Source organism: Ascaphus truei, assembly GCF_040206685.1.
Source record: "Ascaphus truei isolate aAscTru1 chromosome 20 unlocalized genomic scaffold, aAscTru1.hap1 SUPER_20_unloc_2, whole genome shotgun sequence".
NCBI lineage: Eukaryota > Metazoa > Chordata > Amphibia > Anura > Ascaphidae > Ascaphus > Ascaphus truei.
Window position 1 is genome coordinate 479,624 of NW_027453858.1, and position 126,865 is coordinate 606,488.

Sequence of the window (126,865 nt, forward strand, 5' to 3'; positions counted from 1 at the left end):
TGTCTGTTTGTGTTTTTTCCCCTATATGGCCTGTCAAGCAAGTGTGCTGATCCCCTGAGGAGTACAGGATTATCCAATGAACTTTTGGCGCCAGGTTTTTCTTTGTTTTCATAGTGCTAACAATGCCACTAATTGTGTTAATAGGATGGTATAGTGCTAACAATGCCACTAATTGTGTTAATAGGATGGTATAGTGCTAACAATGCCACTAATTGTGTTACTAGGATGGTATAGTACTAACAATGCCACTAATTGTGTTACTAATGTAGCCATGTGCAAAAGTGGTGTACATATCTCTTTCTCATGCTGTGTGTGACTGGGACGCAGCCGGTCCCAGAGACCCCCGGGGCGGTGTGACTGGGACGCAGCCGGTCCCAGAGACCCCCGGGGCGGTGTGACTGGGACGCAGCCAGAGACCCCCGGGGCGGTGTGCGTGGGACGCAGCCAGAGACCCCCGGGGCGGTGTGACTGGGACGCAGCCAGAGACCCCCGGGGCGGTGTGACTGGGACGCAGCCAGAGACCCCCGGGGCGGTGTGACTGGGACGCAGCCAGAGACCCCCGGGGCGGTGTGACTGGGATGCAGCCAGAGACCCCCGGGGCGGTGTGACTGGGACGCAGCCGGTCCCAGAGACCCCCGGGGCGGTGTGACTGGGACGCGGCCGGTCCCAGAGACCCCCGGGGCGGTGTGACTGGGACGCGGCCGGTCCCAGAGACCCCCGGGGCGGTGTGACTGGGACGCAGCCAGAGACCCCCGGGGCAGTGTGACTGGGACGCAGCCAGAGACCCCCGGGGCGGTGTGACTGGGACGCAGCCGGTCCCAGAGACCCCCGGGGCGGTGTGACTGGGACGCAGCCAGAGACCCCCGGGGCGGTGTGACTGGGACGCAGCCGGTCCCAGAGACCCCCGGGGCGGTGTGACTGGGACGCAGCCAGAGACCCCCGGGGCGGTGTGACTGGGACGCAGCCAGAGACCCCCGGGCGGTGTGACTGGGACGCAGCCAGAGACCCCCGGGGCGGTGTGACTGGGACGCAGCCAGAGACCCCCGGGGCGGTGTGACTGGGACGCAGCCAGAGACCCCCGGGGCAGTGTGACTGGGACGCAGCCAGAGACCCCCGGGGCGGTGTGACTGGGATGCAGCCAGAGACCCCCGGGGCGGTGTGACTGGGGCGCAGCCAGAGACCCCTGGGGCAGTGTGACTGGGACGCAGCCAGAGACCCCCGGGGCGGTGTGACTGGGACGCAGCCAGAGACCCCCAGGGCGGTGTGACTGGGACGCAGCCAGAGACCCCCGGGGCGGTGTGACTGGGACGCAGCCAGAGACCCCCGGGGCGGTGTGACTGGGACGCAGCCAGAGACCCCTGGGGCGGTGTGACTGGGACGCAGCCGGTCCCAGAGACCCCCGGGGCGGTGTGACTGGGACGCAGCCAGAGACCCCCGGGGCGGTGTGACTGGGACGCAGCCAGAGACCCCCGGGGCGGTGTGACTGGGACGCGGCCGGTCCCAGAGACCCCCAGGGCGGTGTGACTGGGACGCAGCCAGAGACCCCCGGGGCGGTGTGACTGGGACGCAGCCAGAGACCCCCGGGGCAGTGTGACTGGGACGCAGCCAGAGACCCCTGGGGCGGTGTGACTGGGACGCAGCCAGAGACCCCCAGGGCGGTGTGACTGGGACGCAGCCAGAGACCCCCAGGGCGGTGTGACTGGGACGCAGCCAGAGACCCCCAGGGCGGTGTGACTGGGACGCAGCCAGAGACCCCCGGGGCGGTGTGACTGGGACGCAGCCAGAGACCCCCGGGGCGGTGTGACTGGGACGCAGCCAGAGACCCCCAGGGCGGTGTGACTGGGACGCGGCCGGTCCCAGAGACCCCCGGGGCGGTGTGACTGGGACGCAGCCGGTCCCAGAGACCCCCAGGGCGGTGTGACTGGGACGCAGCCGGTCCCAGAGACCCCCAGAGACCCCCGGGGCGGTGTGACTGGGACGCAGCCAGAGACCCCCGGGGCGGTGTGACTGGGACGCAGCCAGAGACCCCCGGGGCGGTGTGACTGGGACGCAGCCAGAGACCCCCGGGGCGGTGTGACTGGGACGCAGCCAGAGACCCCCGGGGCGGTGTGACTGGGACGCAGCCAGAGACCCCCAGGGCGGTGTGACTGGGACGCAGCCGGTCCCAGAGACCCCCGGGGCGGTGTGACTGGGACGCAGCCGGTCCCAGAGACCCCCGGGGCGGTGTGACTGGGACGCAGCCGGTCCCAGAGACCCCCAGAGACCCCCGGGGCGGTGTGACTGGGACGCAGCCGGTCCCAGAGACCCCCAGAGACCCCCGGGGCGGTGTGACTGGGGCGCAGGTCCTCGCTGGGTAATAAAGAGGCCACAGAGACCCCTGGGGCAGTGTGACTGGGGCGCAGGTCCTCGCTGGGTAATAAAGAGGCCACAGAGACCCCTGGGGCAGTGTGACTGGGACGCAGGTCCTCGCTGGGTAATAAAGAGGCCACAGAGACCCCTGGGGCAGTGTGACTGGGGCGCAGGTCCTCGCTGGGTAATAAAGAGGCCACAGAGACCCCCGGGGCGGTGTGACTGGGGCGCAGGTCCTCGCTGGGTAATAAAGAGGCCACAGAGACCCCTGGGGCAGTGTGACTGGGGCGCAGGTCCTCGCTGGGTAATAAAGAGGCCACAGAGACCCCTGGGGCAGTGTGACTGGGGCGCAGGTCCTCGCTGGGTAATAAAGAGGCCACAGAGACCCCCGGGGCGGTGTGACTGGGGCGCAGGTCCTCGCTGGGTAATAAAGAAGCCACAGAGACCCCTGGGGCAGTGTGACTGGGACGCAGGTCCTCGCTGGGTAATAAAGAGGCCACAGAGACCCCTGGGGCAGTGTGACTGGGACGCAGGTCCTCGCTGGGTAATAAAGAAGCCACAGAGACCCCTGGGGCAGTGTGACTGGGACGCAGGTCCTCGCAGGGTAATAAAGAAGCCACAGAGACCCCTGGGGCAGTGTGACTGGGACGCAGGTCCTCGCTGGGTAATAAAGAAGCCACAGAGACCCCTGGGGCAGTGTGACTGGGACGCAGGTCCTCGCTGGGTAATAAAGAGGCCACAGAGACCCCTGGGGCAGTGTGACTGGGACGCAGGTCCTCGCTGGGTAATAAAGAGGCCACAGAGACCCCTGGGGCAGTGTGACTGGGACGCAGGTCCTCGCTGGGTAATAAAGAAGCCACAGAGACCCCTGGGGCAGTGTGACTGGGACGCAGGTCCTCGCTGGGTAATAAAGAAGCCACAGAGACCCCTGGGGCAGTGTGACTGGGACGCAGGTCCTCGCTGGGTAATAAATAAGCCACAGAGACCCCCGGGGCAGTGTGACTGGGACGCAGGTCCTCGCTGGGTAATAAAGAAGCCACAGAGACCCCTGGGGCGGTGTGACTGGGACGCAGGTCCTCGCTGGGTAATAAAGAAGCCACAGAGACCCCTGGGGCGGTGTGACTGGGACGCAGGTCCTCGCTGGGTAATAAAGAAGCCACAGAGACCCCTGGGGCGGTGTGACTGGGACGCAGGTCCTCGCTGGGTAATAAAGAAGCCACAGAGACCCCTGGGGCAGTGTGACTGGGACGTAGCAGGTCCTCGCTGGGTAATAAAGAAGCCACAGAGACCCCTGGGGCGGTGTGACTGGGACGCAGGTCCTCGCTGGGTAATAAAGAAGCCACAGAGACCCCTGGGGCAGTGTGACTGGGACGCAGGTCCTCGCAGGGTAATAAAGAAGCCACAGAGACCCCTGGGGCAGTGTGACTGGGACGCAGGTCCTCGCTGGGTAATAAAGAAGCCACAGAGGCCCCTGGGGCAGTGTGACTGGGACGCAGGTTCTCGCTGTGTAATAAAGAAGCCACAGAGACCCCTGGGGCAGTGTGACTGGGACGCAGGTCCTCGCTGGGTAATAAAGAAGCCACAGAGACCCCTGGGGCAGTGTGACTGGGACGCAGGTCCTCGCTGGGTAATAAAGAAGCCACAGAGACCCCTGGGGCAGTGTGACTGGGACGCAGGTCCTCGCTGGGTAATAAAGAAGCCACAGAGACCCCTGGGGCAGTGTGACTGGGACGCAGGTCCTCGCTGGGTAATAAAGAAGCCACAGAGACCCCTGGGGCAGTGTGACTGGGGCGCAGGTCCTCGCCGGGTAATAAAGAAGCCACAGAGACCCCTGGGGCAGTGTGACTGGGACGCAGGTCCTCGCTGGGTAATAAAGAAGCCACAGAGACCCCTGGGGCAGTGTGACTGGGACGCAAGTCCTCGCCGGGTAATAAAGAAGCCACAGAGACCCCTGGGGCAGTGTGACTGGGACGCAGGTCCTCGCCGGGTAATAAAGAAGCCACAGAGACCCCTGGGGCAGTGTGACTGGGACGCAGGTCCTCGCTGGGTAATAAAGAACCCACAGAGGCCCCTGGGGCAGTGTGACTGGGACGCAGGTCCTCGCTGGGTAATAAAGAACCCACAGAGGCCCCTGGGGCAGTGTGACTGGGACGCAGGTCCTCGCTGGGTAATAAAGAAGCCACAGAGACCCCTGGGGCAGTGTGACTGGGACGCAGGTCCTCGCCGGGTAATAAAGAAGCCACAGAGACCCCTGGGGCAGTGTGACTGGGACGCAGGTCCTCGCTGGGTAATAAAGAACCCACAGAGACCCCTGGGGCAGTGTGACTGGGACGCAGGTCCTCGCTGGGTAATAAAGAAGCCAAGCAACGGACAGGGGGGACTCTGCTCGGCAACAGGTGATGGTGCCCAGGGAGGAGCCCTGCCATTGGACACGAGTGAGTAGCTGAGCGCTGATTGGTGGGTTTGGAGATTTATATTATGAACACAGTTTTTATTCTCAGACAGTACTCATATACCGGACTGTGCGTGTATACAGCAACTGGAGCCTGGGACCCGTATATACTGGAACTAGAGACTGATCTACTGTATATACAGTCAGAGCCTGAGACCCGTATATACTGGAACTAGAAACTGATCTATATACAGTCAGAGCCTGGGACCCGTATATACTGGAACTAGAGACTGATCTATACACAGCAACTGGAGCCTGGGACTCGTATATACTGGAACTAGAGACTGATCTATATACAGTCAGAGCCTGGGACCCGTATATACTGGAACTAGAGACTGATCTATATACAGTCAGAGCCTGGGACCCGTATATACTGGAACTAGAGACTGATCTATATACAGTCAGAGCCTGGGACCCGTATATACTGGAACTAGAGACTGATCTATATATAAGAGCCTTGGACTGCTATATACTGAAGGAGTATACTATATACAGCACCGGGACGTATATATACAGTATATATATATATATATATATATATTTATATACACGCTGTGTGAAGAAGTCTGTGCAGCACTCAAGGCTCAGTATATACGGATAGAAATATATATATATATATAGTGTGCCCGGCTATACGAGGGGTGTAGTGTATATACGTACCATGCGGGGTCTCGGGTACGTATGGCTGCTGACGATCGCCCTGCAGACAGCGCTGGGCCAGCCAGGTAAGGAAACCTTTTTATTTACTTATTAGTAGAATTACTATTATTAGTCGCTAAAGCCGGGTCACATGTAATATGGCCGCCCGCAGAACGTGTGTATAACTGTATAACGTGATGGATAATATATATACAGTGTGTATAAATATATAACGAGATGGATAATATATATACAGTGTGTATAAATATATAACGAGATGGATAATATATATACAGTGTGTATAAATATATAACGAGATGGATAATATATATATATACAGTGTATATAAATATATAACGTGATGGATAATATATATATATATATATATAATCAAAAAATAAATAGATGATACCGTTCTGTGGCTAACGAAATGCTTTTATTTGTGCGAGCTTTCGAGATACACTGATCTCTTCTTCCGGCGATGTTACAATGAATGAAGCAAGGATAACTTAAAAACAGTAACCTTTTGCTTCATTCATTGTAACATCGCCGGAAGAAGAGATCAGTGTATCTCGAAAGCTCGCACAAATAAAAGCATTTCGTTAGCCACAGAACGGTATCATCTATTTATTTTTTGATTATTGAAGCTCGGCTAACACGGTACTGATACCTCTACATGTATATATATATATATATATATAGTGTATAATAATAATAATAGCATGTTCTTGTATAGCGCTGCTAGTTGTACGCAGCGCGTTACAGAGACATTTTGCAGGCGCAGGTCCCTGCCCCGTGGAGCTTACACTCTATGTTTTGGTGCCTGAGGCACAGGGAGACAAAGTGACTCGCCCAAGGTCACAAGGAGCCGACACCGGGAATTGAGCCGGGTTCCCTGCTTCACACTCAGTGTCGTTGATCCCCTGAACCGCTCCTTCTCCCTGTAAATATATCATGAGATGGATAATATATATATACAGTGTATAAATATGTAACTCTCTCTCTCTCCCCTATCTCTCTCTTACTCCCCCCTCTCTCTCTCCCCTGTCTCTCTCTCCCCCTCTCACTCTTTCCCACCCTCTCTCTTCCCCCCTTTATCTCCCCCTCTCTTTCTTCCCCCTCTTTCCTCCCCCTTCTCTCACTTCCCACCCTCCCCTCCTCTCCCCTCTCTCGCTCAACCCCTCCCTATCTTCTCCCTTCTCTCACTCTTTCCCACCCTCTCTCACCCCTCTCTTCCCCCTCTTTCTTCCCCCTTCTCTCACTTCCCACCCTCCCCTCCTCTCTCCCCCATCCCCTCTCCCTGCTCCTCTACCCCTCCCCTCTCTCACCCCCTCTCTCTCTTCTCCCTGCTCTCACTCTTTGCCACCCTCTCTCTCTCCTCTCTCTCTTCCCCCTCTTTCTTCCCCCTCTCTCACTTCCCACCTCCCCTCCTCTCTCTCCCCCATCCCCTCTCTCCCTGCTACTCCCCCCTCCCCTCGCTCTCTCACCCCCTCCCTCTCTTCTCCCTCCTCTAACTCTTTCCCACCCTCTCTCCCCCCCCTCTTTCTCCCCTCTTTCTTCCCCCTCTCTCACTTCCCACCTCCCCTCCTCTCTCTCCCCCATCCCCTCTCTCCCTGCTCCTCTCCCCCTCCCCTCTCTCTCACCCCCTCTCCCACCCCCTCCCCCCTCTCTCCCAGACACTCACTACCTGTTGGACGCCCTGTTCTGCCAGCCTCGCTCCCCAGCCTCCGGCCTGCTGAAGATGTTTGATGACGAGCAGATGTTCCGTTACGATTTCCCGCACGCCTGCGCCGTCCCACGGATCAGCGATTTCCAGGCCTGGGCGAAGCGCAGCGTCTTCCCCGACCCGACGCAGATAACACAGGATGTGGCGCGGTGCCAGAACTACCGCGAAATGCTGACCACGGCACTGGGGGAACTCATGCCAGAGATCAAAGGTCAGGGGTCACACAACCAGAATATACCTTTCCTGGGGACCGTGTGTGTGTGTATATATATATATATATATATATATATACACACACCACTTACAAAAATATATCCATTGTATATCTCTACTGTGCCGTGTGTGTGTGTGTGTGTATATAAACTATACCTGTTGTATACAGTATATAGAAATACCTGAGTGGGTGGGAAGTGAGTGGGGAGTGAGTGGGGTCCTTCACAGCTTCAATATATCGATGAGAAAATCTCCATGGAGCGCAGAAGCCGCCGCGCCCGTTCCATCGCGCCGTAATGTACAAACAGTGTCATAAAGAAGTACGGGCTTTGGCTCCGCCCTCACAAGGATATGTGTCGGAACGCGTCGGGTTCCGGTGACTTACATCATCCCGTCAACGGAGGCTTGCGAGGGCGAGAGGAAAACTGAGTGGGCAGGGGCGAGTGGAGGAGTGAGTGGAGGGGCGAGCGGATAAGTGAGCGGAGGGGTGAGAGGGGGCCGAGGGGAGAAGTCAGTGGAGGAGCGAGTAGCACTGCTATTTACTGCGGGATCTCCGCAGGCGTTCTCAGCCATTTTGCACAGATCCGTGTCAGTACCGATCCAAAGCTGGTTCTGCTTTATTACATTGTTAGGCTGCGGCTCCAGTGTGTTCGTACAGCTCCCGGCTCGGCGTGCGCCGTATGAACAAGTAACGCCCCTTAACGGGGCCCAGTACGCACCTTCGCGCGCATTTGCCAGCCGCGCCCCACGACCATTTTTTCAAAAGACAGGCAATTTGTGTTTACAACTTGCGACGGGGGCGTGGCCATGAATCCCCCCCCCCCCGCCCCCGGCGGGTTCAGCCAACGAGGGCATATATATGTATGTATTGGAATGATGAGGGAATAAGTGCTGTAGATGGCAGTGCTTGGGCACAATGGGTGGTAGGAGTGACTGTGGGTGGGACAGTAGCCATGAGTGCAGGCTGTTCTGTTGGGATGCTGGATTTGTGGGGCGAGTTTTAAGGTCAGTCAGTATTAAATCAGAAGGTTAACACCATTTACAGGGGAAGAGATGGCAGGGAGGCGTGGGTGAGAGGAGGTGGCAGGGAGGCATGGGTGAGATCAGGTGTGTATGTCTGGGTTTAGGTTTAGGGGAGATCCCCAGCAGCGGGAAGTAGTAGATAGAGGGTGTGATAGAGGATTTGTGTGGGTGTTTTTTATTGAGGGGTAAAGAAGTTGTTGGGAGAGAGGTGTATAAATAATGGTGCAGTGGGGAGTGGGGAAGTTGGAGAGAACAGAGACATTCACAAAGGAGTGAGGAAACAGTAAACAGAAAAAGCAGTAGGGAGGGCACGGTGATTCGCAGGGGAAGAGGGCACGGTGAGGCGCAGGGGGAGAGGGCATGGTGAGGCGCAGGGGGAGAGGGCACGGTGAGGCGCAGGGGGAGAGGGCACGGTGAGGCGCAGGGGGAGAGGGCACGGTGAGGCGCAGGGGGAGAGGGCACAGTGAGGCGCAGGGGAGAGGGCACGGTGAGGCGCAGGGGGAGAGGGCACGGTGAGGCGCAGGGGGAGAGGGCACGGTGAGGCGCAGGGGGAGAGGGCACGGTGAGGCGTAGGGGAGAGGGCACGTGAGGCGCAGGGGGAGAGGGCACGGTGAGGCGCAGGGGGAGAGGGCACGGTGAGGCGCAGGGGGAGAGGGCACGGTGAGGCGCAGGGGGAGAGGGCACGGTGAGGCGCAGGGGGAGAGGGCACGGTGAGGCGCAGGGGAGAGGGCACGGTGAGGCGCAGGGGGAGAGGGCACGGTGAGGCGTAGGGGAGAGGGCACGGTGAGGCGCAGGGGGAGAGACTTCCCAGGTATTGGGGGATAGAAAGAGTACAAAGAATCACAGCTTTTAGAAAGAGATGGCAGGGAGGCGTGGGTGAGAAGAGATGGCAGGGAGGCGTGGGTGAGAGTAGATGGCAGGGAGGCGTGGGTGAGAAGAGATGGCAGGGAGGCGTGGGTGAGAAGAGATGGCAGGGAGGCGTGGGTGAGAAGAGATGGCAGGGAGGCGTGGGTGAGAGGAGGTGGCAGGGAGGCGTGGGTGAGAGGTGGTGGCAGGGAGGCGTGGGTGAGAAGAGATGGCAGGGAGGCGTGGGTGAGAAGAGATGGCAGGGAGGCGTGGGTGAGAAGAGATGGCAGGGAGGCGTGGGTGACAAGAGATGGCAGGGAGGCGTGGGTGAGAGGAGGTGGCAGGGAGGCGTGGGTGAGAAGAGATGGCAGGGAGGCGTGGGTGACAAGAGATGGCAGGGAGGCGTGGGTGACAAGAGATGGCAGGGAGGCGTGGGTGAGAAGAGATGGCAGGGAGGCGTGGGTGAGAGGAGGTGGCAGGGAGGCATGGGTGAGATCAGGTGGCAGGGAGGCATGGGTGAGATCAGGTGACAGGGAGGCGTGGGTGAGAAGAGATGGCAGGGAGGCGTGGGTGAGATGACATGGCAGGGAGGCGTGGGTGAGAAGAGATGGCAGGGAGGCGTGGGTGAGAAGAGATGGCAGGGAGGCGTGGGTGAGAAGAGGTGGCAGGGAGGCGTGGGTGAGAGGAGATGGCAGGGAGGCGTGGGTAAGAAGAGATGGCAGGGAGGCGTGGGTGGGAGGAGGTGGCAGGGAGGCGTGGGTGAGAAGAGGTGGCAGGGAGGCGTGGGTGAGAGGAGGTGGCAGGGAGGCGTGGGTGAGAAGAGGTGGCAGGGAGGCGTGGGTGAGAAGAGATGGCAGGGAGGTGTGGGTGAGAAGAGGTGGCAGGGAGGCGTGGGGGGGAAGAGATGGCAGGGAGGCGTGGGTGAGAAGAGATGGCAGGGAGGCGTGGGTGAGAAGAGATGGCAGGGAGGCGTGGGTGAGAAGAGGTGGCAGGGAGGCGTGGGTGAGAGGAGGTGGCAGGGAGGCGTGGGTGAGAAGAGGTGGCAGGGAGGCATGGGTGAGAAGAGATGGCAGGGAGGTGTGGGTGAGAAGAGGTGGCAGGGAGGCGTGGGGGGGAAGAGATGGCAGGGAGGCGTGGGTGAGAAGAGATGGCAGGGAGGCGTGGGGGAGAAGAGATGGCAGGGAGGCGTGGGGGGGAAGAGATGGCAGGGAGGCGTGGGTCAGAAGAGATGGCAGGGAGGCGTGGGTGAGAGGAGGTGGCAGGGAGGCGTGGGTGAGAGCAGGTGTGTAGGTCTGGCTTCAGGCTTAGGGGAGATCCCCAGCAGCGGGAAGGAGGAGATAGAGGGTGTGAATAGAGGATTTGTGGGGGTGTTTTTTATTGAGGGGTAAAGAAGTTGTTGGGAGAGAGGTGTATAAATAATGGTGCAGTGGGGAGTGGGGAAGTTGGAGAGAACAGAGACATTCACAAAGGAGTGAGGAAACAGTAAACAGAAAAAGCAGTAGGGAGGGCACGGTGAGGCGCAGCGGGAGAGGGCACGGTGAGGCGCAGGGGGAGAGGGCACGGTGAGGCGCAGGGGGAGAGGGCACAGTGAGGCGCAGGGGGAGAGGGCACGGTGAGGCGCAGGGGGAGAGGGCACAGTGAGGCGCAGGGGGAGAGGGCACGGTGAGGCGCAGGGGGAGAGGGCACGGTGAGGCGCAGGGGGAGAGGGCACGGTGAGGCGCAGGGGGAGAGGGCACGGTGAGGCGCAGGGGGAGAGGGCACGGTGAGGCGCAGGGGGAGAGGGCACGGTGAGGCGCAGGAGGAGAGGGCACGGTGAGGCGCAGGAGGAGAGGGCACGGTGAGGCGCAGGGGGAGAGGGCACTGTGAGGCGCAGGGGGAGAGGGCACGGTGAGGCGCAGGGGGAGAGGGCACGGTGAGGCGCAGGGGGAGAGGGCACGGTGAGGCGCAGGGGGAGAGGGCACGGCGAGGCGCAGGGGGAGAGGGCACGGCGAGGCGCAGGGGGAGAGGGCACGGTGAGGCGCAGGGGGAGAGGGCACGGTGAGGCGCAGGGGGAGAGGGCACGGCGAGGCGCAGGGGGAGAGGGCACGGCGAGGCGCAGGGGGAGAGGGCACGGTGAGGCGCAGGGGGAGAGGGCACGGTGAGGCGCAGGGGGAGAGGGCACGGTGAGGCGCAGAGGGAGAGGGCACGGTGAGGCGCAGGGGGAGAGGGCACGGTGAGGCGCAGGGGGAGAGGGCACGGTGAGGCGCAGGGGGAGAGGGCGCGGTGAGGCGCAGGGGGAGAGGGCACGGTGAGGCGCAGGGGGAGAGACTTCCCAGTTATTGGAGGATAGAAAGAGTACAAAGAATCACAAAGTTTAGAATAAGTTAGGTTCTCACAGCTGCAGAATCCAGATCTTCCTCTAATCTTCTCCTCCAATTACAACTTCAAAATTAACTCTACAGACACTTTCAATGTGACACTTTTGATGGGACTCACAGCCAAGGCAGTCTGTCTTAAATACTCTGCTCACATGCAATTGAATAACAATGAAGGGTGGGGTCTGCCCAATCAACTCAATGAAACATACCCAGATAGTATGCCCAATTCTGCAGGGGGTGCAATAACACCACATCTGGGCTGTACCACTGTCCAATTCTGCAGGGGGTGGAATAACACCACATCTGGGCTGTACCACTGCCCAATTCTGCAGGGGGTGCAATAACACCACATCTGGGCTGTACCACTGCCCAATTCTGCAGGAGGTGGAATAACACCACATCTGGGCTGTACCACTGCCCAATTCTGCAGGGGGTGGAATAACACCACATCTGGTCTGTACCACTGCCCAATTCTGCAGGGGGTGCAATAACACCACATCTGGGCTGTACCACTGCCCAATTCTGCAGGGGGTGGAATAACACCACATCTGGGCTGTAGCACTGCCCAATTCTGCAGGGGGTGCAATAACACCACATCTGGGCTGTACCACTGCCCAATTCTGCAGGGGGTGGAATAACACCACATCTGGGCTGTAGCACTGCCCAATTCTGCAGGGGGTGGAATAACACCACATCTGGGCTGTAGCACTGCCCAATTCTGCAGGGGGTGGAATAACACCACATCTGGGCTGTAGCACTGTCCAATTCTGCAGGGGGTGCAATAACACCACATCTGGTCTGTACCACTGCCCAATTCTGCAGGGGGTGCAATAACAACACATCTGGGCTGTACCACTGCCCAATTCTGCAGGGGGTGGAATAACACCACATCTGGGCTGTAGCACTGCCCAATTCTGCAGGGGGTGCAATAACACCACATCTGGGCTGTACCACTGCCCAATTCTGCAGGGGGTGGAATAACACCACATCTGGGCTGTAGCACTGCCCAATTCTGCAGGGGGTGGAATAACACCACATCTGGGCTGTAGCACTGCCGAATTCTGCAGGGGGTGGAATAACACCACATCTGGGCTGTACCACTGCCCAATTCTGCAGGGGGTGCAATAACACCACATCTGGGCTGTACCACTGTCCAATTCTGCAGGGGGTGGAATAACACCACATCTGGGCTGTACCACTGCCCAATTCTGCAGGGGGTGGAATAACACCACATCTGGGCTGTAGCACTGCCCAATTCTGCAGGGGGTGCAATAACACCACATCTGGGCTGTACCACTGCCCAATTCTGCAGGGGGTGGAATAACACCACATCTGGGCTGTACCACTGCCCAATTCTGCAGGGGGTGGAATAACACCAATTCTGCGGGGGGTGGAATAACACCACATCTGGGCTGTACCACTGTCCAATTCTGCAGGGGGTGGAATAACACCACATTTGGGCTGTACCACTGTCCAATTCTGCAGGGGGTGGAATAACACCCCATCTGGGCTGTACCACTGCCCAATTCTGCGGGGGGGGTGGAATAACACCACATCTGGGCTGTAGCACTGCCCAATTCTGCAGGGGGTGGAATAACACCACATCTGGGCTGTAGCACTGCCCAATTCTGCAGGGGGTGGAATAACACCACATCTGGGCTGTACCACTGCCCAATTCTGCAGGGGGTGCAATAACACCACATCTGGGCTGTACCACTGTCCAATTCTGCAGGGGGTGGAATAACACCACATCTGGGCTGTACCACTGCCCAATTCTGCAGGGGGTGGAATAACACCACATCTGGGCTGTAGCACTGCCCAATTCTGCAGGGGGTGCAATAACACCACATCTGGGCTGTGCCACTGCCCAATTCTGCAGGGGGTGGAATAACACCACATCTGGGCTGTACCACTGCCCAATTCTGCAGGGGGTGGAATAACACCACATCTGGGCTGTACCACTGCCCAATTCTGCAGGGGGTGCAATAACACCACATCTGGGCTGTACCACTGCCCAATTCTGTGGGGGGTGGAATAACACCACATCTGGGCTGTACCACTGTCCAATTCTGCAGGGGGTGGAATAACACCACATTTGGGCTGTACCACTGTCCAATTCTGCAGGGGGTGGAATAACACCCCATCTGGGCTGTACCACTGCCCAATTCTGCGGGGGGTGGAATAACACCACATCTGGGCTGTACCACTGCCCAATTCTGCGGGGGGAGGAATAACACCCCATCTGGGCTGTACCACTGCCCAATTCTGCGGGGGGTGGAATAACACCACATCTGGGCTGTACCACTGCCCAATTCTGCGGGGGGTGGAATAACACCACATCTGGGCTGTAGCACTGCCCAATTCTGCAGGGGGTGGAATAACACCACATCTGGGCTGTAGCACTGCCCAATTCTGCAGGGGGTGGAATAACACCACATCTGGGCTGTACCACTGCCCAATTCTGCAGGGGGTGCAATAACACCACATCTGGGCTGTACCACTGTCCAATTCTGCAGGGGGTGGAATAACACCACATCTGGGCTGTACCACTGCCCAATTCTGCAGGGGGTGCAATAACACCACATCTGGGCTGTACCACTGCCCAATTCTGCAGGGGGTGGAATAACACCACATCTGGGCTGTACCACTGCCCAATTCTGCAGGGGGTGGAATAACACCACATCTGGGCTGTACCACTGCCCAATTCTGCAGGGGGTGCAATAACACCACATCTGGGCTGTACCACTGCCCAATTCTGCGGGGGGTGGAATAACACCACATCTGGGCTGTACCACTGTCCAATTCTGCAGGGGGTGGAATAACACCACATTTGGGCTGTACCACTGTCCAATTCTGCAGGGGGTGGAATAACACCCCATCTGGGCTGTACCACTGCCCAATTCTGCGGGGGGGTGGAATAACACCACATCTGGGCTGTACCACTGCCCAATTCTGCGGGGGGAGGAATAACACCCCATCTGGGCTGTACCACTGCCCAATTCTGCGGGGGGTGGAATAACACCCCATCTGGGCTGTACCACTGCCCAATTCTGCGGGGGGGTGGAATAACACCACATCTGGGCTGTACCACTGCCCAATTCTGCAGGGGGTGGAATAACACCACATCTGGGCTGTACCACTGCCCAATTCTGCAGGGGTGGAATAACAACACATCTGGGCTGTACCACTGCCCAATTCTGCAGGGGGTGGAATAACACCACATCTGGGCTGTACCACTGCCCAATTCTGCGAGGGGTGGAATAACACCACATCTGAGCTGTACCACTGCCCAATTCTGCGGGGGGTGGAATAACACCACATCTGAGCTGTACCACTGCCCAATTCTGCGGGGGGTGGAATAACACCACATCTGGGCTGTACCACTGCCCAATTCTGCGGGGGTGGAATAACACCACATCTGGGCTGTACCACTACCCAATTCTGCAGGGGGTGGAATAACACCACATCTGGGCTGTACCACTGCCCAATTCTGCAGGGGGTGGAATAACACCACATCTGGGCTGTACCACTGCCCAATTCTGCAGGGGGTGGAATAACACCACATCTGGGCTGTACCACTGCCCAATTCTGCAGGGGGTGGAATAACACCACATCTGGGCTGTACCACTGCCCAATTCTGCAGGGGGTGGAATAACACCACATCTGGGCTGTACCACTGCCCAATTCTGCAGGGGGTGGAATAACACCACATCTGGGCTGTACCACTGCCCAATTCTGCGGGGGGTGGAATAACACCACATCTGGGCTGTACCACTGCCCAATTCTGCAGGGGGTAAAATAACACCACATCTGGTCTGTACCACTGCCCAATTCTGCAGGGGGTGGAATAACACCACATCTGGGCTGTACCACTGTCCAATTCTGCGGGGGGTGGAATAACACCACATCTGGGCTGTACCACTGCCCAATTCTGCAGAGGGTGGAATAACACCACATCTGGGCTGTACCACTGCCCAATTCTGCAGGGGGTGGAATAACACCACATCTGGGCTGTACCACTGTCCAATTCTGCAGGGGGTGGAATAACACCACATCTGGGCTGTACCACTGCCCGATTCTGCCGGGGGTGGAATAACACCACATCTGGGCTGTACCACTGTCCAATTCTGCGGGGGTGGAATAACACCACATCTGGGCTGTACCACTGCCCAATTCTGCCGGGGGTGGAATAACACCACATCTGGGCTGTACCACTGCCCAATTCTGCAGGGGGTGGAATAACACCACATCTGGGCTGTACCACTGCCCAATTCTGCAGGGGGTGGAATAACACCACATCTGGGCTGTACCACTGCCCAATTCTGCAGGGGGTGGAATAACACCACATCTGGGCTGTACCACTGCCCAATTCTGCAGGGGGTGGAATAACACCACATCTGGGCTGTACCACTGCCCAATTCTGCAGGGGGTAAAATAACACCACATCTGGTCTGTACCACTGCCCAATTCTGCAGGGGGTGGAATAACACCACATCTGGGCTGTACCACTGTACAATTCTGCGGGGGGTGGAATAACACCACATCTGGGCTGTACCACTGCCCAATTCTGCAGAGGGTGGAATAACACCACATCTGGGCTGTACCACTGCCCAATTCTGCAGGGGGTGGAATAACACCACATCTGGGCTGTACCACTGTCCAATTCTGCAGGGGGTGGAATAACACCACATCTGGGCTGTACCACTGCCCGATTCTGCCGGGGGTGGAATAACACCACATCTGGGCTGTACCACTGTCCAATTCTGCGGGGGTGGAATAACACCACATCTGGGCTGTACCACTGCCCAATTCTGCCGGGGGTGGAATAACACCACATCTGGGCTGTACCACTGCCCAATTCTGCAGGGGGTGGAATAACACCACATCTGGGCTGTACCACTGCCCAATTCTGCAGGGGGTGCAATAACACCACATCTGGGCTGTACCACTGCCCAATTCTGCGGGGGGTGGAATAACACCACATCTGGGCTGTACCACTGCCCAATTCTGCGGGGGTGGAGGGGGTGGGGGGATATAACCACACCTGAACCCCTCTCCCCCCAGGTATCCTGGATATGAAGATTTTCCCTGCGCGGCCCCTGGAGATGGGTCAGCCCAACACCCTGATCTGCTCTGTGGGTAACGTGTACCCCCCCGCGCTGACCGTCACGTGGAGGAGGAACGATGAGGAGGAGGCGCGGGAGGCGGGCTCGTCCGGCTACTTCGCCATGCCGGACCTGGGCTTCCAGACCTTCTCCTATCTCAACGTCACCCCCCAATACAACGACAAGTACTCCTGCCACGTGCAAGAAGATGCGGAGAGCACCTCCAGTGTCACATACTGGGGTGAGGGCACGCTACTGTCACCCTGCGGGGGAGGGACAGGCTCATAGCTCCCTTCTGTCTGTGTCACTGTGTCACCCTGCGGGGGGAGGGAGAGACTCATAGCTCCCTTCTGTCTGTGTCACTGTGTCACCCTGCGGTGGGAGGGACAGGCTCATAGCTCCCTTCTGTCTGTGTCACTGTGTCACCCTGCGGGGGAGGGACAGACTCATAGCTCCCTTCTGTCTGTGTCACTCTGCGGGGGGAGGGACAGGCTCATAGCTCCCTTCTGTCTGTGTCACTGTGTCACCCTGCGGGGGAGGGACAGACTCATAGCTCCCTTCTGTCTGTGTCACTGTGTCACCCTGCGGGGGGAGGGACAGACTCATAGCTCCCTTCTGTCTGTGTCACTGTGTCACCCTGCGGGGGAGGGACAGACTCATAGCTCCCTTCTGTCTGTGTCACTGTGTCACCCTGCGGGGGGAGGGACAGACTCATAGCTCCCTTCTGTCTGTGTCACTGTGTCACCCTTCGGGGGGAGGGACAGACTCATAGCTCCCTTCTGTCTGTGTCACTGTGTCACCCTGCGGGGGGAGGGACAGACTCATAGCTCCCTTCTGTCTGTGTCACTGTGTCACCCTGCGGGGGAGGGACAGACTCATAGCTCCCTTCTGTCTGTGTCACTGTGTCACCCTGCGGGGGAGGGACAGACTCATAGCTCCCTTCTGTCTGTGTCACTGTGTTACCCTGCGGGGGGAGGGACAGTCTCATAGCTCCCTTCTGTCTGTGTCACCGTGTCACCCTGCGGGGGGAGGGACAGACTCATAGCTCACTTCTGTCTGTTTCACTGTGTCACCCTGCGGGGGGAGGGACAGACTCATAGCTCACTTCTGTCTGTGTCACTGTGTTACCCTGCGGGGGGAGGGACAGTCTCATAGCTCCCTTCTGTCTGTGTCACCGTGTCACCCTGCGGGGGGAGGGACAGACTCATAGCTCACTTCTGTCTGTTTCACTGTGTCACCCTGCGGGGGGAGGGACAGACTCATAGCTCCCTTCTGTCTGTGTCACTGTGTCACCCTGCGAGGGGAGGGACAGACTCATAGCTCCCTTCTGTCTGTGTCACTGTGTCACCCTGCGAGGGGAGGGACAGACTCATAGCTCCCTTCTGTCTGTGTCACTGTGTCACCCTGCGAGGGGAGGGAGAGACTCATAGCTCCCTTCTTTCTGTGTCACCCTGCGGGGGAGGGACAGACTCATAGCTCCCTTCTGTCTGTGTCACTGTGTCACCCTGCGGGGGAGGGACAGACTCATACTGTAGCTCCCTTCTGTCTGTGTCACTGTGTCACCCTGCGAGGGGAGGGACAGTCTCATAGCTCCCTTCTGTCTGTGTCACTGTGTCACCCTGCGGGGGGGAGGGACAGACTCATAGCTCCCTTCTGTCTGTGTCACTGTGTCACCCTGCGAGGGGAGGGACAGACTCATAGCTCACTTCTGTCTGTGTCACTCTGTCACCCTGCGGGGGGAGGGACAGACACATAGCTCCCTTCTGTCTGTGTCACTGTGTCACCCTGTGGGGGGAGGGACAGACTCATAGCTCCCTTCTGTCTGTGTCAACCTGCGGGGGAGGGACAGGCTCATAGCTCCCTTCTGTGTCACTGTGTCACCCTGCGGGGGAGGGACAGGCTCATAGCTCCCTTCTGTCTGTGTCACTGTCACCCTGCGGGGGGCGGGACAGACTCATAGCTCCCTTCTGTCTGTGTCACCCTGCGGGGGGAGGGACAGGCTCATAGCTCCCTTCTGTCTGTGTCACTGTGTCACCCTGCGGGGGAGGGACAGGCTCATAGCTCCCTTCTGTCTGTGTCACTGTGTCACCCTGCGGGGGAGGGACAGGCTCATAGCTCCCTTCTGTCTGTGTCACCCTGCGGGGGGAGGGACAGACTCATAGCTCCCTTCTGTCTGTGTCACTGTGTCACCCTTTGGGGGGAGGGACAGGCTCATAGCTCCCTTCTGTCTGTGTCACTGTGTCACCCTGCGGGGGGAGGGACAGGCTCATACCTCCCTTCTGTCTGTGTCACTGTGTCACCCTGCGGGGGGAGGGACAGACTCATAGCTCCCTTCTCTATGTGTCACTGTGTCACCCTGCGGGGGGAGGGACAGTCTCATAGCTCCCTTCTGTCTGTGTCACTGTGTCACCCTGCGGGGGGAGGGACAGACTCATAGCTCCCTTCTGTCTGTCACTGTGTCACCCTGCGGGGGGAGGGACAGACACATAGCACCCTTCTGTCTGTGTCACTGTGTCACCCTGCGGGGGGAGGGACAGGCTCATAGCTCCCTTCTGTCTGTGTCACAGTGTCACCCTGCGGGGGGAGGGACAGACTCATAGCTCCCTTCTGTCTGTGTCACTGTGTCACCCTGCGGGGGGAGGGACAGACTCATAGCTCCCTTCTGTCTGTGTCACTGTGTCACCCTGCTGGGGGAGGGACAGACTCATAGCTCCCTTCTGTCTGTGTCACAGTGTCACCCTGCGGGGGGAGGGACAGGCTCATAGCTCCCTTCTGTCTGTGTCACCCTGCGGAGGGAGGGACAGACTCATAGCTCCCTTCTGTCTGTGTCACTGTGTCACCCTGCGGGGGGGAGGGACAGACACATAGCTCCCTTCTGTCTGTGTCACTGTGTCACCCTGCGGGGGGAGGGACAGACTCATAGCTCCCTTCTGTCTGTGTCACTGTGTCACCCTGTGGGGGGAGGGACAGGCTCATAGCTCCCTTCTGTCTGTGTCACTGTGTCACCCTGCGGGGGAGGGACAGACTCATAGCTCCCTTCTGTCTGTGTCACTGTGTCACCCTGCGGGGGGAGGGGCAGTCTCATAGCTCCCTTCTGTCTGTGTCACTGTGTCACCCTGCGGGGGGAGGGACAGGCTCATAGCTCCCTTCTGTCTGTGTCACCCTGCGGGGGAGGGACAGACTCATAGCTCCCTTCTGTCTGTGTCACTGTGTCACCCTGTGGGGGGAGGGACAGGCTCATAGCTCCCTTCTGTCTGTGTCACCCTGCGGGGGAGGGACAGACTCATAGCTCCCTTCTGTCTGTGTCACTGTGTCACCCTGCGGGGGGAGGGACAGGCTCATAGCTCCCTTCTGTCTGTGTCACTGCAAGGTACACCCGGTTTAACCCTGTCCTCTCCCTCTCAGTGCCCATGTACGCTGTCCCCTCTGAGTTAATGGAGGACGCTCTGTGCGGTTTGGCCTTTGCTCTTGGCATCCTCTTCTTCATCCTGGGTTGTGTCTTCTTCTTCATGGCCATGAAGTTGAATAATACGGGTAAGTTAGGAGCTTTCCTGGTCTGCTCCCATGGACGGGGGGAAACCAGTGTCAGCACCGTACTGTCACATCACATCCCGTACCTTCTCTTCCTCCTCTTCTCCATCCAACCACCTTCTCTGCCTCTCCATCCAACCACCTTCTCTTCCTCTCCATTCCGTACCTTCTCTCCCTCTCCATCCCGTGCCTTCCTCCCTCCCCATCCCGTACCTTCTCTTCCTCTCCATCCCGTACCTTCTCTTCCTCTCCATCCCGTACCTTCTCTTCCTCTCCATCCCGTACCTTCTCTTCCTCTCCACCCCGTACCTTCTCTTCTTCTCCATCCCGTACCTTATCTCCCTCTCCATCCCGTACCTTATCTTCCTCCCCATCCCGTACCTTCTCTTCCTCTCCATCCCGTACCTTCTCTTCCTCTCCATCCCGTACCTTCTCTTCCTCTCCACCCTGTACCTTCTCTCCCTCTCCATCCCGTACCTTATCTTCCTCCCCATCCCGTACCTTCTCCCCTTCTCCACCCCGTACCTTCTCTTCCTCTCCATCCCGTACCTTCTCTTCCTCTCCATCCCGTACCTTCTCTTCCTCCATCCCGTACCTTCTCTTCCTCTCCATCCTGTACCTTCTCTCCCTCTCCATCCTGTACCTTCTCTTCCACTCCATCCCGTACCTTCTCTTCCTCTCCATCCCGTACCTTCTCTCCCTCTCCACCCGTACCTTCTCTTCCTCCCCATCCCGTACCTTCTCTTCCTCTCCATCCCGTACCTTCTCTTCCTCTCCATCCCGTACCTTCTCTTCCTCTCCATCCCGTACCTTCTCTTCCTCTCCATCCCGTACCTTCTCTTCTTCTCCATCCCGTACCTTCTCTCCCTCTCCATCCCGTACCTTCTCTTCCTCTCCACCCCGTACCATCTCTTCCTCTCCACCCATACCTTCTCTTCCTCCATCCCGTACCTTCTCTTCCTCTCTATCCCGTACCTTCTCTCCCTCTCCATCCCGTACCTTATCTTCCCCCCCATCCCGTACCTTCTCTCCCTCTCCATCCCGTACCTTATCTTCCTCCCCATCCCGTACCTTATCCCCTTCTCCACCCCGTACCTTCTCTTCCTCTCCATCCAGTACCTTCTCTTCCTCCATCCAGTACCTTCTCTTCCTCCATCCCGTACCTTCTCTTCCTCTCCATCCCGTACCTTCTCTTCCTCTCCATCCCGTAGCTTCTCTTCCTCTCCACCCCGTACCTTCTCTTCCTCTCCATCCCATACCTTCTCTTCCTCTCCACCCCGTACCTTCTCTTCCTCTCCATCCCGTACCTTCTCTTCCTCTCCACCCCGTACCTTCTCTTCCTCTCCATCCTGTACCTTCTCTTCCTCTCCACCCCGTACCTTATCTTCCTCCCCATCCCGTAGCTTATCTTCCTCTCCATCCCGTACCTTATCTTCCTCTCCATCCCGTACCTTCTCTTCCTCTCCATCCCGTACCTTCTCTTCCTCTCCACCCCGTACCTTATCTTCCTCTCCATCCCGTACCTTCTCTTCCTCTCCACCCCGTACCTTCTCTTCCTCTCCACCCCGTACCTTCTCTTCCTCTCCACCCCGTACCTTATCTTCCTCTCCATCCCGTACCTTCTCTTCCTCTCCACCCCGTACCTTATCTTCCTCTCCACCCCGTACCTTCTCTTCATCTCCATCCCGTACCTTCTCTTCCTCTCCACCCCGTACCTTCTCTTCCTCTCCATCCTGTACCTTCTCTTCCTCTCCATCCCGTACCTTATCTTCCTCTCCATCCCGTACCTTCTCTTCCTCTCCATCCCGTACCTTCTCTTCCTCTCCGTCCCGTACCTTCTCTCCCTCTCCATCCCGTACCTTATCTTCCTCCCCATCCCGTACCTTCTCCCCTTCTCCACCCCGTACCTTCTCTTCCTCTCCATCCCGTACCTTCTCTTCCTCTCCATCCCGTACCTTCTCTTCCTCTCCATCCCGTACCTTCTCTTCCTCTCCATCCCGTACCTTCTCTTCCTCTCCACCCCGTACCTTCTCTTCCTCTCCATCCCGTACCTTCTCTCCCTCTCCATCCCGTACCTTCTCTTCCTCTCCACCCTGTACCTTCTCTTCCTCCATCCTGTACCTTTGCTCCCTCTCCACCCCGTACATTCTCTCCCTCTCCATCCCCGTACCTTCTCTCCCTCTCCACCCCATACCTTCTCTCCCTCTCCATCCAGTACATTCTCTCCCTCTCCATCCCATACCTTCTCTCCCTCTCCATCCAGTACATTCTCTCCCTCTCCATCCCATACCTTCTCTCCCTCTCCATCCAGTACCTTCTCTTCCTCCAACCTGTACCTTCTCTCCCTCTCCATCCCGTACCTTCTCTCCCTCTCCATCCCATACCTTCTCTCCCTCCCGTACCTTCTCTTCCTCTCCATCCCGTACCTTCTCTCCCTCTCCATCCCATACCTTCTCTTCCACTCCATCCCGTACCTTCTCTCCCTCTCCATCCCATACCTTCTCCATTTCTCCATCCCGTACCTTCTCCCCTTCTCCATTCCGTACCTTCTCTCCCTCTCCACCCGTACCTTCTCTCCCTCTCCACCCGTACCTTCTCTTCCTCTCCATCCGTACCTTCTCTTCCTCTCCATTCCGTACCTTCTCTTCCTCTCCATCCCGTACCTTCTCATCCTCTCCACCCGTACCTTCTCTTCCTCTCCATCCCGTACCTTCTCTTCCTCTCCATCCCATACCTTCTCCCCTTCTCCATCCTGTACCTTCTCTCCCTCTCCATCCCGTACCTTCTCTCCCTCTCCATCCCGTACCTTCTCTCCCTCTCCACCCGTACCTTCTCTTCCTCCCCATCCCGTACCTTATCTTCCTCTCCATCCCATACCTTCTCTTCCTCTCCATCCCGTACCTTCTCTCCCTCTCCACCCGTACCTTCTCTTCCTCTCCATCCCGTACCTTATCTTTCTCTCCATCCCGTACCTTCTCTTCCTCTCCACCCGTACCTTCTCTTCCTCCCCATCCCGTACCTTCTCTTCCTCTCCATCCCGTACCTTCTCTTCCTCTCCATCCCGTATCTTCTCTTCCTCTCCATCCCGTACCTTCTCTTCCTCTCCATCCCGTACCTTCTCTTCCTCTCCATCCCGTACCTTCTCTCCCTCTCCATCCCGTACCTTCTCTTCCTCTCCACCCCGTACCTTCTCTTCCTCTCCACCCATACCTTCTCTTCCTCTCCACCCCGTACCTTCTCTCCCTCTCCATCCCGTACCTTCTCTTCCTCTCCATCCCGTACCTTCTCTTCCTCTCCACCTCGTACCTTATCTTCCTCCCCATCCCGTAGCTTATCTTCCTCTCCATCCCGTACCTTATCTTCCTCTCCATCCCGTACCTTCTCTTCCTCTCCATCCCGTACCTTCTCTTCCTCTCCACCCCGTACCTTATCTTCCTCTCCATCCCGTACCTTCTCTTCCTCTCCACCCCGTACCTTCTCTTCCTCTCCACCCCGTACCTTCTCTTCCTCTCCACCCCGTACCTTATCTTCCTCTCCATCCCGTACCTTCTCTTCCTCTCCACCCCGTACCTTATCTTCCTCTCCACCCCGTACCTTCTCTTCCTCTCCATCCCGTACCTTCTCTTCCTCTCCACCCCGTACCTTCTCTTCCTCTCCATCCTGTACCTTCTCTTCCTCTCCATCCCGTACCTTATCTTCCTCTCCATCCCGTACCTTCTCTTCCTCTCCATCCCGTACCTTCTCTTCCTCTCCGTCCCGTACCTTCTCTCCCTCTCCATCCCGTACCTTATCTTCCTCCCCATCCCGTACCTTCTCCCCTTCTCCACCCCGTACCTTCTCTTCCTCTCCATCCCGTACCTTCTCTTCCTCTCCATCCCGTACCTTCTCTTCCTCTCCATCCCGTACCTTCTCTTCCTCTCCATCCCGTACCTTCTCTTCCTCTCCACCCCGTACCTTCTCTTCCTCTCCATCCCGTACCTTCTCTTCCTCTCCATCCCGTACCTTCTCTTCCTCTCCACCCTGTACCTTCTCTTCCTCCATCCTGTACCTTTGCTCCCTCTCCACCCCGTACATTCTCTCCCTCTCCATCCCCGTACCTTCTCTCCCTCTCCACCCCATACCTTCTCTCCCTCTCCATCCAGTACATTCTCTCCCTCTCCATCCCATACCTTCTCTCCCTCTCCATCCAGTACATTCTCTCCCTCTCCATCCCATACCTTCTCTCCCTCTCCATCCAGTACCTTCTCTTCCTCCAACCTGTACCTTCTCTCCCTCTCCATCCCGTACCTTCTCTCCCTCTCCATCCCATACCTTCTCTCCCTCCCGTACCTTCTCTTCCTCTCCATCCCGTACCTTCTCTCCCTCTCCATCCCATACCTTCTCTTCCACTCCATCCCGTACCTTCTCTCCCTCTCCATCCCATACCTTCTCCATTTCTCCATCCCGTACCTTCTCCCCTTCTCCATTCCGTACCTTCTCTCCCTCTCCACCCGTACCTTCTCTCCCTCTCCACCCGTACCTTCTCTTCCTCTCCATCCGTACCTTCTCTTCCTCTCCATTCCGTACCTTCTCTTCCTCTCCATCCCGTACCTTCTCTCCCTCTCCACCCGTACCTTCTCTTCCTCTCCATCCCGTACCTTCTCTTCCTCTCCATCCCATACCTTCTCCCCTTCTCCATCCTGTACCTTCTCTCCCTCTCCATCCCGTACCTTCTCTCCCTCTCCATCCCGTACCTTCTCTCCCTCTCCACCCGTACCTTCTCTTCCTCCCCATCCCGTACCTTATCTTCCTCTCCATCCCATACCTTCTCTTCCTCTCCATCCCGTACCTTCTCTCCCTCTCCACCCGTACCTTCTCTTCCTCTCCATCCCGTACCTTATCTTTCTCTCCATCCCGTACCTTCTCTTCCTCTCCACCCGTACCTTCTCTTCCTCCCCATCCCGTACCTTCTCTTCCTCTCCATCCCGTACCTTCTCTTCCTCTCCATCCCGTACCTTCTCTCCCTCTCCACCCGTACCTTCTCTTCCTCCCCATCCCGTACCTTCTCTTCCTCTCCATCCCGTACCTTCTCTTCCTCTCCATCCCGTACCTTCTCTTCCTCTCCATCCCGTACCTTCTCTTCCTCTCCATCCCGTACCTTCTCTTCTTCTCCATCCCGTACCTTCTCTCCCTCTCCATCCCGTACCTTCTCTTCCTCTCCACCCCGTACCTTCTCTTCCTCTCCACCCATACCTTCTCTTCCTCTCCATCCCGTACCTTCTCTTCCTCTCCATCCCGTACCTTCTCTTCCTCTCCATCCTGTACCTTCTCTTCCTCTCCATCCCGTACCTTCTCTTCTTCTCCATCCCGTACCTTCTCTCCCTCTCCACCCGTACCTTCTCTTCCTCCCCATCCCGTACCTTCTCTTCCTCTCCATCCCGTACCTTCTCTTCCTCTCCATCCCGTACCTTCTCTTCCTCTCCATCCCGTACCTTCTCTTCCTCTCCATCCCGTACCTTCTCTTCTTCTCCATCCCGTACCTTCTCTCCCTCTCCATCCCGTACCTTCTCTTCCTCTCCACCCCGTACCTTCTCTTCCTCTCCACCCATACCTTCTCTTCCTCTCCACCCCGTACCTTCTCTCCCTCTCCATCCCGTACCTTCTCTTCCTCTCCATCCCGTACATGCTCTCCCTCTCCATCCCGTACCTTCTCTTCCTCTCCATCCCGTACCTTCTCTTCCTCTCCATCCCGTACCTTATCTTCCTCTCCATCCCGTACGTTCTCTCCCTCTCCATCCCGTACCTTCTCCCCTTCTCCATCCCGTACCTTCTCTTCCTCCCCATCCCGTACCTTCTCTTCCTCTCCATCCCGTACCTTCTCTTCCTCTCCATCCCGTACATTCTCTCCCTCTCCATCCCGTACCTTCTCTTCCTCTCCATCCCGTACCTTCTCTTCCTCTCCAGCCCGTACCTTCTCTTCCTCCCCATCCCGTACCTTCTCTTCTTCTCCATCCCGTACCTTCTCTTCCTCTCCATCCCGTACCTTCTCTTCCTCTCCATCCCGTACCTTCTCTTCCTCTCCATCCCGTACCTTCTCTTCTTCTCCATCCCGTACCTTCTCTCCCTCTCCATCCCGTACCTTCTCTTCCTCTCCACCCCGTACCTTCTCTTCCTCTCCACCCATACCTTCTCTTCCTCTCCACCCCGTACCTTCTCTCCCTCTCCATCCCGTACCTTCTCTTCCTCTCCATCCCGTACCTTCTCTTCCTCTCCATCCCGTACCTTCTCTTCCTCTCCATCCCGTACATGCTCTCCCTCTCCATCCCGTACCTTCTCTTCCTCTCCATCCCGTACCTTCTCTTCCTCTCCATCCCGTACCTTATCTTCCTCTCCATCCCGTACGTTCTCTCCCTCTCCATCCCGTACCTTCTCCCCTTCTCCATCCCGTACCTTCTCTTCCTCCCCATCCCGTACCTTCTCTTCCTCTCCATCCCGTACCTTCTCTTCCTCTCCATCCCGTACATTCTCTCCCTCTCCATCCCGTACCTTCTCTTCCTCTCCATCCCGTACCTTCTCTTCCTCTCCAGCCCGTACCTTCTCTTCCTCTCCATCCCGTACATTCCCTCCCTCCCCATCCCGTACATTCCCTCCCTCTCCATCCCGTACATTCTCTCCCTCTCCATCCCGTACTTTCTCTTCCTCTCCATCCCGTACCTTCTCTCCCTCTCCATCCAGTACCTTCTCTTCCTCTCCACCCCATACATTCTCTTCCTCTCCATCCCGTACCTTCTCTCCCTCTCCATCCAGTACCTTCTCTTCCTCTCCACCCCATACATTCTCTTCCTCTCCATCCCGTACCTTCTCTTTCTCTCCATCCCATACATTCTCTCCCTCTCCATCCCGTACCTTCTCTCCCTCTCCATCCCATACCTTCTCTTCCTCTCCATCCCGTACATTCCCTCCCTCTCCATCCCGTACATTCCCTCCCTCTCCATCACGTACATTCTCTCCCTCTCCATCCCGTACCTTATCTTCCTCCCCATCCCGTACCTTATCTTCCTCTCCATCCCGTACCTTCTCTTCCTCTCCATCCCGTACCTTCTCTTCCTCTCCATCCCGTACCTTCTCTCCCTCTCCATCCAGTACCTTCTCTCCCTCTCCATCCCGTACCTTCTCTCCCTCTCAATCCCGTACATTCTCTTCCTCTCCACCCTGTACCTTCTCTTCCTCTCCATCCAGTACCTTCTCTTCCTCTCCACCCCATACCTTCTCTTCCTCTCCATCCAGTACCTTCTCTTCCTCCACCCCGTACCTTCTCACCCTCTCCATCCTGTACCTTCTCTCCCTCTCCATCCCGTACCTTCTCTCCCTCTCCATCCCGTACCTTATCTTCCTCTCCACCCGTAACTTCTCTTCCTCTCCATCCCGTACCTTCTCTTCCTCTCCATCCTATACCTTCTCTTCCTCTCCATCCCGTACCTTCTCTCCCTCTCCATCCAGTACCTTCTCTTCCTCCACCCCGTACCTTCTCACCCTCTCCATCCTGTACCTTCTCTCCCTCTCCATCCCGTACCTTCTCTCCCTCTCCATCCCGTACCTTCTCTTCCTCTCCACCCGTAACTTCTCTTCCTCTCCATCCCGTACCTTCTCTTCCTCTCCATCCTATACCTTGTCTTCCTCTCCATCCCATACCTTCTATACTTCTCCATTCCATACCTTCTCTTCTTCTCCATCCCTTCTCTCCCTCTCCATCCCGTACCTTCTCTTCTTCTTCATCCCTTCTCTTCCTCTCCATCCCGTACCTTCTCTTCCTCTCCATCCCGTACCTTCTCTTCCTCTCCATCCCGTACCTTCTCTCCATCCCGTACCTTATCTCCCTCTCCATCCCATACCTTCTCTTCCTCTCCATCCCGTACCTTCTCTTCCTCTCCATCCCGTACCTTCTCCCCTTCTCCATCCCGTACCTTCTCTTCCTCTCCATCCCGTACCTTCTCTCCCTCTCCATCCCGTACCTTCTCCCCTTCTCCATCCCGTACCTTCTCTCCCTCTCCATCCCGTACCTTCTCTCCCTCTCCATCCAGTACCTTCTCTCCCTCTCCATCCCATACCTTCTCTCTCTCTCCATCCCGTACCTTCTCTTCTTCTCCATCCCTTCTCTCTCTGCACTTTCTCTCCTCCCTGCAGTCAGATTTGGGGTTGCTTGGCCGGCTCACTGTGGGGTCTCTCTCGGTTGGAAACATTGCATCTTGTAGAGATCCCGCTGTCCCGCTCTCCTCGTCCCCTCCTGAGGACGCTTCGTCCTGCCTTACAGGACGGGACACTGTGGCATCTCCTCCTTCTCCCCCCACCTCCACATCTCCCTGTCTCCTCTCCCCGCAGATTAAGCCCCCGAGATGTAGCGGCCCCCCCTTTTCACCATGATGGTCCTGAAGCCTCCCATGATGCCGTTTGTGGGTGTGTGACCATGTACCTCCTGTGGTGCCTCACTGGTGTCCCAGCCATGATGTATACCTCGTGGGACCTCTGCTCATCTACTGAAGTACCTTATTGCTCCCAGACTCATGGGATAACAAAAGAGAGGGAGGGGAGCGGAGGAGGGGAGAGGGTGAATGAAGGGGGGGAGAGCTTTAGTTTCAATTCATTATAAAGCGCTGTGTGTCTGTGCAGAGCGCTGTGTGTGTGTCTGTGCAGAGCGCTGTGTGTGTGTGTCTGTGCAGAGCGCTGTGTGTGTGTCTGTGCAGAGCGCTGTGTGTGTGTGTCTGTGCAGAGCTCTCTGTGTGTGTGTTTGTGCAGAGCGCTGTGTGTGTGTCTGTGCAGAGCGCTGTGTGTGTGTGTCTGTGCAGAGCGCTCTGTGTGTGTGTTTGTGCAGAGCGCTGTGTGTGTGTGTCTGTGCAGAGCGCTGTGTGTGTTTGTGCAGAGCGCTGTGTGTGTGTGTGTAGAGCACTGTGTGTCTGTGCAGAGCGCTGTCTGTTGTGTAAGTGTTCCCTCTTGGTGTGTGTGTGATTGGTATCTATGTATGTGTGTGATGTGTTTATGTAGTTACAGGTGAGTTGTGTATGCGTTCCCTCTGGGATGTGTGTGTGTGATGTGTGTGTATGAGTTACCTCTGTGGGTTGTGTGTGATGGGTATGTGTGCGTGATGTGAGTATATAGTTAAAGGTTACTTGTGTATATGTTACCTCAGTTGTGTGTGCTTGGTGTTGAATGATTCGTATATGTGTTACCTCTGTGGTATTTGTGCCTGGTGGTGAAGCATGTGTATGTGTTACCTCTGTGGTATGTGTGTGCTGGGTAAATGTGCCTGGTGTTGAATGATATGTGTATGTGTATGCTGGGTATGTGTGCCTGGTGTTGAATGATACGTGTGTGTGATGGGTATGTGTGCCTGGTGTTGAATGATACGTGTGTGTGATGGGTATGTGTGCCTGGTGTTGAATGATACGTGTGTGTGTGTGATGGGTATGTGTGCCTGATGTTGAATGATACGTGTGTGTGTTATGGGTGTGTGTGCCTGGTGTTGAATGATACGTGTGTGTGTGTGATGGGTATGTGTGCCTGGTGTTGAATGAAACGTGTGTGTGTGTGATGGGTATGTGTGCCTGGTGTTGAATGATACATGTGTGTGTGTGTGATGGGTATGTGTGCCTGGTGTTGAATGATACGTGTGTGTGTGTGATGGGTATGTGTGCCTGGTGTTGAATGATACGTGTGTGTGTGTGATGGGTATGTGTGCCTGGTGTTGAATGATACATGTGTGTGTGTGTGATGGGTATGTGTGCCTGGTGTTGAATGATGTGTGTGTGTGTGATGGGTATGTGTGCCTGATGTTGAATGATACGTGTGTGTGTGTGATGGGTGTGTGTGTGATGTTGAATGATACGTGTGTGTATGTGTGTGATGTTGAATGATACGTGTGTGTGTGTGTGTGTGATGGGTGTGTGTGCCTGGTGTTGAATGATATGTGTATTTCCAGCTCTCAGCAAACTTGTAATAAACTCTGGGATTATTTTCCTACGTCTGTGACCGATTCCTCATTTCCACACACGGGCACAAAATGCACAGTGTGTACCCACTGTCACATCTGTGTGCGACACACACATAACATCAACTCCAATGTGTGACACGCATAACATCAGCTCCAGTGTGTGACAGAGTGGCCTGTAGGCGAGGTCAGATCAGATACCACACATTGCAATGTTTAGGGTAAACCAAACTTGAGTGATTTTATTCTCCACAAAACAGCAGCTAAACAATAGGGCTACTGCCCCTTTAAGGCAAAAACATAAAATCATAAAACCAAAACCTACTCCTTTCAGGAGACTGACTAAATATTAGTGTGGCCCTTTCTAGCTGACTGGCTGGGTAGGCCAGTTCCCAGTCCAAAACTTATAACAACAACATTTAGGGAACAATATAGAAAAGTCTCAAATGTGTTCTGGTCCGGCGTCTCCGATATCTCCAGGCACTTAAGATGCAGGCAGTGAAGTCCTGCTGCTCCCAGGAAGTCTTTTTGCCCTTCTCTGCTGGGTGAGGCTGTGGGTTCCTCACGGTTGGCAGGCAAAACCATGCAGACACCAAGACACCCATGCAGTTTTCTGCCTTGTAACAGGAGTTTTAACCCCTGGACTCCCTTACAAACACACAACATCAGCTCCAGTGTGTGACACGCATAACCTCAGCTCCAGTGTGTGACACGCATAACCTCAGCTCCAGTGTGTGACACTCATAACATCAGCTCCAGTGTGTGACACGCCCAACACCAGGTCCAGTGTATGACGCGCATAACCTTAGCTCCAGTGTGTGACACACATCACATCAGCTCCAGCGTGTGACACACATAACACAGCTCCAGTGTGTGACACGCATAACATCAGCTCCAGTGTGTGACACGCATAACACAGCTCCAGTGTGTGACACGCATAACATCAGCTCCAGTGTGTGACACGCATAACATCAGCTCCAGTGTGTGACACGCCCAACACCAGCTCCAGTGTGTGACACGCATAACATCAGCTCCAGTGTGTGACACGCATAACATCAGCTCCAGTGTGTGACACGCATAACATCAGCTCCAGTGTGTGACACGCCAAAAATCAGCTCCAGTGTGTGACACGCATAACATCAGCTCCAGTGTGTGACGCGCATAACATCAGCTCCAGTGTGTGACACGCATAACATCAGCTCCAGTGTGTGACACGCATAACATCAGCTCCAGTGTGTGACACGCATAACATCAGCTCCAGTGTGTGACACGCATAACATCAGCTCCAGTGTGTGACGCGCATAACATCAGCTCCAGTGTGTGACACGCATAACATCAGCTCCAGTGTGTGACGCGCATAACATCAGCTCCAGTGTGTGACGCGCATAACATCAGCTCCAGTGTGTGACACATAACATCAGCTCCAGTGTGTGACACGCATAACATCAGCTCCAGTGTGTGACACATAACATCAGCTCCAGTGTGTGACACATAACATCAGCTCCAGTGTGTGACACGCATAACATCAGCTCCAGTGTGTGACACATAACATCAGCTCCAGTGTGTGACACATAACATCAGCTCCAGCGTGTGACACGCATAACATCAGCTCCAGTGTGTGACACATAACATCAGCTTCAGTGTGTGACACGCATAACATCAGCTCCAGTGTGTGACAAATAACATCAGCTTCAGTGTGTGACACGCATAACATCAGCTCCAGTGTGTGACGCGCATAACATCAGCTCCAGTGTGTGACACGCATAACATCAGCTCTTGTGTGTGACACATAACATCAGCTTCAGTGTGTGACACGCATAACATCAGCTCCAGTGTGTGACACGCATAACATCAACTGCAGTGTGTGACACGCCCAACACCAGGTCCAGTGTATGACGCGCATAACATCAGCTCCAGTGTGTGACACGCATAACATCAACTCCAGTGTGTGACACGCATAACATCAGCTCCAGTGTGTGACACGCATAACATCAGCTCCAGTGTGTGACACGCATAACCTTAGCTCCAGTGTGTGACACACATAGCATCAGCTCCAGCGTGTGACACGCATAACATCAGCTCCAGTGTGTGACACGCATAACATCAACTCCAGTGTGTGACACGCCCAACACCAGCTCCAGTGTGTGACACGCCCAACACCAGCTCCAGTGTGTGACGTGCATAACATCAGCTCCAGTGTGTGACACGCATAACATCAGCTCCAGTGTGTGACACGCATAACATCAGCTCCAGTGTGTGACACGCCCAACACCAGCTCCAGTGTGTGACACGCATAACATCAGCTCCAGTGTGTGACACGCATAACATCAGCTCCAGTGTGTGACGTGCATAACATCAGCTCCAGTGTGTGACACGCATAACATCAGCTCCAGCGTGTGACGTGCATAACATCAGCTCCAGTGTGTGACACGCATAACATCAGCTCCAGTGTGTGACGTGCATAACATCAGCTCCAGTGTGTGACACGCATAACATCAGCTCCAGTGTGTGACGTGCATAACATCATCTCCAGTGTGTGACACGCATAACATCAGCTCCAGTGTGTGACACGCATAACATCAGCTCCAGTGTGTGACACGCATAACATCAGCTCCAGTGTCTGACACGCATAACATCAGCTTCAGTGTGTGACACGCATAACATCAGCTCCAGTGTGTGACACGCATAACATCAGCTCCAGTGTGTGACACGCATAACATCAGCTCCAGTGTGTGACACGCATAACACCAGCTCCAGTGTGTGACACGCATAGCACCAGCTCCAGTGTGTGACACGCATAACTTCAGCTCCAGTGTGTGACATGCATAACATCAGCTCCAGTGTGTGACACTCATAACATCAACTCCAGTGTGTGACACGCATAACATCAGCTCCAGTGTGTGACACGCATAACATCAGCTCCAGTGTGTGACACGCATAACATCAGCTCCAGTGTGTGACACGCATAACATCAGCTCCAGTGTGTGACACGCATAACATCAGCTCCAGTGTGTGACACGCATAACATCAGCTCCAGTGTGTGACACGCATAACATCAACTGTAGTGTGTGACACGCCCAACACCAGGTCCAGTGTATGACGCGCATAACATCAGCTCCAGTGTGTGACACGCATAACATCAACTCCAGTGTGTGACACGCATAACATCAGCTCCAGTGTGTGACACGCATAACATCAGCTCCAGTGTGTGACACGCATAACCTTAGCTCCAGTGTGTGACACACATAGCATCAGCTCCAGCGTGTGACACGCATAACATCAGCTCCAGTGTGTGACACGCATAACATCAACTCCAGTGTGTGACACGCCCAACACCAGCTCCAGTGTGTGACACGCCCAACACCAGCTCCAGTGTGTGACGTGCATAACATCAGCTCCAGTGTGTGACACGCATAACATCAGCTCCAGTGTGTGACACGCATAACATCAGCTCCAGTGTGTGACACGCATAACTTCAGCTCCAGTGTGTGACACACATAGCATCAGCTCCAGCGTGTGACACGCATAACATCAGCTCCAGTGTGTGACACGCATAACATCAACTCCAGTGTGTGACACGCCCAACACCAGCTACAGTGTGTGACACGCCCAACACCAGCTCCAGTGTGTGACGTGCATAACATCAGCTCCAGTGTGTGACACGCATAACATCAGCTCCAGCGTGTGACGTGCATAACATCAGCTCCAGTGTGTGACACGCCCAACACCAGCTCCAGTGTGTGACACGCCCAACACCAGCTCCAGTGTGTGACACGCATAACATCAGCTCCAGTGTGTGACACGCATAACATCAGCTCCAGTGTGTGACGTGCATAACATCAGCTCCAGTGTGTGACACGCATAACATCAGCTCCAGTGTGTGACGTGCATAACATCAGCTCCAGTGTGTGACACGCATAACATCAGCTCCAGTGTGTGACGTGCATAACATCAGCTCCAGTGTGTGACACGCATAACATCAGCTCCAGTGTGTGACGTGCATAACATCAGCTCCAGTGTGTGACACGCATAACATCAGCTCCAGCGTGTGACACGCATAACACAGCTTCAGTGTGTGACACGCCCAACACCAGCTCCAGTGTGTGACACGCATAACATCAGCTCCAGTGTGTGACACGCATAACATCAGCTCCAGTGTGTGACACGCCCAAAATCATCTCCAGTGTGTGACACGCATAACACCAGCTCCAGTGTGTGACACGCATAGCACCAGCTCCAGTGTGTGACACGCATAACTTCAGCTCTAGTGTGTGACACGCATAACATCAGCTCCAGTGTGTGACACTCATAACATCAACTCCAGTGTGTGACACGCATAACATCAGCTCCAGTGTGTGACACGCATAACATCAGCTCCAGTGTGTGACACGCATAACATCAGCTCCAGTGTGTGACACGCATAACATCAGCTCCAGTGTGTGACACGCATAACATCAACTGCAGTGTGTGACACGCCCAACACCAGGTCCAGTGTATGACGCGCATAACATCAGCTCCAGTGTGTGACACGCATAACATCAACTCCAGTGTGTGACACGCATAACACAGCTTCAGTGTGTGACACGCCCAACACCAGCTCCAGTGTGTGACACGCATAACATCAGCTCCAGTGTGTGACACGCATAACATCAGCTCCAGTGTGTGACACGCCCAAAATCATCTCCAGTGTGTGACACGCATAACACCAGCTCCAGTGTGTGACACGCATAGCACCAGCTCCAGTGTGTGACACGCATAACTTCAGCTCCAGTGTGTGACACGCATAACATCAGCTCCAGTGTGTGACACTCATAACATCAACTCCAGTGTGTGACACGCATAACATCAGCTCCAGTGTGTGACACGCATAACATCAGCTCCAGTGTGTGACACGCATAACATCAGCTCCAGTGTGTGACACGCATAACATCAGCTCCAGTGTGTGACACGCATAACATCAACTGCAGTGTGTGACACGCCCAACACCAGGTCCAGTGTATGACGCGCATAACATCAGCTCCAGTGTGTGACACGCATAACATCAACTCCAGTGTGTGACACGCATAACATCAGCTCCAGTGTGTGACACGCATAACATCAGCTCCAGTGTGTGACACGCATAACCTTAGCTCCAGTGTGTGACACACATACAGTAGCATCAGCTCCAGCGTGTGACACGCATAACATCAGCTCCAGTGTGTGACATGCATAACATCAACTCCAGTGTGTGACACGCCCAACACCAGCTCCAGTGTGTGACACGCCCAACACCAGCTCCAGTGTGTGACGTGCATAACATCAGCTCCAGTGTGTGACACGCATAACATCAGCTCCAGTGTGTGACACGCATAACATCAGCTCCAGTGTGTGACACGCCCAACACCAGCTCCAGTGTGTGACACGCATAACATCAGCTCCAGTGTGTGACACGCATAACATCAGCTCCAGTGTGTGACGTGCATAACATCAGCTCCAGTGTGTGACACGCATAACATCAGCTCCAGCGTGTGACGTGCATAACATCAGCTCCAGTGTGTGACACGCATAACATCAGCTCCAGTGTGTGACGTGCATAACATCAGCTCCAGTGTGTGACACGCATAACATCAGCTCCAGTGTGTGACGTGCATAACATCAGCTCCAGTGTGTGACACGCATAACATCAGCTCCAGCGTGTGACACGCATAACACAGCTTCAGTGTGTGACACGCCCAACACCAGCTCCAGTGTGTGACACGCATAACATCAGCTCCAGTGTGTGACACGCATAACATCAGCTCCAGTGTGTGACACGCCCAAAATCATCTCCAGTGTGTGACACGCATAACACCAGCTCCAGTGTGTGACACGCATAGCACCAGCTCCAGTGTGTGACACGCATAACTTCAGCTCCAGTGTGTGACACGCATAACATCAGCTCCAGTGTGTGACACTCATAACATCAACTCCAGTGTGTGACACGCATAACATCAGCTCCAGTGTGTGACACGCATAACATCAGCTCCAGTGTGTGACACGCATAACATCAGCTCCAGTGTGTGACGTGCATAACATCAGCTCCAGTGTGTGACACGCATAACATCAGCTCCAGCGTGTGACGTGCATAACATCAGCTCCAGTGTGTGACACGCATAACATCAGCTCCAGTGTGTGACGTGCATAACATCAGCTCCAGTGTGTGACACGCATAACATCAGCTCCAGTGTGTGACGTGCATAACATCAGCTCCAGTGTGTGACACGCATAACATCAGCTCCAGTGTGTGACACGCCCAAAATCATCTCCAGTGTGTGACACGCATAACATCAGCTCCAGTGTGTGACACGCATAACATCAGCTCCAGTGTGTGACACGCATAACATCAGCTCCAGTGTCTGACACGCATAACATCAGCTTCAGTGTGTGACACGCATAACATCAGCTCCAGTGTGTGACACGCATAACATCAGCTCCAGTGTGTGACACGCATAACATCAGCTCCAGTGTGTGACACGCATAACACCAGCTCCAGTGTGTGACACGCATAGCACCAGCTCCAGTGTGTGACACGCATAACTTCAGCTCCAGTGTGTGACATGCATAACATCAGCTCCAGTGTGTGACACTCATAACATCAACTCCAGTGTGTGACACGCATAACATCAGCTCCAGTGTGTGACACGCATAACATCAGCTCCAGTGTGTGACACGCATAACATCAGCTCCAGTGTGTGACACGCATAACATCAGCTCCAGTGTGTGACACGCATAACATCAGCTCCAGTGTGTGACACGCATAACATCAGCTCCAGTGTGTGACACGCATAACATCAACTGCAGTGTGTGACACGCCCAACACCAGGTCCACTGTATGACGCGCATAACATCAGCTCCAGTGTGTGACACGCATAACATCAACTCCAGTGTGTGACACGCATAACATCAGCTCCAGTGTGTGACACGCATAACATCAGCTCCAGTGTCTGACACGCATAACCTTAGCTCCAGTGTGTGACACACATAGCATCAGCTCCAGCGTGTGACACGCATAACATCAGCTCCAGTGTGTGACACGCATAACATCAACTCCAGTGTGTGACACGCCCAACACCAGCTCCAGTGTGTGACACGCCCAACACCAGCTCCAGTGTGTGACGTGCATAACATCAGCTCCAGTGTGTGACACGCCCAACACCAGCTCCAGTGTGTGACACGCCCAACACCAGCTCCAGTGTGTGACACGCATAACATCAGCTCCAGTGTGTGACACGCATAACATCAGCTCCAGTGTGTGACGTGCATAACATCAGCTCCAGTGTGTGACACGCATAAGATCAGCTCCAGTGTGTGACGTGCATAACATCAGCTCCAGTGTGTGACACGCATAACATCAGCTCCAGCGTGTGACACGCATAACACAGCTTCAGTGTGTGACACGCCCAACACCAGCTCCAGTGTGTGACACGCATAACATCAGCTCCAGTGTGTGACACGCATAACATCAGCTCCAGTGTGTGACACGCCCAAAATCATCTCCAGTGTGTGACACGCATAACATCAGCTCCAGTGTGTGACACGCATAACATCAGCTCCAGTGTGTGACACGCATAACATCAGCTCCAGTGTGTGACACGCATAACACCAGCTCCAGTGTGTGACACGCATAGCACCAGCTCCAGTGTGTGACACGCATAACTTCAGCTCCAGTGTGTGACACGCATAACATCAGCTCCAGTGTGTGACACTCATAACATCAACTCCAGTGTGTGACACGCATAACATCAGCTCCAGTGTGTGACACGCATAACATCAGCTCCAGTGTGTGACACGCATAACATCAGCTCCAGTGTGTGACACGCATAACATCAGCTCCAGTGTGTGACACGCATAACATCAGCTCCAGTGTGTGACACGCATAACATCAGCTCCAGTGTGTGACACGCATAACATCAACTGCAGTGTGTGACACGCCCAACACCAGGTCCAGTGTATGACGCGCATAATATCAGCTCCAGTGTGTGACACGCATAACATCAACTCCAGTGTGTGACACGCATAACATCAGCTCCAGTGTGTGACACGCATAACATCAGCTCCAGTGTGTGACACGCATAACCTTAGCTCCAGTGTGTGACACACATAGCATCAGCTCCAGCGTGTGACACGCATAACATCAGCTCCAGTGTGTGACACGCATAGCATCAGCTCCAGCGTGTGACACGCATAACATCAGCTCCAGCGTGTGACGTGCATAACATCAGCTCCAGTGTGTGACACGCCCAACACCAGCTCCAGTGTGTGACACGCCCAACACCAGCTCCAGTGTGTGACACGCATAACATCAGCTCCAGTGTGTGACACGCATAACATCAGCTCCAGTGTGTGACGTGCATAACATCAGCTCCAGTGTGTGACACGCATAACATCAGCTCCAGTGTGTGACGTGCATAACATCAGCTCCAGTGTGTGACACGCATAACATCAGCTCCAGCGTGTGACACGCATAACACAGCTTCAGTGTGTGACACGCCCAACACCAGCTCCAGTGTGTGACACGCATAACATCAGCTCCAGTGTGTGACACGCATAACATCAGCTCCAGTGTGTGACACGCCCAAAATCATCTCCAGTGTGTGACACGCATAACATCAGCTCGTGTGTGACACGCATAACATCAGCTCCAGTGTGTGACACGCATAACATCAGCTCCAGTGTGTGACACGCATAACATCAGCTTCAGTGTGTGACACGCATAACATCAGCTCCAGTGTGTGACACGCATAACATCAGCTCCAGTGTGTGACACGCATAACATCAGCTCCAGTGTGTGACACGCATAACACCAGCTCCAGTGTGTGACACGCATAGCACCAGCTCCAGTGTGTGACACGCATAACTTCAGCTCCAGTGTGTGACACGCATAACATCAGCTCCAGTGTGTGACACTCATAACATCAACTCCAGTGTGTGACACGCATAACATCAGCTCCAGTGTGTGACACGCATAACATCAGCTCCAGTGTGTGACACGCATAACATCAGCTCCAGTGTGTGACACGCATAACATCAGCTCCAGTGTGTGACACGCATAACATCAGCTCCAGTGTGTGACACGCATAACATCAGCTCCAGTGTGTGACACGCATAACATCAACTGCAGTGTGTGACACGCCCAACACCAGGTCCAGTGTATGACGCGCATAACATCAGCTCCAGTGTGTGACACGCATAACATCAACTCCAGTGTGTGACACGCATAACATCAGCTCCAGTGTGTGACACGCATAACATCAGCTCCAGTGTGTGACACGCATAACCTTAGCTCCAGTGTGTGACACACATAGCATCAGCTCCAGCGTGTGACACGCATAACATCAGCTCCAGTGTGTGACACGCATAACATCAACTCCAGTGTGTGACACGCCCAACACCAGCTCCAGTGTGTGACACGCCCAACACCAGCTCCAGTGTGTGACGTGCATAACATCAGCTCCAGTGTGTGACACGCATAACATCAGCTCCAGTGTGTGACACGCATAACATCAGCTCCAGTGTGTGACACGCCCAACACCAGCTCCAGTGTGTGACACGCATAACATCAGCTCCAGTGTGTGACACGCATAACATCAGCTCCAGTGTGTGACGTGCATAACATCAGCTCCAGTGTGTGACACGCATAACATCAGCTCCAGCGTGTGACGTGCATAACATCAGCTCCAGTGTGTGACACGCATAACATCAGCTCCAGTGTGTGACGTGCATAACATCAGCTCCAGTGTGTGACACGCATAACATCAGCTCCAGTGTGTGACGTGCATAACATCAGCTCCAGTGTGTGACACGCATAACATCAGCTCCAGCGTGTGACACGCATAACACAGCTTCAGTGTGTGACACGCCCAACACCAGCTCCAGTGTGTGACACGCATAACATCAGCTCCAGTGTGTGACACGCATAACATCAGCTCCAGTGTGTGACACGCCCAAAATCATCTCCAGTGTGTGACACGCATAACATCAGCTCCAGTGTGTGACACGCATAACATCAGCTCCAGTGTGTGACACGCATAACATCAGCTTCAGTGTGTGACACGCATAACATCAGCTCCAGTGTGTGACACGCATAACATCAGCTTCAGTGTGTGACACGCATAACATCAGCTCCAGTGTGTGACACGCATAACATCAGCTCCAGTGTGTGACACGCATAACATCAGCTCCAGTGTGTGACACGCATAACAGCAGCTCCAGTGTGTGACACGCATAGCACCAGCTCCAGTGTGTGACACGCATAACTTCAGCTCCAGTGTGTGACATGCATAACATCAGCTCCAGTGTGTGACACTCATAACATCAACTCCAGTGTGTGACACGCATAACATCAGCTCCAGTGTGTGACACGCATAACATTAGCTCCAGTGTGTGACATGCATAACATCAGCTCCAGTGTGTGACGCGCATAACATCAGCTCCAGTGTGTGACACACATATAACATCAGCTCCAGTGTGTGACACGCATAATATCAGCTCCAGTGTGTGACACACATATAACATCAGCTCCAGTGTGTGACACACATATAACATCAGCTCCAGTATGTGACACGCATAACATCAGCTCCAGTGTGTGACACACATATAACATCAGCTCCAGTGTGTGACACACATATAACATCAGCTCCAGTGTGTGACACGCATAACATCAGCTCCAGTGTGTGACACGCATAACATCAGCTCCAGTGTGTGACACGCATAACATCAGCTCCAGTGTGTGACACGCATAACATCAGCTCCAGTGTGTGACACGCATAACATCAGCTCCAGTGTGTGACACGCATAACATCAGCTCCAGTGTGTGACACACAAATAACATCAGCTCCAGTGTGTGACGCGCATAACATCAGCTCCAGTGTGTGACACGCATAACATCAGCTCCAGTGTATGACAAACACATAACATCAGCTCCAGTGTGTGTCACACACATAACATCAGCTCCAGTGTGTGACACGCATAACATCAGCTCCAGTGTGTGACACGCATAACATCAGCTCCAGTGTGTGACACGCATAACATCAGCTCCAGTGTGTGACACGCATAACATCAGCTCCAGTGTGTGACACGCATAACTTCAGCTCCAGTGTGTGACACGCATAACATCAGCTCCAGTGTGTGACACGCATAACATCAGCTCCAGTGTGTGACACGCATAACATCAGCTCCAGTGTGTGACACACATAACATCAGCTCCAGTGTGTGATACACATAACATCAACTCCAGTGTGACACACATATAACATCAGCTCCAGTGTGTGACACGCATAACATCAGCTCCAGTGTGTGACACGCATAACATCAGCTCCAGTGTGTGACACGCATAACATCAGCTCCAGTGTGTGACACGCATAGCATCAGCTCCAGTGTGTGACACGCATAACATCAGCTCCAGTGTGTGACACGCATAACATCAGCTCCAGTGTGTGACACGCATAGCATCAGCTCCAGTGTGTGACACGCATAACATCAGCTCCAGTGTGTGACACGCATAACATCAGTTCCAGTGTGTGACATGCATAACATCAACTCCAGTGTGACACACATATAACATCAGCTCAAGTGTGTGACACGCATAACATCAGCTCCAGTGTGTGACACGCATAACATCAGCTCCAGTGTGTGACACGCATAACATCAGCTCCAGTGTGTGACAAACACATAACATCAGCTCCAGTGTGTGACACGCATAACATCAGCTCCAGTGTGTGACACGCATAACATCAGCTCCAGTGTGTGACACGCATAATATCAGCTCCAGTGTGTGACACGCATAACATCAGCTCCAGTGTGTGACACGCATAACATCAGCTCCAGTGTGTGACACGCATAACATCAGCTCCAGTGTGTGACACGCATAACATCAGCTCCAGTGTGTGACACGCATAACATCAGCTCCAGTGTGTGACACGCATAACATCAGCTCCAGTGTGTGACACGCATAACATCAGCTCCAGTGTGTGACACACACATAATATCAGCTCCAGTGTGTGACACGCATAACATCAGCTCCAGTGTGTGACAAACACATAACATCAGCTCCAGTGTGTGACACGTATAACATCAGCTCCAGTGTATGACACGCATAACATCAGCTCCAGTGTGTGACACGCATAACATCAGCTCCAGTGTGTGACACGCATAACATCAGCTCCAGTGTGTGACACGCATAACATCAGCTCCAGTGTGTGACACGCATAACTTCAGCTCCAGTGTGTGACATGCATAACATCAGCTCCAGTGTGTGACACTCATAACATCAACTCCAGTGTGTGACACGCATAACATCAGCTCCAGTGTGTGACACGCATAACATCAGCTCCAGTGTGTGACACTCATAACATCAACTCCAGTGTGTGACACGCATAATATCAGCTCCAGTGTGTGACACACATATAACATCAGCTCCAGTGTGTGACACACATATAACATCAGCTCCAGTGTGTGACACACATATAACATCAGCTCCAGTGTGTGACACACATATAACATCAGCTCCAGTGTGTGACACGCATAACATCAGCTCCAGTGTGTGACACACATATAACATCAGCTCCAGTGTGTGACACACATATAACATCAGCTCCAGTGTGTGACACGCATAACATCAGCTCCAGTGTGTGACACGCATAACATCAGCTCCAGTGTGTGACACGCATAACATCAGCTCCAGTGTGTGACACGCATAACATCAGCTCCAGTGTGTGACACACAAATAACATCAGCTCCAGTGTGTGACGCGCATAACATCAGCTCCAGTGTGTGACACGCATAACATCAGCTCCAGTGTATGACAAACACATAACATCAGCTCCAGTGTGTGTCACACACATAACATCAGCTCCAGTGTGTGACACGCATAACATCAGCTCCAGTGTGTGACACGCATAACATCAGCTCCAGTGTGTGACACGCATAACATCAGCTCCAGTGTGTGACACGCATAACTTCAGCTCCAGTGTGTGACACGCATAACATCAGCTCCAGTGTGTGACACGCATAACATCAGCTCCAGTGTGTGACACGCATAACATCAGCTCCAGTGTGTGACACACATAACATCAGCTCCAGTGTGTGATACGCATAACATCAACTCCAGTGTGACACACATATAACATCAGCTCCAGTGTGTGACACGCATAACATCAGCTCCAGTGTGTGACACGCATAACATCAGCTCCAGTGTGTGACACGCATAACATCAGCTCCAGTGTGTGACACGCATAGCATCAGCTCCAGTGTGTGACACGCATAACATGAGCTCCAGTGTGTGACACGCATAACATCAGCTCCAGTGTGTGACACGCATAACATCAGCTTCAGTGTGTGACACGCATAACATCAGCTTCAGTGTGTGACACGCATAACATCAGCTCCAGTGTGTGACACGCATAACATCAGCTCCAGTGTGTGACACGCATAACATCAGTTCCAGTGTGTGACATGCATAACATCAACTCCAGTGTGACACACATATAACATCAGCTCAAGTGTGTGACACGCATAACATCAGCTCCAGTGTGTGACACGCATAACATCAGCTCCAGTGTGTGACACGCATAACATCAGCTCCAGTGTGTGACAAACACATAACATCAGCTCCAGTGTGTGACACGCATAACATCAGCTCCAGTGTGTGACACGCATAACATCAGCTCCAGTGTGTGACACGCATAACATCAGCTCCAGTGAGTGACACGCATAACATTAGCTCCAGTGTGTGACACGCATAACATCAGCTCCAGTGTGTGACACGCATAACATCAGCTCCAGTGTGTGACACGCATAACATCAGCTCCAGTGTGTGACACGCATAACATCAGCTCCAGTGTGTGACACACATAACATCAGCTCCAGTGTGTGACACACACATAATATCAGCTCCAGTGTGTGACACGCATAACATCAGCATCAGTGTGTGACAAACACATAACATCAGCTCCAGTGTGTGACACGTATTACATCAGCTCCAGTGTATGACACGCATAACATCAGCTCCAGTGTGTGACACGCATAACATCAGCTCCAGTGTGTGACACGCATAACATCAGCTCCAGTGTGTGACACGCATAACATCAGCTCCAGTGTGTGACACGCATAACATCAGCTCCAGTGTGTGACACGCATAACTTCAGCTCCAGTGTGTGACACGCATAACATCAGCTCCAGTGTGTGACACGCATAACATCAGCTCCAGTGTGTGACACGCATAACATCAGCTCCAGTGTGTGACACACATAACATCAGCTCCAGTGTGTGATACACATAACATCAACTCCAGTGTGACACACATATAACATCAGCTCCAGTGTGTGACACGCATAACATCAGCTCCAGTGTGTGACACGCATAACATCAGCTCCAGTGTGTGACACGCATAACATCAGCTCCAGTGTGTGACACGCATAGCATCAGCTCCAGTGTGTGACACGCATAACATCAGCTCCAGTGTGTGACACGCATAACATCAGCTCCAGTGTGTGACACGCATAGCATCAGCTCCAGTGTGTGACACGCATAACATCAGCTCCAGTGTGTGACACGCATAACATCAGTTCCAGTGTGTGACATGCATAACATCAACTCCAGTGTGACACACATATAACATCAGCTCAAGTGTGTGACACGCATAACATCAGCTCCAGTGTGTGACACACATAACATCAGCTCCAGTGTGTGACACGCATAACATCAGCTCCAGTGTGTGACAAACACATAACATCAGCTCCAGTGTGTGACACGCATAACATCAGCTCCAGTGTGTGACACGCATAACATCAGCTCCAGTGTGTGACACGCATAATATCAGCTCCAGTGTGTGACACGCATAACATCAGCTCCAGTGTGTGACACGCATAACATCAGCTCCAGTGTGTGACACGCATAACATCAGCTCCAGTGTGTGACACGCATAACATCAGCTCCAGTGTGTGACACGCATAACATCAGCTCCAGTGTGTGACACACATAACATCAGCTCCAGTGTGTGACACGCATAACATCAGCTCCAGTGTGTGACACACACATAATATCAGCTCCAGTGTGTGACACGCATAACATCAGCTCCAGTGTGTGACAAACACATAACATCAGCTCCAGTGTGTGACACGTATAACATCAGCTCCAGTGTATGACACGCATAACATCAGCTCCAGTGTGTGACACGCATAACATCAGCTCCAGTGTGTGACACGCATAACATCAGCTCCAGTGTGTGACACGCATAACATCAGCTCCAGTGTGTGACACGCATAACTTCAGCTCCAGTGTGTGACATGCATAACATCAGCTCCAGTGTGTGACACTCATAACATCAACTCCAGTGTGTGACACGCATAACATCAGCTCCAGTGTGTGACACGCAAAACATCAGCTCCAGTGTGTGACACTCATAACATCAACTCCAGTGTGTGACACGCATAATATCAGCTCCAGTGTGTGACACACATATAACATCAGCTCCAGTGTGTGACACACATATAACATCAGCTCCAGTGTGTGACACACATATAACATCAGCTCCAGTGTGTGACACACATATAACATCAGCTCCAGTGTGTGACACGCATAACATCAGCTCCAGTGTGTGACACGCATAACATCAGCTCCAGTGTGTGACACGCATAACATCAGCTCCAGTGTGTGACACGCATAACATCAGCTCCAGTGTGTGACACGCATAACATCAGCTCCAGTGTGTGACACACAAATAACATCAGCTCCAGTGTGTGACGCGCATAACATCAGCTCCAGTGTGTGACACGCATAACATCAGCTCCAGTGTATGACAAACACATAACATCAGCTCCAGTGTGTGTCACACACATAACATCAGCTCCAGTGTGTGACACGCATAACATCAGCTCCAGTGTGTGACACGCATAACATCAGCTCCAGTGTGTGACACGCATAACATCAGCTCCAGTGTGTGACACGCATAACATCAGCTCCAGTGTGTGACACGCATAACTTCAGCTCCAGTGTGTGACACGCATAACATCAGCTCCAGTGTGTGACACGCATAACATCAGCTCCAGTGTGTGACACGCATAACATCAGCTCCAGTGTGTGACACACATAACATCAGCTCCAGTGTGTGATACACATAACATCAACTCCAGTGTGACACACATATAACATCAGCTCCAGTGTGTGACACGCATAACATCAGCTCCAGTGTGTGACACGCATAACATCAGCTCCAGTGTGTGACACGCATAACATCAGCTCCAGTGTGTGACACGCATAGCATCAGCTCCAGTGTGTGACACGCATAACATCAGCTCCAGTGTGTGACACGCATAACATCAGCTCCAGTGTGTGACACGCATAGCATCAGCTCCAGTGTGTGACACGCATAACATCAGCTCCAGTGTGTGACACGCATAACATCAGTTCCAGTGTGTGACATGCATAACATCAACTCCAGTGTGACACACATATAACATCAGCTCAAGTGTGTGACACGCATAACATCAGCTCCAGTGTGTGACACACATAACATCAGCTCCAGTGTGTGACACGCATAACATCAGCTCCAGTGTGTGACAAACACATAACATCAGCTCCAGTGTGTGACACGCATAACATCAGCTCCAGTGTGTGACACGCATAACATCAGCTCCAGTGTGTGACACGCATAATATCAGCTCCAGTGTGTGACACGCATAACATCAGCTCCAGTGTGTGACACGCATAACATCAGCTCCAGTGTGTGACACGCATAACATCAGCTCCAGTGTGTGACACGCATAACATCAGCTCCAGTGTGTGACACGCATAACATCAGCTCCAGTGTGTGACACGCATAACATCAGCTCCAGTGTGTGACACGCATAACATCAGCTCCAGTGTGTGACACACACATAATATCAGCTCCAGTGTGTGACACGCATAACATCAGCTCCAGTGTGTGACAAACACATAACATCAGCTCCAGTGTGTGACACGTATAACATCAGCTCCAGTGTATGACACGCATAACATCAGCTCCAGTGTGTGACACGCATAACATCAGCTCCAGTGTGTGACACGCATAACATCAGCTCCAGTGTGTGACACGCATAACATCAGCTCCAGTGTGTGACACGCATAACTTCAGCTCCAGTGTGTGACATGCATAACATCAGCTCCAGTGTGTGACACTCATAACATCAACTCCAGTGTGTGACACGCATAACATCAGCTCCAGTGTGTGACACGCATAACATCAGCTCCAGTGTGTGACACTCATAACATCAACTCCAGTGTGTGACACGCATAATATCAGCTCCAGTGTGTGACACACATATAACATCAGCTCCAGTGTGTGACACACATATAACATCAGCTCCAGTGTGTGACACACATATAACATCAGCTCCAGTGTGTGACACGCATAACATCAGCTCCAGTGTGTGACACACATATAACATCAGCTCCAGTGTGTGACACACATATAACATCAGCTCCAGTGTGTGACACGCATAACATCAGCTCCAGTGTGTGACACGCATAACATCAGCTCCAGTGTGTGACACGCATAACATCAGCTCCAGTGTGTGACACGCATAACATCAGCTCCAGTGTGTGACACACAAATAACATCAGCTCCAGTGTGTGACGCGCATAACATCAGCTCCAGTGTGTGACACGCATAACATCAGCTCCAGTGTATGACAAACACATAACATCAGCTCCAGTGTGTGTCACACACATAACATCAGCTCCAGTGTGTGACACGCATAACATCAGCTCCAGTGTGTGACACGCATAACATCAGCTCCAGTGTGTGACACGCATAACATCAGCTCCAGTGTGTGACACGCATAACTTCAGCTCCAGTGTGTGACACGCATAACATCAGCTCCAGTGTGTGACACGCATAACATCAGCTCCAGTGTGTGACACGCATAACATCAGCTCCAGTGTGTGACACACATAACATCAGCTCCAGTGTGTGATACGCATAACATCAACTCCAGTGTGACACACATATAACATCAGCTCCAGTGTGTGACACGCATAACATCAGCTCCAGTGTGTGACACGCATAACATCAGCTCCAGTGTGTGACACGCATAACATCAGCTCCAGTGTGTGACACGCATAGCATCAGCTCCAGTGTGTGACACGCATAACATGAGCTCCAGTGTGTGACACGCATAACATCAGCTCCAGTGTGTGACACGCATAACATCAGCTTCAGTGTGTGACACGCATAACATCAGCTTCAGTGTGTGACACGCATAACATCAGCTCCAGTGTGTGACACGCATAACATCAGCTCCAGTGTGTGACACGCATAACATCAGTTCCAGTGTGTGACATGCATAACATCAACTCCAGTGTGACACACATATAACATCAGCTCAAGTGTGTGACACGCATAACATCAGCTCCAGTGTGTGACACGCATAACATCAGCTCCAGTGTGTGACACGCATAACATCAGCTCCAGTGTGTGACAAACACATAACATCAGCTCCAGTGTGTGACACGCATAACATCAGCTCCAGTGTGTGACACGCATAACATCAGCTCCAGTGTGTGACACGCATAACATCAGCTCCAGTGTGTGACACGCATAACATTAGCTCCAGTGTGTGACACGCATAACATCAGCTCCAGTGTGTGACACGCATAACATCAGCTCCAGTGTGTGACACGCATAACATCAGCTCCAGTGTGTGACACGCATAACATCAGCTCCAGTGTGTGACACACATAACATCAGCTCCAGTGTGTGACACACACATAATATCAGCTCCAGTGTGTGACACGCATAACATCAGCATCAGTGTGTGACAAACACATAACATCAGCTCCAGTGTGTGACACGTATTACATCAGCTCCAGTGTATGACACGCATAACATCAGCTCCAGTGTGTGACACGCATAACATCAGCTCCAGTGTGTGACACGCATAACATCAGCTCCAGTGTGTGACACGCATAACATCAGCTCCAGTGTGTGACACGCATAACATCAGCTCCAGTGTGTGACACGCATAACTTCAGCTCCAGTGTGTGACACGCATAACATCAGCTCCAGTGTGTGACACGCATAACATCAGCTCCAGTGTGTGACACGCATAACATCAGCTCCAGTGTGTGACACACATAACATCAGCTCCAGTGTGTGATACACATAACATCAACTCCAGTGTGACACACATATAACATCAGCTCCAGTGTGTGACACGCATAACATCAGCTCCAGTGTGTGACACGCATAACATCAGCTCCAGTGTGTGACACGCATAACATCAGCTCCAGTGTGTGACACGCATAGCATCAGCTCCAGTGTGTGACACGCATAACATCAGCTCCAGTGTGTGACACGCATAACATCAGCTCCAGTGTGTGACACGCATAGCATCAGCTCCAGTGTGTGACACGCATAACATCAGCTCCAGTGTGTGACACGCATAACATCAGTTCCAGTGTGTGACATGCATAACATCAACTCCAGTGTGACACACATATAACATCAGCTCAAGTGTGTGACACGCATAACATCAGCTCCAGTGTGTGACACACATAACATCAGCTCCAGTGTGTGACACGCATAACATCAGCTCCAGTGTGTGACAAACACATAACATCAGCTCCAGTGTGTGACACGCATAACATCAGCTCCAGTGTGTGACACGCATAACATCAGCTCCAGTGTGTGACACGCATAATATCAGCTCCAGTGTGTGACACGCATAACATCAGCTCCAGTGTGTGACACGCATAACATCAGCTCCAGTGTGTGACACGCATAACATCAGCTCCAGTGTGTGACACGCATAACATCAGCTCCAGTGTGTGACACGCATAACATCAGCTCCAGTGTGTGACACACATAACATCAGCTCCAGTGTGTGACACGCATAACATCAGCTCCAGTGTGTGACACACACATAATATCAGCTCCAGTGTGTGACACGCATAACATCAGCTCCAGTGTGTGACAAACACATAACATCAGCTCCAGTGTGTGACACGTATAACATCAGCTCCAGTGTATGACACGCATAACATCAGCTCCAGTGTGTGACACGCATAACATCAGCTCCAGTGTGTGACACGCATAACATCAGCTCCAGTGTGTGACACGCATAACATCAGCTCCAGTGTGTGACACGCATAACTTCAGCTCCAGTGTGTGACATGCATAACATCAGCTCCAGTGTGTGACACTCATAACATCAACTCCAGTGTGTGACACGCATAACATCAGCTCCAGTGTGTGACACGCAAAACATCAGCTCCAGTGTGTGACACTCATAACATCAACTCCAGTGTGTGACACGCATAATATCAGCTCCAGTGTGTGACACACATATAACATCAGCTCCAGTGTGTGACACACATATAACATCAGCTCCAGTGTGTGACACGCATAACATCAGCTCCAGTGTGTGACACACATATAACATCAGCTCCAGTGTGTGACACACATATAACATCAGCTCCAGTGTGTGACACGCATAACATCAGCTCCAGTGTGTGACACGCATAACATCAGCTCCAGTGTGTGACACGCATAACATCAGCTCCAGTGTGTGACACGCATAACATCAGCTCCAGTATGTGACACACAAATAACATCAGCTCCAGTGTGTGACGCGCATAACATCAGCTCCAGTGTGTGACACGCATAACATCAGCTCCAGTGTATGACAAACACATAACATCAGCTCCAGTGTGTGTCACACACATAACATCAGCTCCAGTGTGTGACACGCATAACATCAGCTCCAGTGTGTGACACGCATAACATCAGCTCCAGTGTGTGACACGCATAACATCAGCTCCAGTGTGTGACACGCATAACTTCAGCTCCAGTGTGTGACATGCATAACATCAGCTCCAGTGTGTGACACGCATAACATCAGCTCCAGTGTGTGACACGCATAACATCAGCTCCAGTGTGTGACACACATAACATCAGCTCCAGTGTGTGATACGCATAACATCAACTCCAGTGTGACACACATATAACATCAGCTCCAGTGTGTGACACGCATAACATCAGCTCCAGTGTGTGACACGCATAACATCAGCTCCAGTGTGTGACACGCATAACATCAGCTCCAGTGTGTGACACGCATAGCATCAGCTCCAGTGTGTGACACGCATAACATGAGCTCCAGTGTGTGACACGCATAACATCAGCTCCAGTGTGTGACACGCATAGCATCAGCTCCAGTGTGTGACACGCATAACATCAGCTTCAGTGTGTGACACGCATAACATCAGCTTCAGTGTGTGACACGCATAACATCAGCTCCAGTGTGTGACACGCATAACATCAGCTCCAGTGTGTGACACGCATAACATCAGTTCCAGTGTGTGACATGCATAACATCAACTCCAGTGTGACACACATATAACATCAGCTCAAGTGTGTGACACGCATAACATCAGCTCCAGTGTGTGACACACATAACATCAGCTCCAGTGTGTGACACGCATAACATCAGCTCCAGTGTGTGACAAACACATAACATCAGCTCCAGTGTGTGACACGCATAACATCAGCTCCAGTGTGTGACACGCATAACATCAGCTCCAGTGTGTGACACGCATAACATCAGCTCCAGTGTGTGACACGCATAACATTAGCTCCAGTGTGTGACACGCATAACATCAGCTCCAGTGTGTGACACGCATAACATCAGCTCCAGTGTGTGACACGCATAACATCAGCTCCAGTGTGTGACACACATAACATCAGCTCCAGTGTGTGACACACATAACATCAGCTCCAGTGTGTGACACACACATAATATCAGCTCCAGTGTGTGACACGCATAACATCAGCATCAGTGTGTGACAAACACATAACATCAGCTCCAGTGTGTGACACGTATTACATCAGCTCCAGTGTATGACACGCATAACATCAGCTCCAGTGTGTGACACGCATAACATCAGCTCCAGTGTGTGACACGCATAACATCAGCTCCAGTGTGTGACACGCATAACATCAGCTCCAGTGTGTGACACGCATAACATCAGCTCCAGTGTGTGACAGACACGCATAGCATCAGCTCCAGTGTGTGACACGCATAACATCAGCTCCAGTGTGTGACACGCATAGCATCAGCTCCAGTGTGTGACACGCATAACATCAGCTCCAGTGTGTGACACGCATAACACCAGCTCCAGTGTGACACAGATATAACATCAGCTCCAGTGTGAGACACGCATAACATCAGCTCCAGTGTGTGACACGCATAACATCAGCTCCAGTGTGTGACACACATAACATCAGCTCCAATGTGTGACACGCATAACATCAGCTCCAGTGTGTGACACGCATAACATCAGCTCCAGTGTGTGACACGCATAACATCAACTCCAGTGTGTGACACGCATAACATCAGCTCCAGTGTGTGACACGCATAACATCAGCTCCAGTGTGTGACACGCATAACATCAGCTCCAGTGGGTGCCAGCGCAGAGGGAGGAGATGAGAACGTGGGGGGGGGGGGGAGTCGGGATTGGCGTAGGAGGAAGAGGTTTGAGGAGATGGGAGGGATTAGGGTCACGAGCAGGGATTGTTACCCAGGGGTGATTAAGGGGGCTCGGGGGGGGGATTGAGGGGGCTTGGGTGGGGGGGATTGAGAGGCTCGGGGGGGGGGATTGAGAGGCTCGGGGGGGGGATTGAGAGGCTCGGGGGGGGGGGGATTGAGAAGGTGCAGGACTTTATGTGTAACATTTTATTACTTTTATTTTGTTAAATTGACACGTGGCTGATACATCGTGTGGCAGCTTCTTTATCTCCCGCCACATAAACGCGCGATCGGTCGGGATCCACCCCTTAGGCCACGTCCATAGAGGGGGTAGCAGTGCTGAGCCGCGCTGACGCTGAGGCTCGCCTGCTGAAATCTGTGCGATTTCATGCACATGCAGGCGAGCCAGCGGGCGCGATCGGAGGCGGGGGGAGACTGAGGGAGGCGGGGCAGTGACGTTGCTGGGCCAATAGCCTGCGACGCACCGACGTCAACGTCATGGCGCCGACATCACGGCGCGGTGACGTTGACACTGCCTCGCGCTGATTGGATGTTTTCAGCCGACAGAAAAATCCAGCGCCTCAGCACGCCTGCGGACGCTCACGTGAGCCCCCTCTCAAGGCATCCTCATTGAGGATGCCGGGGCTCAGCGCGGCGTGTCCGCACGCCTCAGCGCGGCTTCCCGTGCTATGGACGCAGCCTAACTCTCCGTCTCTGCTCGCTGCTCGCGCTTACTAAAAACAGAGGGCCGTACGCCGAACGTTTCAGACGAAACAGCAGGCGCGGTTGTACCGGTAACGTCATATACAAATGATTGGGGAGCTCGTTGGTCCCTTGGGCGTGATTAAGGTAAAGAAGGGGTTAAGAATCCCCGGTCCAGAGGGAGGTGAGGAAAGGGAGCGGCAGACGCCCCCGCCTCTGTGAGCGACACAACGGCTCGCGGCGGCGGGAGGGAGAAGGAGCGCGAGGAAGGGGAAGCGCAGAATAAGAGGAAGATACCGAGGGGAACGGAATCCACCTCTCTCTCTCGGAATAGCCTGGAGGTGAAGTGGGGGAAGAGCGGCAGCTTACGGGAGGGGGTCTGACAAGGGGGTCCCACACAGAGGAGAGGCCGCGTGGGTTAGGGTTATTATCTGTGCGGATTAGGGCGAGAGAGTCGCTCTGTTTTACTTGGGGGGAGAGGGCGGAGATGTAGCAGGGGGGGCGGAGATGTAGCGGGGGGGCGGAGATGTAGCGGGGGGGGGCGGAGATGTAGCAGGGGGGGCGGAGATGTAGCAGGGGGGGGCGGAGATGTAGCGGGGGGGCGGAGATGTAGCAGGGGGGGGCGGAGATGTAGTAGGGGGGGCGGAGATGTAGCAGGGGGGGGCGAAGATGTAGCAGGGGGGGTGGAGATGTAGCAGGGGGGAGAGGGTGGAGATGTAGCAGGGGGGGTGGAGATGTAGCAGGGGGAGAGGGTGGAGATGTAGCAGGGGGGGCGGAGATGTAGCAAGGGGGGGGCGAAGATGTAGCAGGGGGGGTGGAGATGTAGCTGGGGGGAGAGGGTGGAGATGTAGCAGGGGGGGCGGAGATGTAGCGGGGGGGTGGAGATGTAGCAGGGGGGAGAGGGTGGAGATGTAGCAGGGGGGGTGGAGATGTAGCAGGGGGGAGAGGGTGGAGATGTAGCAGGGGGGGCGGAGATGTAGCGGGGGGGGCGGAGATGTAGCAGGGGGGGGCGAAGATGTAGCAGAGGGGGGCGAAGATGTAGCAGGGGGGGCGAAGATGTAGGAGGGGGGGGATATGTAGCAGGGGGGGGATATGTAGTGATGGAAGTCAGGGAGAGTGTGAGATTCCCCCTGAGGCGCTCAGGGAAGAGTGCAGGAGCGTATTAGAGTGTATTCAGGGTATTCACACACACCGACACACAATTAGCCCCCTTCCCTAAATACACACACACAAACAATAAGACCCCCTCCACAAATACACACACAATAAGCCCTCCTGCTTAAACACGCATGGCGCGCGCTGACTAGGGGGACGCGCACAGTGCGCGCTGACTGGGGGGACACGCACGGTGCGCGCTGACTGGGGGGACACGCACGGCGCGCGCTGACTGGGGGGACACGCACGGCGCGCGCTGACTGGGGGGACACGCACGGTGCGCGCTGACTGGTGGGACACGCACGCATTGCGGGTCAGCTGAGCGCGGGGGGAAGTATAGGTTTTTTGTTTTGGTAAGCGCCGAACGCGAGTCAGCGTGTGTCCGTGCACGAGCGCCGGGCGCACCGCGTGAGCGGGAACTTACGTATTTATATATATGGATGTTAATGCGGCAAGCACCGCCCGCTCAGCTCCGTCACTGTGGCATCTTGAAGCGTTGGTGGAAGAGACGCTGGTGGCGCATGGTTAGCAGCAGGCTGTGCTGAGTGTTGGGTGCTGGGTGGGCGTTGGGTGGGCGTTGGGTGGGTGTTGGGTGGGCGTTGGGTGGGTGTTGGGTGGGCGTTGTCTTGTTCAAGTCACTTGTCCGATGGGAATTTCCACCCCAGAGAAACCCCCCCATTATCTGGACCAAACCCCGCTGCGCTGCCGCACACAGAGAGCTAAGCGCTGGTTACACGCGGGATCTTAATGTAGCAAATGAAAGCGATTACAGGTACGGCCGGTTACAGGTACGGCCGGTTACAGGTACGGCCGGTTACAGGTACGGCCGGTTACAGGTAAGGCCGGTTACAGGTACGGCCGGTTACAGGTACGGCCGGTTACAGGTGAGGCCGGTTACAGGTAAAGCCGGTTACAGGTAAGGCCGGTTACAGGTATGGCCGGTTACAGGTAAGGCCGGTTACAGGTGAGGCCGGTTACAGGTGAGGCCGGTTACAGGTGAGGCCGGTTACAGGTACGGCCGGTTACAGGTGAGGCCGGTTACAGGTACGGCCGGTTACAGGTAAGGCCGGTTACAGGTACAGCCGGTTACAGGTGAGGCCGGTTACAGGTGAGGCCGGTTACAGGTACGGCCGGTTACAGGTACAACCGGTTACAGGTGAGGCCGGTTACAGGTGAGGCCGGTTACAGGTAAAGCCAGTTACAGGTAAAGCCGGTTACAGGTGAGGCCGGTTACAGGTGAGGCCGGTTACAGGTAAAGCCGGTTACAGGTGAGGCCGGTTACAGGTGAGGCCGGTTACAGGTAAGGCCGGTTACAGGTAAAGCCGGTTACAGGTGAGGCCGGTTACAGGTAAGGCCGGTTACAGGTAAAGCCGGTTACAGGTGAGGCCGGTTACAGGTAAGGCCGGTTACAGGTGAGGCCGGTTACAGGTAAAGCCGGTTACAGGTGAGGCCGGTTACAGGTACGGCCGGTTACAGGTAAGGCCGGTTACAGGTAAAGCCGGTTACAGGTAAACGTGGGACGATCAGGAGACAGAATGTAATGTGCCAATTACATACAGGACACAGTGTATATGTATATACAGCTCCCCCTCCTCCTATTACACACATATCCCTGTATATACAGCCTCTACTCCTATTACACACATATCCCTGTATATACAGCCTCTCCTCCTATTACAGATATATCCCTGTATATACAGCATCCCCTCCTCCTATTACACATATATCCCTGTATATACAGCCTCTCCTCCTATTACACACATATCCCTGTATATACCGCCTCTCCTCTTATTACACACATATCCCTGTATATACCGCTTCTCCTCCTATTACACACATATCCCTGTATATACAGCCTCTCCTCCTATTACACACATATCCCTGTATATACAGCCTCTCCTCCTATTACACACATATCCCTGTATATACAGCTTCTCCTCCTCCTATTACAGATATATCCCTGTATATACAGCATCCCCTCCTCCTATTACACATATATCCCTGTATATACAGCCTCTCCTCCTATTACACACATATCCCTGTATATACCGCCTCTCCTCTTATTACACACATATCCCTGTATATACCGCTTCTCCTCCTATTACACACATATCCCTGTATATACAGCCTCTCCTCCTATTACACACATATCCCTGTATATACAGCCTCTCCTCCTATTACACACATATCCCTGTATATACAGCTTCTCCTCCTCCTATTACAGATATATCCCTGTATATACAGATTCCCCTCCTCATATTACAGATATATCCCTGTATATACAGCTTCCCCTCCTCCTATTACACATATATCCCTGTATATACAGCCTCTCCTCCTATTACACACATATCCCTGTATATACAGCCTCTCCTCCTATTACACACATATCCCTGTATATATAGCATCCCCTCCTATTACACACATATCCCTGTATATACCGCCTCTCCTCTTATTACACACATATCCCTGTATATACCGCTTCTCCTCCTATTACACACATATCCCTGTATATACAGCCTCTCCTCCTATTACACACATATCCCTGTATATACAGCAACACCTCCTATTACACACATATCCCTGTATATACAGCTTCTCCTCCTCCTATTACAGATATATCCCTGTATATACAGATTCCCCTCCTCATATTACAGATATATCCCTGTATATACAGCTTCCCCTCCTCCTATTACACATATATCCCTGTATATACAGCCTCTCCTCCTATTACACACATATCCCTGTATATACAGCCTCTCCTCCTATTACACACATATCCCTGTATATACAGCATCCCCTCCTATTACACACATATCCCTGTATATACAGCTTCTCCTCCTCCTATTACAGATATATCCCTGTATATACAGCTTCCCCTCCTCCTATTACACATATATCCCTGTATATACAGCCTCTCCTCCTATTACACACATATCCCTGTATATACAGCCTCTCCTCCTATTACACACATACCCCTGTATATACCGCCTCTCCTCCTATTACACACACATCCCTGTATATACAGCCTCTCCTCCTATTACACACATATCCCTGTATATACAGCTTCTCCTCCTATTACACACATATCCCTGTATATACCGCCTCTCCTCCTATTACACACATATCCCTGTATATACCGCCTCTCCTCCTATTACACTATACTATACACCTCGCACAGTTTCACTCTGACATACTCAGTGAAAGTCCCGCAGCCCAGGAATTATTTCTCCTTGGTAACTGATGACGCTGCCTGACTCTGCCCTCCCATTGGCGCAGGCTGGGGAATATTTGGGCAGGGGGGGGGGGGGTGATGTTACCCCCCAGGGCTGATCCCAGCACAGGGACAGGCGGCGCAGACTGCAGAGATGAGGGGGAGCCCGGCACTTCCTCTGGTGCCGCTGCTATACTGGACTCTATGCAGTCCTGGGACAGGTATATATATATATATATATATATATACTATATACTGTACTGACTGAGTGGGCAAGTGAATGCCGTGTGTGTGCTAGTTATTTATGTATAACATGTTACAGGCAGTAACAGACTGAGCGTGTGTCCTGGGCACAGAGACAAATACAGTACATAGTTACATTAAGTGAGCAGGGTATACATTATATACAAGACATTGCGTGCACAGTTACAGGTAATATATATTATAGGCGTATGTAACAGTTACAGGTAATATATATTATAGGCGCATGTAACAGTTACAGGTAATATATATTATAGGCGTATGTAACAGTTACAGATAATATATATTATAGGCGTGTGTAACAGTTACAGATAATATATATTATAGGCGTATGTAACAGTTACAGGTAATATATATTATAGGCGTATGTAACAGTTACAGGTAATATATATTATAGGCGTATGTAACAGTTACAGATAATATATATTATAGGCGTATGTAACAGTTACAGATAATATATATTATAGGCGTATGTAACAGTTACAGATAATATATATTATAGGCGTATGTAACAGTTACAGGTAATATATATTATAGGCGTATGTAACAGTTACAGATAATATATATTATGGGCGTATGTAACAGTTACAGGTAATATATATTATGGGCGTATGTAACAGTTACAGATAATATATATTATGGGCGTATGTAACAGTTACAGGTAATATATATTATAGGCGTATGTAACAGTTACAGATAATATATATTATAGGCGTGTGTAACAGTTACAGGTAATATATATTATAGGCGTATGTAACAGTTACAGATAATATATATTATAGGCGTATGTAACAGTTACAGATAATATATATTATAGGCGTATGTAACAGTTACAGATAATATATATTATAGGCGTATGTAACAGTTACAGGTAATATATATTATAGGCGTATGTAACAGTTACAGATAATATATATTATGGGCGTATGTAACAGTTACAGGTAATATATATTATGGGCGTATGTAACAGTTACAGATAATATATATTATAGGCGTATGTAACAGTTACAGGTAATATATATTATGGGCGTATGTAACAGTTACAGATAATATATATCATGGGCGTATGTAACAGTTACAGGTAATATATATTATAGGCGCATGTAACAGTTACAGATAATATATATTATAGGCGCATGTAACAGTTACAGGTAATATATATTATAGGCGTATGTAACAGTTACAGATAATATATATTATGGGCGTATGTAACAGTTACAGGTAATATATATTATGGGCGTATGTAACAGTTACAGATAATATATATTATGGGCGTATGTAACAGTTACAGATAATATATATTATAGGCGTATGTAACAGTTACAGGTAATATATATTATAGGCGTATGTAACAGTTACAGATAATATATATTATAGGCGTATGTAACAGTTACAGGTAATATATATTATAGGCGTATGTAACAGTTACAGATAATATATATTATAGGCGTATGTAACAGTTACAGATAATATATATCATGGGCGTATGTAACAGTTACAGGTAATATATATTATAGGCGCATGTAACAGTTACAGGTAATATATATTATAGGCGTATGTAACAGTTACAGGTAATATATATTATAGGCGTATGTAACAGTTACAGGTAATATATATTATAGGCGTATGTAACAGTTACAGGTAATATATATTATAGGAGTATGTAACAGTTACAGGTAATATATATTATAGGCGTATGTAACAGTTACAGATAATATATATTATGGGCGTATGTAACAGTCACAGGTAATATATATTATAGGCGTATGTAACAGTTACAGGTAATATATATTATAGGCGTATGTAACAGTTACAGGTAATATATATTATAGGCGTATGTAACAGTTACAGGTAATATATATTATAGGCGTATGTAACAGTTACAGGTAATATATATTATAGGCGTATGTAACAGTTACAGATAATATATATTATAGGCGTATGTAACAGTTACAGGTAATATATATTATAGGCGTATGTAACAGTTACAGGTAATATATATTATAGGCGTATGTAACAGTTACAGATAATATATATTATAGGCGTATGAAACAGTTACAGATAATATATATTATGGGCGTATGTAACAGTTACAGACCAGATTAAAATGTGAGACAGCCTTAGTTTTGAAAGAATTTAGACTGGTGGTGGATGTGAGAGTCTCTGGTAGGTTGTTCCAGTTTTGGGGTGCACGGTAAGAGAAGGAGGAACGGCCGGATACTTTGTTGAGCCTTGGGACCATGAACAGTCTTTTGGAGTCTGATCTCAGGTGATAAGTGCTGCATGTGGTAGGGGTGAGGAGCTTGTTCAGGTAGCTGGGTAGCTTACCCAGAAAGTATTTGAGGGTGAGACAGGAAATGTGAACTTTGCGCCTAGACTCTAGTGATGACCAATCTAGTTCTTTGAGCATTTCGCAGTGATGTGTGTTGTAGTTGCATTGGAGAACAAAACGACAAATTGAATTGTAGAGGGTGTCAAGTTTGCTAAGGTGGGTTTGAGGTGCCGAGCCATATACTATGTCTCCATAGTCAATAATTGGCATTAGCATCTGCTGTGCGATACGCTTTCTGACCAGGAGACTTAGGGAGGATTTGTTCCTGTAAAGTACCCCTAGTTTGGCATAGGTCTTGGTTGTCAGGGTATCAATGTGCATCCCGAATGTTAAGTGGGAGTCAAACCATAAGCCCAGGTATTTAAAACTAGTGATAGGGGCTAGGGTGGTATTAGAGATGCTAGTATATGCTTATCTTGTATGTATGTATATATGTATGTATGTCTTTATTTATATAGCGCCATTAATGTACATACATACAAGTGCTAGATAACAAGTGGGCTATGAATTCAATGTGTGGGCTAGTGAATGCAGTGGGTGGGCTAGTGACTTAACAAGTGGGCTAGTGAATTTAACTTGTGGGCTAGTGAATTTAAGGTGTGGGCTAGTGACTTAACAAGTGGGCTAGTGAATATATTTATAATAATTATATTAATAATATATATTCGGGAAATATTATTTATATTGTTATCATTTTATTTATAACATATACCATAGCGTAGTACAGTAAAAATAAAATAACACAATAACATACATTAGTACAGTAGGAAAGCCGGGCCTGACCCATGGGCTTACACAAATATAAGGTACAGGGGGATAAGAAAGGTGGGGTGTGTGCCTGACTGTGTGTGTGTGTGTCTGTGTGTGTGTGTGTGTGTGTCTGTCTGTCTGACTGTGTGTGTGTGTGTGTACATGGAATTATCTCGGGGACAGACTCCTATGTAACAAGCAGACCTTATTGAGAGTATTACAGGTTTGATCTGTTTCATGCTGTTTTTTGGCACAGATTGTCACAGCTTTGATTTACGACCTTGTGTAGGTTAGATGCGCGCCCCGACGCGTTCCGGTGAAATGTGATATAGAAAGCACATTGCGTGGCCTTTATACTATATAGGGTTAACTTACTCATTTAAAGGGGAAATGGCTGGAACTGGAGGGGGAAGCTTCTTTATACCCATTTCCTCTAAATATCCACTTCCAAAAACACAAGAAAGACCCGAAAAATGACTGACACAAACCTGTCTCTCCAGAAAACTGACTGACATGAACCTATTCCTCCAGAAAACTGACTGACACAAACCTATTCCTCCAGAAAACTGACTGATGCGAACCTATTCCTCCAGAAAACTGACTGACACAAACCTGTCTCTCCAGAAAACTGACTGACACGAACCTATTCCTCCAGAAAACTGACTGACACGAACCTATTCCTCCAGAAAACTGACTGACACAAACCTGTCTCTCCAGAAAACTGACTGACACGAACCTGTCTCTCCAGAAAACTGACTGACACTAACCTATTCCTCCAGAAAACTGACTAACACGAATCTATTTCTCCAGAAAACTGACTGACACGAATCTATTTCTCCAGAAAACTGACACGAACCTATTCCTCCAGAAAAACTGACGGGCACGGACCTGTCTCTCCAGAAAACTGACTGACACGAACCTCGCTTATCGAGCACGTGTCCTGTGGGACATGTTGGAGGTACACTGACAGCCCTCGGTATCCGTTAGGGACTCGCTTATCGAGCACGTCTCCTGTGGGACATGTTGGAGGTACACTGACAGCCCTCGGTATCCGTTAGGGACTCGCTTATCGAGCACGTCTCCTGTGGGACAGACCGCCTTCCATATTATTATGAGGCCGGCGCTGGTCACTATTCCGTTATAATATCTGGGTTCTATGTATCTCGCCGGCTCCTGTTCCCCTTTCTCTTTTCTGCTTTTACATGAGCGGAATAGTTTGTACGCCGGCTCTTCCCGTTACCAAAGCTGCACCAGGTTTGGTAACAACAGTAACACAAAGTGTGACGTCCGCGAGGCATTCTTCACAAAAGAACCCTGTATAGTGCGCTCTCCTGCATCATATTAACAATGTGTACCACAACAGGACTGGTCTTGCACCCAGATAGTGTGGATGGTGAAGAGCAGTATTAGTGAAATTGGCACTATAACCGCATTATGTGTGGGAGTGCGTGACCCCACGTGTGGTGACATTACCCGGAAGACCCGGGCAGTCAGAGTAAGCTGCTTTTAAGGCTGCGGTTATAGTGACGGCGACGTCAGGCTGCGGTTATAGTGACGGCGACGTCAGGCTGCGGTTATAGTGCCAGCGACGCGACGTCAGGATGTGGTTATAGTGCCAGCGACGCGACGTCAGGATGCTCTTATAGTGCCGGCGACGTCAGGCTGCGGTTATACTGCCGGCGACGTCAGGCTGCGGTTATAGTGCCGGCGACGTCAGGCTGCGGTTATAGTGCCGGCGACGTCAGGCTGCGGTTATAGTGCCGGCGACGTCAGGCTGCGGTTATAGTGCCGGCGACGTCAGGCTGCGGTTATAGTGCCGGCGACGTCAGGCTGCGGTTATAGTGCCGGCGACGTCAGGCTGCAGTTATAGTGCCGGCGACGTCAGGCTGAGGTTATAGTGCCGGCGACGTCAGGCTGCAGTTATAGTGCCGGCGACGGCAGGCTGCGGTTATAGTGCCGGCGACGTCAGGCTGAGGTTATAGTGCCGGCGACGTCAGGCTGCGGTTATAGTGCCGGCGACGTCAGGCTGAGGTTATAGTGACGGCGACGTCAGGCTGCGGTTATAGTGACGGCGATGTCAGGCTGCGGTTATAGTGACGGCGATGTCAGGCTGCGGTTATAGTGACGGCGACGTCAGGCTGCGGTTATAGTGCCGGCGACGTCAGGCTGAGTTATAGTGCCGGCGACGTCAGGCTGCGGTTATAGTGCCGGCGACGTCAGGCTGAGTTATAGTGCCGGCGACGTCAGGCTGCGGTTATAGTGACGGCGACGTCAGGCTGCGGTTATAGTGCCGGCGACGTCAGGCTGCGGTTATAGTGACGGCGATGTCAGGCTGCGGTTATAGTGCCAGCCACGTCAGGCTGCGCTTATAGTGCCGGCGACGTCAGGCTGCGGTTATAGTGCCGGCGACGTCAGGCTGCGGTTATAGTGCCGGCGACGTCAGGCTGAGTTATAGTGCCGGCGACGTCAGGCTGCGGTTATAGTGACGGCGACGTCAGGCTGCGGTTATAGTGACGGCGATGTCAGGCTGCGGTTATAGTGCCGGCGACGTCAGGCTGGGTTATAGTGACAGCGACGTAACGCTGCGGTTATAGTGACGGCGACGTCAGGCTGCGGTTATAGTGCCGGCGACGTCAGGCTGCGGTTATAGTGACTGCGACGTCAGGCTGAGGTTATAGTGCCGGCGACGTCAGGCTGCGGTTATAGTGCCGGCGACGTCAGGCTGCGGTTATAGTGCGGCGACATCAGGCTGCGGTTATAGTGACGGCGACGTCAGGCTGCGGTTATAGTGACGGGGATGTCAGGCTGCGGTTATAGTGCCGGCGATGTCAGGCTGCGGTTATAGTGCCGGCGACGTCAGGCTGCGGTTATAGTGCGGCGACATCAGGCTGCGGTTATAGTGACGGCGACGTCAGGCTGCGGTTATAGTGCGGCGACATCAGGCTGCGGTTATAGTGCCGGCGATGTCAGGCTGCGGTTATAGTGCCGGCGACGTCAGGCTGCGGTTATAGTGACGGCGATGTCAGGCTGCGGTTATAGTGACGGCGACGTCAGGCTGCGGTTATAGTGACGGCGATGTCAGGCTGCGGTTATAGTGACGGCGATGTCAGGCTGCGGTTATAGTGCCGGCGACGTCAGGCTGAGTTATAGTGCCGGCGACGTCAGGCTGCGGTTATAGTGCCGGCGACGTCAGGCTGAGTTATAGTGCCGGCGACGTCAGGCTGAGTTATAGTGCCGGCGACGTCAGGCTGCGGTTATAGTGACGGCGACGTCAGGCTGCGGTTATAGTGACGGCGACGTCAGGCTGCGGTTATAGTGCCGGCGACGTCAGGCTGGGTTATAGTGACAGCGACGTAACGCTGCGGTTATAGTGCCGGCGACGTCAGGCTGCGGTTATAGTGCCGGCGACGTCAGGCTGCGGTTATAGTGACGGCGACGTCAGGCTGCGGTTATAGTGCCGGCGACGTCAGGCTGCGGTTATAGTGCGGCGACATCAGGCTGCGGTTATAGTGACGGCGACGTCAGGCTGCGGTTATAGTGCCGGCGACGTCAGGCTGAGTTATAGTGCCGGCGACGTCAGGCTGCGGTTATAGTGCCGGCGACGTCAGGCTGCGGTTATAGTGACAGCGACGTCAGGCTGCGGTTATAGTGCCGGCGACATAAGGCTGCGGTTATAGTGACGGCGACGTCAGGCTGCGGTTATAGTGCCGGCGACGTCAGGCTGCGGTTATAGTGACAGCGACGTCAGGCTGCGGTTATAGTGCCGGCGACATAAGGCTGCGGTTATAGTGACGGCGACGTCAGGCTGCGGTTATAGTGCCGGCGACGTCAGGCTGCGGTTATAGTGACAGCGACGTCAGGCTGCGGTTATAGTGCCGGCGACGTAAGGCTGCGGTTATAGTGACAGCGACGTCAGGCTGCGGTTATAGTGCCGGCGACGTCAGGCTGCGGTTATAGTGCCGGCGACATCAGACTGCGGTTATAGTGACAGCGACGTCACGCTGCGGTTATAGTGCCGGCGACGTCAGGCTGCGGTTATAGTGCCGGTGACGTCAGGCTGCGGTTATAGTGATGGCGATGTCAGGCTGCGGTTATAGTGACGACGATGTCAGGCTGCGGTTATAGTGACGACGATGTCAGGCTGCGGTTATAGTGCCGGCGACGTCAGGCTGCGGTTATAGTGCCGGCGACATAAGGCTGCGGTTATAGTGACGGCGACGTCAGGCTGCGGTTATAGTGCCGGCGACGTCAGGCTGCGGTTATAGTGACAGCGACGTCAGGCTGCGGTTATAGTGCCGGCGACATCAGGCTGCGGTTATAGTGACAGCGACGTCAGGCTGCGGTTATAGTGCCGGCGACGTCAGGCTGCGGTTATAGTGCCGGCGACATCAGACTGCGGTTATAGTGACAGCGACGTAAGGCTGCGGTTATAGTGACGGGGACGTCAGGCTGCGGTTATAGTGACGGCGACGTCAGGCTGCAGTTATAGTGCCGGCGACATCAGGCTGCGGTTATAGTACCGGCGACATCAGGCTGCGGTTATAGTGCCGGCGATGTCAGGCTGCGGTTATAGTGACGGCGATGTCAGGCTGCGGTTATAGTGCCGGCGACGTCAGGCTGCGGTTATAGTGACGGCGATGTCAGGCTGCGGTTATAGTGCCGGTGACGTCAGGCTGCGGTTATAGTGCCGGCGACGTCAGGCTGCAGTTATAGTGACGGCGACGTCAGGCTGCGGTTATAGTGCCGGCGACGTCACGCTGCGGTTATAGTGACGAGGACGTCAGGCTGCGGTTATAGTGCCGGCGACGTCAGGCTGCGGTTATAGTGACGAGGACGTCAGGCTGCGGTTATAGTGCCGGCGACGTCACGCTGCGGTTATAGTGACGGCGACATCAGGCTGCGGTTATAGTGCCGGCGACGTCAGGCTGCGGTTATAGTGACGACGATGTCAGGTTGCGGTGATAGTGCCAGCGACGCGACGTCAGGCTGCGGTTATAGTGCCGGCGACATCAGGCTGTGGTTATAGTGCCGGCGACATCAGGCTGCAGTTATAGTGCCGGCGACATCAGGCTGCGGTTATAGTGCCGGCGACGTCAGGCTGCGGTTATAGTGACGACGATGTCAGGCTGCGGTTATAGTGACGACGATGTCAGGCTGCGGTTATAGTGACGACGATGTCAGGCTGCGGTTATAGTGCCGGCGACGTCAGGCTGCGGTTATAGTGACGACGATGTCAGGCTGCGGTTATAGTGACGACGATGTCAGGCTGCGGTTATAGTGCCAGCGACGCGACGTCAGGCTGTAGTTATAGTGCCGGCGACGTCAGGCTGAGTTATAGTACCGGCGACGTCAGGCTGCGGTTATAGTGCCGGCGACATCAGGCTGCGGTTATAGTGCCGGCGACGTCAGGCTGCGGTTATAGTGACGGCGACGTCAGGCTGCGGTTATAGTGACGACGATGTCAGGCTGCGGTGATAGTGCCGGCGACGTCAGGCTGCGGTTATAGTGCCGACGACGTCAGGCTGTAGTTATAGTGACGGGGACGTCAGGCTGCAGTTATAGTGCCGGCGACGTCAGGCTGCAGTTATAGTGCCGGCGACGTCAGGCTGCGGTTATAGTGCCGGCGACGTCAGGCTGCGGTTATAATGCCGGCGACGTCAGGCTGCGGTTATAGTGCCGGTGACGTCAGGCTGCGGTTATAGTGCCGGCGACGTCAGGCTGCGGTTATAGTGCCGGCGACGTCAGGCTGCGGTTATAGTGATGGCGATGTCAGGCTGCGGTTATAGTGCCGGCGACGTCAGGCTGCGGTTATAGTGCCGGCGATGTCAGGCTGCGGTTATAGTGCCAGCGACGTCAGGCTGCGGTTATAGTGCCGGCGATGTCAGGCTGCGCTTGTAGTGCCGGCGACGTCAGGCTGCGGTTATAGTGACGGCGACGTCAGGCTGCGGTTATAGTGCCGGCGACGTCAGGCTGCGGTTATAGTGATGGCGATGTCAGGCTGCGGTTATAGTGCCGGCGACGTCAGGCTGCGGTTATAGTGCCGGCGACGTCAGGCTGCGGTTATAGTGCCGGCGACGTCAGGCTGCGGTTATAGTGCCGGCGACGTCAGGCTGCGGTTATAGTGCCGGCGACGTCAGGCTGCGGTTATAGTGCCGGCGACGTCAGGCTGCGGTTATAGTGCCGGCGACGTCAGGCTGCGGTTATAGTGCCGGCGACGTCAGGCTGCGGTTATAGTGCCGGCGACGTCAGGCTGCGGTTATAGTGCCGGCGACGTCAGGCTGCGGTTATAGTGCCGGCGACGTCAGGCTGCGGTTATAGTGCCGGCGACGTCAGGCTGCGGTTATAGTGCCGGCGACGTCAGGCTGCGGTTATAGTGACGGCGACGTCAGGCTGCGGTTATAGTGCCGGCGACATCAGGCTGCGGTTATAGTGCGGCGACATCAGACTGCGGTTATAGTGACAGCGACGTAAGGCTGCGGTTATAGTGACGGCGACGTCAGGCTGCGGTTATAGTGCCGGTGACGTCAGGCTGCGGTTATAGTGCCGGTGACGTCAGGCTGCGGTTATAGTGCCGGCGACGTCAGGCTGCGGTTATAGTGACGGGGACGTCAGGCTGCGGTTATAGTGCCGGCGACGTCAGGCTGCGGTTATAGTGCCGGCGACGTCAGGCTGCGGTTATAGTGATGGCGATGTCAGGCTGCGGTTATAGTGCCGGCGACGTCAGGCTGCGGTTATAGTGCCGGCGACGTCAGGCTGCGGTTATAATGCCGGCGACGTCAGGCTGCGGTTATAGTGCCGGTGACGTCAGGCTGCGGTTATAGTGCCGGCGACGTCAGGCTGCGGTTATAGTGCCGGCGACGTCAGGCTGCGGTTATAGTGATGGCGATGTCAGGCTGCGGTTATAGTGCCGGCGATGTCAGGCTGCGGTTATAGTGCCAGCGACGTCAGGCTGCGGTTATAGTGCCGGCGATGTCAGGCTGCGCTTGTAGTGCCGGCGACGTCAGGCTGCGGTTATAGTGACGGCGACGTCAGGCTGCGGTTATAGTGACGGCGATGTCAGGCTGCGGTTATAGTGCCGGCGACGTCAGGCTGCGGTTATAGTGCCGGCGACGTCAGGCTGCGGTTATAGTGACGGCGACGTCAGGCTGCGGTTATAGTGCCGGCGACGTCAGGCTGCAGTTATAGTGCCGGCGACGTCAGGCTGAGTTATAGTACCGGCGACGTCAGGCTGCGGTTATAGTGCCGGCGACATCAGGCTGCGGTTATAGTGCCGGCGACGTCAGGCTGCGGTTATAGTGACGGCGACGTCAGGCTGCGGTTATAGTGACGACGACGTCAGGCTGCGGTGATAGTGCCGGCGACGTCAGGCTGCGGTTATAGTGCCGACGACGTCAGGCTGTAGTTATAGTGACGGGGACGTCAGGCTGCAGTTATAGTGCCGGCGACGTCAGGCTGCAGTTATAGTGCCGGCGACGTCAGGCTGCGGTTATAGTGCCGGCGACGTCAGGCTGCGGTTATAATGCCGGCGACGTCAGGCTGCGGTTATAGTGCCGGTGACGTCAGGCTGCGGTTATAGTGCCGGCGACGTCAGGCTGCGGTTATAGTGATGGCGATGTCAGGCTGCGGTTATAGTGCCGGCGACGTCAGGCTGCGGTTATAGTGCCGGCGATGTCAGGCTGCGGTTATAGTGCCAGCGACGTCAGGCTGCGGTTATAGTGCCGGCGATGTCAGGCTGCGCTTGTAGTGCCGGCGACGTCAGGCTGCGGTTATAGTGCCGGCGACGTCAGGCTGCGGTTATAGTGATGGCGATGTCAGGCTGCGGTTATAGTGCCGGCGACGTCAGGCTGCGGTTATAGTGCCGGCGACGTCAGGCTGCGGTTATAGTGCCGGCGACGTCAGGCTGCGGTTATAGTGCCGGCGACGTCAGGCTGCGGTTATAGTGCCGGCGACGTCAGGCTGCGGTTATAGTGCCGGCGACGTCAGGCTGCGGTTATAGTGCCGGCGACGTCAGGCTGCGGTTATAGTGCCGGCGACGTCAGGCTGCGGTTATAGTGCCGGCGACGTCAGGCTGCGGTTATAGTGCCGGCGACGTCAGGCTGCGGTTATAGTGCCGGCGACGTCAGGCTGCGGTTATAGTGCCGGCGACGTCAGGCTGCGGTTATAGTGCCGGCGACGTCAGGCTGCGGTTATAGTGCGGCGACATCAGGCTGCGGTTATAGTGCCGGCGACATCAGGCTGCGGTTATAGTGCCGGCGACGTCAGGCTGCGGTTATAGTGCCGGCGACGTCAGGCTGCGGTTATAGTGCCGGCGACGTCAGGCTGCGGTTATAGTGATGGCGATGTCAGGCTGCGGTTATAGTGCCGGCGACGTCAGGCTGCGGTTATAGTGCCGGCGATGTCAGGCTGCGGTTATAGTGCCAGCGACGTCAGGCTGCGGTTATAGTGCCGGCGACGTCAGGCTGCGGTTATAGTGCCGGCGACGTCAGGCTGCGGTTATAATGCCGGCGACGTCAGGCTGCGGTTATAGTGCCGGTGACGTCAGGCTGCGGTTATAGTGCCGGCGACGTCAGGCTGCGGTTATAGTGCCGGCGACGTCAGGCTGCGGTTATAGTGATGGCGATGTCAGGCTGCGGTTATAGTGCCGGCGACGTCAGGCTGCGGTTATAGTGCCGGCGATGTCAGGCTGCGGTTATAGTGCCAGCGACGTCAGGCTGCGGTTATAGTGCCGGCGATGTCAGGCTGCGCTTGTAGTGCCGGCGACGTCAGGCTGCGGTTATAGTGACGGCGACGTCAGGCTGCGGTTATAGTGCCGGCGACGTCAGGCTGCGGTTATAGTGATGGCGATGTCAGGCTGCGGTTATAGTGCCGGCGACGTCAGGCTGCGGTTATAGTGCCGGCGACGTCAGGCTGCGGTTATAGTGCCGGCGACGTCAGGCTGCGGTTATAGTGCCGGCGACGTCAGGCTGCGGTTATAGTGCCGGCGACGTCAGGCTGCGGTTATAGTGCCGGCGACGTCAGGCTGCGGTTATAGTGCCGGCGACGTCAGGCTGCGGTTATAGTGCCGGCGACGTCAGGCTGCGGTTATAGTGCCGGCGACGTCAGGCTGCGGTTATAGTGCCGGCGACGTCAGGCTGCGGTTATAGTGCCGGCGACGTCAGGCTGCGGTTATAGTGCCGGCGACGTCAGGCTGCGGTTATAGTGCCGGCGACGTCAGGCTGCGGTTATAGTGCGGCGACATCAGGCTGCGGTTATAGTGCCGGCGACATCAGGCTGCGGTTATAGTGCCGGCGACGTCAGGCTGCGGTTATAGTGCCGGCGACGTCAGGCTGCGCTTGTAGTGCCGGCGACGTCAGGCTGCGGTTATAGTGACAGCGACGTAAGGCTGCGGTTATAGTGACGGCGACGTCAGGCTGCGGTTATAGTGCCGGTGACGTCAGGCTGCGGTTATAGTGCCGGTGACGTCAGGCTGCGGTTATAGTGCCGGCGACGTCAGGCTGCGGTTATAGTGACGGGGACGTCAGGCTGCGGTTATAGTGCCGGCGACGTCAGGCTGCGGTTATAGTGCCGGCGACGTCAGGCTGCGGTTATAGTGATGGCGATGTCAGGCTGCGGTTATAGTGCCGGCGACGTCAGGCTGCGGTTATAGTGCCGGCGACGTCAGGCTGCGGTTATAATGCCGGCGACGTCAGGCTGCGGTTATAGTGCCGGTGACGTCAGGCTGCGGTTATAGTGCCGGCGACGTCAGGCTGCGGTTATAGTGCCGGCGACGTCAGGCTGCGGTTATAGTGATGGCGATGTCAGGCTGCGGTTATAGTGCCGGCGATGTCAGGCTGCGGTTATAGTGCCAGCGACGTCAGGCTGCGGTTATAGTGCCGGCGATGTCAGGCTGCGGTTATAGTGCCGGCGACGTCAGGCTGCGGTTATAGTGCCGGCGATGTCAGGCTGCGGTTATAGTGCCGGCGATGTCAGGCTGCGGTTATAGTGCCGGCGACGTCAGGCTGCGGTTATAGTGCCGGCGACGTCAGGCTGCGGTTATAGTGCCGGCGACGTCAGGCTGCGGTTATAGTGACGGCGACGTCAGGCTGCGGTTATAGTGACGGGGACGTCAGGCTGCGGTTATAGTGCCAGCGACGTCAGGCTGCGGTTATAGTGCCGGCGACGTCAGGCTGCGGTTATAGTGCCGGCGACGTCAGGCTGCGGTTATAGTGACGGCGATGTCAGGCTGCGGTTATAGTGCCGGCGATGTCAGGCTGCGGTTATAGTGCCGGCGACGTCAGGCTGCGGTTATAGTGCCGGCGACGTCAGGCTGCGGTTATAGTGACGGCGACGTCAGGCTGCGGTTATAGTGACGGGGACGTCAGGCTGCGGTTATAGTGCCAGCGACGTCAGGCTGCGGTTATAGTGCCGGCGACGTCAGGCTGCGGTTATAGTGCCGGCGACGTCAGGCTGCGGTTATAGTGCCGGCGACGTCAGGCTGCGGTTATAGTGCCGGCGACGTCAGGCTGCGGTTATAGTGCCGGCGACGTCAGGCTGCGGTTATAGTGCCGGCGACGTCAGGCTGCGGTTATAGTGCCGGCGACGTCAGGCTGCGGTTATAGTGACAGCGACGTCAGGCTGCGGTTATAGTGCCGGTGACGTCAGGCTGCGGTTATAGTGCCGGTGACGTCAGGCTGCGGTTATAGTGACGGCGATGTCAGGCTGCGGTTATAGTGACGGCGACGTCAGGCTGCGGTTATAGTGATGGCGATGTCAGGCTGCGGTTATAGTGCCGGCGACGTCAGGCTGCGGTTATAGTGCCGGCGACGTCAGGCTGCGGTTATAGTGCCGGCGACGTCAGGCTGCGGTTATAGTGCCGGCGATGTCAGGCTGCGGTTATAGTGCCGGCGACGTCAGGCTGCGGTTATAGTGCCGGCGATGTCAGGCTGCGGTTATAGTGCCGGCGACGTCAGGCTGCGGTTATAGTGCCGGCGATGTCAGGCTGCGGTTATAGTGCCGGCGATGTCAGGCTGCGGTTATAGTGCCGGCGATGTCAGGCTGCGCTTGTAGTGCCGGCGACGTAACGCTGCGGTTATAGTGCCGGCGACGTCAGGCTGCGGTTATAGTGATGGCGATGTCAGGCTGCGGTTATAGTGCGGCGACGTCAGGCTGCGGTTATAGTGATGGCGATGTCAGGCTGCGGTTATAGTGCGGCGACGTCAGGCTGCGGTTATAGTGCCGGCGACGTCAGGCTGCGGTTATAGTGCCGGCGACGTCAGGCTGCGGTTATAGTGACGGCGACGTCAGGCTGCGGTTATAGTGCCGGCGACGTCAGGCCGCGCTTATAGTGCCGGCGACGTCAGGCTGCGCTTATAGTGATGGCGATGTCAGGCTGCGGTTATAGTGACGGCGACGTCAGGCTGCGGTTATAGTGACGGCGACGTCAGGCTGCGGTTATAGTGCCGGCGATGTCAGGCTGCGGTTATAGTGCCAGCGACGTCAGGCTGCGGTTATAGTGACGGCGACGTCAGGCTGCGGTTATAGTGACGGCGACGTCAGGCTGCGGTTATAGTGCCGGCGACGTCAGGCTGCGCTTATAGTGCCGGCGACGTCAGGCTGCGGTTATAGTGACGGCGACGTCAGGCTGCGGTTATAGTGACGGCGACGTCAGGCTGCGGTTATAGTGCCGGCGATGTCAGGCTGCGGTTATAGTGACGGCGATGTCAGGCTGCGGTTATAGTGCCGGCGACGTCACGCTGCGGGTATAGTGCCGGCGACGTCAGGCTGCGGTTATAGTGATGGCGACGTCAGGCTGCGGTTATAGTGCCGGTGACGTCAGGCTGCGGTTATAGTGCCGGCGACGTCTGGCTGCGGTTATAGTGCCGGCGACGTCAGGCTGCGGTTATAGTGATGGCGACGTCAGGCTGCGGTTATAGTGCCGGTGACGTCAGGCTGCGGTTATAGTGCCGGTGACGTCAGGCTGCGGTCGCTGGAAAAATCAAATTGAGATGACTTCCAGCGATCGCGACCAATCCCGCGCTCCGTCGCACCGCGCTTACTATAAGCGCACGCGACGGCGGCAATGCATTTGTTTTGACGCGCCGTCGCCGGCGCTATAAGCGCAGCCTAAATCCTCCGACAAAGTTCCATCGCTGTCCACTAGGGGACGCTCTGTGGACACAATCCAGTATACATTTTGTAACAAGTGTAAACATGAGCCTCAACAGAGCACGGGTATTGCACGAGTATTGCACGAGTATTGCACGGGTATTGCACGGGTATTGCACGGGTATTGCACGGGTATTGCACGAGTATTGCACGGGTATTGCACGAGTATTGCACGAGTATTGCACTGGTATTGCACGGGTATTGCACGAGTATTGCACGAGTATTGCACGGGTATTGCACGAGTATTGCACGAGTATTGCACTGGTATTGCACGGGTATTGCACGAGTATTGCACGAGTATTGCACGGGTATTGCACGGGTATTGCACGAGTATTGCACTGGTATTGCACGAGTATTGCACGAGTATTGCACGGGTATTGCACGGGTATTGCACGAGTATTGCACTGTTCCTAAGTGTGGAACTGGTGCACGGTATATCCAGCCACACCATAGCGATATACAGCAGTATTCAGCAGTGAAAGGCACGAGCTTTATTTAGGTATAAATCCGGAATATAATGGAGACCGTTACCCGATTACACGTGGTCACCGGACCCCTGGTGTGACCCCAATATATGGGACGTAGGGGATATCGCTCGCACAATGTGGTATACCCGCAGGAGTCTGTTCACTAAAGGTCCTGCAGTGTGCAGCAGGGAGAGGGTTAAGTTGGGGTTCCCCTCTCTGACCTTTAACCTTTCTCTCCCCCCCCCCCCCGCGCAGGGTTTGTGATGCAGCAGAACAGCGGCTGCAGTTTTGGGGGGCAGCCGGGGGGGAACGTGACGTTCTTCTACGCGCTGACCTTTAACCACCAGCTGGTGGTGGCGTACGACCGGACGGAGGAGATGTTTGTCCCGTGCGGTCACTGCATCGCCCAGATGTACAAAGTGGCGGCAAACATCAGCAGCCAGCTCAACGCCATCCCGGGGATCGTCCAGCGCATGCGGGAGAGCGGGAGGAAGTGCGCGGGGGAGGCGCAGGAGTACTGGGGGGGCACCGTGGGGAGGAGAGGTGAGAGGGGGAGGCGCAGGAGTACTGGGGGGGCACCGTGGGGAGGAGAGGTGAGAGGGGGAGGTGCAGGAGTACTGGGGGGCACCGTGGGGAGGAGAGGTGAGAGGGGGAGGTGCAGGAGTACTGGGGGGCACCGTGGGGAGGAGAGGTGAAAGGGGGAGGTGCAGGAGTACTGGGGGGGCACCGTGGGGAGGAGAGGTGAGAGGGGGAGGCGCAGGAGTACTGGGGGGGCACCGAGGGGAGGAGAGGTGAGAGGGGGAGGCGCAGGAGTACTGGGGGGGCACCGTGGGGAGGAGAGGTGAGAGGGGGAGGCGCAGGAGTACTGGGGGGCACCGTGGGGAGGAGAGGTGAGAGGGGGAGGCGCAGGAGTACTGGGGGGCACCATGGGGAGGAGAGGTGAGAGGGGGAGGCGCAGGAGTACTGGGGGGCACCGTGGGGAGGAAAGGTGAGAGGGGGAGGTGCAGGAGTACTGGGGGGCACCGTGGGGAGGAGAGGTGAGAGGGGGAGGCGCAGGAGTACTGGGGGGGCACCGTGGGGAGGAGAGGTGAGAGGGGGAGGCGCAGGAGTACTGGGGGGCACCGTGGGGAGGAGAGGTGAGAGGGGGAGGTGCAGGAGTACTGGGGGGGCACCGTGGGGAGGAAAGGTGAGAGGGGGAGGTGCAGGAGTACTGGGGGGGCACCGTGGGGAGGAGAGGTGAGAGGGGGAGGCGCAGGAGTACTGGGGGGGCACCGTGGGGAGGAGAGGTGAGAGGGGGAGGTGCAGGAGTACTGGGGGGGGCACCGTGGGGAGGAGAGGTGAGAGGCGGAGGTGCAGGAGTACTGGGGGGGCACCGTGGGGAGGAGAGGTGAGAGGGGGAGGCGCAGGAGTACTGGGGGGCACCATGGGGAGGAAAGGTGAGAGGGGGAGGCGCAGGAGTACTGGGGGGGCACCGTGGGGAGGAGAGGTGAGAGGGGGAGGCGCAGGAGTACTGGGGGGCACCGTGGGGAGGAGAGGTGAGAGGGGGAGGTGCAGGAGTACTGGGGGGGCACCGTGGGGAGGAGAGGTGAGAGGGGGAGGCGCAGGAGTACTGGGGGGGGGCACCGTGGGGAGGAGAGGTGAGAGGCGGAGGTGCAGGAGTACTGGGGGGGCACCATGGGGAGGAGAGGTGAGAGGGGGAGGCGCAGGAGTACTGGGGGGGCACCGTGGGGAGGAGAGGTGAGAGGGGGAGGCGCAGGAGTACTGGGGGGCACCGTGGGGAGGAGAGGTGAGAGGGGGAGGTGCAGGAGTACTGGGGGGGGCACCGTGGGGAGGAGAGGTGAGAGGGGGAGGCGCAGGAGTACTGGGGGGCACCGTGGGGAGGAGAGGTGAGAGGGGGAGGTGCAGGAGTACTGGGGGGGGCACCGTGGGGAGGAGAGGTGAGAGGGGGAGGTGCAGGAGTACTGGGGGGGCACCGTGGGGAGGAGAGGTGAGAGGGGGAGGTGCAGGAGTACTGGGGGGGCACCATGGGGAGGAGAGGTGAGAGGGGGAGGCGCAGGAGTACTAGGGGGGCACCATGGGGAGGAGAGGTGAGAGGGGGAGGCGCAGGAGTACTGGGGGGGCACCGTGGGGAGGAAGTGCGCGGGGGAGGCGCAGGAGTACTGGGGGGGGCACCGTGGGGAGGAGAGGTGAGAGGGGGAGGTGCAGGAGTACTGGGGGGCACCGTGGGGAGGAGAGGTGAGAGGGGGAGGCGCAGGAGTACTGGGGGGCACCGTGGGGAGGAGAGGTGAGAGGGGGAGGCGCAGGAGTACTGGGGAGGCACCGTGGGGAGGAGAGGTGAGAGGGGGAGGCGCAGGAGTACTGGGGGGGCACCGTGGGGAGGAGAGGTGAGAGGGGGAGGCGCAGGAGTACTGGGGGGGCACCGTGGGGAGGAGAGGTGAGAGGGGGAGGCGCAGGAGTACTGGGGGGGCACCGTGGGGAGGAGAGGTGAGAGGGGGAGGCGCAGGAGTACTGGGGGGGCACCGTGGGGAGGAGAGGTGAGAGGGGGAGGCGCAGGAGTACTGGAGGGGCACCATGGGGAGGAGAGGTGAGAGGGGGAGGTGCAGGAGTACTGGGGGGGCACCGTGGGGAGGAGAGGTGAGAGGGGGAGGCGCAGGAGTACTGGAGGGGCACCATGGGGAGGAGAGGTGAGAGGGGGAGGTGCAGGAGTACTGGAGGGGCACCATGGGGAGGAGAGGTGAGAGGGGGAGGTGCAGGAGTACTGGGGGGGCACCGTGGGGAGGAGAGGTGAGAGGGGGAGGCGCAGGAGTACTGGGGGGGGCACCGTGGGGAGGAGAGGTGAGAGGGGGAGGTGCAGGAGTACTGGGGGGGCACCGTGGGGAGGAGAGGTGAGAGGGGGAGGCGCAGGAGTACTGGGGGGGCACCATGGGGAGGAGAGGTGAGAGGGGGAGGCGCAGGAGTACTGGGGGGGGCACCGTGGGGAGGAAAGGTGAGAGGGGGAGGCGCAGGAGTACTGGGGGGGCACCGTGGGGAGGAGAGGTGAGAGGGGGAGGCGCAGGAGTACTGGGGGGGCACCGTGGGGAGGAGAGGTGAGAGGAGGAGGCGCAGGAGTACTGGGGGGCACCATGGGGAGGAGAGGTGAGAGGGGGAGGTGCAGGAGTACTGGGGGGGCACCGTGGGGAGGAGAGGTGAGAGGGGGAGGCGCAGGAGTACTGGGGGGGGCACCGTGGGGAGGAGAGGTGAGAGGGGGAGGCGCAGGAGTACTGGGGGGCACCGTGGGGAGGAAAGGTGAGAGGGGGAGGCGCAGGAGTACTGGGGGGCACCATGGGGAGGAGAGGTGAGAGGGGGAGGTGCAGGAGTACTGGGGGGGCACCGTGGGGAGGAGAGGTGAGAGGGGGAGGCGCAGGAGTACTGGGGGGGGGCACCGTGGGGAGGAGAGGTGAGAGGGGGAGGCGCAGGAGTACTGGGGGGGCACCGTGGGGAGGAGAGGTGAGAGGGGGAGGCGCAGGAGTACTGGGGGGGCACCATGGGGAGGAGAGGTGAGAGGGGGAGGCGCAGGAGTACTGGGGGGGCACCGTGGGGAGGAGAGGTGAGAGGGGGAGGTGCAGGAGTACTGGGGGGCACCGTGGGCAGGAGAGGTGAGAGGGGGAGGCGCAGGAGTACTGGGGGGGCACCGTGGGGAGGAGAGGTGAGAGGGGGAGGCGCAGGAGTACTGGAGGGGCACCATGGGGAGGAGAGGTGAGAGGCGGAGGTGCAGGAGTACTGGGGGGGCACCGTGGGGAGGAGAGGTGAGAGGGGGAGGTGCAGGAGTACTGGGGGGGCACCGTGGGGAGGAGAGGTGAGAGGGGGAGGCGCAGGAGTACTGGGGGGCACCGTGGGGAGGAGAGGTGAGAGGGGGAGGCGCAGGAGTACTGGGAGGGCACTGTGGGGAGGAGAGGTGAGAGGGGGAGGCGCAGGAGTACAGGGGGGGCACCGTGGGGAGGAGAGGTGAGAGGGGGAGGCGCAGGAGTACAGGGGGGGCACCGTGGGGAGGAGAGGTGAGAGGGGGAGGCGCAGGAGTACTGGGGGGGCACCGTGGGGAGGAGAGGTGAGAGGCGGAGGTGCAGGAGTACTGGGGGGCACCGTGGGGAGGAGAGGTGAGAGGCGGAGGTGCAGGAGTACTGGGGGGGCACCGTGGGGAGGAGAGGTGAGAGGGGGAGGCGCAGGAGTACTGGGGGGGGGCACCGTGGGGAGGAAAGGTGAGAGGGGGAGGTGCAGGAGTACTGGGGGGGCACCGTGGGGAGGAGAGGTGAGAGGGGGAGGTGCAGGAGTACTGGGGGGCACCGTGGGGAGGAGAGGTGAGAGGGGGAGGCGCAGGAGTACTGGGGGGGCACCGTGGGGAGGAGAGGTGAGAGGGGGAGGCGCAGGAGTACTGGGGGGGCACTGTGGGGAGGAGAGGTGAGAGGGGGAGGCGCAGGAGTACTGGGGGGGCACCGTGGGGAGGAGAGGTGAGAGGGGGAGGCGCAGGAGTACTGGGGGGGCACCGTGGGGAGGAGAGGTGAGAGGGGGAGGTGCAGGAGTGCTGGGGGGGTACCGTGGGGAGGAGAGGTGAGAGGGGGAGGTGCAGGAGTACTGGGGGGGGCACCGTGGGGAGGAAAGGTGAGAGGGGGAGGTGCAGGAGTACTGGGGGGGCACCGTGGGGAGGAGAGGTGAGAGGGGGAGGCGCAGGAGTACTGGAGGGGCACCGTGGGGAGGAGAGGTGAGAAGGGGAGGCGCAGGAGTACTGGGGGGGCACCGTGGGGAGGAAAGGTGAGAGGGGGAGGTGCAGGAGTACTGGGGGGGGCACAGTGGGGAGGAGAGGTGAGAGGGGGAGGCGCAGGAGTACTGGGGGGGGCACAGTGGGGAGGAGAGGTGAGAGGGGGAGGCGCAGGAGTACTGGGGGGGCACCGTGGGGAGGAGAGGGGGAGGTGCAGGAGTACTGGGGGGCACCGTGGGGAGGAGAGGTGAGAGGGGGAGGTGCAGGAGTACTGGGGGGCACCGTGGGGAGGAGAGGTGAGAGGGTGTGGTGCAGGAGTACTGGGGGGGCACCGTGGGGAGGAGAGGGGGAGGTGCAGGAGTACTGGGGGGGCACCGTGGGGAGGAGAGGTGAGAGGGGGAGGCGCAGGAGTACTGGGGGGGGGCACCATGGGGAGGAAAGGTGAGAGGGGGAGGCGCAGGAGTACTGGGGGGCACCGTGGGGAGGAGAGGTGAGAGGGGGAGGTGCAGGAGTACTGGGGGGCACCGTGGGGAGGAGAGCTGAGAGGGGGAGGTGCAGGAGTACTGGGGGGGCACCGTGGGGAGGAGAGGTGAGAGGGGGAGGCGCAGGAGTACTGGGGGGGCACCGTGGGGAGGAGAGGTGAGAGGGGGAGGTGCAGGAGTACTGGGGGGGCACCGTGGGGAGGAGAGGTGAGAGGGGGAGGTGCAGGAGTACTGGGGAGGGCACCGTGGGGAGGAAAGGTGAGAGGGGGAGGCGCAGGAGTACTGGGGGGGGCACCATGGGGAGGAGAGGTGAGAGGGGGAGGTGCAGGAGTACTGGGGGGGCACCGTGGGGAGGAGAGGTGAGAGGGGGAGGTGCAGGAGTACTGGGGGGGGCACCGTGGGGAGGAGAGGTGAGAGGGGGAAGGTGCAGGAGTACTGGGGGGCACCGTGGGGAGGAGAGGTGAGAGGGGGAGGTGCAGGAGTACTGGGGGGGGCACCGTGGGGAGGAGAGGTGAGAGGGGGAAGGTGCAGGAGTACTGGGGGGCACCGTGGGGAGAGGTGAGAGGGGGAGGGGTGCAGGAGTACTGGGGGGGGCACCGTGGGGAGGAGAGGTGAGAGGAGGGGAGTCATCGGGGGCCGGATGGGGGGGGTAGGGGAGGGGGGAATCGCGTGGAGAGGGAGAGGGGAGGGGTTCTAGTTGACTTGCTCCTGTTGTCGGATAGGTATGTGCAGGAGTACTGGGGGGCACCGTGGGAGAGGTGAGAGGGGGAGGGGTGCAGGAGTACTGGGGGGGGCACCGTGGGGAGGAGAGGTGAGAGGGGGAAGGTGCAGGAGTACTGGGGGGCACCGTGGGGAGAGGTGAGAGGGGGAGGTGCAGGAGTACTGGGGGGCACCGTGGGGAGAGGTGAGAGGGGGAGGGGTGCAGGAGTACTGGGGGGGCACCGTGGGGAGGAGAGGTGAGAGGGGGAGGTGCAGGAGTACTGGGGGGCACCGTGGGGAGAGGTGAGAGGGGGAGGCGCAGGAGTACTGGGGGGCACCGTGGGGAGAGGTGAGAGGGGGAGGGGTGCAGGAGTACTGGGGGGGCACCGTGGGGAGGAGAGGTGAGAGGGGGAGGTGCAGGAGTACTGGGGGGCACCGTGGGGAGAGGTGAGAGGGGGAGGTGCAGGAGTACTGGGGGGGCACCGTGGGGAGAGGTGAGAGGGGGAGGTGCAGGAGTACTGGGGGGGCACCGTGGGGAGGAGAGGTGAGAGGGGGAGACGAGAGAGAGGGGGGAAGTGCAGGATTACTGGGGGGGCACTGTGGGGAGGAGAGGTGAGAGGGGGAGGTGCAGGAGTACTGGGGGGCACCGTGGGGAGAGGTGAGAGGGGGAGGTGCAGGAGTACTGGGGGGCACCGTGGGGAGAGGTGAGAGGGGGAGGTGCAGGAGTACTGGGGGGGCACCGTGGGGAGAGGTGAGAGGGGGAGGCGCAGGAGTACTGGGGGGGCACCGTGGGGAGGAGAGGTGAGAGGGGGAGGTGCAGGAGTACTGGGGGGGCACCGTGGGGAGGAGAGGTGAGAGGGGGAGGTGCAGGAGTACTGGGGGGGCACCGTGGGGAGAGGTGAGAGGGGGAGGTGCAGGAGTACTGGGGGGGCACCGTGGGGAGAGGTGAGAGGGGGAGGTGCAGGAGTACTGGGGGGGCACCGTGGGGAGAGGTGAGAGGGGGAGGTGCAGGAGTACTGGGGGGGCACCGTGGGGAGGAGAGGTGAGAGGGGGAGACGAGAGAGAGGGGGGAAGTGCAGGATTACTGGGGGGGCACTGTGGGGAGGAGAGGTGAGAGGGGGACCTCTCAGGCCTTTGTTTTAACACATTTTTCCTCACCCAAATTCTCTCTCCTCTCTCCCCCTCTCCTTCTGTTCCTCTCCCTCTCCCCCCTCTCCCCCTCTCCCCTCCTCTCTTATTCTGCAGTGCCCCCCTCCATGAGGGTGTACCTCTCGGAGCGCAGACAGGAGAATGACCGCCCCCTGCTGGTGTGCCACGTGTGGGGCTTCTACCCTCGGGACATCGTGGTATCCTGGGTGAAGAATGAGAAGATCCAGGAGGCCACGAACTCCAGCGCTGCCCTCCCTGCTGGAGACTGGACCTACCGGGTCGTGACCCTGCTGGACGTGACGGACGCGCGTTCTGAGGACCTGTACGAGTGCGTTGTGCGACACTCCAGCCAAGAGTCCCTGATGCGGCAGGAATGGAGTGAGTGTGAGCAGGGCCACTCACTGACCCCATATACTATCCCAATAACCAGAGCGCTGACCCCATATAATATCCCAATAACCAGAGCGCTGACCCCATATAATATCCCAATAACCAGGGCGCTGACCCCTTATACTATCCCAATAACCAGGGCGCTGACCCCATATAATATCCCAATAACCAGGGCGCTGACCCCATATACTATCCCAATAACCAGGGCGCTGACCCCATATAATATCCCAATAACCAGAGCGCTGACCCCATATACTATCCCAATAACCAGGGCGCTGACCCCATATAATATCCCAATAACCAAGGGGCTGACCCCATATAATATCCCAATAACCAGGGCGCTGACCCCATATAATATGCCAATAACCAGGGGGCTGACCCCATATAATATCCCAAAAACCAGGGGGCTGACCCCATATAATATCCCAATAACCAGAGCGCTGACCCCATATAATATCCCAATAACCAGGGGGCTGACCCCATATAATATCCCAATAACCAGGGTGCTGACCCCATATAATATCCCAATAACCAGAGTGCTGACCCCATATAATATCCCAATAACCAGAGCGCTGACCCCATATAATATCCCAATAACCAGAGCGCTGACCCCATATAATATCCCAATAACCAGAGCGCTGACCCTATATAATATCCCAATAACCAGGGCACTGACCCCATATAATATCCCAATAACCAGGGGGCTGACCCCATATAATATCCCAATAACCAGAGCGCTGACCCCATATAATATCCCAATAACCAGAGTGCTGACCCCATATAATATCCCAATAACCAGAGCGCTGACCCCATATAATATCCCAATAACCAGAGCGCTGACCCCATATAATATCCCAATAACCAGAGCGCTGACCCCATATAATATCCCAATAACCAGGGCACTGACCCCATATAATATCCCAATAACCAGGGGGCTGACCCCATATAATATCCCAATAACCAGAGCGCTGACCCCATATAATATCCCAATAACCAGAGCGCTGACCCCATATAATATCCCAATAACCAGAGCGCTGACCCCATATAATATCCCAATAACCAGGGGGCTGACCCCATATAATATCCCAATAACCAGGGGGCTGACCCCATATAATATCCCAATAACCAGAGCGCTGACCCCATATAATATCCCAATAACCAGAGTGCTGACCCCATATAATATCCCAATAACCAGAGCGCTGACCCCATATAATATCCCAATAACCAGAGCGCTGACCCCATATAATATCCCAATAACCAGAGCGCTGACCCCATATAATATCCCAATAACCAGGGCACTGACCCCATATAATATCCCAATAACCAGGGGGCTGACCCCATATAATATCCCAATAACCAGAGCGCTGACCCCATATAATATCCCAATAACCAGAGCGCTGACCCCATATAATATCCCAATAACCAGAGCGCTGACCCCATATAATATCCCAATAACCAGGGGGCTGACCCCATATAATATCCCAATAACCAGGGGGCTGACCCCATATACTATCCCAATAACCAGGGCGCTGACCCCATGTACTATCCCAATAACCAGGGCGCTGACCCCATATACTATCCCAATAACCAGGGCACTGACCCCATATACTATCCCAATAACCAGGGCGCTGACCCCATATACTATCCCAATAACCAGGGCGCTGACCCCATATAATATCCCAATAACCAGGGGGCTGACCCCATATACTATCCCAATAACCAGGGCGCTGACCCCATATAATATCCCAATAACCAGAGCGCTGACCCCATATAATATCCCAATAACCAGAGCGCTGACCCCATATAATATCCCAATAACCAGGGGGCTGACCCCATATAATATCCCAATAACCAGGGGGCTGACCCCATATACTATCCCAATAACCAGGGCGCTGACCCCATATACTATCCCAATAACCAGGGCGCTGACCCCATATACTATCCCAATAACCAGGGCACTGACCCCATATACTATCCCAATAACCAGGGCGCTGACCCCATATACTATCCCAATAACCAGGGCGCTGACCCCTTATAATATCCCAATAACCAGAGCGCTGACCCCATATAATATCCCAATAACGAGGGCGCTGACCCCATATACTATCCCAATAACCAGGGCACTGACCCCTTATAATATCCCAATAACCAGAGCGCTGACCCCATATAATATCCCAATAACCAGGGCACTGACCCCATATAATATCCCAATAACCAGGGCGCTGACCCCATATACTATCCCAATAACCAGGGCACTGACCCCTTATAATATCCCAATAACCAGAGCGCTGACCCCATATAATATCCCAATAACCAGGGCACTGACCCCATATAATATCCCAATAACCAGAGCGCTGACCACATATACTATCCCAATAACACGACCGCTGACCCCATATAATATCCCAATAACCAGGGCGCTGACCCCATATACTATCCCAATAACCAGGGCACTGACCCCTTATAATATCCCAATAACCAGAGCGCTGACCCCATATAATATCCCAATAACCAGGGCACTGACCCCATATAATATCCCAATAACCAGGGCGCTGACCCCATATACTATCCCAATAACCAGGGCACTGACCCCTTATAATATCCCAATAACCAGAGCGTTGACCCCATATAATATCCCAATAACCAGGGCACTGACCCCATATAATATCCCAATAACCAGAGCGCTGACTCCATATAATATCCCAATAACCAGAGCGCTGACCCCATATAATATCCCAATAACCAGAGCGCTGACCCCATATAATATCCCAATAACCAGAGCGCTGACCCCATATAATATCCCAATAACCAGAGCGCTGACCCCATATAATATCCCAATAACCAGGGGACTGACCCCATATAATATCCCAATAACCAGGGCGCTGACCCCATATAATATCCCAATAACCAGAGCGCTGACCCCATATAATATCCCAATAACCAGAGCGCTGACCCCATATAATATCCCAATAACCAGAGCGCTGACCCCATATAATATCCCAATAACCAGAGCGCTGACCCCATATAATATCCCAATAACCAGGGCGCTGACCCCATATAATATCCCAATAACCAGGGCGCTGACCCCATATAATATCCCAATAACCAGGGCGCTGACCCCATATAATATCCCAATAACCAGTGCGCTGACCCCATATAATATCCCAATAACCAGGGCGCTGACCCCATATAATATCCCAATAACCAGGGCGCTGACCCCATATAATATCCCAATAACCAGAGCGCTGACCCCATATAATATCCCAATAACCAGGGGACTGACCCCATATAATATCCCAATAACCAGGGCGCTGACCCCATATAATATCCCAATAACCAGAGCGCTGACCCCATATAATATCCCAATAACCAGAGCGCTGACACCATATAATATCCCAATAACCAGAGCGCTGACCCCATATAATATCCCAATAACCAGCGGGCTGACCCCATATAATATCCCAATAACCAGGGCGCTGACCCCATATAATATCCCAATAACCAGGGGGCTGACCCCATATAATATCCCAATAACCAGAGCGCTGACCCCATATAATATCCCAATAACCAGGGCGCTGACCCCATATAATATCCCAATAACCAGAGCGCTGACCCCATATAATATCCCAATAACCAGAGCGCTGACCCCATATAATATCCCAATAACCAGGGCGCTGACCCCATATAATATCCCAATAACCAGGGCGCTGACCCCATATAATATCCCAATAACCAGGGCGCTGACCCCATATAATATCCCAATAACCAGGGTGCTGACCCCATATAATATCCCAATAACCAGGGCGCTGACCCCATATAATATCCCAATAACCAGGGCGCTGACCCCATATAATATCCCAATAACCAGAGCGCTGACCCCATATAATATCCCAATAACCAGGGGACTGACCCCATATAATATCCCAATAACCAGGGGGCTGACCCCATATAATATCCCAATAACCAGAGCGCTGACCCCATAAAATATCCCAATAACCAGAGCGCTGACCCCATATAATATCCCAATAACCAGGGCGCTGACCCCATATAATATCCCAATAACCAGAGCGCTGACCCCATATAATATCCCAATAACCAGGGGGCTGACCCCATATAATATCCCAATAACCAGGGGGCTGACCCCATATACTATCCCAATAACCAGGGCGCTGACCCCATATACTATCCCAATAACCAGGGCGCTGACCCCATATACTATCCCAATAACCAGGGCACTGACCCCATATACTATCCCAATAACCAGGGCGCTGACCCCATATACTATCCCAATAACCAGGGCGCTGACCCCTTATAATATCCCAATAACCAGAGCGCTGACCCCATATAATATCCCAATAACCAGGGCGCTGACCCCATATACTATCCCAATAACCAGGGCACTGACCCCTTATAATATCCCAATAACCAGAGCGCTGACCCCATATAATATCCCAATAACCAGGGCACTGACCCCATATAATATCCCAATAACCAGGGCGCTGACCCCATATACTATCCCAATAACCAGGGCACTGACCCCTTATAATATCCCAATAACCAGAGCACTGACCCCATATAATATCCCAATAACCAGGGCACTGACCCCATATAATATCCCAATAACCAGAGCGCTGACCCCATATACTATCCCAATAACACGACCGCTGACCCCATATAATATCCCAATAACCAGGGCGCTGACCCCATATACTATCCCAATAACCAGGGCACTGACCCCTTATAATATCCCAATAACCAGAGCGCTGACCCCATATAATATCCCAATAACCAGGGCACTGACCCCATATAATATCCCAATAACCAGGGCGCTGACCCCATATACTATCCCAATAACCAGGGCACTGACCCCTTATAATATCCCAATAACCAGAGCGCTGACCCCATATAATATCCCAATAACCAGGGCACTGACCCCATATAATATCCCAATAACCAGAGCGCTGACCCCATATAATATCCCAATAACCAGAGCGCTGACCCCATATAATATCCCAATAACCAGAGCGCTGACCCCATATAATATCCCAATAACCAGAGCGCTGACCCCATATAATATCCCAATAACCAGGGGACTGACCCCATATAATATCCCAATAACCAGGGCGCTGACCCCATATAATATCCCAATAACCAGAGCGCTGACCCCATATAATATCCCAATAACCAGAGCGCTGACACCATATAATATCCCAATAACCAGAGCGCTGACCCCATATAATATCCCAATAACCAGTGGGCTGACCCCATATAATATCCCAATAACCAGGGCGCTGACCCCATATAATATCCCAATAACCAGGGGGCTGACCCCATATAATATCCCAATAACCAGAGCGCTGACCCCATATAATATCCCAATAACCAGAGCGCTGACCCCATATAATATCCCAATAACCAGAGCGCTGACCCCATATAATATCCCAATAACCAGGGCGCAGACCCCATATAATATCCCAATAACCAGGGCGCTGACCCCATATAATATCCCAATAACCAGGGCGCTGACCCCATATAATATCCCAATAACCAGGGCGCTGACCCCATATAATATCCCAATAACCAGGGCGCTGACCCCATATAATATCCCAATAACCAGGGCGCTGACCCCATATAATATCCCAATAACCAGAGCGCTGACCCCATATAATATCCCAATAACCAGGGGACTGACCCCATATAATATCCCAATAACCAGGGCGCTGACCCCATATAATATCCCAATAACCAGAGCGCTGACCCCATATAATATCCCAATAACCAGAGCGCTGACACCATATAATATCCCAATAACCAGAGCGCTGACCCCATATAATATCCCAATAACCAGCGGGCTGACCCCATATAATATCCCAATAACCAGGGCGCTGACCCCATATAATATCCCAATAACCAGGGGGCTGACCCCATATAATATCCCAATAACCAGAGCGCTGACCCCATATAATATCCCAATAACCAGGGCGCTGACCCCATATAATATCCCAATAACCAGAGCGCTGACCCCATATAATATCCCAATAACCAGAGCGCTGACCCCATATAATATCCCAATAACCAGGGCGCTGACCCCATATAATATCCCAATAACCAGGGCGCTGACCCCATATAATATCCCAATAACCAGGGCGCTGACCCCATATAATATCCCAATAACCAGGGCGCTGACCCCATATAATATCCCAATAACCAGGGCGCTGACCCCATATAATATCCCAATAACCAGGGCGCTGACCCCATATAATATCCCAATAACCAGAGCACTGACCCCATATAATATCCCAATAACCAGGGCACTGACCCCATATAATATCCCAATAACCAGAGCGCTGACCCCATATAATATCCCATTAACCAGGGGACTGACCCCATATAATATCCCAATAACCAGGGCGCTGACCCCATATAATATCCCAATAACCAGAGCGCTGACCCCATATAATATCCCAATAACCAGAGCGCTGACACCATATAATATCCCAATAACCAGAGCGCTGACCCCATATAATATCCCAATAACCAGCGGGCTGACCCCATATAATATCCCAATAACCAGGGCGCTGACCCCATATAATATCCCAATAACCAGGGGGCTGACCCCATATAATATCCCAATAACCAGAGCGCTGACCCCATATAATATCCCAATAACCAGAGCGCGGACCCCATATAATATCCCAATAACCAGAGCGCTGACCCCATATAATATCCCAATAACCAGAGCGCTGACCCCATATAATATCCCAATAACCAGGGGGCTGACCCCATATAATATCCCAATAACCAGAGCGCTGACCCCATATAATATCCCAATAACCAGGGGACTGACCCCATATAATTTCCCAATAACCAGGGGGCTGACCCCATATAATATCCCAATAACCAGAGCGCTGACCCCATATAATATCCCAATAACCAGAGCGCTGACCCCATATAATATCCCAATAACCAGGGCGCTGACCCCATATAATATCCCAATAACCAGAGCGCTGACCCCATATAATATCCCAATAACCAGAGCGCTGACCCCATATAATATCCCAATAACCAGGGCGCTGACCCCATATAATATCCCAATAACCAGGGCGCTGACCCCATATAATATCCCAATAACCAGGGCGCTGACCCCATATAATATCCCAATAACCAGGGCGCTGACCCCATATAATATCCCAATAACCAGGGCGCTGACCCCATATAATATCCCAATAACCAGGGCGCTGACCCCATATAATATCCCAATAACCAGAGCACTGACCCCATATAATATCCCAATAACCAGGGCGCTGACCCCATATAATATCCCAATAACCAGGGCGCTGACCCCATATAATATCCCAATAACCAGAGCGCTGACCCCATATAATATCCCAATAACCAGAGCGCTGACCCATATAATATCCCAATAACCAGAGCGCTGACCCCAAATAATATCCCAATAACCAGAGCGCTGACCCATATAATATCCCAATAACCAGAGCGCTGACCCCAAATAATATCCCAATAACCAGAGCGCTGACCCCATATACTATCCCAATAACCAGAGCGCTGACCCCATATACTATCCCAATAACCAGAGCGCTGACCCCATATAATATCCCAATAACCAGAGCGCTGACCCCATATAATATCGCAATAACCAGGGCGCTGACCCCATATAATATCCCAATAACCAGAGCGCTGACCCCATATAATATCCCAATAACCAGGGCGCTGACCCCATATAATATCCCAATAACCAGGGCGCTGACCCCATATAATATCCCAATAACCAGGGCGCTGACCCCATATAATATCCCAATAACCAGGGCGCTGACCCCATATAATATCCCAATAACCAGGGCGCTGACCCCATATAATATCCCAATAACCAGAGCGCTGACCCCATATAATATCCCAATAACCAGAGCGCTGACCCCATATAATATCCCAATAACCAAAGCGCTGACCCCATATAATATCCAAATAACCAGAGCGCTGACCCCATATAATATCCCAATAACCAGAGCGCTGACCCCATATAATATCCCAATAACCAGGGCGCTGACCCCATATAATATCCCAATAACCAGAGCGCTGACCCCATATAATATCCCAATAACCAGGGCACTGACCCCATATAATATCCCAATAACCAGAGCGCTGACCCCATATAATATCCCAATAACCAGGGGACTGACCCCATATAATATCCCAATAACCAGGGCGCTGACCCCATATAATATCCCAATAACCAGAGCGCTGACCCCATATAATATCCCAATAACCAGAGCGCTGACCCCATATAATATCCCAATAACCAGCGGGCTGACCCCATATAATATCCCAATAACCAGGGCGCTGACCCCATATAATATCCCAATAACCAGGGGGCTGACCCCATATAATATCCCAATAACCAGGGGGCTGACCCCATATAATATCCCAATAACCAGAGCGCTGACCCCATATAATATCCCAATAACCAGAGCGCTGACCCCATATAATATCCCAATAACCAGGGCGCTGACCCCATATAATATCCCAATAACCAGAGCGCTGACCCCATATAATATCCCAATAACCAGAGCGCTGACCCCATATAATATCCCAATAACCAGGGCGCTGACCCCATATAATATCCCAATAACCAGGGCGCTGACCCCATATAATATCCCAATAACCAGGGCGCTGACCCCATATAATATCCCAATAACCAGGGCGCTGACCCCATATAATATCCCAATAACCAGGGCGCTGACCCCATATAATATCCCAATAACCAGGGCGCTGACCCCATATAATATCCCAATAACCAGAGCGCTGACCCCATATAATATCCCAATAACCAGGGCGCTGACCCCATATAATATCCCAATAACCAGGGCGCTGACCCCATATAATATCCCAATAACCAGAGCGCTGACCCCATATAATATCCCAATAACCAGAGCGCTGACCCATATAATATCCCAATAACCAGAGCGCTGACCCCAAATAATATCCCAATAACCAGAGCGCTGACCCATATAATATCCAAATAACCAGAGCGCTGACCCCAAATAATATCCCAATAACCAGAGCGCTGACCCCATATACTATCCCAATAACCAGAGCGCTGACCCCATATACTATCCCAATAACCAGAGCGCTGACCCCATATAATATCCCAATAACCAGAGCGCTGACCCCATATAATATCCCAATAACCAGGGCGCTGACCCCATATAATATCCCAATAACCAGAGCGCTGACCCCATATAATATCCCAATAACCAGGGCGCTGACCCCATATAATATCCAAATAACCAGGGCGCTGACCCCATATAATATCCCAATAACCAGGGCGCTGACCCCATATAATATCCCAATAACCAGGGCGCTGACCCCATATAATATCCCAATAACCAGGGCGCTGACCCCATATAATATCCCAATAACCAGAGCGCTGACCCCATATTATATCCCAATAACCAGAGCGCTGACCCCATATAATATCCCAATAACCAAAGCGCTGACCCCATATAATATCCAAATAACCAGAGCGCTGACCCCATATAATATCCCAATAACCAGAGCGCTGACCCCATATAATATCCCAATAACCAGGGCGCTGACCCCATATAATATCCCAATAACCAGAGCGCTGACCCCATATAATATCCCAATAACCAGGGCACTGACCCCATATAATATCCCAATAACCAGAGCGCTGACCCCATATAATATCCCAATAACCAGGGGACTGACCCCATATAATATCCCAATAACCAGGGCGCTGACCCCATATAATATCCCAATAACCAGAGCGCTGACCCCATATAATATCCCAATAACCAGAGCGCTGACACCATATAATATCCCAATAACCAGAGCGCTGACCCCATATAATATCCCAATAACCAGCGGGCTGACCCCATATAATATCCCAATAACCAGGGCGCTGACCCCATATAATATCCCAATAACCAGGGGGCTGACCCCATATAATATCCCAATAACCAGGGGGCTGACCCCATATAATATCCCAATAACCAGAGCGCTGACCCCATATAATATCCCAATAACCAGAGCGCTGACCCCATATAATATCCCAATAACCAGGGCGCTGACCCCATATAATATCCCAATAACCAGAGCGCTGACCCCATATAATATCCCAATAACCAGAGCGCTGACCCCATATAATATCCCAATAACCAGGGCGCTGACCCCATATAATATCCCAATAACCAGGGCGCTGACCCCATATAATATCCCAATAACCAGGGCGCTGACCCCATATAATATCCCAATAACCAGGGCGCTGACCCCATATAATATCCCAATAACCAGGGCGCTGACCCCATATAATATCCCAATAACCAGGGCGCTGACCCCATATAATATCCCAATAACCAGAGCGCTGACCCCATATAATATCCCAATAACCAGGGCGCTGACCCCATATAATATCCCAATAACCAGGGCGCTGACCCCATATAATATCCCAATAACCAGAGCGCTGACCCCATATAATATCCCAATAACCAGAGCGCTGACCCATATAATATCCCAATAACCAGAGCGCTGACCCCAAATAATATCCCAATAACCAGAGCGCTGACCCATATAATATCCCAATAACCAGAGCGCTGACCCCAAATAATATCCCAATAACCAGAGCGCTGACCCCATATACTATCCCAATAACCAGAGCGCTGACCCCATATAATATCCCAATAACCAGGGCTCTGACCCCATATAATATCCCAATAACCAGAGCGCTGACCCCTTATAATATCCCAATAACCAGAGCTCTGACCCCATATAATATCCCAATAACCAGAGCGCTGACCCCATATAATATCCCAATTACCAGGGCGCTGACCCCATATAATATCCCAATAACCAGAGCGCTGACCCATATAATATCCCAATAACCAGAGCGCTGACCCCAAATAATATCCCAATAACCAGAGCGCTGACCCCATATAATATCCCAATAACCAGAGCGCTGACCCCATATAATATCCCAATAACCAGAGCGCTGACCCCATATAATATCCCAATAACCAGAGCGCTGACCCCATATAATATCCCAATAACCAGACCGCTGACCCCATATAATATCCCAATAATCAGGGGACTGACCCCATATAATATCCCAATAACCAGGGCGCTGACCCCATATAATATCCCAATAACCAGAGCGCTGACCCCATATAATATCCCAATAACCAGAGCGCTGACCCCATATAATATCCCAATAACCAGAGCGCTGACCCCATATAATATCCCAATAACCAGCGGGCTGACCCTATATAATATCCCAATAACCAGGGCACTGACCCATATAATATCCCAATAACCAGGGCACTGACCCCATATAATATCCCAATAACCAGAGCGCTGACCCCATATAATATCCCAATAACCAGGGCTCTGACCCCATATAATATCCCAATAACCAGAGCGCTGACCCCTTATAATATCCCAATAACCAGAGCTCTGACCCCATATAATATCCCAATAACCAGAGCGCTGACCCCATATAATATCCCAATAACCAGGGCTCTGACCCCATATAATATCCCAATAACCAGAGCGCTGACCCCTTATAATATCCCAATAACCAGAGCTCTGACCCCATATAATATCCCAATAACCAGAGCGCTGACCCCATATAATATCCCAATTACCAGGGCGCTGACCCCATATAATATCCCAATAACCAGAGCGCTGACCCATATAATATCCCAATAACCAGAGCGCTGACCCCAAATAATATCCCAATAACCAGAGCGCTGACCCCATATAATATCCCAATAACCAGAGCGCTGACCCCATATAATATCCCAATAACCAGAGCGCTGACCCCATATAATATCCCAATAACCAGAGCGCTGACCCCATATAATATCCCAATAACCAGACCGCTGACCCCATATAATATCCCAATAATCAGGGGACTGACCCCATATAATATCCCAATAACCAGGGCGCTGACCCCATATAATATCCCAATAACCAGAGCGCTGACCCCATATAATATCCCAATAACCAGAGCGCTGACCCCATATAATATCCCAATAACCAGAGCGCTGACCCCATATAATATCCCAATAACCAGCGGGCTGACCCTATATAATATCCCAATAACCAGGGCACTGACCCCATATAATATCCCAATAACCAGGGCACTGACCCCATATAATATCCCAATAACCAGAGCGCTGACCCCATATAATATCCCAATAACCAGGGCACTGACCCCATATAATATCCCAATAACCAGAGCGCTGACCCCATATAATATCCCATTAACCAGGGGACTGACCCCATATAATATCCCAATAACCAGGGCGCTGACCCCATATAATATCCCAATAACCAGAGCGCTGACCCCATATAATATCCCAATAACCAGAGCGCTGACACCATATAATATCCCAATAACCAGAGCGCTGACCCCATATAATATCCCAATAACCAGCGGGCTGACCCCATATAATATCCCAATAACCAGGGCGCTGACCCCATATAATATCCCAATAACCAGGGGGCTGACCCCATATAATATCCCAATAACCAGAGCGCTGACCCCATATAATATCCCAATAACCAGAGCGCGGACCCCATATAATATCCCAATAACCAGAGCGCTGACCCCATATAATATCCCAATAACCAGAGCGCTGACCCCATATAATATCCCAATAACCAGGGGGCTGACCCCATATAATATCCCAATAACCAGAGCGCTGACCCCATATAATATCCCAATAACCAGGGGACTGACCCCATATAATTTCCCAATAACCAGGGGGCTGACCCCATATAATATCCCAATAACCAGAGCGCTGACCCCATATAATATCCCAATAACCAGAGCGCTGACCCCATATAATATCCCAATAACCAGGGCGCTGACCCCATATAATATCCCAATAACCAGAGCGCTGACCCCATATAATATCCCAATAACCAGAGCGCTGACCCCATATAATATCCCAATAACCAGGGCGCTGACCCCATATAATATCCCAATAACCAGGGCGCTGACCCCATATAATATCCCAATAACCAGGGCGCTGACCCCATATAATATCCCAATAACCAGGGCGCTGACCCCATATAATATCCCAATAACCAGGGCGCTGACCCCATATAATATCCCAATAACCAGGGCGCTGACCCCATATAATATCCCAATAACCAGAGCACTGACCCCATATAATATCCCAATAACCAGGGCGCTGACCCCATATAATATCCCAATAACCAGGGCGCTGACCCCATATAATATCCCAATAACCAGAGCGCTGACCCCATATAATATCCCAATAACCAGAGCGCTGACCCATATAATATCCCAATAACCAGAGCGCTGACCCCAAATAATATCCCAATAACCAGAGCGCTGACCCATATAATATCCCAATAACCAGAGCGCTGACCCCAAATAATATCCCAATAACCAGAGCGCTGACCCCATATACTATCCCAATAACCAGAGCGCTGACCCCATATACTATCCCAATAACCAGAGCGCTGACCCCATATAATATCCCAATAACCAGAGCGCTGACCCCATATAATATCGCAATAACCAGGGCGCTGACCCCATATAATATCCCAATAACCAGAGCGCTGACCCCATATAATATCCCAATAACCAGGGCGCTGACCCCATATAATATCCCAATAACCAGGGCGCTGACCCCATATAATATCCCAATAACCAGGGCGCTGACCCCATATAATATCCCAATAACCAGGGCGCTGACCCCATATAATATCCCAATAACCAGGGCGCTGACCCCATATAATATCCCAATAACCAGAGCGCTGACCCCATATAATATCCCAATAACCAGAGCGCTGACCCCATATAATATCCCAATAACCAAAGCGCTGACCCCATATAATATCCAAATAACCAGAGCGCTGACCCCATATAATATCCCAATAACCAGAGCGCTGACCCCATATAATATCCCAATAACCAGGGCGCTGACCCCATATAATATCCCAATAACCAGAGCGCTGACCCCATATAATATCCCAATAACCAGGGCACTGACCCCATATAATATCCCAATAACCAGAGCGCTGACCCCATATAATATCCCAATAACCAGGGGACTGACCCCATATAATATCCCAATAACCAGGGCGCTGACCCCATATAATATCCCAATAACCAGAGCGCTGACCCCATATAATATCCCAATAACCAGAGCGCTGACCCCATATAATATCCCAATAACCAGCGGGCTGACCCCATATAATATCCCAATAACCAGGGCGCTGACCCCATATAATATCCCAATAACCAGGGGGCTGACCCCATATAATATCCCAATAACCAGGGGGCTGACCCCATATAATATCCCAATAACCAGAGCGCTGACCCCATATAATATCCCAATAACCAGAGCGCTGACCCCATATAATATCCCAATAACCAGGGCGCTGACCCCATATAATATCCCAATAACCAGAGCGCTGACCCCATATAATATCCCAATAACCAGAGCGCTGACCCCATATAATATCCCAATAACCAGGGCGCTGACCCCATATAATATCCCAATAACCAGGGCGCTGACCCCATATAATATCCCAATAACCAGGGCGCTGACCCCATATAATATCCCAATAACCAGGGCGCTGACCCCATATAATATCCCAATAACCAGGGCGCTGACCCCATATAATATCCCAATAACCAGGGCGCTGACCCCATATAATATCCCAATAACCAGAGCGCTGACCCCATATAATATCCCAATAACCAGGGCGCTGACCCCATATAATATCCCAATAACCAGGGCGCTGACCCCATATAATATCCCAATAACCAGAGCGCTGACCCCATATAATATCCCAATAACCAGAGCGCTGACCCATATAATATCCCAATAACCAGAGCGCTGACCCCAAATAATATCCCAATAACCAGAGCGCTGACCCATATAATATCCCAATAACCAGAGCGCTGACCCCAAATAATATCCCAATAACCAGAGCGCTGACCCCATATACTATCCCAATAACCAGAGCGCTGACCCCATATACTATCCCAATAACCAGAGCGCTGACCCCATATAATATCCCAATAACCAGAGCGCTGACCCCATATAATATCCCAATAACCAGGGCGCTGACCCCATATAATATCCCAATAACCAGAGCGCTGACCCCATATAATATCCCAATAACCAGGGCGCTGACCCCATATAATATCCAAATAACCAGGGCGCTGACCCCATATAATATCCCAATAACCAGGGCGCTGACCCCATATAATATCCCAATAACCAGGGCGCTGACCCCATATAATATCCCAATAACCAGGGCGCTGACCCCATATAATATCCCAATAACCAGAGCGCTGACCCCATATTATATCCCAATAACCAGAGCGCTGACCCCATATAATATCCCAATAACCAAAGCGCTGACCCCATATAATATCCAAATAACCAGAGCGCTGACCCCATATAATATCCCAATAACCAGAGCGCTGACCCCATATAATATCCCAATAACCAGGGCGCTGACCCCATATAATATCCCAATAACCAGAGCGCTGACCCCATATAATATCCCAATAACCAGGGCACTGACCCCATATAATATCCCAATAACCAGAGCGCTGACCCCATATAATATCCCAATAACCAGGGGACTGACCCCATATAATATCCCAATAACCAGGGCGCTGACCCCATATAATATCCCAATAACCAGAGCGCTGACCCCATATAATATCCCAATAACCAGAGCGCTGACACCATATAATATCCCAATAACCAGAGCGCTGACCCCATATAATATCCCAATAACCAGCGGGCTGACCCCATATAATATCCCAATAACCAGGGCGCTGACCCCATATAATATCCCAATAACCAGGGGGCTGACCCCATATAATATCCCAATAACCAGGGGGCTGACCCCATATAATATCCCAATAACCAGAGCGCTGACCCCATATAATATCCCAATAACCAGAGCGCTGACCCCATATAATATCCCAATAACCAGGGCGCTGACCCCATATAATATCCCAATAACCAGAGCGCTGACCCCATATAATATCCCAATAACCAGAGCGCTGACCCCATATAATATCCCAATAACCAGGGCGCTGACCCCATATAATATCCCAATAACCAGGGCGCTGACCCCATATAATATCCCAATAACCAGGGCGCTGACCCCATATAATATCCCAATAACCAGGGCGCTGACCCCATATAATATCCCAATAACCAGGGCGCTGACCCCATATAATATCCCAATAACCAGGGCGCTGACCCCATATAATATCCCAATAACCAGAGCGCTGACCCCATATAATATCCCAATAACCAGGGCGCTGACCCCATATAATATCCCAATAACCAGGGCGCTGACCCCATATAATATCCCAATAACCAGAGCGCTGACCCCATATAATATCCCAATAACCAGAGCGCTGACCCATATAATATCCCAATAACCAGAGCGCTGACCCCAAATAATATCCCAATAACCAGAGCGCTGACCCATATAATATCCCAATAACCAGAGCGCTGACCCCAAATAATATCCCAATAACCAGAGCGCTGACCCCATATACTATCCCAATAACCAGAGCGCTGACCCCATATAATATCCCAATAACCAGGGCTCTGACCCCATATAATATCCCAATAACCAGAGCGCTGACCCCTTATAATATCCCAATAACCAGAGCTCTGACCCCATATAATATCCCAATAACCAGAGCGCTGACCCCATATAATATCCCAATTACCAGGGCGCTGACCCCATATAATATCCCAATAACCAGAGCGCTGACCCATATAATATCCCAATAACCAGAGCGCTGACCCCAAATAATATCCCAATAACCAGAGCGCTGACCCCATATAATATCCCAATAACCAGAGCGCTGACCCCATATAATATCCCAATAACCAGAGCGCTGACCCCATATAATATCCCAATAACCAGAGCGCTGACCCCATATAATATCCCAATAACCAGACCGCTGACCCCATATAATATCCCAATAATCAGGGGACTGACCCCATATAATATCCCAATAACCAGGGCGCTGACCCCATATAATATCCCAATAACCAGAGCGCTGACCCCATATAATATCCCAATAACCAGAGCGCTGACCCCATATAATATCCCAATAACCAGAGCGCTGACCCCATATAATATCCCAATAACCAGCGGGCTGACCCTATATAATATCCCAATAACCAGGGCACTGACCCCATATAATATCCCAATAACCAGGGGGCTGACCCCATATAATATCCCAATAACCAGAGCGCTGACCCCATATAATATCCCAATAACCAGAGCGCTGACCCCATATAATATCCCAATAACCAGAGCGCTGACCCCATATAATATCCCAATAACCAGAGCGCTGACCCCATATAATATCCCAATAACCAGGGGGCTGACCCCATATAATATCCCAATAACCAGAGCGCTGACCCCATATAATATCCCAATAACCAGGGGACTGACCCCATATAATATCCCAATAACCAGGGGGCTGACCCCATATAATATCCCAATAACCAGAGCGCTGACCCCATATAATATCCCAATAACCAGAGCGCTGACCCCATATAATATCCCAATAACCAGGGCGCTGACCCCATATAATATCCCAATAACCAGAGCGCTGACCCCATATAATATCCCAATAACCAGAGCGCTGACCCCATATAATATCCCAATAACCAGGGCGCTGACCCCATATAATATCCCAATAACCAGGGCACTGACCCCATATAATATCCCAATAACCAGGGCGCTGACCCCATATAATATCCCAATTACCAGAGCACTGACCCCATATAATATCCCAATAACCAGGGCGCTGACCCCATATAATATCCCAATAACCAGAGCGCTGACCCCATATAATATCCCAATAACCAGGGGACTGACCCCATATAATATCCCAATAACCAGGGCGCTGACCCCATATAATATCCTAATAACCAAAGCGCTGACCCCATATAATATCCCAATAACCAGAGCGCTGACCCCATATAATAGCCCAATAACCAGAGCGCTGACCCCATATAATATCCCAATAACCAGCGGGCTGACCCCATATAATATCCCAATAACCAGGGCGCTAACCCCATATAATATCCCAATAACCAGGGGGCTGACCCCATATAATATCCCAATAACCAGGGGGCTGACCCCATATAATATCCCAATAACCAGAGCGCTGACCCCATATAATATCCCAATAACCAGAGCGCTGACCCCATATAATATCCCAATAACCAGAGCGCTGACCCCATATAATATCCCAATAACCAGGGGGCTGACCCCATATAATATCCCAATAACCAGAGCGCTGACCCCATATAATATCCCAATAACCAGGGGACTGACCCCATATAATATCCCAATAACCAGGGCGCTGACCCCATATAATATCCTAATAACCAAAGCGCTGACCCCATATAATATCCCAATAACCAGAGCGCTGACCCCATATAATATCCCAATAACCAGAGCGCTGACCCCATATAATATCCCAATAACCAGCGGGCTGACCCCATATAATATCCCAATAACCAGGGCGCTGACCCCATATAATATCCCAATAACCAGGGGGCTGACCCCATATAATATCCCAATAACCAGGGGGCTGACCCCATATAATATCCCAATAACCAGAGCGCTGACCCCATATAATATCCCAATAACCAGAGCACTGACCCCATATAATATCCCAATAACCAGAGCGCTGACCCCATATAATATCCCAATAACCAGGGGGCTGACCCCATATAATATCCCAATAACCAGAGCGCTGACCCCATATAATATCCCAATAACCAGGGGACTGACCCCATATAATATCCCAATAACCAGGGGGCTGACCCCATATAATATCCCAATAACCAGGGCGCTGACCCCATATAATATCCCAATAACCAGGGCGCTGACCCCATATAATATCCCAATAACCAGAGCACTGACCCCATATAATATCCCAATTACCAGGGCACTGACCCCATATAATATCCCAATAACCAGAGCGCTGACCCCATATAATATCCCAATAACCAGGGCGCTGACCCCATATAATATCCCAATAACCAGGGGGCTGACCCCATATAATATCCCAATAACCAGGGGGCTGACCCCATATAATATCCCAATAACCAGAGCGCTGACCCCATATAATATCCCAATAACCAGAGCACTGACCCCATATAATATCCCAATAACCAGAGCGCTGACCCCATATAATATCCCAATAACCAGGGGGCTGACCCCATATAATATCCCAATAACCAGGGCGCTGACCCCATATAATATCCCAATAACCAGGGCGCTGACCCCATATAATATCCCAATAACCAGAGCACTGACCCCATATAATATCCCAATTACCAGGGCACTGACCCCATATAATATCCCAATAACCAGAGCGCTGACCCCATATAATATCCCAATAACCAGGGGACTGACCCCATATAATATCCCAATAACCAGGGCGCTGACCCCATATAATATCCCAATAACCAGAGCGCTGACCCCATATAATATCCCAATAACCAGAGCGCTGACACCATATAATATCCCAATAACCAGAGCGCTGACCCCATATAATATCCCAATAACCAGCGGGCTGACCCCATATAATATCCCAATAACCAGGGCGCTGACCCCATATAATATCCCAATAACCAGGGGACTGACCCCATATAATATCCCAATAACCAGGGGGCTGACCCCATATAATATCCCAATAACCAGAGCGCTGACCCCATATAATATCCCAATAACCAGAGCGCTGACCCCATATAATATCCCAATAACCAGGGCGCTGACCCCATATAATATCCCAATAACCAGAGCGCTGACCCCATATAATATCCCAATAACCAGAGCGCTGACCCCATATAATATCCCAATAACCAGGGCGCTAACCCCATATAATATCCCAATAACCAGGGCGCTGACCCCATATAATATCCCAATAACCAGGGCGCTGACCCCATATAATATCCCAATAACCAGGGCGCTGACCCCATATAATATCCCAATAACCAGGGCGCTGACCCCATATAATATCCCAATAACCAGGGCGCTGACCCCATATAATATCCCAATAACCAGAGCACTGACCCCATATAATATCCCAATAACCAGGGCACTGACCCCATATAATATCCCAATAACCAGGGCGCTGACCCCATATAATATCCCAATAACCAGAGCGCTGACCCCATATAATATCCCAATAACCAGAGCGCTGACCCCATATAATATCCCAATAACCAGAGCGCTGACCCCATATAATATCCCAATAACCAGAGCGCTGACCCCATATACTATCCCAATAACCAGAGCGCTGACCCCATATAATATCCCAATAACCAGGGGGCTGACCCCATATAATATCCCAATAACCAGAGCGCTGACCCCAAATAATATCCCAATAACCAGAGCGCTGACCCATATAATATCCCAATAACCAGAGCGCTGACCCCAAATAATATCCCAATAACCAGAGCGCTGACCCCATATACTATCCCAATAACCAGAGCGCTGACCCCATATAATATCCCAATAACCAGGGCTCTGACCCCATATAATATCCCAATAACCAGAGCGCTGACCCCTTATAATATCCCAATAACCAGAGCTCTGACCCCATATAATATCCCAATAACCAGAGCGCTGACCCCATATAATATCCGAATTACCAGGGCGCTGACCCCATATAATATCCCAATAACCAGAGCACTGACCCCATATAATATCCCAATAACCAGGGGGCTGACCCCATATAATATCCCAATAACCAGGGGGCTGACCCCATATAATATCCAAATAACCAGGGGGCTGACCCTATATAATATCCCAATAACCAGGGCGCTGACCCCATATAATATCCCAATAACCAGAGCGCTGACCCCATATAATATCCCAATAACCAGAGCGCTGACCCCATATAATATCCCAATAACCAGAGGGCTGACCCCATATAATATCCCAATAACCAGAGTGCTGACCCTATATAATATCCCAATAACCAAGGGGCTGACCACATATAATATCCAAATAACCAGGGCGCTGACCCCATATAATATCCCAATAACCAGGGCGCTGACCCCATATAATATCCCAGTAACCAGAGCGCTGACCCCATATAATATCCCAATAACCAGGGGGCTGACCCCATATAATATCCCAATAACCAGGGCACTGACCCCTTATAATATCCCAATAACCAGAGCGCTGACACCATATAATATCCCAATAACCAGGGCGCTGACCCCATATAATATCCCAGTAACCAGAGCGCTGACCCCATATAATATCCCAATAACCAGAGCGCTGACCCCATATAATATCCCAATAACCAGAGCGCTGACCCTATATAATATCCCAATGACCAGGGCACTGACCCCATATAATATCCCAATAACCAGAGCGCTGACCCCATATAATATCCCAGTAACCAGAGCGCTGACCCCATATAATATCCCAATAACCAGGGCGCTGACCCCATATAATATCCCAGTAACCAGAGCGCTGACCCCATATAATATCCCAATAACCAGAGCACTGACCCCATATAATATCCCAATAACCAGAGCGCTGACCCTATATAATATCCCAATAACCAGGGCGCTGACCCCATATAATATCCCAATAACCAGAGCGCTGACCCCATATTATATCCCAATAACCAGGGCGCTGACCCCATATAATATCCCAATAACCAGAGCGCTGACCCCATATAATATCCCAATAACCAGAGCACTGACCCCATATAATATCCCAATAACCAGGGCACTGACCCCATATATTATCCCAATAACCAGAGCGCTGACCCCATATAATATCCCAATAACCAGGGTGCTGACCCCATATAATATCCCAATAACCAGGGGGCTGACCCCATATAATATTCCAATAACCAGAGCGCTGACACCATATAATATCCCAATAACCAGGGGGCTGACCCCATATAATATCCCAATAACCAAAGCGCTGACCCCATATAATATCCCAATAACCAGAGCGCTGACCCGATATAATATACCAATAACCAGGGGGCTGACCCCATATAATATCCCAATAACCAGAGCGCTGACCCCATATAATATCCCAATAACCAGAGCGCTGACCCCATATAATATCCCAATAACCAGGGGGCTGACCCCATATAATATCCCAATAACCAGGGGGCTGACCCCATATAATATCCCAATAACCAGAGCGCTGACCCCATATAATATCCCAATAACCAGAGCGCTGACCCCATATAATATCCCAATAACCAGAGCGCTGACCCCATATAATATCCCAATAACCAGGGGGCTGACCCCATATAATATCCAAATAACCAGGGGGCTGACCCCATATAATATCCCAATAACCAGAGCGCTGACCCCATATAATATCCCAATAACCAGGGGGCTGACCCCATATAATATCCCAATAACCAGGGGGCTGAACCCATATAATATCCCAATAACCAGGGGGCTGACCCCATATAATATCCCAATAACCAGGGGGCTGACCCCATATAATATCCCAATAAACAGAGCGCTGACCCCATATAATATCCCAATAACCAGAGCGCTGACCCCATATAATATCCCAATAACCAGAGCGCTGACCACATATAATATCCCAATAACCAGAGCGCTGACCCCATATAATATCCCAATAACCAGAGCGCTGACCCCATATAATATCCCAATAACCAGGGCGCTGACCCCATATAATATCCCAATAACCAGAGCGCTGACCCCATATAATATCCCAATAACCAGGGGGCTGACCCCATATAATATCCCAATAACCAGAGCGCTGACCCCATATAATATCCCTATAACCAGGGGGCTGACCCCATATAATATCCCAATAACCAGGGGGCTGACCCCATATAATATCCCAATAACCAGAGCGCTGACCCCATATAATATCCCAATAACCAGGGCGCTGACCCCATATAATATCCCAATAACCAGGGGGCTGACACCATATAATATCCCAATAACCAGGGCGCTGACCCCATATAATATCCCAATAACCAGGGCGCTGACCCCATATAATATCCCAATAACCAGAGCGCTGACCCCATATAATATCCCAATAACCAGGGCGCTGACCCCATATAATATCCCAATAACCAGGGCGCTGACCCCATATAATATCCCAATAACCAGAGCGCTGACCCCATATAATATCCCAATAACCAGGGGGCTGACCCCATATAATATCCCAATAACCAGGGCGCTGACCCCATATAATATCCCAATAACCAGGGCGCTGACCCCATATAATATCCAAATAACCAGGGCGCTGACCCCATATAATATCCCAATAACCAGAGCGCTGACCCCATATAATATCCCAATAACCAGAGCGCTGACCCCATATAATATCCCAATAACCAGAGCGCTGACCCCATATAATATCCCAATAACCAGAGCGCTGACCCCATATAATATCCAAATAACCAGAGCGCTGACCCCATATAATATCCCAATAACCAGGGGGCTGACCCCATATAATATCCCAATAACCAGGGCGCTGACCACATATAATATCCCAATAACCAGAGCACTGACCCCATATAATATCCCAATAACCAGAGCGCTGACCCCATATAATATCCCAATAACCAGAGCGCTGACCCCATATAATATCCCAATAACCAGAGCGCTGACCCCATATAATATCCCAATAACCAGAGCGCTGACCCCATATAATATCCCAATAACCAGAGCGCTGACCCCATATAATATCCCAATAACCAGAGCGCTGACCCCATATAATATCCCAATAACCAGAGCGCTGACCCCATATAATATCCCAATAACCAGAGCGCTGACCCCATATAATATCCCAATAACCAGAGCGCTGACCCCATATAATATCCCAATAACCAGAGCGCTGACCCCATATAATATCCCAATAACCAGAGCGCTGACCCCATATAATATCCAAATAACCAGGGCGCTGACCCCATATAATATCCCAATAACCAGGGCGCTGACCCCATATAATATCCCAATAACCAGAGCGCTGACCCCATATATAATCCCAATAACCAGAGCGCTGACCCCATATAATATCCCAATAACCAGAGCGCTGACCCCATATAATATCCCAATAACCAGAGCGCTGACCCCATATAATATCCCAATAACCAGAGCGCTGACCCCATATAATATCCCAATAACCAGAGCGCTGACCCCATATAATATCCCAATAACCAGAGCGCTGACCCCATATAATATCCCAATAACCAGAGCGCTGACCCCATATAATATCCCAATAACCAGAGCGCTGACCCCATATAATATCCCAATAACCAGAGCGCTGACCCCATATAATATCCCAATAACCAGAGCGCTGACCCCATATAATATCCAAATAACCAGGGCGCTGACCCCATATAATATCCCAATAACCAGGGCGCTGACCCCATATAATATCCCAATAACCAGAGCGCTGACCCCATATATAATCCCAATAACCAGAGCGCTGACCCCATATATAATCCCAATAACAAGAGAGCTGACCCCATATAATATCCCAATAACCAGAGCGCTGACCCCATATAATATCCCAATAAACAGAGCGCTGACCCCATATAATATCCCAATAACCAGAGCGCTGACCCCATATAATATCCTAATAACCAGAGCGCTGACCCCATATAATATCCCAATAACCAGAGCGCTGACCCCATATAATATCCCAATAACCAGGGCGCTGACCCCATATAATATCCCAATAACCAGAGCGCTGACCCCATATAATATCCCAATAACCAGGGGGCTGACCCCATATAATATCCCAATAACCAGAGCGCTGACCCTATATAATATCCCAATAACCAGGGGGCTGACCCCATATAATATCCCAATAACCAGGGGGCTGACCCCATATAATATCCCAATAACCAGAGCGCTGACCCCATATAATATCCCAATAACCAGGGCGCTGACCCCATATAATATCCCAATAACCAGGGGGCTGACACCATATAATATCCCAATAACCAGGGCGCTGACCCCATATAATATCCCAATAACCAGGGCGCTGACCCCATATAATATCCCAATAACCAGAGCGCTGACCCCATATAATATCCCAATAACCAGAGCGCTGACCCCATATAATATCCCAATAACCAGGGCGCTGACCCCATATAATATCCCAGTAACCAGAGCGCTGACCCCATATAATATCCCAATAACCAGAGCACTGACCCCATATAATATCCCAATAACCAGAGCGCTGACCCTATATAATATCCCAATAACCAGGGCGCTGACCCCATATAATATCCCAATAACCAGAGCGCTGACCCCATATTATATCCCAATAACCAGGGCGCTGACCCCATATAATATCCCAATAACCAGAGCGCTGACCCCATATAATATCCCAATAACCAGAGCACTGACCCCATATAATATCCCAATAACCAGGGCACTGACCCCATATATTATCCCAATAACCAGAGCGCTGACCCCATATAATATCCCAATAACCAGGGTGCTGACCCCATATAATATCCCAATAACCAGGGGGCTGACCCCATATAATATTCCAATAACCAGAGCGCTGACCCCATATAATATCCCAATAACCAGGGGGCTGACCCCATATAATATCCCAATAACCAAAGCGCTGACCCCATATAATATCCCAATAACCAGAGCGCTGACCCCATATAATATACCAATAACCAGGGGGCTGACCCCATATAATATCCCAATAACCAGAGCGCTGACCCCATATAATATCCCAATAACCAGAGCGCTGACCCCATATAATATCCCAATAACCAGGGGGCTGACCCCATATAATATCCAAATAACCAGGGGGCTGACCCCATATAATATCCCAATAACCAGAGCGCTGACCCCATATAATATCCCAATAACCAGAGCGCTGACCCCATATAATATCCCAATAACCAGAGCGCTGACCCCATATAATATCCCAATAACCAGGGGGCTGACCCCATATAATATCCAAATAACCAGGGGGCTGACCCCATATAATATCCCAATAACCAGAGCGCTGACCCCATATAATATCCCAATAACCAGGGGGCTGACCCCATATAATATCCCAATAACCAGGGGGCTGAACCCATATAATATCCCAATAACCAGGGGGCTGACCCCATATAATATCCCAATAACCAGGGGGCTGACCCCATATAATATCCCAATAAACAGAGCGCTGACCCCATATAATATCCCAATAACCAGAGCGCTGACCCCATATAATATCCCAATAACCAGAGCGCTGACCCCATATAATATCCCAATAACCAGAGCGCTGACCCCATATAATATCCCAATAACCAGAGCGCTGACCCCATATAATATCCCAATAACCAGGGCGCTGACCCCATATAATATCCCAATAACCAGAGCGCTGACCCCATATAATATCCCAATAACCAGGGGGCTGACCCCATATAATATACCAATAACCAGAGCGCTGACCCCATATAATATCCCAATAACCAGGGGGCTGACCCCATATAATATCCCAATAACCAGGGGGCTGACCCCATATAATATCCCAATAACCAGAGCGCTGACCCCATATAATATCCCAATAACCAGGGCGCTGACCCCATATAATATCCCAATAACCAGGGGGCTGACACCATATAATATCCCAATAACCAGGGCGCTGACCCCATATAATATCCCAATAACCAGGGCGCTGACCCCATATAATATCCCAATAACCAGAGCGCTGACCCCAAATAATATCCCAATAACCAGGGCGCTGACCCCATATAATATCCCAATAACCAGGGCGCTGACCCCATATAATATCCCAATAACCAGAGCGCTGACCCCATATAATATCCCAATAACCAGGGGGCTGACCCCATATAATATCCCAATAACCAGGGCGCTGACCCCATATAATATCCCAATAACCAGGGCGCTGACCCCATATAATATCCAAATAACCAGGGCGCTGACCCCATATAATATCCCAATAACCAGAGCGCTGACCCCATATAATATCCCAATAACCAGAGCGCTGACCCCATATAATATCCCAATAACCAGAGCGCTGACCCCATATAATATCCCAATAACCAGAGCGCTGACCCCATATAATATCCAAATAACCAGAGCGCTGACCCCATATAATATCCCAATAACCAGGGGGCTGACCCCATATAATATCCCAATAACCAGGGCGCTGACCACATATAATATCCCAATAACCAGAGCACTGACCCCATATAATATCCCAATAACCAGAGCGCTGACCCCATATAATATCCCAATAACCAGAGCGCTGACCCCATATAATATCCCAATAACCAGAGCGCTGACCCCATATAATATCCCAATAACCAGAGCGCTGACCCCATATAATATCCCAATAACCAGAGCGCTGACCCCATATAATATCCCAATAACCAGAGCGCTGACCCCATATAATATCCCAATAACCAGAGCGCTGACCCCATATAATATCCCAATAACCAGAGCGCTGACCCCATATAATATCCCAATAACCAGAGCGCTGACCCCATATAATATCCCAATAACCAGAGCGCTGACCCCATATAATATCCCAATAACCAGAGCGCTGACCCCATATAATATCCAAATAACCAGGGCGCTGACCCCATATAATATCCCAATAACCAGGGCGCTGACCCCATATAATATCCCAATAACCAGAGCGCTGACCCCATATATAATCCCAATAACCAGAGCGCTGACCCCATATAATATCCCAATAACCAGAGCGCTGACCCCATATAATATCCCAATAACCAGAGCACTGACCCCATATAATATCCCAATAACCAGAGCGCTGACCCCATATAATATCCCAATAACCAGAGCGCTGACCCCATATAATATCCCAATAACCAGAGCGCTGACCCCATATAATATCCCAATAACCAGAGCGCTGACCCCATATAATATCCCGATAACCAGAGCGCTGACCCCATATAATATCCCAATAACCAGAGCGCTGACCCCATATAATATCCCAATAACCAGAGCGCTGACCCCATATAATATCCAAATAACCAGGGCGCTGACCCCATATAATATCCCAATAACCAGGGCGCTGACCCCATATAATATCCCAATAACCAGAGCGCTGACCCCATATATAATCCCAATAACCAGAGCGCTGACCCCATATATAATCCCAATAACCAGAGCGCTGACCCCATATAATATCCCAATAACCAGAGCGCTGACCCCATATAATATCCCAATAAACAGAGCGCTGACCCCATATAATATCCCAATAACCAGAGCGCTGACCCCATATAATATCCCAATAACCAGAGCGCTGACCCCATATAATATCCCAATAACCAGAGCGCTGACCCCATATAATATCCCAATAACCAGGGCGCTGACCCCATATAATATCCCAATAACCAGAGCGCTGACCCCATATAATATCCCAATAACCAGGGGGCTGACACCATATAATATCCCAATAACCAGAGCGCTGACCCCATATAATATCCCAATAACCAGGGGGCTGACCCCATATAATATCCCAATAACCAGGGGGCTGACCCCATATAATATCCCAATAACCAGAGCGCTGACCCCATATAATATCCCAATAACCAGGGCGCTGACCCCATATAATATCCCAATAACCAGGGGGCTGACACCATATAATATCCCAATAACCAGGGCGCTGACCCCATATAATATCCCAATAACCAGGGCGCTGACCCCATATAATATCCCAATAACCAGAGCGCTGACCCCATATAATATCCCAATAACCAGGGCGCTGACCCCATATAATATCCCAATAACCAGGGCGCTGACCCCATATAATATCCCAATAACCAGAGCGCTGACCCCATATAATATCCCAATAACCAGGGGGCTGACCCCATATAATATCCCAATAACCAGGGCGCTGACCCCATATAATATCCCAATAACCAGGGCGCTGACCCCATATAATATCCAAATAACCAGGGCGCTGACCCCATATAATATCCCAATAACCAGAGCGCTGACCCCATATAATATCCCAATAACCAGAGCGCTGACCCCATATAATATCCCAATAACCAGAGCGCTGACCCCATATAATATCCCAATAACCAGAGCGCTGACCCCATATAATATCCCAATAACCAGAGCGCTGACCCCATATAATATCCCAATAACCAGGGGGCTGACCCCATATAATATCCCAATAACCAGGGCGCTGACCACATATAATATCCCAATAACCAGAGCACTGACCCCATATAATATCCCAATAACCAGAGCGCTGACCCCATATAATATCCCAATAACCAGAGCGCTGACCCCATATAATATCCCAATAACCAGAGCGCTGACCCCATATAATATCCCAATAACCAGAGCGCTGACCCCATATAATATCCCAATAACCAGAGCGCTGACCCCATATAATATCCCAATAACCAGAGCGCTGACCCCATATAATATCCCAATAACCAGAGCGCTGACCCCATATAATATCCCAATAACCAGAGCGCTGACCCCATATAATATCCCAATAACCAGAGCGCTGACCCCATATAATATCCCAATAACCAGAGCGCTGACCGCATATAATATCCCAATAACCAGAGCGCTGACCCCATATAATATCCAAATAACCAGGGCGCTGACCCCATATAATATCCCAATAACCAGGGGGCTGACACCATATAATATCCCAATAACCAGGGCGCTGACCCCATATATAATCCCAATAACCAGAGCGCTGACCCCATATAATATCCCAATAACCAGAGCGCTGACCCCATATAATATCCCAATAACCAGAGCACTGACCCCATATAATATCCCAATAACCAGAGCGCTGACCCCATATAATATCCCAATAACCAGAGCGCTGACCCCATATAATATCACAATAACCAGAGCGCTGACCCCATATAATATCCCAATAACCAGAGCGCTGACCCCATATAATATCCCAATAACCAGAGCGCTGACCCCATATAATATCCCAATAACCAGGGGGCTGACCACATATAATAACCCAATAACCAGGGCGCTGACCCCATATAATATCCCAATAACCAGAGCGCTGACCCCATATAATATCCCAATAACCAGGGGGCTGACCCCATATAATATCCCAATAACCAGGGGGCTGACCCCATATAATATCCCAATAACCAGGGGGCTGAACCCATATAATATCCCAATAACCAGGGGGCTGACCCCATATAATATCCCAATAACCAGGGGGCTGACCCCATATAATATCCCAATAACCAGAGCGCTGACCCCATATAATATCCCAATAAACAGAGCGCTGACCCCATATAATATCCCAATAACCAGAGCGCTGACCCCATATAATATCCCAATAACCAGAGCGCTGACCCCATATAATATCCCAATAACCAGAGCGCTGACCCCATATAATATCCCAATAACCAGAGCGCTGACCCCATATAATATCCCAATAACCAGGGCGCTGACCCCATATAATATCCCAATAACCAGAGCGCTGACCCCATATAATATCCCAATAACCAGGGGGCTGACCCCATATAATATCCCAATAACCAGAGCGCTGACCCCATATAATATCCCAATAACCAGGGGGCTGACCCCATATAATATCCCAATAACCAGGGGGCTGACCCCATATAATATCCCAATAACCAGAGCGCTGACCCCATATAATATCCCAATAACCAGGGCGCTGACCCCATATAATATCCCAATAACCAGGGGGCTGACACCATATAATATCCCAATAACCAGGGCGCTGACCCCATATAATATCCCAATAACCAGGGCGCTGACCCCATATAATATCCCAATAACCAGAGCGCTGACCCCATATAATATCCCAATAACCAGGGCGCTGACCCCATATAATATCCCAATAACCAGGGCGCTGACCCCATATAATATCCCAATAACCAGAGCGCTGACCCCATATAATATCCCAATAACCAGGGGGCTGACCCCATATAATATCCCAATAACCAGGGCGCTGACCCCATATAATATCCCAATAACCAGGGCGCTGACCCCATATAATATCCAAATAACCAGGGCGCTGACCCCATATAATATCCCAATAACCAGAGCGCTGACCCCATATAATATCCCAATAACCAGAGCGCTGACCCCATATAATATCCCAATAACCAGAGCGCTGACCCCATATAATATCCCAATAACCAGAGCGCTGACCCCATATAATATCCCAATAACCAGAGCGCTGACCCCATATAATATCCCAATAACCAGGGGGCTGACCCCATATAATATCCCAATAACCAGGGCGCTGACCCCATATAATATCCCAATAACCAGAGCGCTGACCCCATATAATATCCCAATAACCAGAGCGCTGACCCCATATAATATCCAAATAACCAGGGCGCTGACCCCATATAATATCCCAATAACCAGGGCGCTGACCCCATATAATATCCCAATAACCAGGGCGCTGACCCCATATAATATCCCAATAACCAGGGCGCTGACCCCATATAATATCCCAATAACCAGGGGGCTGACCCCATATAATATCCCAATAACCAGAGCGCTGACCCCATATAATATCCCAATAACCAGAGCGCTGACCCCATATAATATCCCAATAACCAGAGCGCTGACCCCATATAATATCCCAATAACCAGAGCGCTGACCCCATATATTATCCCAATAACCAGAGCGCTGACCCCATATAATATCCCAATAACCAGAGCGCTGACCCCATATAATATCCCAATAACCAGGGGGCTGACCCCATATAATATCCCAATAACCAGGGCGCTGACCACATATAATATCCCAATAACCAGAGCACTGACCCCATATAATATCCCAATAACCAGAGCGCTGACCCCATATAATATCCCAATAACCAGAGCGCTGACCCCATATAATATCCCAATAACCAGAGCGCTGACCCCATATAATATCCCAATAACCAGAGCGCTGACCCCATATAATATCCCAATAACCAGAGCGCTGACCCCATATAATATCCCAATAACCAGAGCGCTGACCCCATATAATATCCCAATAACCAGAGCGCTGACCCCATATAATATCCCAATAACCAGAGCGCTGACCCCATATAATATCCCAATAACCAGAGCGCTGACCCCATATAATATCCCAATAACCAGAGCGCTGACCCCATATAATATCCCAATAACCAGAGCGCTGACCCCATATAATATCCAAATAACCAGGGCGCTGACCCCATATAATATCCCAATAACCAGGGGGCTGACACCATATAATATCCCAATAACCAGGGCGCTGACCCCATATATAATCCCAATAACCAGAGCGCTGACCCCATATAATATCCCAATAACCAGAGCGCTGACCCCATATAATATCCCAATAACCAGAGCACTGACCCCATATAATATCCCAATAACCAGAGCGCTGACCCCATATAATATCCCAATAACCAGAGCGCTGACCCCATATAATATCACAATAACCAGAGCGCTGACCCCATATAATATCCCAATAACCAGAGCGCTGACCCCATATAATATCCCAATAACCAGAGCGCTGACCCCATATAATATCCCAATAACCAGGGGGCTGACCACATATAATAACCCAATAACCAGGGCGCTGACCCCATATAATATCCCAATAACCAGAGCGCTGACCCCATATAATATCCCAATAACCAGGGGGCTGACCCCATATAATATCCCAATAACCAGGGGGCTGACCCCATATAATATCCCAATAACCAGGGGGCTGAACCCATATAATATCCCAATAACCAGGGGGCTGACCCCATATAATATCCCAATAACCAGGGGGCTGACCCCATATAATATCCCAATAACCAGAGCGCTGACCCCATATAATATCCCAATAAACAGAGCGCTGACCCCATATAATATCCCAATAACCAGAGCGCTGACCCCATATAATATCCCAATAACCAGAGCGCTGACCCCATATAATATCCCAATAACCAGAGCGCTGACCCCATATAATATCCCAATAACCAGAGCGCTGACCCCATATAATATCCCAATAACCAGGGCGCTGACCCCATATAATATCCCAATAACCAGAGCGCTGACCCCATATAATATCCCAATAACCAGGGGGCTGACCCCATATAATATCCCAATAACCAGAGCGCTGACCCCATATAATATCCCAATAACCAGGGGGCTGACCCCATATAATATCCCAATAACCAGGGGGCTGACCCCATATAATATCCCAATAACCAGAGCGCTGACCCCATATAATATCCCAATAACCAGGGCGCTGACCCCATATAATATCCCAATAACCAGGGGGCTGACACCATATAATATCCCAATAACCAGGGCGCTGACCCCATATAATATCCCAATAACCAGGGCGCTGACCCCATATAATATCCCAATAACCAGAGCGCTGACCCCATATAATATCCCAATAACCAGGGCGCTGACCCCATATAATATCCCAATAACCAGGGCGCTGACCCCATATAATATCCCAATAACCAGAGCGCTGACCCCATATAATATCCCAATAACCAGGGGGCTGACCCCATATAATATCCCAATAACCAGGGCGCTGACCCCATATAATATCCCAATAACCAGGGCGCTGACCCCATATAATATCCAAATAACCAGGGCGCTGACCCCATATAATATCCCAATAACCAGAGCGCTGACCCCATATAATATCCCAATAACCAGAGCGCTGACCCCATATAATATCCCAATAACCAGAGCGCTGACCCCATATAATATCCCAATAACCAGGGGGCTGACCCCATATAATATCCCAATAACCAGGGGGCTGACCCCATATAATATCCCAATAACCAGAGCACTGACCCCATATAATATCCCAATAACCAGAGCGCTGACCCCATATAATATCCCAATAACCAGAGCGCTGACCCCATATAATATCCCAATAACCAGAGCGCTGACCCCATATAATATCCCAATAACCAGAGCGCTGACCCCATATAATATCCCAATAACCAGAGCGCTGACCCCATATAATATCCCAATAACCAGAGCGCTGACCCCATATAATATCCCAATAACCAGAGCGCTGACCCCATATAATATCCCAATAACCAGAGCGCTGACCCCATATAATATCCCAATAACCAGAGCGCTGACCCCATATAATATCCAAATAACCAGGGCGCTGACCCCATATAATATCCCAATAACCAGGGCGCTGACCCCATATAATATCCCAATAACCAGAGCGCTGACCCCATATATAATCCCAATAACCAGGGCGCTGACCCCATATAATATCCCAATAACCAGAGCGCTGACCCCATATAATATCCCAATAACCAGGGCGCTGACCCCATATAATATCCCAATAACCAGGGCGCTGACCCCATATAATATCCCAATAACCAGGGCGCTGACCCCATATAATATCCCAATAACCAGAGCGCTGACCCCATATAATATCCCAATAACCAGGGCGCTGACCCCATATAATATCCCAATAACCAGAGCGCTGACCCCATATAATATCCCAATAACCAGGGGGCTGACCCCATATAATATCCCAATAACCAGGGCGCTGACCCCATATAATATCCCAATAACCAGGGCGCTGACCCCATATAATATCCAAATAACCAGGGCGCTGACCCCATATAATATCCCAATAACCAGGGCGCTGACCCCATATAATATCCCAATAACCAGAGCGCTGACCCCATATAATATCCCAATAACCAGAGCGCTGACCCCATATAATATCCCAATAACCAGAGCGCTGACCCCATATAATATCCCAATAACCAGAGCGCTGACCCCATATAATATCCCAATAACCAGAGCGCTGACCCCATATAATATCCCAATAACCAGAGCGCTAACCCCATATAATATCCCAATAACCAGAGCGCTGACCCCATATAATATCCCAATAACCAGAGCGCTGACCTCATATAATATCCAAATAACCAGGGCGCTGACCCCATATAATATCCCAATAACCAGGGCGCTGACCCCATAAAATATCCCAATAACCAGGGCGCTGACCCCATATAATATCCCAATAACCAGAGCGCTGACCCCATATAATATCCCAATAACCAGAGCGCTGACCCCATATAATATCCCAATAACCAGAGCGCTGACCCCATATAATATCCCAATAACCAGAGCGCTGACCCCATATAATATCCCAATAACCAGAGCACTGACCCCATATAATATCCCAATAACCAGGGGGCTGACCCCATATAATATCCCAATAACCAGGGCGCTGACCCCATATAATATCCCAATAACCAGAGCGCTGACCCCATATAATATCCCAATAACCAGAGCGCTGACCCCATATAATATCCCAATAACCAGAGCGCTGACCCCATATAATATCCAAATAACCAGGGCGCTGACCCCATATAATATCCCAATAACCAGGGCGCTGACCCCATATAATATCCCAATAACCAGAGCGCTGACCCCATATAATATCCCAATAACCAGAGCGCTGACCCCATATAATATCCCAATAACCAGAGCGCTGACCCCATATAATATCCCAATAACCAGAGCGCTGACCCCATATAATATCCCAATAACCAGAGCGCTGACCCCATATAATATCCCAATAACCAGAGCGCTGACCCCATATAATATCCCAATAACCAGAGCGCTGACCCCATATAATATCCCAATAACCAGAGCGCTGACCCCATATAATATCCCAATAACCAGAGCGCTGACCCCATATAATATCCCAATAACCAGAGCGCTGACCTCATATAATATCCAAATAACCAGGGCGCTGACCCCATATAATATCCCAATAACCAGGGCGCTGACCCCATAAAATATCCCAATAACCAGGGCGCTGACCCCATATAATATCCCAATAACCAGAGCGCTGACCCCATATAATATCCCAATAACCAGAGCGCTGACCCCATATAATATCCCAATAACCAGAGCGCTGACCCCATATAATATCCCAATAACCAGAGCGCTGACCCCATATAATATCCCAATAACCAGAGCACTGACCCCATATAATATCCCAATAACCAGAGCGCTGACCTCATATAATATCCCAATAACCAGGGCGCTGACCCCATATAATATCCCAATAACCAGGGCGCTGACCCCATATAATATCCCAATAACCAGAGCGCTGACCCCATATAATATCCCAATAACCAGGGCGCTGACCCCATATAATATCCCAATAATCAGGGCGCTGACCCCATATAATATCCCAATAACCAGAGCGCTGACCCCATATAATATCCCAATAACCAGAGCGCTGACCCCATATAATATCCCAATAACCAGAGCGCTGACCCCATATAATATCCCAATAACCAGAGCGCTGACCCCATATAATATCCCAATAACCAGGGGGCTGACCCCATATAATATCCCAATTACCAGGGCGCTGACCCCATATAATATCCCAATAACCAGAGCACTGACCCCATATAATATCCCAATAACCAGAGCGCTGACCCCATATAATATCCCAATAACCAAAGCGCTGACCCCATATAATATCCCAATAACCAGAGCGCTGACCCCATATAATATCCCAATAACCAGAGCGCTGACCCCATATAATATCCCAATAACCAGAGCGCTGACCCCATATAATATCCCAATAACCAGAGCGCTGACCCCATATAATATCCCAATAAACAGAGCGCTGACCCCATATAATATCCCAATAACCAGAGCGCTGACCCCATATAATATCCCAATAACCAGGGCGCTGACCCCATATAATATCCCAATAACCAGAGCGCTGACCCCATATAATATCCCAATAACCAGGGCGCTGACCCCATATAATATCCCAATAACCAGAGCGCTGACCCCATATAATATCCCAATAACCAGAGCGCTGACCCCATATAATATCCCAATAACCAGAGTGCTGACCCCATATAATATCCCAATAACCAGGGCGCTGACCCCATATAATATCCCAATAACCAGGGGGCTGACCCCATATAATATCCCAATAACCAGGGCGCTGACCCCATATAATATCCCAATAACCAGAGCGCTGACCCCATATAATATCCCAATAACCAGAGCGCTGACCCCATATAATATCCCAATAACCAGAGCGCTGACCCCATATAATATCCCAATAACCAGAGCGCTGACCCCATATAATATCCCAATAACCAGGGGGCTGACGCCATATAATATCCCAATTACCAGAGCGCTGACCCCATATAATATCCCAATAACCAGAGCGCTGACCCCATATAATATCCCAATAACCAGAGCGCTGACCCCATATAATATCCCAATAACCAGAGCGCTGACCCCATATAATATCCCAATAACCAGAGCGCTGACGCCATATAATAAACCCAATAACCAGAGCGCTGACCACATATAATATCCCAATAACCAGGCGGCTGACCCCATTTATTCCAAAATGGGGGTGCTGACCACTCATGCTACTTGTCTCTCTGCTGACCCCCCTCTTGTGCGTGTCTTTCTCTCTCTCTATTTCCTCCCATCTCTTTCTCTCTCTCCTGGACCCTCTCTCCTGGTCTCTCCTGGCCCCTCTCTCCTGGTCTCTCCTGTTCTCTCCCGCAGGGCTGGGTCTGACCACCCCTCAGAGGATTAAGATCGGCGTCTCGGTCGCGGTCCTCGCTGTAGGACTCTTATCTCTCCTCACGGGATTCATCTGCTGGAAGAAAGCCAAGAGAAGTGGTGAGCCAACCTGAACTGACATCTCCCAGAACCCCCTGCTTCACCTCTCCCAGAACCCCCTGCTTCACCTCTCCCAGAACCCCCTGCTTCACCTCTCCCAGAACCCCCTGCTTCACCTCTCCCAGAACCCCCTGATTCACCTCTCCCAGAACCCTGATTCACCTCTCCCAGAACACCCTGATTCACCTCTCCCAGAACCCTGATTCACTTCTCCCAGAACCTCCTGATTCACCTCTCCCAGAACACCCTGCTTCCCATCTCTCAGAACCCCCTGCTTCCCATCTCCCAGAACCCCCTGCTTCGCATCTCCCAGAACCCCCTGCTTCGCATCTCCCAGAACCCTTTGCTTCACCTCTCCCAGAACCCCCTGCTTCCCATCTCCCAGAACCCCTGCTTCTCATTTCCCAGAACCCTTTGCTTCACCTCTCCCAGAAGCCCCTGCTTCCCATCTCCCAGAACCCCTGCTTCGCATTTCCCAGAACCCTTTGCTTCACCTCTCCCAGAAGCCCCTGCTTCCCATCTCCCAGAAGCCCCTGCTTCCCATCTCCCAGAAGCCCCTGCTTCCCATCTCCCAGAAGCCCCTGCTTCCCATCTCCCAGAAACCCCTGCTTCATAGCCCTGCGTGTGAGACACACGTGATAGATAAGCATCTCATAGCCATGCGTGTGAGACACACGCGTGTGATAGATACACATCTCATAGCCCTGTGTGTGAGAGACACATGTGGTAGATAAACATCTCATAGCCCTGTTTGTGAGACACGCGTGTGTGATAGATACATATCTCATAGCCATGCGTGTGAGACACACGCATTTTGATAGATACACATCTCATAGCCCTGTATGTGACACACACGTGTGATAGATACACATCTCATAGCCCTGCGTGTGAGACACACGCGTGCGATAGATACACATCTCATAGCCCTGCGTGTGAGACACACGTGTACGATAGATACACATCTCATAGCCCTGCATGTGACACACACGTGTGATAGATACACATCTCATAGCCCTGCGTGTGAGACACACGCGTGCGATAGGTACACATCTCGTAGCCCTGTATGTGGGACACACGCATGTGATAGATAAACATCTCATAGCCCTGCATGTGACACACGCGTGTGATAGATAAACATCTCATAGCCCTGTGTGAGACACACGCGTGTGATAGATACACATCTCATAGCCCTGTGTGTGAGACACGCGTGTGTGATAGACGCGTCGGTGTGTTAATATGTTGGGGTTTATCAGGACTTTTCTCCCCCGCAGGTTACAGCCCCATCCCGGGATACAGCGAGGCAAACTGAGCTCTGCAAGGTAAGGGGTAAGGGAGCGACGCTCTGCATGGTCTCTGGCCAGGGAGGGGTTAAGGGAGCGACACTCTGCAGGGTCTCTGGCAGGGGGTAATGGAGCAACGCTCTGCAGGGCTGTGTTGCCGCCGTGCACAATGACCATATTACTGTCTCCGATTCCCGCAGGTCAGCGTTTCCCGGGACACTGAGGGAGACATCAGCGCTCTGCAGGACCCCCGGGATTTGGGGTGTAAATATGTCCCCGAAGAGGGGGGCTGTCCCTGCTCCGTCATTTAACACACACCGCCCTGCGCAGAGAAGCTCGGGTGCGTCCTAATAACCCGGCAGTATGGTGCTCACCGGGGGAGGGGGAGAGTAACCACCCCCCGCCCCGAACCCCACGCCCTTCTCAATCCTCAGCCTGACCCCCGCTCTGCCACTGGCTCCCTGTGTGACCTCAAGCAGAGTGACTACCTCCTCCTGTGCCTCAGTCTGGCTCTGCCACTATCTCTCTGTGTGACCTCGGGCAGTCACCCCCCCCTCCTGTGTCTCAGTCTGGCTCTGCCACTGTCTCTCTGTGTGACCTCAGGCAGTCACGCCCCCCTCCTGTGTCTCAGTCTGGCTCTGCCACTGTCTCTCTGTGTGACCTCGGGCAGAGTCACTCCCCCCTCCTCTGTCTCAGTCTGGCTCTGCCACTGTCTCTCTGTGTCACGTCGGGCAGTCACGCCCCCCTCCTGTGTCTCAGTCTGGCTCTGCCACTGTCTCTCTGTGTGACCTCGGGCAGTCACGTCCCCCTCCTGTGTCTCAGTCTGGCTCTGCCACTGTCTCCCTGTGTGACCTTGCGAGGCAGGTCACTCCCCCTCCTGTGTCTCAGTCTGGCTCTGCCACTGTCTCTCTGTGTGACCTCGGGCAGTCACGCCCCCCTCCTGTGTCTCAGTCTGGCTCTGCCACTGTCTCTCTGTGTCACCTCGGGCAGTCACGCCCCCCTCCTGTGTCTCAGTCTGGCTCTACCACTGTCTCTCTGTGTGACCTCGGGCAGTCACTCCCCCCTCCTGTGTCTCAGTCTGGCTCTGCCACTGTCTCTCTGTGTGACCTCGGGCAGTCACTCCCCCTCCTGTGTCTCAGTCAGGGGGCAGCGAGAGGCACACAGGTGCTATTGACAACTGATGATCTGCTGAGGTAAACATTTCAGATGGATAAAAGGTTATTCCCATGTACGGAGGTTGGGCAGTTCCTTATCAGGATTAAGCTGGAGGACACGTATAGATTCCATATTTGGTCACTGTGACGGTAGCTTTGAGACAGGCTATTAATAATACACACCAAATATAACTGGGTTGAACTGAACAAGGCTTAGATATGATAAAGTATAATTGTTTCCATGAAAAAGGTGAACACACGAGATTATACAAATAACAGACAAAATATGGACACTCACTTAAGATGGAATGATGAAACAGTCATATCTGGACTGGCAGTTCATACAGCAATCTTCATAATCACCAAGACACGAAAGACAATAGCCATAGGCTGAGCCTGGTTCTTACACAATTATTTCCCATTGAACACAACCTAAACCCAGCCCCTCTCATAAATCAGTGGTGAGGTTGACAGTCTTCCCCAGAGTAAAACTCCTCCCACCCAAGGACGTTTAAAAACTGCTTTTCCTATCAAAATAACTTCATAACTTCAGTTTAGTAGTACTTACTGGCACGCGAGCCATATTAATACATTCCGGCACGCATGACGCTCCCAATAAGACTAAATATTACCGTGTAATATTAAAATGAAGAGAGATATTAATATCCGTCTCTTAGTACCAGCTAGACATCATGTGTCTGTAATCCTTATGTGCGAATCAGTCCCACGAATACACATATGTAGCTTTTAGCACGTTCAGCCGAGGACATCTCATAATATTCTTATATTTAATAAGGTCACTCATTCTGATATCTCCTTGGGTAATCGCATCCTTGGCCCCCATAACCCCTGGTCAATAAATCATTTGAAGCAGGGACTCCTGTGTAGAGAACATTTGTCACAGGTGCTAGATTTCACACCCGATGCCCCAAGCTGGGTCCTAGCTGTCTCTACCAGCAATATGTGTTAACATACACCAAACCCCCTCTGTACTTTTCACACCCAACTTCAATCAAGCCTTTTGAAGCCCAGATATTTCTGAAAAGACACACCACATTTGTATTTTCCTAAACTGTAGCTCATTAACCCCTTAAGCCCCAGTGTGTGTGGTGCAGACACTGTCACAGAAACAATACATTTATACAGGGGAATAAACAGTTGGATGGCTGAAGCAAGGCAAAAACACATTACTGGACCCCAGTCCAGTTAACCCCTTGCTTCCCAGGTGAGAGTAGAGGGTGGCCAAATGGGGTGTAACCCCTTTAATCCCGGGCCAAATCCCCTCTCTCTTGACAGTCACTGTATTGAAGAAGGAAGCGCTTACTGAGGATATTCTCTGGATAAATACTGACACATGTAGCGCATGGATAGGAGAAAAGGGTTAGGCCTGGGACCCGCTGCGTCCAGCGGCGCGTGCACTACTCACCATTTCCTGGTATCCTCCCGCACCGGCCCCAGTCCCTCCTCACTGCAGGGCTCACTACGCGCTGTGACGCGTCCGCCAGCAGGGGGTGCAAGAGAATTGTGATCCCGAGCGGCAACGCGTCATCACTAAGCGTGGCAGGGAGCCAATGAGGAGGGGAGGAGGGACTTGCCATAACACGAGTGCGTTACAAGGAAGCCAGTTACTGTTCTGTTCTACTGATTGGGCGCAGTGGGGAGATTACATGGAGGCAGTTACTGCCCTGTACTACTTATATATGAGTTATATGAGTCTTCGGTAGATTAGACTGGTGGTGGATGTGAGAGTCTCCGGTAGATTAGACTGGTGGTGGATGTGACAGTCTCCGGTAGATTAGACTGGTGGCAGATGTGAGAGTCTCCGGTAGATTAGACTGGTGGCGGATGTGACAGTCTCCGGTAGATTAGACTGGTGGCAGATGTGAGAGTCTCCGGTAGATTAGACTGGTGGCGGATGTGAGAGTCTCCGGTAGATTAGACTGGTGGCGGATGTGAGAGTCTCCGGTAGATTAGACTGGTGGCGGATGTGAGAGTCTCCGGTAGATTAGACTAGTGGCGGATGTGAGAGTCTCCGGTAGATTAGACTGGTGGTGGATGTGACAGTCTCCGGTAGATTAGACTGGTGGCAGATGTGAGAGTCTCCGGTAGATTAGACTGGTGGCGGATATGAGAGTCTCCGGTAGATTAGACTGGTGGCGGATGTGAGAGTCTCCGGTAGATTAGACTGATGGTGGCTGTGAGAGTCTCCGGTAGATTAGACTGGTGGCGGATGTGAGAGTCTCTGGTAGATTAGACTGGTGGTGGATGTGACAGTCTCCGGTAGATTAGACTGTTGGCGGATGTGAGAGTCTCCGGTAGATTGGACTGGTGGTGGATGTGAGAGTCTCCGGTAGATTAGACTGGTGGTGGATGTGAGAGTCTCCGGTAGATTAGACTGGTGGCGGATGTGAGAGTCTCCGGTAGATTAGGCTGGTGGCGGATGTGAGAGTCTCTGGTAGATTAGACTGGTGGTGGGTGTGAGAGTCTCCGGTAGATTAGACTGGTGGCGGATGTGAGAGTCTCCGGTAGATTAGACTGGTGGCGGATGTGAGAGTCTCCGGTAGATTAGACTGGTGGCGGATGTGAGAGTCTCCGGTAGATTAGACTGGTGGCGGATGTGAGAGTCTCCGGTAGATTAGGCTGGTGGCGGATGTGAGAGTCTCCGGTAGATTAGACTGGTGGCGGATGCGAGAGTCTACGGTAGATTAGACTGGTGGCGGATGTGAGAGTCTCCGGTAGATTAGACTGGTGGCGGATGTGAGAGTCTCCGGTAGATTAGACTGGTGGCGGATGCGAGAGTCTACGGTAGATTAGACTGGTGGCGGATGTGAGAGTCTCCGGTAGATTAGACTGGTGGCGGATGTGAGAGTCTCCGGTAGATTAGACTGGTGGCGGATGTGAGAGTCTCCGGTAGATTAGACTGGTGATGGATGTGAGAGTCTCTGGTAGATTAGACTGGTGGTGGATGCGAGAGTCTCCGGTAGATTAGACTGGTGGTGGATGCGAGAGTCTCCGGTAGATTAGACTGGTGGTGGATGTGAGAGTCTCCGGTAGATTAGACTGGTGGCGGATGTGAGAGTCTCCGGTAGATTAGACTGGTGGTGGATGTGACAGTCTCCGGTAGATTAGACTAGTGGCGGATGTGAGAGTCTCCGGTAGATTAGACTGGTGGCGGATATGAGAGTCTCCGGTAGATTAGACTGGTGGCGGATGTGAGAGTCTCCGGTAGATTAGACTGGTGGCGGCTGTGAGAGTCTCCGGTAGATTAGACTGGTGGCGGATGTGAGAGTCTCCGGTAGATTAGACTGGTGGTGGATGTGAGAGTCTCTGGTAGATTAGACTGGTGGTGGATGTGACAGTCTCCGGTAGATTAGACTGGTGGCGGATGTGAGAGTCTCCGGTAGATTAGACTGGTGGCGGATGCGAGAGTCTCCGATAGATTAGACTGTTGGCGGATGTGAGAGTCTCCGGTAGATTAGACTGGTGGCGGATGTGAGAGTCTCCGGTAGATTAGACTGGTGGCGGATGTGAGAGTCTCCGGTAGATTAGACTGGTGGCGGATGTGAGAGTCTCCGGTAGATTAGACTGGTGGCGGATGTGAGAGTCTCCGGTAGATTAGACTGGTGGCGGATGTGAGAGTCTCCGGTAGATTAGACTGGTGGTGGATGTGAGAGTCTCCGGTAGATTAGACTGGTGGTGGCTGAGAGAGTCTCCGGTAGATTAGACTGGTGGCGGATGTGAGAGTCTCCGGTAGATTAGGCTGGTGGTGGATGTGAGAGTCTCCGGTAGATTAGACTGGTGGCGGATGTGAGACTCTCCGGTAGATTAGAACTGGTGGTGGATGTGAGAGTCTCCGGTAGATTAGACTGGTGGTGGATGTGAGAGTCTCCGTAGATTAGACTGGTGGTGGATGTGAGAGTCTCCGGTAGATTAGACTGGTGGTAGATGTGAGTTTCTCCGGTAGATTAGACTGGTGGTGGATGAGAGAGTCTCCGGTAGATTAGACTGGTGGTGGATGTGAGAGTCTCCGGTAGATTAGACTGGTGGTGGATGTGAGAGTCTCCGGTAGATTAGACTGGTGGCGGATGTGAGACTCTCCGGTAGATTAGACTGGTGGTGGATGTGAGAGTCTCCGGTAGATTAGACTGGTGGGTGGATGTGAGAGTCTCCGGTAGATTAGACTGGTGGTGGATGTGAGAGTCTCCGGTAGATTAGACTGGTGGTGGATGTGAGAGTCTCCGGTAGATTAGACTGGTGGTAGATGTGAGTTTCTCCGTAGATTAGACTGGTGGTGGATGAGAGAGTCTCGGTAGATTAGACTGGTGGTGGATGTGAGAGTCTCCGGTAGATTAGACTGGTGGTGGGTGTGAGAGTCTCCGGTAGATTAGACTGGTGGCGGATATGAGAGTCTCCGGTAGATTAGACTGGTGGTGGCTGTGAGAGTCTCCGGTAGATTAGACTGGTGGTGGATGTGAGAGTCTCTGGTAGATTAGACTGGTGGTGGGTGTGAGAGTCTCCGGTAGATTAGACTGGTGGCGGATGTGAGAGTCTCCGGTAGATTAGACTGGTGGCGGATGTGAGAGTCTCCGGTAGATTAGACTGGTGGCGGATGTGAGAGTCTCCGGTAGATTAGACTGGTGGCGGATGTGAGACTCTCCGGTAGATTAGACTGGTGGCGGATGTGAGAGTCTCCGGTAGATTAGACTGGTGGCGGATGTGAGAGTCTCCGGTAGATTCGACTGGTGGAGGATGTGAGAGTCTCCGGTAGACTGTTCCAGTTGTGCGCAGTCTAACGTGCAAACGAAATCTCCTGCGTATCGGCTGTGCGTCACGGTATTGTGGCTGCGCGTTGCGGTATTGTAGCAGAACGCTGCGTTATCTCCCAGTAACGCGCATAATGTCACCGTTGGCGTTACTCCCATTCCGACTGTTACTGAAGTGGAGAGAAGAGACACAAACGATTGTTCGAGCCTGGGGGACGACTGTTCCCCTGCAGCCAATCAGCCGGTGGCAGGCGCTGACAGGGAGCGGGAAGGTCACAAGCCTGAGCTCTCAGAGGATAGGGCAGGGTACCTGACGCCTGATTGGCTGAGCCCTGGTGTCATGCTGAGGGCTTCCTGTGAGTGTAAGCCATGTTATCCCCGTTTTGTGGGGCTCAGTATCTCAGGGATGAAAAGACCGGAAAGATAGATGCAGAACAACGGATTCAAGAGAAGAAAAGAACAGAGGAAACCAGGAGACAAACAGAGCAACGCTCTGCAGGGTGTCCGGCAAGGTTTAATGGAGTGACACTGTGCAGGGTGTCTGGCAGGGTTTAATGGAGTGACACTCTGCAGGGTATCCGGCAAGGTTTAATGGAGTGACACTGTGCAGGGTGTCCGGCAGGGGTTAATGGAGCGATGCTCTGCAGGGTGTCTGGCAGGGTTTAATGGAGTGACACTGTGCAGGGTGTCTGGCAGGGTTAATGGAGTGACACTCTGCAGGGTG

At 52.4% G+C, this 126,865-nt stretch overlaps 2 protein-coding genes across 2 annotated transcripts; both read left to right on the forward strand.

Annotated features, from left to right (window-relative positions):
• The first annotated feature begins 4,831 nt into the window (after positions 1 to 4,831).
• On the forward strand, positions 4,832 to 30,231 carry LOC142474715 (class II histocompatibility antigen, M alpha chain). Its single transcript, XM_075580900.1, has 5 exons — positions 4,832 to 5,526; positions 7,117 to 7,377; positions 16,670 to 16,951; positions 20,116 to 20,244; positions 28,600 to 30,231. Exons 1-5 carry the CDS (start codon positions 5,463 to 5,465, stop codon positions 28,602 to 28,604), a joined length of 741 nt encoding a protein of 246 aa, XP_075437015.1. The 5' UTR covers positions 4,832 to 5,462; the 3' UTR covers positions 28,605 to 30,231.
• A 27,647-nt stretch (positions 30,232 to 57,878) lies between these two features.
• On the forward strand, positions 57,879 to 121,073 carry LOC142474716 (class II histocompatibility antigen, M beta 1 chain). The gene is made up of 6 exons (XM_075580901.1): positions 57,879 to 58,008; positions 73,997 to 74,284; positions 80,900 to 81,181; positions 118,828 to 118,944; positions 120,216 to 120,263; positions 120,425 to 121,073. Exons 1-5 carry the CDS (start codon positions 57,942 to 57,944, stop codon positions 120,251 to 120,253), a joined length of 792 nt encoding a protein of 263 aa, XP_075437016.1. The 5' UTR covers positions 57,879 to 57,941; the 3' UTR covers positions 120,254 to 120,263; positions 120,425 to 121,073.
• Positions 121,074 to 126,865: the final 5,792 nt, after the last annotated feature.

Coding starts and splice junctions, on each gene's coding strand:
- LOC142474715 (XM_075580900.1), top strand. CDS start 5,463: ATGCGGGGTCTCGGGTACGTATGGCTGCTGACGATCGCCCTGCAGACA. Junction 5,527..7,116: donor GACAGCGCTGGGCCAGCCAG/GTAAGGAAACCT, acceptor CCTCTCTCCCAG/ACACTCACTACCTGTTGGAC. Junction 16,952..20,115: donor CTCCAGTGTCACATACTGGG/GTGAGGGCACGC, acceptor TCTCCCTCTCAG/TGCCCATGTACGCTGTCCCC.
- LOC142474716 (XM_075580901.1), top strand. CDS start 57,942: ATGAGGGGGAGCCCGGCACTTCCTCTGGTGCCGCTGCTATACTGGACT. Junction 81,182..118,827: donor CCTGATGCGGCAGGAATGGA/GTGAGTGTGAGC, acceptor TCTCTCCCGCAG/GGCTGGGTCTGACCACCCCT. Junction 118,945..120,215: donor GAAGAAAGCCAAGAGAAGTG/GTGAGCCAACCT, acceptor TCTCCCCCGCAG/GTTACAGCCCCATCCCGGGA.